At 40.5% G+C, this 132,866-nt stretch overlaps 2 protein-coding genes across 2 annotated transcripts; one reads left to right on the top strand and one right to left on the bottom strand.

Annotated features, from left to right (window-relative positions):
• Positions 1-11,920: 11,920 nt before the first annotated feature.
• ZC2HC1A (zinc finger C2HC-type containing 1A) lies at positions 11,921-52,065 on the top strand. Its single transcript, XM_064442507.1, has 9 exons — positions 11,921-12,250; positions 26,713-26,786; positions 27,515-27,631; positions 27,838-27,973; positions 33,187-33,335; positions 34,289-34,388; positions 35,296-35,404; positions 45,359-45,466; positions 46,164-52,065. The coding sequence occupies exons 1-9, from the start codon at positions 12,235-12,237 to the stop codon at positions 46,348-46,350; spliced, it is 996 nt and encodes a 331-aa protein (XP_064298577.1). The 5' UTR covers positions 11,921-12,234; the 3' UTR covers positions 46,351-52,065.
• Positions 52,066-58,168: 6,103 nt separating this feature from the next.
• IL7 (interleukin 7) lies at positions 58,169-68,524 on the bottom strand. Its single transcript, XM_064445433.1, has 5 exons — positions 68,515-68,524; positions 65,202-65,344; positions 61,516-61,602; positions 60,618-60,770; positions 58,169-59,133 (listed from the first exon to the last, which is right to left on the bottom strand). Exons 1-5 carry the CDS (start codon positions 68,522-68,524, stop codon positions 58,981-58,983), a joined length of 546 nt encoding a protein of 181 aa, XP_064301503.1. The 3' UTR covers positions 58,169-58,980.
• Between the last annotated feature and the right edge of the window lie 64,342 nt (positions 68,525-132,866).

The raw sequence follows: 132,866 nt of genomic DNA, 5'->3' as shown, positions 1-132,866 counted from the left end.
TTCTATGATTAAGAATAGAAGTATGCCACAGCCCAGTTGTTGAATTTGTTCAGTATGATGCCATCAATGTGACAGGCCCATTGCTCAAAGTGAAAGCATTGCCTAATATTTCTGTGTTTCTTATAGGCCATGTATATTTGGTGACTTTTTATAAAGGTGCAGAAAAGAAAACTTCACACCAGATGGTAAATCCAAGTCAAAAAAATAAAACACAACATTGTATGAGTTCTTTATATTAGAATTTGTGGTAATTATTAAAGCCACTTAGGAGCAACTATTCATCACTATGAATAATGTTTTGCAATCTAGTCTGTGCCAAATGTGTGAAGACTCTTCCTTAAGTATTCACATGAATCTTGAATCTGGAAGTATCAGTGGAGTGGGATCACATGGTGAAATTAATTTTTTATCCAAACGTCTAACTACATTGCAAAGCCAACTTGTACACAGTTGCTCAGACTGAAAGCCACCACATTTACCACAATAACTTTCAGTTTGTTGATAATGTTCAGTATACTGATCTATGCCTAAGAAGCCATTTATTGCAATACCCTGTTGAGCTGGGTGTTAGAGAGGCTGAAGAGTCAATTTTCACCCCACACCTATGTACATAAGTAGATGTAATCACTGGTATTTCTTAATACTGGAAAACAACATGGGGCATGCAAATATCTGGCATTTGGGAAAAAAAAAATCACAAATCATTATGATACAGAGCGAGTTCTCACCATGGCCATGCATTGCTACTGGTAAGAGGAGATAGAGGGAGAAAGGGCAAAGACACATGGAGTGAGGCTTTGGCTTTGGAAGGAAAAATACTAAGAGACCATCACTGGGAGATCAGCTACAACTGGAACAGGCCTGGTGAATTCGTTGATGGGGCTTTTTTTGTTTAGCTTAAGGAAAGCACATCCAATTTAATCACACTTGGATTAGATGAAACTAAATGTTCATCTAAAAGTAGATGAAACTTTAATGTTTTCCTTCTTTGCTATGTAAAATATGCACTGTACTATGTAAAAATGCATTGCTTTAAGCAGGATTTTTACCACCATATCCAAGACTACATATTCCCAAAGAGAACTGCAAATGTGCAAATTTAGTCACTTATCGCAAGGTGATAAGGGATGATATGCACTGCATAATCTGTCTAGTTTTTTGTCTAAGAATAGAAGAATCACAAGATTACATTCTGGGAGAGAAAATAGCAAGAAGCTGAGTATTTTAAGTGGTAAATAAAAAATGAAACCAAAATGTCAAAATATTTTATTCTGAAACAAATCCTAAGTTCAGTCAATAAATCCCACACTTAGTACAATTTAATATAGACTTTTCCTCTGCATATTGAAGAAAAACACTAAAATAACAAGTTATTATAAATATAGATTAGGTTGTAATGCCATTTTAATTTATCAATTAAGGAAAAAATCTAAAAGGGTGAAACCACCTCATCCCACCCACAGGACCATTGTACATATGTATAATTTTAATTTTAATTGCCATACAAAGCATTTGGAGAATTCCAGAAAAGCAGAATATTTCACCAGCAGTGTGGTCAATTTGTCTGTAAAATACATAGATGCAATCAGTTTTCACATGCCTACCCAGCAAAGACCATCTTCTAAGCAAGCACTTAGGGAAGAGAAGCAAATAAAGTGCTCTGTGGAGCTCCCTCATATAAAACGGCTTTGCAAAATCAGCTTTGTAGCATTGCTTTGTTTCTCAGTAATCTCTCAGTGCTGGTTTATGCCGTGCCTTAGAAAACAAGATTGTGTCCTAAACCAACAATCTGAAGAGTGGAAGTGTGTTGGAAATTAAACGCAAACATTGCAGGGGATTTACTAAAAGTCAATCTGTTTGGCTTACATATTCTGCACTCTGATTTTCCCACATATTTTTAAGAACTACCCTGCTAGTAGAACTGTGAAAACTAATACCCCTACATTTGAAGACTGTTTTATAGATTGCAGATGCCAATATATGGAAATAAGAAAGCAGCAGAGGTACTACATGACGTAAAACTTAACTATGTCTCTGATCAGGTCTTGGGTGCAGCTTATATAGAAAAACTAAGTTTATTGTGTAATTTAAAAGTTCAGCATAAAAATGCAGAGTCATAGAAGACCAGAATTTCATATTCAGTGAGTAAATGTAGAATTACCGAATTGGTGTTGCAAAGTAAATAAAGCTTCTTCAGCTAGAAAGGTGCAGCTGGGGCAGTGAGGGGGTGATACATAGGCAATCCTGTTTTAAAAGAGAAAATGTAAGCAAATATGTAAAATGTAAGAAATATGTAAGCAAAGAATGTAATAATCCTCCTGTTTCTTCAATACTGAAATTTGAGCTTCTCAGTACCAACTTTACAGATACCACAAGCAAATCTTAGTTTGCAGAAGAAACCTGTTATCCTAACCAGAGGAGACTGACACTGTACCCTGAACAAGATGGATTTGGTCTTGCTCTCTCCTGGAGGTCTGGTTTCTCCCCTATGCTCTGGGCAGGGCAGGGTAGATACTTTGAGGAGTGGAAAAAGGCTGATGGGAGAACATGTCTGGCAGAAGCAGAAACAATTTGGGAAAGCAACTTGTCCAGAAGTTCCTACGGTTCCAACAGTTTAGCATTTTCCACAGCTGCTATTTTGGTCCACTCTCTAAATATTCATCTATTTGGTGAGCACAATGTCAGGATTTCTTGAAAACGCAACAAAGAAGAAAGGGTAATATGCAACAATTCATATTTCAGCCAGACCAAAAAGAACAAACAGGAATGCCTGCTTTCCTCATTTTGTTTTTGAAATGGCTGCAACAAAACCGTGAAAGGATTTGAGCTCATTTAAATAATAAAAAAATTTGCTCTGTGAGACTTGTATGATAGATCCATTAAGGTCTCATGTAGCATCTTAGAGACAGCACAACCCAATCCTACACAAGGGCTGTATTTTGAGTGCTGGGGTTTTGTGTTTTTAGATCAGAAAAAGACAAGGCATTTTAGTGGGCATGAGATGTTTAAAAAAAGCCTAACAAACCCAAACAAACAAAAACACCCAATCCAAATCAGAGATCAGGAAGGATATTTAATATCAGAGGTGGGAGATTATAAATTTGCAGTCTTTTTGCAAATCTTCAGGCTAAAGAAAAACCTCCACATTTTGTCATTGTGTCCAACAAGCTGAGCTAAAGTGACGCTCAATTTTATCTGCTCTTTAAACCAATGTAATCTATGGAAGTGTCCGTTCCGTCTCCCACAAAGACCCTGGCTACCCATTCTGATTTTGATGCAGACATCCTTCACTGTGCCGGCACAGGTGTTCACATAGCCAGAAAGTTGCATAGATCAGTGAGGGGGGTACTGGAGCTGGGTAAGTCCCCAAGCCACCTGAGCACATGAACATCTGGGCCAGCACAATGAGGAGAAGAAGGATGTCAGAGTGAAGAGCTGAGAAACCACGGTTGTCAGAGAAGGACAACCAGTTTTGGTGGCAATGATGGTTTAGTGATCAAGAAGGTATGGCATTACTCCAGCAGTAGAGTGTCTGATGGAAAAAATAGTCTTTCCTTTGTTGTTTGCTATCCCACTGAAGAATTACAGCCTTGGATAAAGTCACAGTCCCTGACCTCCCCATATTACTGGCTACTGGGCTTGAGAAAATATATCTAACAGCATGGTATCCTAGAATTTAAACTATTATTTTATCTGTGTTTGGGCATTATTACATCCCATTTGCTCTAATACGTCTAGTTAAGACTCAGCTTTATAAACTGAGCAATTCAAATTTGGAGACAACAAAAACTCTTCACTCCAGCACTGCTCACTGATTTTCATTGTGGCCTCTGGTCTTGTTCTGTCTAATTTGGGAGTCCCACAGCAAACAAAACTGTAAAAGTGTACAGAAAAAAACCTGAGTTGCTAAAAAGATTGATAGCAAAATCACAATACTCCAGTCCTGAATATAAACTGGGACTATAACCCACAAAAGAACAAAAGGCACTCTTGTAGTAATCCAGTTGAGGAATTATTTTAGTAGGAGAGCAATCATTCTTGTCTGTAGTCCTCAATTAGTGTTAATTGTAAGAAAAAGCTTATTAGGAATATTTAAATTTTAAAGTCCCCCTGTGCAAGCGTATCTGAATTCCCAGAAGGTCGTTATAGTGCAAAGCATATTAATTAAAATGCCGCTTTGGGAAATCCTTCCTTATCCAATGTTCATTATTAACATGAAAGATAGTGAACAGGTTTTGATTTTTTATAAATGTTTTAGTCATCGTGACAGGGATTCAAATGGAGAAGAGTGTTTGAAATGTTAACGAAATTCTGATCATTTTGCGGGACTTAGTCCTTTCATGACACTTCTGCCCCAAATGAAGGATTTGCACAGCTTTGCAAAGATCCAGGGCAATGTATTGTCAAATTCCAGACCCCAGAGACACTTTCTAAAGAGACTAATGATTTGGAATGCTTCAGTTTAGGAGTCTTTCTATATTGATCTATAGAGGAAGCCATATTTATTCCACAGCTCCTATTGGCCTGTCTGAACTGTATATAAGACTCATAGTCCATTTCCCGCAGCAGCCCTCCTTCCTGGGGGTGACTGTTGGCCATATTAATATTTCTAAATGGCACAATACTCTCCCCATTGCATTTTACTGAAAATATCCTGTGATCAATATGTGCCTTTCACGTTATGCAAATCCAGGTATCTCTATCACACGAGGAGCTGCATGACAAACAGGGCTTACACATAGGAGATGGCTCGAGTTTGTTGTGTGACCTGTCATGCTCTGCCAGTCATGAGCATCACGGCCAGGGAAAGAGACAACCTTACATATCAGTAATACATCTGGGACCTGTGAGTACAGTCCTCTAGTTCTTCTGCAAGAGGCCTTGACAGATTCGGGCACAAAGATTTGGTATCACTGCTTCCCTGTGTTTTGAAATTCAGGACCTCTCAAAACTTAGACCATGATTCCACATCTCTAGGCACTTTTGAAAATATTGACTTATGCAACCAAAGACCCAGACAAAGCTGTAACTTTTATCCATGCCCACAAACCATAGGGAAAACAGTTCTTTGTAATTTATCAAAAACTCATAACTTATCACTCTCAACTTAACCCTGTGGGCCGACTCCTCTTTTTTACCAACTAAAACTGAAAAACCCATCTCTTTACTGGTCAGCAGAAAGAGACCTGAGCCTTTTTGGAAACTGTGTCTGAATCTCAGGTGGCATCTCTATACTCCTGCTTAACTTCTGAGCTAAAGGTACTGCAGGTTACCTTCTGGAATTTGGTCATGGCTAGTCATGTCTATGTTAGTGTTTGTATTTCAAGTCTTTAATACAAGTGTGAGCAAGGAATATGTGAATTTTGCATTTAGGGCCATATTTTCTTGGTCCTTCTCAGAGATGCTGAAGATTCTGAACAGAAGGTGTTCAGACTATATTACTCTTTAGAGGCAAAAATTCCTATCATCATTGCTGCTTCTGCAAAACAACTGATATGGAAAAGGAGCTAAATATACACTAGTGCCTACAAGCTTACCATATGTGCTAGTTTTGGCTGGGATAGGGTTAATTTTCTTCATAGTAGCTAGTATGGGGCTTTTTTGAATTTGTGCTGAAAACAGTCTTGATAATATAGAGATGTTTTCATCATTGCTGAGCAGTGCTTACACAGAGTGAAGGCCTTTTCTGCTTCTCACCCCACCCACCAGCGAGCAGGCTGGGGGTGCACAAGGAGTTGGCAGGGGACATGGCTGAGACAACTGATCCCAACTGACCAAAGGGATATTCCACACCATATGATGGCATGCTCAGTATATAAAGCTGGGGGAAGAAGAAAGTGGGGTATGTCTGGAGTCATGGCGTTTGTCTTCCCAAGTAAATGTTACGTATGATGGAGCCCTGCTTTCCTGGAGATGGCTGAACACCTGCCTGCTGATGGCAAGTAGTGAATTAATTCCTTGTTTTACTTTGCTTGTGCTTGTGGCTTTTGCTTTACCTATTAAACTGTCTTTAACTCAACCCATGAGTTGCCTCACTTTTACTCTTCTGATTCACTTCCTCATCCCACCGAGGGGGGAGTGATCAAGGGGCTGTGTGGGGCTTAGTTGCAGGCTGAGGTTAAATCATGACAGTCCTTTTTGGTGACAAACATGGGACTTAAAAGGCTTGAGATAATGACAGGTTTGATTGGAATATGCCAGATCGAATTTATAACTGTTATTGCTGTTTAGCTATTAATTGGCAGGCTCCTGTGCTTGGCGTGGGGCTGGCTTGCCTTACTGTGTATTAGAGTCTAGTGCTCATTAGTTGCTGCTTTTTGCTTTCGCTGTTTGCTGTACTGCAGTGCTGCTGATCATCTGACTCTGCTGTGCCTGGGAATATTTTGATAACAGCATTGGCCAGGCGCCTGGGGTGGCCGATGGCCACGGCACCACTGCTGCTTCTGTGCTGCTGTACTGGACAGGCTGGAACTCCAGTGTGAACTCAAGTCGAAGGGACTGTGACCTGTGGATGAGTCCATGTGGGAGCAGGATTCTCCGAATCATCTGTGGCTGTGGTTATGTCTGTGCCGCAGTAGGTATATCTCTGAAGGGACTGTGGCCCAAGGATAAGTCCATGCTGAAGAAGGTACACCTCGAAGCATCTGTGGCTGTGTATGAGATCATGCTGGAGCACCTCAAAGCGTGTGGCCACGGATAAGCCCACAACACCATAACATAGCAAACAGAACCTAAGATGCATTAGTAAAAATATTCCCAGCAGAGGTGAAGAACTCTAAGTGATGCAGTAAGATCACCTCTGAGAGACAATTTAAGATTCTGATCATGTATGAAATATGAACTAACACAGAAGAGGTACAAATAAAGGGTACCATGATGACTATGGAAATGGAAAACATAGTTTCTGAGGACAGTTTAGGTGAGCTCTATTTTGTTTAGGCTAACAAGCCAAATACTGAAACAGAATGCATGCTAATTGCCTATAAATACATCAGAGAGGTAAACAATAAGGAAAATATTTAAGCCAGAAATCAGGGTTGGCACAAGCGTACATGGTGCAAACCAGTAATTAATACATTTAGCATAGCATTTGGAAAAAAAAACCCTAGATGTTATAGGAATGTCATTGCAGAACGGACTTGCATTTGGAGTAGTAGGTCTACTGCAGAATAACACAGGCTTGGGTTTTTTCAGTATGGAGCTAAGGCAAATTTCTGAAGGCATTCAGGTAGCACAGTGGCTCTATAGAGGACTAGTCCCCTGTTCCCCATGTGGACACCACAGTTAAAAGACAGCTACTCTTCAGCACCAGGAGTCTTTTAAGACATGCTTGTCCATATGCATAGTTATATAACAAATGTTCATACACCAGCCACAAGAGCCAGGAGCACCTTTTAGTTTCGCAGCAGTGGCCACTTGCCCATTCGTTTTATAAGCCAGCTCCAATTTCTTTCACTTCTTAGATGAGTAACAGGATGACAAAGTCAATCCATGGCACCTTTGCAGGGCAAAACTAAGCATTAAGTCTGTTTTCAGTACAGGATTCAGCCTGAAGAAATCTAGAGTAGGATTTGACTATTCTAATATGGGTGTTGACTATTTACTTGTCTCTCATCCTGAAACAGGCATTACATTTGGCCAGGCGGATTGCACCCTCAGTCCCGTAGACTGTATTAACTACAGAGACAAATCTCTGTAGATTATATTGGAAAACTTGACAGGTAGCTCAGATGTGAGCACCATGTTAAGACATTTAGAGACAGGTGAGCTGAAGTTATCTCCTGCCCCAGTTTTAAACAAAAATAACCACAAATTTCAAAGAGAAACAATGAACAAAACCAGACAAAATGCTCCTCTAATGTGAAACCCTTCACTAAATTGAGGACACAGACAAAAATTATGTTTATGTTTTCATTATAAAGGATTTGCCTGCTGAGAGATGAAATTATCCTAGGCCTCTGTTTTTGAGTTTGCAGTCCAAGTGCAGAAATACCATGGAAGGAAATGCACTTCTGGTGCGCTACCCTAATGGTTAGTTAAAAAGCAAACGCTTGCTAGCTATGGGCTCATTTAAGTTTTGTGTCAAAGATTTAATGGATATTTTGCAAAGTTTAGGACTCTGCAACATGGTGGCAAACTAGTTCCTTCTGGCATATCCTGTAATTTTATAAGGATATGCTCTATAGATCAGAGGCAAACATTATATGTATTTTTAGTATGGTTCTAAACTACCTAGAGAAATTGCAGCTATAATTACTGTATATATTCAAGCTTTTGGTCTCAATGGATGATTTTAATCATTTATTAATTGTGGTTTACATGCTGGCTGTTTGGCATGTAGCATCTGGATCTATTTGTTCTGTGCTAAGGGGATGCAGAGGAGACAACATGATCATATTCTCTGATTTAATTTTGGGTTTATGTATTTGTTTTGCTTTCTTTGAGCTGCATTCCCAGATGTACCATGATTCGGGTGGTAACTGTGATTCTACAGGCAAGCAAATCCGTATCAACCAACTTGTTTAGACTAAGAAGACAAATGATTTGCATGTGCCAGTAAAGACAGTAGTAATTTCTACAAGATATTTTGTAGTTTATATAGAAAAACTTTATTAGTCACTGATGCCATAATGCCACAAGAAAGACACATAAAAGTTGTTAAGAATTAATTCTAAAATGGTATCTTGAAGAAAAAAATCTTGAAATTATTTTGTTGCTTAAAAGGTGGAGAGTTTTTGTAAAAGGAACAGAACAATTTTAATAACTTAGTGCCCAAGTTATCTTCTCCTCCATTTTGCCAGTTCAAGGGAAGGGGGCAGCCAGAAATAGGCACATAATGTATATCAACTCCTGGCTATGTGGCTGGTGCCGTTGTGAGGGGTTTGGCTTTTACAACAATGGGGTGTTTTTCAATGACCACAACATGTTAGGGAGGGATGGAATCCACCTGTCTAGAAGGGGCAAGGGAATCTTCAGCAGTAGGCTGGCTAATTTGGTGAGGTGGGCTTTAAACTGAAGGACTTGGGGTGTTGGGATCCATTATGGAAACGCTCACACCAGCACATCCAAGAGGGAGTAAGTCAGGCCAACCAGTGCTGTGACAAATGTTCCTTAGATGTCGCCCAAGATGTGAAACAGAAGAGTAATCACCTGAAGTGTATGTATACAAATGCATGCAGTCTAGGAAACAAACAGGAGGAACTGGAGCTCCATGCCCATTCAGAAGGTTATGACATCATAGGAGTAACTGAAACGGGACAACTCAAACGTCTGGGGGATCATGATGGACGGTTATAGGGTCTTTCGTGAAGACAGGCAGGGTAGAAGAGGTGAGGTCACACTACAATAAGCAAAACCTCAGATGTCTTCAAGTCAACTATGGTGACTGCAACTGCTCCACTGAATGCCTCTGGGTTAAAGTCAGAGGGGTCGTCTCCAAGCAGGACCTCACAGTGGGCATCAGCTACCAACCTCCTAACCATGACGACAATGCCAATGAAGCGATACTTGGGGCACTAAAGCAAGCTTCTGGAGAGCAGAACCTCGTCCTTATGGGTGACTTCAACTACCCAGACATATGCTGGAAAAACAATAGGGCAGCTCGCATGTCATCCACCAAGTTCCTGGAATGCACAGAGGACTGCTTCCTCATACAAGTGTTAGATGTGCAACCAGGAATGAGGCACTGCTGGACTTGCTGTTCACAAACCAAGAACACCTGCTTTGGAATATCTCGGTTAGTGACAGCCTTGGCTGCAGCGATCATAATATTGTGGAGTTCAGGATCCTGCTGAGCAGGCTGAAGGTCAGTTCTAAGACAAGGGTTCTGGATTTTAGAAGAGCAAACTTCAGCTCGCTCAGAGCTCAGCTAGGAGGGATTCCGTGGGAAGCTTCCATGGAAGATAAAGGAGCTAGTGAGTGCTGGGAGTTCTTCAAGAACTCTCTCCTGGAAGCACAAAACCAGTTTATCCCCTATAAAGGAATGGGAAGTAGGTGAAGCAAGAGGCCCCCTTGGATCAACCATGACCTCCTCGGTCTACTCAAATCCAAAAGAGAAGCATACCAGAAATGGAGAAGCAGAGGGTTATCCATCGAGAGCTACAAGGGCATTGCCAGAGCATGCAGAGATGCAGTTAGAAAAGCACAAGCCCAGCTTGAATTGAAACCGGCCGTAGATGTCAAAAATAACAAGAAAGGGTTCTTCAGGTATGTCAACCGCAAGCAGAAAAAGAAGGAACACATAGGCCCACTGTTAAACAGAATAGGAGAGTCAGCCACCAGCGATGCTGAAAAGGCAGAGGTCCTCAACGCTTTCTTTACCTCTGTCTTTACCAACACTGCTGGGTCCATTTGTGTACCTGGACTTCTCCCAAGGCCTTTGATACTGTCCCTCATGGCCTCCTCCTGGATAAATTAATGCGTTGTGGCCTAGACAAGTGGTCTGTGCAGCACATGGGGAATTGGCTGACAGGCTGCACCCAAAGGGTGGTGATAAATAGCTCTTTTTCAAACTGGCAACCTGTCACAAGTGGGGTCCCCCAGGGGTCGATATTGGGCCCACTGTTATTCAACATCTCCATAAGTGATCTGGATAACAAGATCAAGTGTAGCCTGATGAAGTTTGCAGATGACACCAAGTTGAGTGGGAAAGTAGACACTCCAGAAGGGAGAGCTGCTCTGCAGGGAGATCTGGATAGGCTGGAAGAGTGGGCCAGCAAGAACCTTATGAAGTTCAACAAGGACAAGTGTAAGGTCATGCACCTGGGAAAACATAATCTGGGAGTGCAGCACAGACTGGGATGCACTTGGCTGGAGAGCAGCTCTGTGGAAAGGGACCTGGGGGTCCTGGTGGGCAGGAAGCTCAACATGAGCGAACAGTGTGCTGCTGCGGCCAAGAAGGCCAACAGGATGCTGGGTTGCATCAAAAAAGGCATTGCCAGCAGAGAAAAAGAAGTCATTATCCCACTCTTCTCAGCCCTTGTCGGGCCACACCTGGAGTACTGTGTACAGTTCTGGTCCCCACTATACAAAAAGGATGTGGACAGGCTGGAAGGGGTCCAGAGAAGGGCCACCAAGATGATCACAGGACTGGGAAGCCTGTCATACAAGGATAGGCTGGGAGAACTGGGTTTGTTCAGCCCTGAGGAAAGGAGGCTTAGAGGGGATCTCGTCACCATGTACCAGTACTTCAGGGGTAGCTACAAAGAAGACGGGGACTCCTTTTTTACACGGAGTCACATGGAGACGACAGGAGGGAATGGATACAAGTTACTCTTGGGGATATTCCGACTGGACATGAGAGGGAAATCTTTCACAGTGAGAAGGGTCAACCATTGGAATAATCTCCCCAGGGAACTGGTTGACTTGGCCACATTGGACACTGTGAATAGTCATCTGGACAGGGTGCTGGGCCATCTTGTCTAGACTGTGCTCTTCCTAGAAGGGTTGGAGTAGGTGATCCCAGAGGTCTCTTCCAACCTGGGATTCTGTGATTCTGTGACAATATGTATCAAGCATTATTCATACCCATCAGTCAACAGCAATTTAGTGCTACGTTCCAAAAACATCCATTACTTAAATGTTGTCCTGCAGCGGGAGACACCCTCACATACTAATTTTATATTATCATCACTTTCACATAAGAAAATAACAGAAGGAAAAAAGGCAGGGTGTTTTTCCCGACTGTCCATTTTCCCGCGAGCAAGGGGGCACGGGCTGCAGCCTGACACTACGTGGGGGCATTGTCACCGGGCCGCCCCCCGTGCCCATGCAGGGACTGGCCGCGCTGTTGCTTTTTCAGCAGTGCGGGGATTTCTTGCCCACGTGTTACGTCGTCAGCTTTCAGAGAGAGGCGCTGCTCTTGGAGGAAAAAGGTCCTGACGGTGGCGTGACCTCAGCGTGACGGACCACACGACACGTCAGACTGCAGCGCGGCTGGGCTGGGGTTGGGCTTTGCAGGCGGGGGCTCAGACCCGGCTCCCCCGGGGGCGCAGCCGAGGGGCGAGCTGGGGCTCCCCGCCACCGGCGGCTGCCGCGGGGCGGTGCCCGTGGGGCGGTGCTCGTAGGGGAGGCCGGCGCGCCCGCCCGCCCGGCGGCTGTGGCCGTGAGGGGCCGCCCGTAGCCGCCCGCCCGCGCACGCCGCCTAGCCAATGGGAGTGGCGCTTGTTAGCGGGCCGGGAGGTGGTGGCGTTGCCACAGCAGCGGTGGGGCCAGCGGCAGCGGCTGGGGAGCGCCATGGAGGGGCTGGAAGGTGAGGGGCAGCGGCGGGGGGTCCCTTCCCTCCCCTCCTCCCCCTCGCCCGGGGCATCCGGCGGGCACCTGGGCTGGGTCGTGTCGATGCTTTGTGGTGCGGCGGGGCGTGCGTGGGTGCGGCGGCGGCGGCGGCGGCGGCGGCGGCGACGGGAGCCACCTTCCCCGTTCTCGGCGTCCCCTGAGGCGGCGCGGCGGCCTCGCCTCGCTCCGCGGCCGGGGGTGCTGGGCGTGGCCGCGTGTTTTTGGGGTGGCAGACAAAGGTGGGGGGCAACGGATCCCGGCGGGCCGGGGAGCGCCGGCGGGCGCGGAGGCAGGGCCGGCCTCGCTGCGCTTTGTCTCGGGCGCTGCTCGGCCCCGGCAGCCGAGGTGCGGGTCCGTGGCCGTTCCCTGCCGGCCCCTTTCTGCCGCGGCTGAGCTGGGATGGCGGTGAGCCCGCTCGGTGATCCGCCACAGGCAGCGGGTGCCCCGGCTGGGTGCGGCATCGACTCGCGCCGGCATCTTTGCCGGGCAGCCTTTTTTCTCCAATTAATGGCTAAGGTGGGTGTTAGGATATGCTTACAATGCTGTGGAAGACTTTACTGCAGCGAAGGCTAAGTATACGTTTGCTGACAGAATACTTGCAACTTTACCGTGTGCCAGTTGTGTTCATGAAGATGCTGTCACCCTCCAGAGTATCCATCATAGCCTAGGTATCACCCTGGAATTTGTGAAGTTATGGCCTGCTATCTGAGCGTTTTGGTAGGCCTGTCATTACTGTGTTCTGCAAGCTGCTTTAACTGTATTAAGAAAAGATACAGACCTGTTCTGAGTAACTATCACAAAACAGTCATTAAGTCTTCCATGCCTTACCTCACTAGAGGTAACTGAGTGCTTAAATAGGGGTGAGCGCAAGATAGCATTTGTTCTTTCTCTCTTCTAGCGCAGTTGAAGGGGGATGTAATTCTCACTGAATACCTGTCTTAGTAGATTTTACAGTCATCAGCCTCTGTTCTTATACCTAGTGACTTCATCAAGGCTATAAATTGGGACAATGTAATTTGGCATTAAAATCCCAAGAGGTTCTCTTTTATTTGATTTACTCTGTAAGCTTTGCTGACTGTTAATGCCTTCTGAATTTGAAAGGTGGTGGCCAGTGGCTTATCCAGTAATGGTTTATCTGGCACTCTGACTTTCCTGACAGCCCTGTGACAATCGTATGTTGCCTGTCCAGAAGGGGAAATCTTGCTGTAATTTTGAGTCAGCTGTGTGTTTGACTGCCGTTGGGACTGCATATCATCTGCAGCCCATCTACCAATCGATTTAGCAATGAGCTAACTTACCAAGGCCAGCTCTGCCAGCTGTGTTGTATAAGCTCTCGCACCCTCATAATAGAGGGTGGGAAGAAAGCAGATCTACAGATAACAGCAGAAGCCTGAAAAAACATATCATTCTTGCAGTAGAATTTGTCCAGCTTCTGACTTTGCTGGAAATGGTTTACATTTTGTTTCTGTTTTGGTGGGTACTGGGAGTGGTGGCAGGAAGAACAGCTAAGTCATAGGTGAAGTCTGATGTTTACTCTGTGAACCATTTCTTGAAAGTACTTTAAAAAGCTACAGCTTATCAGAGCATTTTTCCATGATCTGAAATATTCCTTCTGAACACATGAGACTAATTTGAGAATAGCACAGGTATTAAGCTAATTCTAAGACTTCAGATGCCCTTGCATTTTGAACACTCATATCCCACAGTTACCTAGCATCCTTAAATGCTAAAGTTCTTGAAACTGAAGAATATCGTATTTTGCATTTTTGTGGGTCACTTTGTACTGTGTTTTTCTTTCTCTAAACAAATCGCCACAGCATAAAATCACAGAATGGTGGGGGTTGGAAGGAACCTCTGGAGATCATCTTGTCCCACCCCCCGTGCTTGAGCAGGCACACCCAGAGCAGGGGGCACAGGAACACATCCAGGCAGGTTTTGAATGTCTCCAGGGAAGGAGACTTCACAACCTCTCCGGGCAGCCTGTTCCACTGCTCTGTCACCCTCACAGGAAAGAAGTTTTTTCTCATGTTTAGCTGGAAGTTCCTGGGTTCCAACTTGTGCCTGTTGCCCCTTGTCCTGTCATTGGGCACCACTGAAGAGAGTCCAGCCCAATCCTCTTGCACTTGCCCTTCGGATATTTTTAAGCATTTATGAGATCCCTCCTCAGTCTTCCCTCCTCAAGGCTGAACAAACCCAGGTGTCTCAGCCTTTCCTCATCAGGCAGATGTTCCAGTCCCCTGATCATCTTGGTAGCTTTCTGCTGGACTTGCTGGAGCAGTTCCCTGTCATTCCTCTTTTGCTTCAAAGCATTTGAAGCAAGTGACTTTGCTTTTATTTACAGTTTTTCAGTTTAAGCTGCCTCTCTTGATGCACATGAGGTTAGGCTCAGATGAAGTTTCTATTGAAAGGTATCCCCAAGACAGGAAAAATGTAGGCAAAGCCAATAACAGTAATAAATTATTTCATTGGGTGTTATGCTTCTTTTTTTTCAGTCATTGTTCCACTGGAAACTCATAATAACATTGCTGGTTGCAATTTTAGATTAAATTTGTGTTCAGAAGCACAGTTGCACATGGAGGAACGGGCAGCTTCTGAAATCTGGCTCAGTCTGCCCCCTCTGTATGTTAGTGTTCAGCAAAATCAATTCCCAGAGCTGCTTTCTACAGTAGGTCCTGGCAGTTGTGTGTGTGAGGGACGTGATTAGGGTGGAGGGCAGGACTTTGTCTTTTGGCAGCAGCTTACTGCTGCGTTTTTACGACAGCGGCAGACCCCCGTCCTCAGTCTCAGGACTCTTGGCCTGGACATTCCACCCTCAGAAGGTGGTGCTTTGATTTTCTGAAGCTCAGCTTTATAAATGCAAGATCTGTTTTATTGCTGTTTATTTAAGAATGCTATTAATAAGAAAGAACTGTACCCAGTTTATAATGATTTTTTCCATGATGTGGACAGTTGGATGTGTATTAGTTGGCTTGTGAAGCTGCCTTAGTGACATTTAAAAAGCTAAATAATTTTTCCAGTGTTGCAATTGCATTTCCCCACTATGTGCAAGTTTAAATGTTCAATGACATGGCAACATACGTTTCTGTGTGAAGAAAAGTTTCTTCTAAAATTTACTTTTGTTGGTTTTTTTAAAGTCTGTGGCTCTATTATTTTATTTTTATTTGTATAACAGTATTGTTATATTACTAGATGAATACTGAAAGTCAAATTTGTAACTTTGAAGTTTTGTAAAAGGAATCATTGCACACTTGTAATTACAAGTGACAAATTTGATGTTAACTCTAAAGTTGCTAGCTCAGCATTTGTTACTTTGCGGCCTATGTGCTTTTTGGCTGGTTTTCAATTTTTATTTAATCTACTGATGAAAATACTTAGAGTGATAGACCGTCTGTGCCTGAAAATGTAGCGAACGCTAAGGTGAGTTTCCTTTCCTGCATAGTTCATGTGTAGAATCTCAGCACCATTTTTGATGGGTTAACGTGTGCTTGTTGCTTTCACTGCTAGATGTCAAGAAAAAAGCTGTCACGTTGGCATGTTTTTGCTTGAAGGAGATGGAGGAGGGGATCCACGCATTGAGTTCTGACTTCATATAAGCCAGAGCAGCCCAATGGTGGTGTCTGATCAGCTTCTCTCCAGTCTGTTGTTTTTTCTGGGAGGATGCCGGCAGCAGCTGCTTGAGCTGACTAAATGCCGCTTCCCACACTTGCTCGCAGCCCATCCCAGCGGGTCGGGACTGCTGCTGCCTAAGGAGTAAAGGGCAGAGGGGCAGCTGTGTCTGAGGGCAAAAGTCCAGGTCTCTGTGGTAGGTAATGGCAGTGCTTACCCAGCCCAGTGTTCTCCTTCAGCCTGCACTCTAGCAGCCAGGGAAGGCTGGTTGTGGTTGGGAGGGGATGGGTGGCTGCTTGCTCTGGATAGCCTGTAGTCTCAAACCCAGAGCTCTCCCTTGCAGATGCCAAGCAGGGACTACTGTGGTTAAGCATTCAGACTCCAAGCAGTCTGGGTGTGCCCTCAAGGTCTCGTAAGACTATGGCTCGCGCTATAGCATTTTCTGCTGAGGGCTGAGATCTGTGCTGTAATAGCATTTGTCCCTGGAGCCTTCACAGGCACTGATAATGTCTGAGATAACCCACTCCACCCCAAAGTTTCAAGCATTCTAGTTTGGGGTTTTATATTAGTAATGTGAGTGTTTGCTTTGACAGCATTTCTGAATAAGCTAGTGCCCAGTCTTGCTTATTTTTTTCCCCTAATAGTGTAGAAAATTATTACTGTTTTGAAAACAATATTATTAATGTGAGTCTTCCTTTGCCTTTAGTGTTCATCTTCGCCCTCACTAGATGCGTGGAGCAGTTTCCTTAATTTGGCAGCCATTTTCTTAAGGTCCGTTTGAGAGAGGCTCCTGACTTCTTGGAACACTTAGGCTTTTTTTTTTTTTAAGGCATCTTATCTGTCCAACAGAAGGAAGAATTAGTTCTGCAGTACTGTTCTTAAATCAGCAAGTTGGAAACTATTAAAGATTGAAATGCAAAACTAATATTAATGTATTTTCTTTTTAAGTTGTTTGTGTCCGGTAGCCATTAAAACATGATGATAAATATTACTTTGCATTAAACGGCTATGTTTCACTAGGTATTCTTGCACCTCTTTTAAGTGGTCTAATTTGGGCATTTAATATGCTGTATAATTGTGGTCAATGTATTTACTTTTTCTAAGGCAATTATGTTTTTATTTTTTTGATAAGTGCTTATGTTTTAGGAAAGAAATTTAAATGTTTTACTTAAGGAAGAATTCTGAAAGCTAAGTTTAGGGTGATACGATGGGAAATGCATTATCAGAATGTGTTTCACCTTTAAAGGAAGTAATATGTGCAGACAGGAATTTGAGTGTTTCAGGTTAGTTTCTTCAGCTTCTTAGAATTAATAGATTTTATACCCTTTTCTATAGTTTTGTAGAATTCTTGCATTTTTAACTTAAGTTGCAGAAATTATATTGTTCTAGTAATTGAATTCAGTTGGTTGAATATAGTGGAAAGATGAATGTATTTTACCTGCACACACACATATGATGTAGTTATTATCAAAATCAGTTGCATTTCAGTAAAATCTAGTTCCAGAAGTATGTTAAATAGTTGACTGGAGGGGGTGAGGAGTGGACTTAATTTTTTAAGAAATTCCAGGGGGTGGGAAACTAGGAATCAATATATTATAAATGAAGTTTATTATCAAAATTATTTTTAACACATTAAAGATAATGTGTTAGCCAAGTAATATTCTGATAAGCAAGCAGAGTTAGATCGGGATTGCTCTGTCCAATTACATTTGGGTAGTAGAATATGTAAGCCCCAAATTGCTTTGGGGGTCACTGGTGAAAAGCAGTCTTGGTTTAACGCTGTTGGGAGAACGCTGGTCTTCAGTTGACTACCTGCTTAGAGTCATCACGGTGCTTGTAGCCTAATACAGGAGAATAATGAGTTTATAATGCCAAAGCAGAATTGTATAACATGTACATAGATTTTGCAGGTCACATGCTCTCTAGTGCTTTAGTTGATCTTAAAGCTTATTAATAGAAGACCAGATAATGTATCTGGAAGTCAGATCGATCAGATAGTGCTGCTTATTTGCTTTTGGTTTGGTTGTGTTTCCATACGCATTACAGGGGAAGCTTTCTTAAATTTTTTCTGGATAATCATTACGACTGAGTGCCTCTCAAGTGCCTGTACATTAACACTTACAGTATGGCAACAAATGGGAGGAATTGGAGGTCTGTGTGCAGTTGCAGGGCTACGATCTTGCTGGGTTCATGCAAAGGTGGTAGGACAGCTCGCAGGGCTGCAGTGTTGCCGCAGGTGAATACAGGCCCTTCGGGAAGAACCAGCTGGACTGCAAGGGGGAAGTTGCCCTTTTTGTGGGTGAGCAGCAAGAATGCATGGAGCTTTGCTGTGGAGCCACCTGGGAGCTTATGGATCAGGGTTAGCAGGCAGACCAATGTGGAAAATGTTGTTGTGGGTGTCTGCTACAGACTACCTGATCAGGAAGATGATGAGGCCTCCTTCAGATAATTAGAAGGAGCCTCCTATTCACAGGCCCTCGTAAGGGACTCTAACCACCCAATACCTGCTAGAGGGACAAATCAGCAAGGCACAAACAATCTAGAAGGCTTCTGATATGCATTGATGACAAATTCCTGACTAGATGATCGAGGAGGTGACAAGGGGAGGCAATTCTGGACTTCACACCTACAGGCATGTGATTTGTGAAGGTCAGGGGCAGCCGTACCTGCAGTGACCATGGGATGATTGAATTTAGGATTCTGAGAGGAGGGGGCTGGGCAAATAGCAGGATCTCAACCCTGGACTTCAGGAGAGCAGCCTTTGTCTTGTTTAGGGATCTGCTTTGAAGAATCCCGTGGGATACGCTATCTATAGGTTATTTTTAAGGATGTGTAGTGTGATGTTGGTGTGTTTTCACAGTAAAAGTTAGGCTCATGTGACGAAGGGAGGCAAGGAGGACAGTCAGTTACAGAAAAGGGGAGTACGCTGCAGTGCAAGTTGTGCATGTGCTGCGATTACAACCATTCTTAAGTGCGTGCAATTAATCTTTTCAGTCACAAAAAACCCTTCACAGAATCCTCCTCCAGATTGTCACATTGAGGTGGTGGGGCTCTCCTCGGTATGTTATTCTCAAGGAAGCAATACAGAAGCCACCATCATCAGTCTCATGTTCAGTGCAATAACAGTAATTTTGGCAAATATAATGCACTTGCATTGTCAGACTGAAGAGCTGATACAAAAACATGCAGAGGTACTAAGAAAGTCTTACTTAAGCTTTTCAGCTTGAAGGAATGGAAGTTATGCTGCTTTTTGTTATCTTTTGGAAGGCTGACAGGTTTATACAAGATTAGACTGCATTGTCAATACAGAAGTAGAAAAGAATTCATGAAGCTTTCCTCTAAAATTAGGGGTAGATAGATAAAAGTAGATTGGTTTGCTATTTGCTATACAATTGTGACTAACCTAATTGTGTAAAAATTTCAGTGTATGTGAAAGGTTGAATACTAAGAGACAGAGCTTACTATGATTTCCTCTTCCTTTCTCTAACTCTTCCTACTAACTGCCGAATAGCATAGGCAAGAAGGGATTTGCTTGGTGGGGTAGATCATGCACGATGTCAGTTATCAAGCAGACTTTACCAAGTATGGCAAGTACTTCCTGTTCTTAAGCGGTATGATGTATTTGTCTGACTTTCATTTGCATTTCAGAACTCCTTTTGGCAAAATAGTGACAACTTGCAAAATTTACACCATTATCGGTATACTTTTTTCCTACTCTTATACATTCATCTTTATTTTATTTAATGCTCTTTAAAATTACTCCTTAGAAATTAATACTTTCAATTGTATTTGTTCAAAGAAGTGTTCCCTAGCTATGTCACTGCATCAGTTTCATTTTTAAGTGACACTCTTTTTATGGTATTTGTCATTAGGCTTTTCAGACTGTTGTTAGTTAATGTGTTGATTAAAAAATATAACCCAGTCAGTACTGATTAGTGGACGTATGTTGGAGACTGACAGTCCCCAAAGAACTAGATGCTGCGGCTTGATGATATAGATTCCAATTAATGCAGGGAATGCACTGCATCACTTTTTTTTTTGTACCTGAAGTATGTATATGGAACTCTTAAGTGGATACCCTCCTGTTGGAGATGAAAGGGGAGTTTTGCTAAAAGCAATAAACACGGTTTTGCAGGAGAAGAATTTGGCAAGTGCTCTTCAAGTAATAACTTTCAACAGTAGTAGATTACTTGCTGGTTTGAAATAGGTACCTGGTATCAAGACTGGAAATCATACCAGAATGTTTCTGCAAGTTTGAATTCAGTGACACTTGATGGTTCTAATTATCACAGTTGTCTGGCCAAAGTCAATTTAGTGCTGTCACTGCTGTGACAGTAAATGCTAATAAAAGGTTTTGAAGGGCAGTCAAACCAATCTTACCACATGACAAAATACTGTTACTGAGACTAAGTGCAGTCTTGTTTCTTTGAAGCATTCTATACTTCATATCTAAGTGCAGACACATACTTGGATGTACAAAGATCTCCAAAAGAGGAAATGTAACAAAACTTCAATTAATAGCTCTTCAGCAATACTGAAGACTTTTGCTCCCTCTAGGCATGGGGTCTATTTACACAACTGCTTAATTTGTAAATGTGACAGCAAGAGCAAGCATTATGCCTGTGACTCTGTCAGATCAAACTTGTATGTATAAGTGGGTCCACACGTTGTACTGAGAAAGATAAAACTGAGAACTCGCAGGTGTCACGTTCTGTAAGCAGTTGCTGTATTTGAATATGAAAGGGAGAAATAAAAAGGTTGTTCTCTGGAAATCTAGGTTTCAAGGAAGTCTAAACTCATCTATAAGAGTATTGAAAGTACTATGCTATGTCTGAGACTGACTGTCAGACTTTGAGTTCCACCTGAAATTCACAGCTAAACTCCAAAAACAGAAAGTATGGGTAATTGGACTGTGTCCATATTCAAACAGAATGTGTGCAATAACTTATTCATTTGTAGGTAGGAGAAAAATAATTTGGAAGGGTGGTTGTACTCTGGAAGTAGTTGGAGGAGGAAGTGCTCTGACAGGGACAGTTTAGAAACACAAGTGGTGAGATTGTTGTAGTACAGCTAATAAAACTGCCAGTCTAGTTGTTTAATTCAGATACCCAGCATCTTCATAGGTTGAACTCTGGGTTTTTTGAGACCTGGTCTCAGACAGTGGGAGAACAGAGTGTAAAGCTGTATATCAGTTTTGGCATCACTTCAACTGAAATACTTACAGAATCCCAGGTTGGAAGAGACCTCTGGGATCACCTACTCCAACCCTTCTAGGAAGAGCACAGTCTAGACAAGATGGCCCAGCACCCTGTCCAGATGACTATTCACAGTGTCCAATGTGGCCAAGTCAACCAGTTCCCTGGGGAGATTATTCCAATGGTTGACCCTTCTCACTGTGAAAGATTTCCCTCTCATGTCCAGTCGGAATATCCCCAAGAGTAACTTGTATCCATTCCCTCCTGTCGTCTCCATGTGACTCCGTGTAAAAAAGGAGTCCCCGTCTTCTTTGTAGCTACCCCTGAAGTACTGGTACATGGTGGTGAGATCCCCTCTAAGCCTCCTTTCCTCAGGGCTGAACAAACCCAGTTCTCCCAGCCTATCCTCCTATGGCAGGCTTCCCAGTCCTGTGATCATCTTGGTGGCCCTTCTCTGGACCCCTTCCAGCCTGTCCACATCCTTTTTGTATAGTGGGGACCAGAACTGTACACAGTACTCCAGGTGTGGCCTGACAAGGGCTGAGTAGAGTGGGATAATGACTTCTTTTTCTCTGCTGGCAATGCCTTTTTTGATGCAACCCAGCATCCTGTTGGCCTTCTTGGCCGCAGCAGCACACTGTTCACTCATGTTGAGCTTCCTGCCCACCAGGACCCCCAGGTCCCTTTCCACAGAGCTGCTCTCCAGCCAAGTGCATCCCAGTCTGTGCTGCACTCCCAGATTATGTTTTCCCAGGTGCATGACCTTACACTTGTCCTTGTTGAACTTCATAAGGTTCTTGCTGGCCCACTCTTCCAGCCTATCCAGATCTCCCTGCAGAGCAGCTCTCCCTTCTGCAGTGTCTACTTCCCCACTCAACTTGGTGTCATCTGTAAACTTCATCAGGCTACACTTGATCTTGTTATCCAGATCACTTATGGAGATGTTGAATAACAGTGGGCCCAATATCGACCCCTGGGGGACCCCACTTGTGACAGGTTGACAGTTTGAAAAAGAGCTATTTACCACCACCCTTTGGGTGCAGCCTGTCAGCCAATTCCCCATGTGCTGCACAGACCACTTGTCTAGGCCACAACGCATTAATTTATCCAGGAGGAGGCCACGAGGGACAGTATCAAAGGCCTTGGGAGAAGTCCAGGTACACAAATGGACCCAGCAGTGTTGGTAAAGACAGAGGTAAAGAAAGCGTTGAGGACCTCTGCCTTTTCAGCATCGCTGGTGGCTGACTCTCCTATTCTGTTTAACAGTGGGCCTATGTGTTCCTTCTTTTTCTGCTTGCGGTTGACATACCTGAAGAACCCTTTCTTGTTATTTTTGACATCTACGGCCGGTTTCAATTCAAGCTGGGCTTGTGCTTTTCTAACTGCATCTCTGCATGCTCTGGCAATGCCCTTGTAGCTCTCGATGGATAACCCTCTGCTTCTCCATTTCTGGTATGCTTCTCTTTTGGATTTGAGTAGACCGAGGAGGTCATGGTTGATCCAAGGGGGCCTCTTGCTTCGCCTACTTCCCATTCCTTTATAGGGGATAAACTGGTTTTGTGCTTCCAGGAGAGAGTTCTTGAAGAACTCCCAGCACTCGCTAGCTCCTTTATCTTCCATGGAAGCTTCCCATGGAATCCCTCCCAGCTGAGCTCTGAGCGAGCTGAAGTTTGCTCTTCTAAAATCCAGAACCCTTGTCTTAGAACTGACCTTCAGCCTGCTCAGCAGGATCCTGAACTCCACAATATTATGATCACTGCAGCCAAGGCTGTCACTAACCGAGATATTCCAAAGCAGGTGTTCTTGGTTTGTGAACAGCAAGTCCAGCAGTACCTCATTCCTGTTTGGCACATCTAACACTTGCATGAGGAAGCAGTCCTCTGTGCATTCCAGGAACTTGGTGGATGACATGCGAGCTGCCCTATTGTTTTTCCAGCATATGTCTAGGTAGTTGAAGTCACTTCTTCCTTTGTTATGCATGTAACCATTTTGAACATACTTCTCTTTTTCCTTAAGTGTGTTTAGATTAGATAAACAGTAATAATTATGTCTGTCCTTTTCTAAGTATATTCATTCATGTTTAATACATGATTAATATATCAATGTTTGTCCATGCATTATTAATATGTTATTAATACATGATTAATGTATTAGTGTTTAATACAGGCATGTAAACTGCTGGTAATTAATGCTATTAAAGATGGTAAAAGGAAAAAGAAGTGTTGCTGCTGGATCTTCAATGGTCTTTGGTAGTATAAGCAAAACGAGGGCAATCCCTGGATTGTTCATAGACTTAAAGAAGACTGAAGAAAATTGCTATGACACCATCTTACTTCCAATGTCTATTCTCAGGCTCATTTGCCAAGCAAATCTTTCTTTTTCTTGATTTGAGTGTTCTCTGTTTTTTACCTCCTCTCCCCCATCGAATACATCCCAGTTTAATGATCTATTTTTGTTAGCTTTTGATCAAGAGAAAGTTTCAGCCAGTCCATGCCTTTTTTTTAACAAATCCCAAAGTTTTCAATGTGAGATGCTGCTTTTTTGTTGTTGTTCTTTAATTTTATCAGACTAAAATAACTCAGAATAAGATTTTTTCAATTTTTATTACACTTTATAGTTACTATCCTCGTAAACTATAGCCAAAACAATATAGCCAAAAAGTTACCCTATTTGTCGCTGACTTTAAAAATACTAAATTTTTACATTACTACTAAAAATGTAAGAGCTCCTTCCCCTTTATGTTGTGCATTTGTCACTTGTTTTGCAGAAGCAATGTCAATAACAAGCGTGCTGATGGCAATAGATTCCATGCATGAATACCTTTTCTTAAAAAGAAAAATCAGAACAACTCTTTTCCAACTTTCACAATTTTATTCCCATGTTTTATTTTAAAATTATCAGACATAACATTGATGACATTGCTAACTCTCCTGTAAGGGAAGGCCTATGGACCCCTAGAGAGAAATGTTAAGATTTTATGGTTTGGTTTTGTTTGTGGTGGGGATTTTTGGTTTTGGGGTGGTTTTGGGGTGGGGGGAAAGGCATTATTTTAAAGGAGGGGAAATTCACAGGAATGATTAAGAAATTGAAAGGATAAGTGTGTAAATGTAAAGGACTGTAGACTTCCCATTTTCAACAAGACTTAAGGAACTTTCATTTTTTTCAAAATAACTTCCTTTTTTGTTTTGGGTCAGTGATTTGTATTAGGAAGGAGGGTGTATTAGAAGTAGAAATAGCTCTTGGCAAATGTGGTTGAGTACCTGCCAGCAGCAGCAGAAGGCTAGGAATGCTGTAAGGTAATCCAGCTGTGTAACTGTAGCTGCAATGAGTGTTAATTGAGCAGTATTTACATATGATATACCAATGCATAACTAATGCCAATCAGGTGAACATCTCACAAGTCTATTGTTTTTTTAATGGTGAGTTTAAATGTAAGCTCAAATTCCAGAGTTCAATGAACAGAAGAATATGGTGGAATACGTAGCTTAGCTTCTTTTATTAAGGCAGATATTTGAAAGAATTCTTCTCTCAATCAAACCTTTAATTTTATACTATATACCTGATTTAAAAATCACTAATTCTGATTTATTTCAGTTATTTGCTTAAAGACACAGTGTCACTTTGCATTTCTATGAAATGCCCCTCTCGTTTCTGCAAAGCTGAGGGTTGTATTAGAATAATGTGGTACAAGGAATTTGAACTCTTTAGCAGAAGTGAGTTTGCAGTGGTGTCAGCATTGAGGGTGCTGAGAACTCTGAAGAATGAAGTAATGAAACAAACAAAAGAAATCTGTCCATACCTTGTATTTTTGAGTGGGAGAATTGAGGAAAGCTTACAACCGTTGCTGCTTACCCTTGAGGACAATGGTGAGGGCTGGTTCCATCCATCAAAGCTGTGTATGACAGCGTGCATGTTAATACTTGTGATTAACATTATGCTCAGGCTTGTGAATTTAAGAAAACAGGCCTATGGAAAAACTTTCAGATGTGATTGTTTAAAATAGAGCTTGCAAAAATACAGTTAACAATAAAAATTTCTAGTAAATGTTGATAATATCCAAGTATAATTCAGATGCAAGAATAGAAAAAAATCAAGATTTATCTGCACATTTTCTGTATTTCCTACTTCCCCCTACTTGTGTATATCTAAACACACATACATTTAGATCACACAAAAGGAAGCTTGATGATGACTTCAGTTGTAAAACTCAAAGTTACTGTCAGTATGGTCCTGCTATGCTGTGACAAGGGCCTATTCAAGTTTACATGAAAAAGGTATATATTAAAGATATGAAAATAAATGTTATAAACTGCAGAACACTTTTCATATGATTTGTGATTCGTAAAATGGATTGTGCTCTGTAGTGTATTAATGTATTATATGTAGTGACATACTGATTGTGAACTTCATGCAAGTAATTGATAAAGGCAGAAATAGACGTAATGATTACATATTGTTACTAGAAATCTCACTTAGTTTTAATCTTTACATTTGGGGAAAAATAAGTTTTTCAGTGGGAACCATGGCTGCCCGAATCTCCATTTGTTCACCATGAAACACTTTGGAAAATTTTCCATTTTCTTTAGGACTGGTCCTACAGTTAATTGACAAGTATGTATGTTTAGATGGAAAGTTATTTTCCACTGTGGAATTGGAAACAAAAATTGATCAAATCATTGAACGTTGCTATGTTTGTAACTTTGTTAGTTTAAGCCACTGGTTTGCCTAAAACACAAGTCAATCCAAAGTGGTTTTGTTTTAACTCTGTATAAATAGAGGGAGCTGTATTGTCTGTAATAGTCAGACTGAGTACAGAGAAAACAACTAGTAGTTCTCAGAACTAATCCAAACTTACTGCCTCTTTATTCACATGTGTGACATAAAAGTATCCCTGTGTCTCTGGTACAGTACTAAATATAATAGATGCTTGTTATTGGGAAACCTCATGGAGTTTTTAATCTCTGTTGTGACTCCATTGCATAATGTGTACTCTATGAATACATTTGCTTGCATAGGCTTGGATACTTAGATTTGTTGGTCTTTTATCTGTTTCTGTGAATTTGCTGTATGTCAAGTATACCATTTACATTTTTGTTACCAATGGTTGAATGGCAACATCAGAAATGTTTTTGTAAACTCAGTAATAGCCTGAATAAAAATATAATGTTGAAGATACTTTCTCTCCAAGAGAAAGTGGAACAGTTTAACTTGGTAGAGAAAAATAAGTGGTGGGATGTGACTTACTGCTATAACAGATGATTCTCTTCCAAAGACACAGAAATACCCACTAAATATTGTTATTATTGGTGTGTGTTTAGGCTGTCATTGTGACTTAGAGTGAATCCGTCATTTGCATGCTGACACATAGATGTCCCTTTAAAGGTGCAGAGTTAGGTGTTGTAAATTATCAGCATTGATGCTGACATGTTACTGGGCCTGCCTGCATCCAAAAGTACATAAGGACTTGTGTATCATTTCCTTTCTGATCTGCACAATCTCTGCACAGTTCAAAGAATGTATACTTTTGCAGTAACAGCTGTTATTGCTGCTAAGTATATGCGGTTAGCAATCTAGGAAGATATTTTTATCACAAACTTAAACATTTTCTTACAGAAGTATGTTTTGTTTTGTTTTTAAGGTGAGGTTACAGTACCAACTGGAGATTTGCTGCCATGTAGGATTTGCGGAAGGACTTTCTTTCCAGCAGCACTTGTAAGTGGTATGAGCACTGTTGGCTTTTAGATCTGATAAGTTGATACAGGAGTTAAACAATGCTCAGTATAGATAAATAAAGTAGATCTAGATGTTTGGTTTTGGTGGGTCTTTTGTGGGTTTTTTCCCAAAAAATTATCGACTCTAGTTTTCTCAGTTTTGAAACTCTCTAGAAGGAGGTTAACTTTATTTCAGCATTCCATCATTTTCTGAAAATACATGCTTCTAAAAGCATCTTCTCTATGGTCATAGAATCACGCCTTGCCTCTGCAGATGTAAGCCCTAGCATCAGGCAGTCTCAGCTAATAATAGTGTTTTGTTAGCCACCTTCAAAATACTGTGTTCTCCAGTCTTAATAGAGATTGGTCAGTCTTTAAATATGAATATGAAATTCAGGCACTTCTGATTTGTCTTGCCACTCAATGCAAATGCTGCCTACCTACCATCAATTTTTATTTGGAAGGAACAAATACAGACGCCCACTATTTTTCTTCCTCATCACTCAAGTTTTTGTTACCATGTATATGCATTCATTAATTCCTGTAGTTCTGTTCTAAAAGCAATGTCTGGCATAAATATTTGAGTGAAAACAGTCTGATCTTATTCATCAAGAGTTGGGCCTTGTTTCCCAATTTGTCACATTGAGAAAGAGGGAATTAACGTGTTAATAACTTATGTTTTCAAAACTGAGTTCGTTATTCTCCTTTTTGTTTTTCTTCTGCTTGTAGAAAAAGCATGGACCCATTTGCCAAAAAACTTCTGCCAAGAAGAGGAAGACATTTGATTCCAGCCGACAGAGAGCAGAAGGAACTGACATTCCCACAGTAAAACCTCTTAAGCCACGGGTATGTCATAATTTAATCTGCATATGAACATTTTAGGCAAACTGTATGCATTATAATAAGGCTTATTTTTGCTGGCAATTTGTAACCATTAGATCAACTAGGATCTGGAAGAAATCTAACGATAAAGTTGTGTACTAAAATAAGGCCTGTGCTTAGCTTGAAGTAAGAGCTTCAAACGTATAAAACTTTCTTTTTTGGCTTCTTAGCCAGAACCACCCAAAAAACCTTCCAATTGGAGAAGAAAGCATGAGGAATTTATAGCAACCATACGAGCAGCCAAAGGACTTAATCTCAAAGATGGTGGAAAACTGCCTCCACCACCTCCGCCATCATATGACCCTGGTATGTAAAACAATTGAGTTCCTTAGAGATTTTTAAGTTAATTTTTAAGAAATTGATTTGGAAGGGAATTTGTTGGACTACAATATTGACAAGTTCTTGAAGATGACTATCTGATTATCCCTATGCAGGTGCTGGTTTGTGACTGTGGGTCTGGCTGGTTAACATCCTGTGTAGCTTTCAAAGCCTGTGACTTGATTTTTCATGCATCAAAAGGTAGTTATGGGCAACTTGCAGCTTGCTGCTGTCGTATAAATCATAGGCTGGAAAAATTGTTTCAAGACCTTGTTTCTGTCCACAGCAGTGGAATTGCTCAGAAAGAGCAGACTACCTTTTTAATTAGCTACTGACGCTGGACACCCACCACCGATTTACATTGTAGGAATGCTCGTCGACTATGTTCTTTGAATGTAGTCTCTCCAATTTCTTGCTGAATTCACATTTAGTTTCATGTATGAAGTGTGTGCTGTAGTGTGCATGTGATCCTTCCTCATGTGGTGGTTGGGGTACTTGTGTTTTGGGTATGTGAGATGTGTGGGATTTGTATTAACAAGGGAGTAACTGTCCTTGGGTGCCTTCAGAACTGAGGCTGGGTAAAGCATTGAAGCAGTCTGATGTTAGTGAGAAGAAAATACACTTTTTCAGTTAGCTTCTGATGTGGTAATAGGTTGGAGAATTGTCGTGGTTCAGCCTCAGTCAGCAACTGAACACCACGCAGCCGCTTGCTCACTCCCCCCACCCCTTTGGGATGGGGGAGAGATTCAGAAGAGCAGAAGAACTTGTGGGTTGAGATAAGCACAGTTTAATAATTACAATAAAATAATATTATAATAATTATGATTATTATAATAATGAAAATAATGATAATATAATAAAATGGAAAAGGAAAAAAAAAACAGAAACAAACGATACAACTGCTCACCACCTGCCGACCAATGCTGCCTGTCCCCGAGCCGTGATTGCTCCCCTCCCAGTTAACATACTGGGCACGACATTACATGATATGGAATATCCCTTTGGTCAGTTTAAATCCATTCTCTTAGCTGTGCCCCCTTCCCTCCTGGCTTCTTGTGCACCTGGCAGAGCATGGGAAGCTAGAAAAGTCCTTGACTAGTACAAGCACTACCCAGCAACAACCAAAACATCTGTGTGTTATCTCAACATTGTTTTCATGCTAAGTTCAAAGCACAGCACTATGCCAGCTGTAGTGAAGAAAATTAACTCTATCTCAGCTAAAACCATGACAGTAGCCACCCCTTATTCCATATCATTTACATCATGCTCAGGTCCCATACTATCCAATACAATTTCAGTAACCCCTACCCGCCTTCTCATCCTTTAACAGAACATACAGATTTCACTTATCATTCCCCTAGTCTATGGACCACCCCTGTAAACTGTGAAACGTTCATTGAGTTCATTTAGTCCTTGACTTTGGGTTCCATCTATTGTACGATTCTTTCAGAGGGGTGCTGTGTGTGGTGTTGGATTGTTGCATGCTGAAGTCAGTCCTTGTTCCATCACCACTGCACTGTTAGTCCTTGTTCTATCACTGCTGCACTTTGCTTGGCTCAATTGAAGGGGTTTTTTTTATTGATTCGGGAGTTTCCCACCGTGATACCATTGATATGGCATATAGCAACCATAGTAGTGATGATATACAACATTATAGAGCAATTAACAGCATACTATTCAGTTCATTGGCTGTTTTCACCCAAAACCAAATCTCCTTGAGCTACACACCGGTCTCCTCCATCCTCCCACATCACCCACCAAGTGCACCCAGTCCTCAAGCAAATGCAGTCCCATGAATGGGCTTGCCTTCACCTGAGGCAGTAATAACCCAGACTGTTTTCCCGAACATATTTTTACATGCACTACAGGGACTCTATCCCCTTCCACAGTACGTAAGGGTTCTGTTTGGGCAGGGCCAGCTTGCTTGGCAGATCCCCTAGTGTTGACTAACCAGGTGGCCTTTGCTAAGTGTGTATCCCAGCACAGTCCCTGCCACGGCCAGCAGGAGCTAAACCATTTGATCAGGTGAATGGCTATTTTCAAAAAGATTGGGAAAAACCAGGACTAAATAATTTGTTTGCTTCTGCCTGTCTGGGCAAGTGAAGATGCGAGTGTTCCCTACCTTCCTTCTCTACAGGGAACGTGTTAGTCCAGTATTAGGATTGTAATTGTACATTCATAGTAAGAAGTGAAGTCATATTGTTTAGCATTCAGTACACTACGTTGCCATGCCAGATGCATTTTAAAGTAAAACCAGTATAGCTATTGGCATGCTGTGGATAAGAAACATAAGGCTCAGTCATGGAAAGGATTGTTAATAATCTAGTTGTATAGGTACTGCATTACAAGCAGAAGAGCCCAGAACTAAGTCTAGCTTAGAAAGCTGCTAAAATGTGCTCCCTTAGTTCCAGAGACTGCAAATAAGTTTGAAGCAAAGCAAGTAACTTTATTCAGCCTGCTTGAAAGCAGATAGCAGGTAAAGGGAAGAGAAAGATATTGTGCCTCTGTTTCTCTTGCTTCCATTTTTTACCTTTTCCAAGCTGAGTCTTATGTTTGTATTCTCCTGGCTTCCTGCTGCTGTTGTGGTATCGTGGTTTAGCTCCAGTCAGCAACTAAGCCCCACACAGCTGCTTGCTCGCTCCCCCCACCCCAGTGGGATGGGGGAGAGAATCAGAAGAGCAGTAGTAAGAAAAACTGGTGGGTTGAGATAAGAACAGTTTAATTAAAGTAATAATAATATAATATAATGAAAAGCAAAATAACAAGAGAGAGGCAAAACCCAGGGGAAACAAAACCGTGATGCAACTGCTCACCACCTACCAGCTGAGGTCACCAGTCCCTGGGCCATGACCACTGCCACCCCTGGCCAGCTCCCCCCAGTTAATACCCTGGGCATGATGTCATGTGATACGGAATATCCCTGTGGCCAGTTTGGGTCAGCTGCCCTGGCTGTGCCTCCTCCCATCCTGACTTCTTGTGCACCTGGCAGAGCATGGGAAGCTGGAAAAGTACTTGACTAGTGTAAGTACTACTTGCAACAACTAAAACATCAGTGTATTATCAACATTATTTGCATACTAAATCCAAAACACCGCATGGTATAAGCTACAGTGAAGAAAATTAACTCTATCTCAGCCAAAGCCGTTACAAGTGGGTAAGACTTAGGAGGAGGGAACCAGGAATGAAGAGAAAATGCATGAATTGATCAATGGAGTCTCTTCCCAAAAATCGAACAGAACAAAAATAGAGTGGAGCAGCTACCCTTGCTCCTTTTCCAATTTAACGTGTAGGAGAGAGGTTATCATGGAGTATATTCATCCCCTCCTACTCAGCTCTGTCTTTGGCATGCCTATTTCTAACTAGCTGCTAGTCTTTTTCCTTTAAAAGAAAAGAATTCTGTATTAACATTTCTTAATTGAACGTTTTGAATTTGCAAACAAGTGGTATTGCTGGTTCTTTGATCTCCCGTTCCACCTTTTCTTTAGAAGTGCAGAATAGCCTCATGATATTAAGAAGGATTTTAATTTACCCCATTTGCATTGAACTTGACTGCATATGTGTACTGCCCACTTATTTTGACTAGTTCATATTTTATAAAGCTTACATTGAATCCTAACAGTTCTTCTAGACAGTACGAACAGTGTTTCCACATAGCCAGGTGGCTGACTAGTGCTAAGCATTTTACAAAAGGATGAAGATACAGTCCCTGATCCTTAAGAGTGTACATTAATCCTGTACAGACTGATCCATTTAGTTTAGTGGGCTTTGAAAGTCTTCTGTGGGAACTGAGCTGTGCCCCAGCTAGAAGTGCCTCTTCTTGTTAACTAGGGGCTACTATGGCTCCTTTGTGAATCTCTTTTGCTTTTTTATTACTTTTTTCCACCTTTGGGCCTATCTTGGTTTGGCTGTATAGATAAAGTTCTTTTTCTTCCCAGTTTCTATCTTTTAAGATATAGTTTATGTTTGAGTACTCTGACACTAGTGGAGTTCATGTAAAACAAATGAATAAAAATTCATTGTTGTTATCACATGAGATTCCCATGCTGTCGCTTCTGTGAAGGACTCCTGTGTTCTTCCGGTGTCCTTTGCTCACGCTTCTTGGGTCACAGCTCATGGTTTGGCCACTGCCTCATTTGACTTATTAAAAATTGTTTAACTTAAAGGGATAACTACTTAAGCCAGATCTGCTGCATTTGGAGTAGTAACGTAATCCAAATTTTATTTTTCATTGTATAATATCTAACTGTAGTCTTGGAAGCAGTGACTGTTGAATCGCTCCTCATTTTCTTCAGTACATTCCTATAAACACCTAGTAACATACTAATTTAACCTGTTTTGCCAGTGTCCAGCTCTTCTGAAGTTGATATTTACATGGTTTTGAATACTGTAATGTGGGGAATTCAACATCCATGTCTCCAGACAGTAAAATGTCTATCTGAAACTGCAGTGCAACCATTTTACTTTCAAAGGGCAGTGTATTTTAAGGGGTCTATTTCCAGCATACAGATGAGGGATCTTTTAAGATTTAAAACATTTAGCTAGCCTTTCTGCTTTTTCTCTAATGTTAGTAATAGTTTCCCGCAAGTAGTACTGCTTGCAATGTGAATAAATTAACCTTGAAAAATAATACAGCTACCAATTACCCTGTTTTGCATGCATGTCTCTATGGATTTCTCCTAATTTTGGCTGATTCATGTTGTTAAATTTCCAATTTTATTTTTTTAATGATCATTTCCAATATTGCAGTTGGTATTTTTCAGTCCTTTCAAAACTGCCAGAGGAAACAGATTTTGTTGTCTTTTGCTATTTGTATGGGAAAGGTTTTAATTAATTTCCATTTCTTGAACAAACTGAACTGTGTTTGATTTTTCTTTTTTCCGCCCCTTCTCTCTTCCCTGATATCTCTGCTGTGTCCATATACTCATTGGCCACCTTCTCTGCTGAATGGCATCTCTGAATGTGTTTCTGATTTTGCTGAGGTTATTTCTGATCCTCAACCACTCATTCTTATCCATCAAACAAGAAACATCTTTTGTTTGACATGTGGACAACATTCTTCTCCCCAGCAATATGTGCTTCATTTTCAGATTCAAGAGGCCTTAATCTTCTCTGTGGGTGGGGCTGGGGCTGGTCGTCAATAACTGTTTTTTAAAAATAAAGTGGTTTAAAGTCTCTTAATGTTTGGTTTTTATGTTTTTAAGATTACATTCAGTGTCCATACTGTCAAAGGAGATTTAATGAAAATGCAGCTGACAGGCATATCAATTTCTGTAAGGAGCAAGCAGCGCGTATTACTAATAAGGGGAAATTGGCAGCTGATACCAAAGGGAAGCTTCCTACTCGAACACAGGTAAACTACATTTTTCTTACTCAAGCTTGTTAAATAGTGTGTTGCTTTTAAATGCATTTAACTATTTTATTCTGTAATTTTATTTGTGCTAGACTGAAATTAGGCACTAAGCATGGAAGAGGTTTTTGCATTGTTATGAGAGTTGCAGAGATCCATAAATCAGATTGCAGCAGTTACAAAGCCAAAAACAGTCATGAATTTAATTCAGAGATTTGTGAAAAAGACAGGTAAGGGTAGCAGCAGGAAGCAGAGATGCAATAATTGTAAAGAAAGTTGAATTTTTGTTGTGTGAGTCTTCTGAATCCAATTCAAGACTGTTCATTAAGTGAACAAACAAAGGTACATGACTAAAGGACAACTGACAGCAATATTTTGGCTGACCAGAGACTTAGAGAAATTTGGGCATATTGAGGTAAGAGCTGCAGTAGTTAACTTACGATGGAAACAAATGAAGGATTAACGTGTAGTTGTGTTTTTATTGGGTGTAATGCTCTTTTTTCTGGAAGCCGTGAAGGGTTCAACAGACACAAATAGTTACTTAGTGATTCTTGCACTGTGTTCTGAATCAGTGCTGGGACTCGTTCAGAGCACATGGGTGAAAGTAAGATTTGAAAGACAAAAATGATCCTGCCCTTGACTATTCTTTTTAAAATTAACTGGTAATGGGGTGATAATGTTAAGCTCAAGAGCTGTAGAAAAGCGGAAAATACACAAAGATATACAGTTAAACAAAAAACCAGAACCACTGATTTAGATAGTCTTTCCTGCTAGTATTGTCTGGATGTATAAGAATGCAGACTAGTGGAAAGTATTTGCATGATACTGTACCAGAAACAGTTTACCTAGCAGGTCATCATTTTCTGTTCTCCCGTAGTACCTGAGATAACTACCTATTGAGTTTTATAGATAGTTTGATTTCATTGCTTAAATTTCTAGGTTGTATTTTGTTACAGTACAAACCTGCTGCAGTTAAGAAGATGCCTTCTGTAGGATCAGCACCGTCGTCATCATCACGCTTACCACAGCCAAGTGGTGTTAGCAAAACTGTTGTAGGTATGAAATGAATGTTATAAATTTTCCATTTCCTTTCTAAATATTAGCTCTCAAACTGTGCAGTAAAAGTAACAATTTTAATAGCTGGAAGGGTTTCTATGATATTGCCCAGTGATTTAAACTGATGAAATTAAAAAAAAAATAAATCATAGGAGTTCAGTGTTATGTGAGCGGATAAGATGGTATCTGGTTTTCATAGTACAATTTTTTTAATCAATGTTTTTGTGACCATATTATTTTAACTTACATATATGATGGCTATGCACTTTATTGTTGAAATTGGTATAGCAGTTTGTAAAAACTCAAAGTAAAGTTGGAGGGGCACTGATTGGCATCTATCCAGTAAGACTCTTGAGCACATAGGATTGTCTTCTGGTTTATATATTGGGTCAAAACAGTTGTGGTTTTTTTTCTGAATTGAACCTGCAAAATCATTCTGTGTGATAATGCATAATTGTATTGAATACTGATCTCTCACCTGAGATTTTTCCGTTGCTTAACTCTAATCTGTACGCTGAATATGATCATGAATTGGTGAAAATACACGGTCAAGCCACGTGTATTATAATTACGCAAACCCTGGTCTTATTCTGATTTCAGATATCATCAGATAGCAAACATGTTATGTTTGTACATATTTTGACATTCTAGGCTTTATTTCCTTTTTCTTTCTGAAGAAAGTAATTGAGATCCAGTGTGTTTTATTAGAACAGAACACTGTCTCAATTGCATATTTTCTGTAAATTTGTGGAAACATACTACTACTAGTATCTTGATGCTTTCATATCTTGATATTTCTAAAATTCTTGTTTTGAATTTTACAATTAAAAATATATAATGAATTATATCATTCAAGCAGCAAAATCTTACGTTTTCTGGTATTTCCGTGCTTGCTTTCAACTGCAAGGTGCCTCTTCAAGTAAAGCACTATCTTCATCTGGATCCAGTGGGAGCAAAATTCAGACATTATCACCAGCTCATAAAAACTCATTGGGAATGGTGAACCCACAAGCAGGGTAAGTTTCCATTTAATGTTGTCATTTATGCTTTATTTCATATTTTATGTTGTGCTAGTTCTAGAAGTCTCTGTGGTCTGCTTCACTTGCATTATTTTTCCTGTGAGCTTCAGAAGTGGTGTTTTGAATTTGTCCTTTATGTCTAAACATGATTAATATTTAAGGAACATTGGAGTAGGCAAAGATGCGTTTTCCAATGTTAAAATGGCAGCAAAGAAGGTGAAGTGAAAAAAACAGATATAAAACAGATTAAAATGTTATAGAATATGCAGAAGTGGCTGGAGCTAAAATTTTTTCCTTTGTAAAAGTGAAGAGACTTAAAAAAAAAAACAAAAAACGTTAGGCCTAATTTCTTGCAATTCTGGGAAATAAGAGGCCTCTGCCACAGACCATCAGCCAGTTGTGACAGAATCTTCCCTCTTAGCACAAAAGGATGGATACTTTAACTCTTCCCTTTCCTGTCTTAAAATACTCAAGGCATAACAAATGACTGAACACAAATATGGCAATGGAAACGAGTGCTCTGCAACAGCACAAGAAATAGTAGATACAGATTACTAGAGTTCAGCGAACATGCTGGTGTGATCAGGGCTGTTACTGGTAATTTTGCTGGGGGAGGTAGTCAGTGCACACTATCTCAGAGAAGAAATGTATGGAAGGGATTGAAGAAAAGTAGTGGAATTTTACAGAAGCTTGAGCAGCACCAAGGAGCACTGAGAAAACATAGAAGTCTTACAAGTTATACACAAGTATGAATTCTGTCATACCTCCCTCCTAACACCATGTAGCATGAGGATGCAGTTCTGTCCCTCCTTGCTCTACCCAATACTAAGTCTTTCAGACACATACTGGAGGCAGAATCTGAGGTTGTCAGAACTTTATTATTATTATTATTCCTGCCCCCCCCCGCCCCGCCCCAGCTGCTAATGTCCTAGTAGTCTTTGGTCTACAGGTCAGGTTCACTACTGTTTGTAAGCATCTGTGCTTCGATTGACAACAAATCCCACCCTCTGTTATTCGCTGACTGATTTCTATGTCACGTTTCTCCATTTTCACAAGTTGAATTAACATGTACTGATGAGTGGCAAACAAGTGGTTCTGTAAACCACAGTAAAAACGTCAGCTGAGATAATTTGAAGGCACGTTTCTGACCCCAGGGGTGAATCCCAGATGTCTGAGAAAGAAACTCTATCAACAGGAAAAAGCCTAACTGCAGCCCGTATTGGTTTGTGAAGGAGCACAGGTTTTGGTCTTCACTTCTTAACAAGGAAGTTCTATTTAATTTTACCAGTCAGTTGCTCACTGGACTTACTACTTTGTATTCTGTAGTCTTCCATTTTCTCTTCTGAAGCTTCGAAGGAGTCTTGCGACATGCCCAATAGCAGTTAATGTATGAAATGATACTTGCACAGGTTCTCTCTGTTCACACATGCCGTTAACCACAAATAAGTGACTTCTGGTTGGCACAGCTCTCAGGTAATGATCTCTGCTGAGAGGCAGTGAATGTTAGCCTGGCTTATAGTGTCACTTAATTGCCTGCACAGTTTCCAGTTTTTAAGAGTATGGGTGCAATAGGTGTGTTTCTGCCTGCAGTCCTTCTCACTTCTCTGTTTTAAAAAACTTGTGTTCTCTTCTTGTCTTTGCCAACCAGTCCTTATGATTTCTTGCTGGTCATATTAACCAGTTTTCTCACAGATGGCTGTTAAATATGTCTCTTGCCTAAGTGTTATACATGAGACCTAGAAATTCTTTCTTTTTCTTTTAGCTACTTTGCATTTACTTCTGAGAACAAGTTTGTCAGCAGTTATGTTGACGCAAAGAGGTGTAAGAGCAGTTACAACATGGAAGAGTTAGGTTGCTGGAATTGGTCACTAGTTATAATTTTGGCCTTAATCATCTCAGCCTTAGTATTGGGGTGTGAGGGGGAAATATGTAGGGTTCTGCTGAAATACCTACAAAATTGTATCAGAGCAGGGACGGACACACAGTCAACATCCTAAGTCAGAGAGTAAGAATTATTAATACTGTAGTAACACAGATATTAAAAATTAAAACATCTTATAATTTAGGCTAATTGCAGTAAAATTGCTTTTAAAAATTTATAAAAATAGTCTTCATTAGGATGACACAAGATGTATTTCTTTTATGTTTATGATTTAACCAGTAAAATGACAAGCCATAGCATGAGACCTGGGACTAATGCACCTGTCAGGCTGATCTCGTGCTATAAGATGTCACGGTCTTCCTTCTGATGTGTTAGTGAACTGATTTACCAAGCACAGCGTTGCACATGTATTGTTTTAAGAGCAGTCTTTCAAATGGAATACTAAGCGATCATGTGAATTTTTTTTTTTTTTTTTTTTTTTTGACCAGGTTAAATTCCAGTTTTTGCTATAAGAAGTAAGCTCCTGCAGTTCGCCCTAAGGCAAACTGTGATTTTTTTTTTCATTTTTTTGTTTGTTTTTGTGTGTGGTTTTTTTAGTGTTAGCGTTTGGGTTTTTTGTTTTTTAGGGGTTTTTACATATTACGTGAAACCTTCCATTTTTGCCTAAATTGTTTTAACTCCAGATTTGGCAGAGAGGTAGGGAGGCTTAATAGTAGAATTACAATTATATTGTGCTATATCAAGGATGAATTAATGTTTGGTGGGGATGCGGAATGTAATTGGACGCTGCTTTTTGTAGAATCATGGTACCTGTTCTCTGTAATGGATATGCTCAGGGGCAAGAACTGACTATCCAGCTATCACTAGCTAAAGTGATTAAAATATACAGGCATGCAGTTTCCCTCTTGCTCTGTAGGTGGCACTCTTGAACTGCTGCCTGAAACTTGAGAAAGGCGTATGAAGCAGTCCGTGCATTTGTGTTAATGGTGAGGGCTAAAACGAACTGAGTCTCGAAGTGTTTTATTCTGTAAAGGAAGCATTCTTGAACTTAACTTCATTTAAAGTTCAACCTCAGTATTGCAGTATAAGCAGAAATGTAACCAGATTTTATTAAGTCCCTTATTTTAAGTAATTTTTTGTATATTATTTCTTTTTTTATTTCAGTTCTCCTCTTCTGCTCCCCAAGTAAAGGACTACTGAGAGGGCACACCCCAGCATCATCAACAAAAAGCTAGATTAGTGCTAGTGAGGCTTACTTTGTACACGTAGATCAGGATGTTAGCTGAGCTCTGCTGTGAGAGTTTTCTTTTTCTGCCTGGTCAGAAAAGCAGAGCACAGCCAGTTATAAGTTTTAATGGAAGTCTAGTGTAAGGGCATCATTTCTGAGACCTAGAACAAGTGAGAGTGCAAGAGTAGCATGTGACTTTGTATAGTAGTCTGTAGGAAAACCTTCATTCACTTCCTTGAAAATGGGATTTCATCCTTTTGATGTTGAACTGGGAAAAGGGAAATTAATTCTATGTAAATTGTAGTTAGGCTTATATTTTGATAGCGAATTATGTTAAGATCCTAAGTTTAACACACTCACATTTCTTGAGGGGTAGGACAGTGCTAGTAAGCTATCAGAAGTAATCAGTTCTTCAGGAGAAAAAAACTGGGTAGGTGGTTCTTCCTGTCCTAAGGCTAAGCAAACAGGCAAACTCCACCCCCACATGCAAACTGTTCTCCTCACAGAACTTGACACCGCTGTTTGAGGCCAGCAAATCTTTTGAATGTACAGATTAATTGTTTCAGTTATGAACAGTATGTTTTTACTGGGACTTGGAAAATTATGTTATGTTTTTCAATAAGGCAAATGAACGCTTAGAAATTACATTGTCTTTTTGGTTTTGTTTTGGGGATAAAACATACTCTTTAATGTTAAGCTGACCAAAGTTATATCTCGTGGGAATCATCTGCTAGTGACACATCCAATATGTCTTACAGCTGAAATGCAATATGAATGGCACACCTAACCAGTGTCAGTAATTTTTAAATTCTACTTATAAATTTGCCTTTAGAAACATTATATTTTAATAATAGCTTGTTCCTTTCATTAAGGCTATAAGTTACACAGCTTTGTTCAGAGAAATGCAGGTAAATAAGAAGTTATCTTGATCTTTATATTTCAGAAGATTCTTATGATTGTGCTTTTTTTTTTAGTAGTACATGAAAGGGCTGTCAGCTCAGGGTTTTTTGGTTCTGTGTTTTAAGTGTGGAAGAATACTGTAGTTCTTTGTTTTGGCAGTATCGTGTCTGCTTCTAGGTTATTGTCTTTGGTATTGTTCACTGTATGTGCCTGGAGTTCACAGATTATGTCAATAAATTGTTAAAAGTTCAGAAAAGAGATAAGAAAGTCACAGTGGGTTGGAGTATGTGTCTTGTGGTGTCAAAGACCTCAGTCTTGCTTCTCAGTCCTTGGGAAATATGTAAAGAGTGTGTATTTGGTCAAACAGGAATTGATTAAGCATTTCCTGAGTTAATTAGTTTGAACTAGAACATCTGTTTGGGAGGAGGAATTGGAAGAGGAACTGTGGGGGAACTTATCTTAAAGCCTGCAGTATTTGGGGCTAAATTGTTAAGACTAGAATCTCAGTGTTGCCTGCCTTCATAATGAACGAACATCATTTAGCATTGCTGAGTTTTTGTTCCTATGGGGAGATTTCCTTTGATTCAAAGTTGTAATGTGGATTGCAAGGTTTACACCAGAAGCTTCTGAAAAAACTATGTTGCACACTTTAGAGGTCCTGTGGGCTTTAATATGATGTTATTGTAGGAATATGGAAAGTAGTATGATATGGTGTTGGAGATACACGAACCTTTTTTTAAGATATATTAAAAGCTCTACTGAAAATAATATGACATAATATTCCTTGACAGCAATTAGCTATTTAGTAATTTTCCTGGGATTTCTTTAGTTTGAGTTTATTAAGGTTGTATGAAAAGAGTCAGAAAACAACAGTAATTTTAAGAAATTATTTCTCTGTGTGTGTGTTTTGTTGGTTTCTTTGGTTGGGTTTTTTTTTGGTTTTTCAGTGTCTCCACCCCTTCCGTTATTGAGGTAGGGTTGGAGATATAATGGGCTTTTGCAGGTTTTACTGTATAATTTAGGATGATAAAAATGCAGAACTTTATTTGAAGACCTGATTTTTCTAATATAAGTTATGATTTCTCAAAAGCAACAATTCTCCTTATGATGATCTGTGGGAGGGATGGTGGTGTGTTTTATTTTGTGGGGTTAGTTGGGTGTTCTTTGGGGGTTTTTTTAATTAGTGTCTTTAAAATTTCATTTTTGGTTTATTCTTTTGGTATTAAAGCATTGCCTGTGTATAGTGCTGTCTATTGTGAGTGGGGTTTTTGCTATTAAAACAAAGTTGTTTTTCTTCCTGGCTTCCCTCTGTTCTTTTCTCATCTCCATAAAAGAAAAGAGAATGGAAGGCATTTTATTCTCTCTGGGCATGATGTTCAGCCTTTACCAAAAAAAAAAAGTGAAAAAGGAAAAATTTTCCTTCTTGCTAATTCTAAAGTTAAGGAGGCTTGTACTTACATATCTAGTATTTTCTAACATCTTAATAAAGTTACTATGACTTGTAATTATGAGCCTCCTTTTCTAGATGTGATAAGTTTGACATTTTGAAGGCTATTCTTAAAAGAAAAAAGGCCAAATGTGAGTATGCAGATTGTGAGGATAGCTGGCATTAGTTTTCTGTTTTGCTGAAAACAGAATTTTTAAAAAAATGCATTGGAAACTTAATCCAAATATAAGTGTACAAAATACTCTCTTTAAAGGAAGAACCACCCTTTTGTTTGCTGGATTATTATATTCAGATTGTAATTTTTTTAGTCAATGGAAATTCTTTGGGAATATAAGTATTTAGCTGTGAGTACTTTAATTTTCTTTTTTGCAATAACTTGAATAGCAATCTAGCAATCCCCTTATGAGTACCCTTTTATATATTTTAGTAGTAAGATGGACAAGTTAGGCCCACCATTGTGAACTGAAAGAGAGGTACAAAAGTTTTATGACACTGGTACAGAAACAGACAGTACCATCAAAAGACAAAATGAGTTGTTGCCTATAAAGAAGTAAGTATTATAAATCAGTGTGGTTATCTGTTTTGCAGAAATGTTTCTCCAAAGCATTGGAATAGTAAAAGCGTGACCTTGACAGACATCTGCTGCCCAGTATGTCTTCAATATAAAGGCTGTGGGAAAAGACTATATAATATAATTAGTATAAGTATCTGTGTCATGCTAGGTAAACAGCTTCATAGTAGGACAGGAAAGATGAAGGCGTTTTTCAAATTTAATTTCTTCTGCCACTGATTGATTATGGACTAAGAGTAATGAACTTAAATCTTTGTAAACTTGAGATAAAACTGCATTTGCATGATGTAAAGCTGAAGTAACCATTTAAGCCTGATAACTATACAAATATCTGCCTTATAGGCAAACGTTTAATGACAAAGTAGTTTTATTTTCTTAAAGTCAAATATTTATCTATCTCCTACTTCTGCAACATAGCTGTAGTGCTCCAAGAATGTAAGCAAGGCAGACTTTGTAATGAGAGGTCTTCTATTAAGTCCAGCTTATCTCATATAAAGACTTCTGAATATTCAGCAAGTTTAAGATCTGCGTTTGGAAGAAAGGGTATTCCAGTCTTTTAAAAAGGAAATAGGTACTATGTTGTAGTTAACCCTTTGATATAGTTTGGAAGATGCCAAATTCAAATGAGCTGATTCTTAATAAACAATACCTTAAAGCATATTGCAGAAGAGAAATTAGTAATGAATTATGTGGCACATATGTGGAATATAATGCTTTAAGTGGTAGAAATGTGTCTAAGTCTCTTAATGCTGTTTTAGTGTTGTAACCAGAGCTGAAGTATCTTTGAGACAGGGCCAGAACATTTGAACTTGGGTTTCTGAAGAAGCAAAAGGAACAAAATGGGGGGGGAGCTCTTTTTAGACAGACAGAATTTGTTGTTTTGGGTTTGTTTGGGTTGTTTGTTTTTTTTTGTTCCTTTGCATGTTTGTTTAGAGCTATAGATCCTGTGAACCATCAAAAATTAGGTCAGTTTTTCATTTTGTAATATATTACTGAGATTTTGAAAATTTGGCTTAGTGAGTTACTAAACGTGCTTACAATAGCCACTATCCATAGAGCAATGATTTGATTTTTCTTCTTGAGAAAACCTCTTGAATTCAGAGTATAGGCATGTTGCTGAATAAGGTTGTTCTTGTTAATGAATTAAATCTGCCTTCCTTGCAGGAGGTTATTCAAAATGTTATGTGCCGATAGCACTAGACAATGAGAATAGCTGCTAGACGTTGTTAAATCCAGCCTAGCAGTGTGGATGGTTACAGTTTATGGCAAAGGTTTCTGGACTTTGGCATGCTTGCCATTAGTCATAAGGAACTTACTGATGATTTTGCAGAGAACTATGAGCTGTTGTGGGTGACAGTGATAGCAGTCAAGAATATCTGAAAACGCCCTGTGTAGGAAGCGAGCTTGATATTTCAGTATTTTATGGCAAAATCCAGCCAAATTGTGAATGCACAAATAGAAAAAAGACAAGCTGTTTCTACAAATGTCTTTTGGTTTTTCGTTTTGCAAGCTGTACTGGACACCATACAAATCATGTTCTTAAGACACTGATATCTGGGAAGTTTCTCTGGTGTACACCTAGTATTAAAGATCAGGTGAATTTTGCAGAGTACCTGGTGGGATGAGAGTATATTATACATATTTTAGAGAATTGAACAGTTGGAATACAGGAGAGAATGGTGAACAATTCTTTTCCTGCTAATTTCTTTCAAATATCTAGGACTCCTAGCATTATGTTCAAAAATTATTGATTCAAATTACACCCTGAAGAGACTTCAGTTTAAGAAATTAATGCTGTTAGTTTTGAAAAAGTAGTATGCTGTTCCTAAGTTGAAAATCCAGAGAAAAGTGGGTCAGTAATACTTCTGAAAAATTTGTTTTAAATTACTTCGAGTTGTCTAAACAGGAATTGAGACACAGTTCTAGCCTTATCATCCCTGGTCCATGGTGACCTGTAACATTTCTGCATCTACAGCTGAATTTTGCTTGATATGCTTTTCTTGCCTTGATAACAAGAAAAGTAACGCCCCAGTATGCTCTATGCACTATTGAGCTCTAATGAATTTTGCTCAATTATAAGCAAAGGTCTGTCTTCAGTGTAAAACGAGTTGGGGAAAATTACACATGATTAAGTATTTCGCATCTGTGCTGTTGCGCGTACTTGTAACAGCGTAATTTAGGTTACATTTAGAACTTTTATCCTGAATTCTGTAACTTCTGAAAGACTGACATAAACTTCTAATACGTTTTAATTCTTATATAACTTCTGTATTGCTTTTCAGTCTGCACAGTATTTTTCTTAAAATAAAACTATCTTCAGAATCTCCTTGCTAAATAAGAGGGCAGACAGGAAAACTGATAGGAAAACTAACAGAGAAGGTTGGTGTTCCGCCCCCCAGCGAGCCAGAATCTCTCATGGTTCCATTCTACCTGTTGCACACAGAAGCTATTCTTGTTACCTGGATACTTTTGGATAGATACAGTTTCACTTGATTTAATCTTAAATTTAGTTCCTGATTTCCACTTCTGTGCTTAATCATTTGATCACTTTTCCACTGAAGTGTTTAAGTGATGGAAGGAGCTGAAAAGCCATCTTCAGCCTTCACTTGTAACGTGAAGGAAGAAATGTTTTATGCAACATGTCTAAAATTCAGGAGTTGTTACATTGTTGCTCAGTTGCGTCAGCATCGTTTGAAATTACTGGAGTTGAATGCATTTCCTTTGAAAATACTTTGAAAACCAAACCAAGACGAAATTGTTCATAATTCTGAAGGGAGCAGTTAGGTTCATCTGAAGGGAAGATAAAAAAAAAAATAATCACTTTTGGGTTTTTGTTGCTGATTGGGCTTGTGGTGACTAGTTTTTAAAATGGAGTTTTGTTTTAATTTTTTTTTTTTGATGTCCATGAGTCAGTCCCAACTTAATTTTCATTTCTGCATCGGTGCTCAAGAATGAGAACAGAGAAACTTGGTGGGTCATGCACATGATGTCATAGTCACTGAAGTTGCCAAAGAAGAAGAAATCCCAGTGAATGGTAATTCTTTTGAGCAATGACAAAAAATTCTGTCTTTGGTCACTGATGATAAAAGGATGCCCTTCCTATCTCTTTTTCTTAGTGATACTCAGATTTTTCAGGGGATTCTGATGTTTCTCTACTCATTAAAGCAAACAGTGAGATGTCCTGTATGTTTAGGATGGGCTATTCATTGCATACTGGCTTCTCATAAAACCCATGAGTCTTGAGGAAAGCAGCTTTCACAGCTATGTGACCATAGTATTGACGCCAACTTCTAGAACATTGTGACAGCTATAGAAAAATCAGACCCTAATGCCCAGTTGAATAGACTTTCTTTCCTTTCCTTCTTTTATTTATATTTATAAATATAATATTTATGCTTTGAAGAAGAAGGATCTACAGCATTATCTGAGAAGTATGCATCCTAAAGTCTGTGGCTATGAAGAGAAAAGTCTTGTGACTCACTTCTATAGTGGTCATAAATTATTGAGAATATGGAATCCTTTCTACATTTTTTTGAACTGTTAAGACATGCAGTCAGCTGCTCTCTATTTCTCTGAAAGCTCTGCTAGACCTTACAAGTGACTTGTAAGTCTGTCAAGTAGATATTATAACATACTAAACAACCAGTAGCGCAGGATCTACCTGTATTTTGGTGTGATAGCAAGTGAAACACATGAACTGAAGGGACTTGCTGTTCTGTTTATATTGTAAGATTCAAGTCATATTCAGTCTGAACCATGCAAGTTCATGCTGAAGCTCTTCTGTCTGTAGGAAATAAGTTATATTTTTCATACAAATAATTGATGTGGGGATTGTTGAACTAATTTTTTTATATAACTTGTAAATGCATATTCTTGTGTATTTGTGTGTATATATAAATAATCAGATATTTATTCTGTTTTAGAGGTGCAACAAAAACACGGACATCAACCCCTCCTAGTGTGGCAAGAACCATGAGCACGGGTGCTCTAACCAGCAAAAGAAAAACTAGCAACTCAGACAGTTACTCAAGGTAGCTTTAACTTTGTGAATTTTGTCAGCAATAGAACCTTCATTAAATGGGAGTAATTATTACAAAAGAAGTTGGGGAAAATATTGTTTTCTGCAGTTAATAGGTAACTCATGATAAATATTATTTGGCATGTTTAAGTTACTCAATGTATTTTGCGTATTTATCATCTAACAGAACACCTTTGTCATCAGCTGTCTCGGATGTATACGGAAGACAGTGTTAGAAATGCCAAAAATCTCTTAGGAGCTGTTGAAAAAATAAGTGAATGGGTCTTTCAAATGGGAAGTGAGTGGTTCGGTTGATATTTCATTCATTTGCGTGCTAAGCACACCAGTCATCTGTTAGACAACTTTGAAAGGGTAGGGTAAAAATTGTATTGCTGTCTTTGCCTTTCTTGTTTTGACAAGCTACGTTTCCAGTTTTCAAACACTCCAGTTTATCTAACTAGTGAATCAAATATTTGATCCTGCTATCCTAAAATTTTGCTATTTTTTGTTTTCTTGCAGGGAAGGTGGGTATCTGGAAATAAATAGGGGAGTCTGGGTAGAGTTATAAGGTATACCGCTGAAAATAAATAGGAAGTGGAAGCATGAAAAAGCTAGTAACGGTAGCTGTAATTCACTGCAAGGATTAGAATTGTGCATGAAGTTATACTGAACTGAGTTACAGAGAATGTTCTTTATCTGGGGATTTTCAGGTCCGACAGTAAAATTGGGTATGACGGTGGAGACTACCCATCCTCAGTCAATGGAGGAAGTTCAAAAAGCAGCGAAGGAAATTCACCTGTACAACTGTCAAAGTTCTGCCATGAATGTGGAACAAGGTATCCAGTGGAATGGGCAAAGTTTTGCTGTGAGTGTGGAATTCGAAGAATGGTAGTGTGAACACATCCTCAAAAGCAAAAAGAAAATGAGAAATTGGAAGCGTCTGCTATGTACTGCTGCATGGAAAGCTAGAGCACTCCTTCCAGTTAGACTTCATGCTGCAAACCTGTTGAAACATCATATTGTAATTTTGAGTGCAATCTTCTGGTTACACACTTATTTATAAACAAATATATACACTGTATATAAAAATAGCAGGTACCTAAAACTGTGCCATTCAAGGAAATACTCTTTAATCTCTGTTGGAAATATTTAAAATTAAGGTAAAAGTGTGCTAAGTAACTTAGGTAGCAGAAGTGGTTCAATGTTATTTTTCTTGTAAATCCTACTAGATAAACCATTATTTAAATGACTTATTTAGGATAATATTTACCCACAGGGAACTAGCCATAAAGAACTTGAGCTTCAAAATTTTCTCTGTGGAGGCATTTCCTTTGTATGTGACAGTAACATAGATGCTTTGTTCTAAGTGAAAACAAAATGAACAACTCCTTATAAATTTCTAGTTAAAAGTGCAAACAGTCTGAATCCCTTTAAACTCTTGAATAGTAATATCCTGGTTGGGCTTTCCAGTTACTTCCTAGGATTTTTAAAGAATCAAAGTGGAAAAACTACCTGACAATTCTGTTCACATTTAAGAAGAAAAGCGAGATCTTTTTTTGGCTTTCCGTGTTCTGTTTTCCAATAAGAACATGCTCATATTTTTATGTATAAGGACAAATATGGTATCATCATTTTATTAAGTTCCTGTTGTTCAGAAATACCTGTCTTCCTCCTCCTGTGTTCCACCATGACTACCTTATCTAAAAGTGTTGTGCTTTTTGTCTTTAAAGGTTTCCAAAGGTGCCACTCCTTTTTTTTCCTCTTCCCTCATTTCCTGAAGGAGGGACAAAAGTCTATGCTTATCCTACCTAAATGCTGAACGCTTAGTTTGAAAACAGCCTTCTTGATATATCCAATACAAAAAGAGTTCCAGAAAAATATATGTTGTTAGAGCAGTAGAAGTTGATGTAAATAGTGACTGTTTTTTATTCTTACTCCTGTGCAAATAGCACAGCTTAGATACAAGTGCATAACGGAGTAACTGTGCTCCATGTGTTTATGTATTAATACCTTACATGGTTTTTTTTTTAATTTTGTATATTCTTGGGATCTGAACAGCAGCCTCTTGTAGTTGGAACAGGCTTCACATTAATTCGTTTGGAAGAAGGGTCAGATCCTGGAAGCTGTTGTTATTTTAATATCCTGTGTAATTAAAAAAAAAATCACAAGCTGAATCACTTAACTTGTATCTGAATGTAGTAATTTGTTTTGTGAAGTTTTGCTTTGAAGTACTGGCACCATCTTAGTTATGCGTGAAAGAACAATCCAAGAGAACTTAATTGTGCCTTTCCCACAATAAATACAGTCTTTTTGTCAGAAATGGTTACTTTCAGCTCACAAACACCACTAGTATCCATTCACATAATTTCTTTGTAGGGTATGCAAAATATAATGTACTGTTTCATGATAGTATTATAATCATTGTTTGCATTCCCCAAACTTGTGATTACTATCAGTGGGGGCCAATTTTGAAGAAAGCATGATTGAAGAAAAGCATCTGCAAAGCAGGTACCAGTCTTGGAGGGTGAGAGATTTGAGAGACTTGATGTAGTCACGTTGCAGGCCACAAACTATTGATGTTTTAGAATTAGTTCAATGGTGTGGAATTGTCTTACACTTTTTATACAAAATTATTTTTAGAAATTATCCTTCATTCAGTGTAGTCTTGTTTTATTATAATTTGCGTAAGCTGGCTACTGTGCATGGTGAGATGGATGGCTAGTAATGATAGTTAGAACTGACAAATCTTAGCCAAATTATGTTCTAGGTGGTTTAGGTTCTAGGGTCCGTATTTTGAACATTCATATGTGTACCTGGAAAAATGGGAATCCTGCATTCTTTGCGTAGATAAACCTACTTTAGAAAATTTGTCCTGGACTTGGGTCATGGAGGTCTGCAGACTGAATTACTGCAAGTTGAGAGTCCATCAGCAAAGATACAAGTCTGGAATAGGTTTGATCAGTTAGTGAATCTACTGAGGAATCAATTCCTTTGACTTGATGAATTTCGAGGTGGTTTTTTTTTGCTGGAAAAATGCATTTTACCATTTATTGAAAATGCTTTCTACAAAGGGATAGTTTAATAAGGAAATAAATACCTTCCCGGTTTTTCAGGATTGCTGTTAACTGCAGAAAAAAACATGTTGACTGTTTCTCCTTTGAATTGTAGGTGGCAGGTTTCCTAGTTTCAAATCAATCTGCATACAGTTACCACAATTTCTGCTTGTTGAGCTGTTTGTGTAATTCTTTGCTTCCAATGCAGCATTTAGTATATTTCTCGAGTGACACGTCATTTGATTTGTACATCTATGATTTATAGCAAGAACTAGACAGGGGATTAACCTGAACCAAGAGAAGAATTTTTAACAGATTTCCTGAACTTTTAATTCGGCCTTACAAGGTGGTCTAGTGAAACATAAATGATTGTTGGTGGTAACATTGGATAACGTGTATGCATTTGAATCTACAATAAATATAAGCAGACAATGAAAATAAAATGACTATGCAGTTTAGTACTGTGTAGTGAGACTATCAGAGGCCTAGTATATTTCCTTCATCAACTGGTTTTGTAACTGAATGACACAGGTTCCCAAAGTCTCTGATGTTACAGACCGTAGACTGTATTATACAAGTTATCAGCGCAGATCGCTGTAATTCCATCTCAATGGAATGTTTGCTAGGAAATAGTAGATTTGTTTTCATAATGCACCTGCAAAACTGCATATGGGAAACAAATTTATTATTTTTAAAGAAAAACTGCTAAGGGAGATGGACTCTGAGTTTTGAATCTTTAGGTTAATCACATGTGTCAGGAAGTTCTTGAATTTAATTTGTTAAAAGCCTAGGTCCAAACTGTCTTGCCCTAGCCCCCCCCCCCCCCCCCCCCCCATGCCTTGATTTTCATGGGAGGAAAAACATGGATACATACACTGAAAGGGGAGTATTCCAAATTTTCTCAAGAATCAAAATATTGGTAACTGCAAAGATAAAACCCCTAGATGAACTGTGCACCACTGATGCACTTCGCTGATGAGTCTAAACTTAGCTAGTGTCATCTTAGGGATGTCTCGTTGACAGATATTTAACTTAAAAGCCTAAATTCCTTAGAGTTCAAGTATAAAATAAGGATTATATAATTACTCCATTTAGCGTCTGTCCTTACGGATGTGTGTGTGTGTGCATGTGTGCATATATATAGGGTATGCATGTGAGCACATGTGTTTTGTGAGAACTCATAAGTTGTACAAATGTAAAAAGTTGTTTGGCTCAAGCAGAGCTGATACAAAACAGGAATGAATGCTACCAGAGGATTGTGATGCCTCAGAGAGTAGACTAATGTTATTACTGTCCACTTAAAGTGAAGTTTATTGATGTGATTGTTCTAATGATTTCTACAGCAATGTCTGACCCTATGACACTTACCTTTCCTCTCTGCCAGTATATCTTCCTAATGTGCAAAAGTCAAAGGTAAAATTCCATATAAAGAAAAAAGGAGAAGGTGGGTTTTGAAGTCTAGCCCAAGGCTGTTTGCATTCCCATTCTGCTTTTGTGAATATCTGTTATACAGGGGACATCTCTGCCAGAAGGGAGCTCAGGATCATTGGAACTATACTGATATAAGTACAGTGGAGTTATAGAAAATACCAGCTTCAGTAGTAAAAACAGCATAGCTTAAAGCTTTATCTTTATATGATATATCTTACACAGGTTTATATTTATGCGTGGTACTCACACACTAGGTAGTTTCAGAACTGGAATCTCTACATACACAGCAACTGAAGTATATGGTTATATAGGTAATCATACACTCAGTCTTGCACACCACGCCAGGGAAGTGGGCGTGGGGAAGTGCTTTACCACCATTTCACCTTCTACCTTTCATGTGAACATTTAGGCAGAATTTTTCAAATTTGCCAAAGAGACTCGAAGAGCCATCAAACTCCCTCGAGTGGATTTGAAAAGCTCAGCCCGAAGGGTTCGGTGGCCAGGAAGGAGCCCGTGGCATGTGGGGAGCTCTCCATGGTGCTCCGGACACTGAACCGGGTCTTGCAGTGCTGCAGGCAGCGCCTGCTCGGGCTCTTCCACACAGGCGGCGGGTAGTGAGGTTCACAGGCTAGTAACTCCAAAATATATGTTAAGATCTGACCCAGTCTTCAAGTGGCATGGAAGCTCTCTGTCATCTGAGAGATACTAGCTCGTGATTCACCATTGCAACTGAGAGTTAGTGCCTGAAATGTCATGTGCAAAGAGAACGGTTTCACAATGCACGCTTGTCAAGTCAGCGGAAGGAGGTATGACTGCAGTAGTTTAAACGCTAATAAACAAGGCATGTAGCAGTGCCCATTGGTGTAGGCGATGTAATTAGCCTGAGTATAAAATGAAATGGTATTGTCTATGTATTGCAAAGTTCTCAAGAATTGCTAGTTTCCATCACAAAGACTTAATATGTGTGCAAATAACAAATGTGTTACAAGGTGTTTTTTTAATCTTGGCTGACAAATTTGTGTTTTGCAAGAGCACTTTTTGCTATTTTAATTCTTTTCAGTTTGACTAAGCTATGGATAACTGTATGGGTTGTATGACAGGGTAGAATTTTCATCGTTGGTGAAATTGGTTTTGGTGACTCTGGTGAAAATAGTTTTATTGCCTTTCAAGTACAGCTCATTCCAACTTGTGATGGTTCTGTTGCTGGTTTGTTTGTTTTTTCTTTCTTTCATCCAGCTTCCTGCATAAGGTTTGTTACTTAATTGTGGTGTTGGAAGAAATGTTAGCTGAAAGATCCTCTAGCTGTATTCAGCAGTTACTTGGTTGATATTTTTCCAATATTCGCAATATAAGACATTACTCTTGCATACTAGTTCAGTGGGGGTTTTTTGTTGTTATGTCGTTCCAGAATACACATTTCTGGAGGATCCTTCTTAGCTCTATTCCATTTCATGTTGCCAGAAAACAGCCTATACAGATTAATTAAGAGTTCTAATCTAACCAATTAGCGTTTCCTCTTTACAAAAATAATCAGTAGGGAAATTACATTTCTCCAATGGGAACATTAGCTTTTGAGTCAGCAAATCAAATATTCAGTTTAAATGTAGCTGAATATTGAACTTAAACCATGCCCTACTGTCTAGAACTTACCATAGTTTTATATTTATATTTGGATTTCTGGCAGAAGCGTGAATGGATTTGGGTCTGATCCGTAAAGTGCTGAATATTCTATGACTGTTACAATACCTGCTTTATATGATTGCTCTAACTCTTGGTGTTCATCCTTCATATGATACTCAGAATGTATCTTCATAAGTTTATTGATGTTCCATGTTTTTTAATTAAGTGTTCATTCATGTGTTTGAGGTGATTAATTTTGTCAGCCTTGCATTTATTATGTTTGCCTTGCCCCGAGTACAATGAATATTTGTGTTTGTGACCATCTAGTGGTGGTTTGGTTTTGGTTTGGTTTTTTTCCCAGAATTCCTGGGTTTGTTTGTATCTTATTTGGTATATTCTGTTTATTTTAGTGTCAGTTCTGATTTAATAAATGTAAATCAACTTCTAATACTAATTTGCCACTTGTTAACAATAAAGCAGTTATGCCAATAAAACTTTGATGCACACATCTCTGTAGCTAAATGTGAAATTGTTTTAAATAAAATAGTGTAGGGATAGGTAACATCATTTCAACCTTATGAATATTGTGATGTCTTTGGTCTCAAGTACACCAGACCTCATGGGAGGACCATCCACTGTCTTCTAGTGACTGGGAGAGGGCCACTTAGTTATTGTTTTCAAAGGATAGGGTTTTTTTTTTATTGACTTGTGGGAGGAGATTTGGATTCCTCTCATTCCTTGAAAAATACTCTATACCAGCTATTTAAATGTGTGATCTGCTTATATGAACTCTGTATCTCTTCTTTTTTCCAACTAATGGTGAGTTTAGTTTATATTAAGCCTATCGCTGTGATATGTGTAGTAAATAATTATTTTCTTAATAAGGTTGTAAGGTATAACAAGACCTAAGCTTCATCTGGGTTTGTCCTTCATGAGGTTAGAGCACTGTTTTGTTGATGAAATAATTAAGCAGGAAAAAAAGCAGAAGTTATATTTTTCCTGTAAAGCTCACTTTTATGTGAGCAGAGATTGTAACAAGGGTTTGGGTTCCTTATTTTTTTGGCTAAATATGGATGAGTAGAGACTAGTTCCTCTTTTCTTTCCTCTTTTTCAGGGAAAGTTCCTCCTATTGGGCTCTTTTATTTACTTCACCACACCCTCTTCAGAGGAAGGCAGAAACACTTTTTTCCCTTCATTCTGGGTGAAATTTATTTATGCGCTAAGAGTCTGTGAAATCTCTTGTCACTGCTGAGATTCCATGACATTACTCATATTGGCTTCCTCTTTATTCTAGTTCACCATGAACCATTTCAGACAGCAGGAGAAAGGAAAAAAAAAAAAACCAAAAACCCAAAACACAAGTAATTGGGAGTTTAGTTTATATAAAGCCTATCACTGTGATACCTTCAGTAAATAATTATTTTCTTTTTTTTTTAATAAGGCTGTAAGGTATAATACACCCTCCTTCCCCCAATAAAAACTAAGTAGTTGCTGAATGAAATCTATCATAAAGCCTCTCTTGCTCATTACAAAGCTTCAGAGATGGGACTGGAAGGAAATGTATAACCAGCCAGGAGAGGTTTATTCCTGCATCTTTAGCTAAAGAACTACAGCTGTAAATGCCTGTTTGACAGTGTAAAATGAGATTTGAATGTTCTTTTCCAGTGGCCTTCCTTGATCAGGCTTCCTAAACACTAGAAATTCTTCTCATTATAAACCACAGAGCACCTAATTCATTCTTGCTGTTAGAAATGTGCAACACAGGGGTTAGCCACCCCTTTCTGCCCTCCCATAATCCCTTGCAACAAGTGTCCTAAAGTTCTTTTTACTAATTTAAATACCAGAGTTGTTTTCCCTTGACACCTTCCCATAAATTCCATGTATTTCTAAATCATGGGTTTGACCTACTCATATTCCTCCTTCACTGTGGCCAAATAAATAAATATATAAATGAAAGTGGCAGGGAGGTAGGGGTGGTGGCGATACCCTGCAAGGTTTTCATCCCTTTGCCTGTTCCTGCAGAGCAGTTTATTGTTGTCACATTTGTAATTTCAGGAGATACCAGAGAAGGTTCTTAAATGGAAGAAACAAAGAGCACAAGTCACTGTGTTTAGCAGTTAGTCTTTGCATGTAAGCAGTGACTCAGGAAATTTGGCAACAAGAAACAGGCAGGCAGGATATTTATTAGGAGAACCAATCAGAAAAAAACCCTGCAATTTCATAATAATATTTTAAATCTTTGCTCTGAATCTAACCTTGGTCTTTTCCTCAGTATAGACCTGAAACTGCTTGATTTGCTGCAAGATACAAGTTATGGGCTGCTGCTTAAGCCATTTTAAGCTGACTGAACTTCCAGTTTTGTAGTAGCTAATATTGCATCTGTGTGTTGTTTTTTTTCTTATAAGTCTCACTGACCTTTCCTTGCCAAGTGGTTATTAGGAAATAGATCTTGGCTTTCAACTGTTCCTGAAATTTTTTTTTAAAAAAAAGCAACTGTTTTTGTCTGAGACAAATTTAATCCTCAGTCTCCTGGGACTTGTTTCAGTAGAAGGGATTTCCAGAGAAGTCCTTACAATAGTGGCTACATTCTCTTCCTGCAGTATGAAAATATTGGGTGTGGTGCAGCAGTTTGCGTGGCAGTTTGTGGAGGCAGGGTGTGGGTGCAGGCGCAGTCACCCTCCTGGCTCTGAAGGGTAACTCCACTAGTGGTCATCACCCTGCCAGGAGAGGCCCTACCTATAATTTCCACTTGCCTGAAAGCCGTTGCCAGCAGGAATGTGGTGACCCAGATGGAGCTCCCATGCAAACACACAGCTGTCCAGGTCTCTGGCTGCAGGGAGTGCCTGAGCCTGGCACTCGTACCACAGGGCAGCAGAGTCAACAGCTGCTGGCGGTGTGACCGGGTGGCAGAGCTGAAGGAGGGAGTGGAAAGGTTAGGGAGTACCAGGGAACGTGAGAGGGAGATAGATTGGAGAGCTGCACCCTACCATCCCTGAGGCCAAGGCAGCAGCTGGAGGCTCCACAAGAAGCAGAGGATCCCCTACCCTTTGCTGCCAAGCAGAAGGAGGGGACCTAAGAGACAGGGTGGGGATGGAAATGGGTCCCTGCTCAGGGCAGCAGGCACATTCCCTCCTGGCCTCCCTCGCCTTCCCAGCTGCACTTGCACAACAGATACAGGGCTCTGGAACTTGAGGGCCAGGCAAATGAAATAGGTGAAGGTCCATCCAGGGAGTTGCCCAGGGAGTCAGTCAGCCCCATGCATTATGGCTACCTCTTAATAAGAAAAGTAACTGTTGTAGGCAATTCCCTTCTGAGGGGGACAGATGGCCCAATAAGCCGACCAGACCCATCCCACAGGAAAATCTGGTGCCTCCCTGGGGCCCAGGTTAAAGACATCACTACAAAACTCCCTGGTCTGCTACAGGCCTCCGGTTATCTGCTATTGGTTATGCAAGTTGGCAGTGATGAGGTTGCGGAGAGAAGTCCAAGTGTGATCAAAAGGGACTTCAGGGCACTGGGGCGGCTGGTAGCATTTTCCTCAATCCCACCAGTGGGAATACTGAAGAATACCGAAAGGAACAGGAAAACTTGATGACCGTGTGGCTCAGAGGCTGGTGCCATCGGTGGAATTTTGGGTTTTTTTGATCATGGGGAGGTTTACACAACACCGGGCCTGCTGGAGGCAGATGGAGTTCAGCTGTCTCAAAGGCGTAAAGGGATTCTCCCTCATGAGTTGGTGGGGCTCATGGAGAGGGCTTTAAACTAGGTTCAAAGGGGAAAGGGGATGTAACCAGGCTCACTAGAGAGGAGCCTAGGGGTGGCATGCCAAGGTTGGGGGTGAAATCGATAGCCCAGCTCAAGTGCACCTACACCAATGCACGCAGCATGGGCAACAAACAGGAGCTGGAAGCCCTTGTGCAGAGGGATAGCTATGACTTAGTCACCGTCACAGAAACATGGCGGGATGACTCTTATGACTGGAGTGCTGCAACGGATGGCTATGAGCTCTTCAGAGAGATAGGCAAGAAAGGAGAGGCAGTGGGCTGGCTCTGTATGTTAAGGAGTGTTTTGCTTGTATAGAGCTCAATGATTGTGATGATAAGGCCGAGTGCTTATGGGTAAGGACAAGGAGGAAGGCCAATAAGGCAGTAATCCTGCTGGGGGTCTGTTATAGACCACCCAGCCAGAATGAAGAGGTAGACGAAGTGTTCTACAAGTGGCTGGCAGAAGTCTTACAATCCTTAGCCCTTGTTCTCATGGGGGACTTCAACTTCTGGGCATCTGCTGGAAATACAACAACAGCAGAGAAGAAACAGTCTAGGAAGTTCCTGGAGTGTGTGGGAGATAACTTCCTGATGCAGCTGGTAAGTGAGCCTACCTGGGGAGGTGCCTTGCTTGACCTCCTGTTCACAAAGAGAGAAGGACTGGTGGGAGATGTGGTGGTCGGAGGCTGTCTTGGGCTTAGTGACCACAATATGATAGAGTTCTCAATTCTTGGCGAAGCAAGAAGAGGGGTCAGTAGAACCACTACCACGGACTTCCGGAGGAGAGACTTTAGCCTGTTCAGGGCACTGGTTGGGAGAGTCCCTTGGGAGGCAGTCCTGAAGGGCAAAGGGGTCCAGGAAGGCTGGGCTTTCTGCAGGAAGGAAGTCTTAAAGTTGCAGGAGGAGGCGGTCCCCATGTGCCGTAAGACAAACTGGCAGGGAAGGTGACTGGCCTGGCTGAACAGGGAGCTTTTACTGGCACTCAGGAGAAGAAGGAGAGTTTACCACTTTTGGAGGAAGGGGCAGGCAACTCAAGAAGAGTACAGGGTCATCCAGAGAGAAAATTAGAAAGGCAAAATCCAATTAGAACTCAGTCTGGCCACCATTGTAAGGGTTAATAAAAAATAACAAAAGGAAGGCTAAGGAGAATCTCCATCCTTTATTGGATGCTGCAGGGAACATCGCTGCCAAAGATGAGGAAAAGGCTGAGGTACTTAATGCCTTCTTTGCCTTAGTCTTTAACAGTCAGACCAGATATCCCCAGGGTATTCAGCCCCCTGAGCAGAATAAACTCCCCATAATGCAAGAGGAAGCAGTTTACGACCTGCTGAACCACCTGGACACTCACAAGTCTATGGGGCCAGATCAGATCCACCCAAGACTACTCAGGGAGCTGTCAGAAGAGCTCACCAAGCCACTCTCCATCATTTATCAGCAGTCCTGGTTAACAGGGGAGGTCCCAGATGACTGGAGTCTTGCTGATGTGATGCCCATCTACAAGACGGGCCAGAAGGAGGATCCAGGGAATTACAGGCCTGTCAGCCTGACCTTGGTACAAGGGAAGATTATGGAGCGATACATCTTGAGTGAGCTCACCAGGCATGTGCAGGACAACCAGGGGATCAGGCCCAGCCAGCATGGCTTCATGAAAGGCAGGTCCTGACTGACTAACTTGATCTCTGGCCAGCCTGTTCCAATACCTGACCACTCTTTCAGTAAAGGTATTTTTCCAAATATCTAATCTAAACCTCATCTGATGCAGCTTGAGGCCATTTCCTCTCGTCCTATCTCTAGTAACTTGCCCAGAGAGGTGGTGGAGTCACCATCCCTGGAGGTGTTCAAAAACCGTGTAGATGTGGCACTTTAGGGCATGGTTTAGGAGGCATGGTGGTGTTGGGTTGATGGTGGGACCTCATGATCCTAGAGGTCTTTTCCAACCTTAATGATTCTATGATTCTGGGAAATCTGTTTCCCTGTAGTATTACATAAAAGAGTTACAGATCGGGTTTGGGTTTCTTTATTTCTTCAGTGTTTGGAGTTAAAACTGCAATCTCTTACATCAAGAACTAAAGAGAATATGCAGCAGCCTCAATGACAGTTCTACAAAGATACTACTTCTACCTCACAAAGTCTCTTCACCACAAATAGGTGGGGGAGTTGGAGAGATTGTATTCCAGGAAAGCGTAAGAGTATGTTTGCTTTACTCTTAACCTCTTCACTCACCATTAGCAGTAGGGCACGCTGAGTTTCATGGATTCACTACAGCAGATCTTATTCCAGTCAAAGAAGATCTATACAGTCCTTTGCAGCACAACCCACCATTTATTTCAGGTCTTTGTTCTGAATACCAAAAATTTTTCAGAGTAGTTCCACGGAAAACTTCTTTTAACACAGATAAAACAATCTATGTTACCTTAGTCTGAACCGGGAAATAACAGACTGACTTAACTAAAGATTTCCCAAAGTATTTAGTCCAAGGCAGGTACCTGGTATGGAGTATTTACCTAAACTGGCCAGGTTACAAGCAACTAAGAAATAGGTATTTTGTTCTGGAAAGTCCCAAGCAGCTGGTGGTTATGGTACCAGCTGTGCCTTTAATGACTAGCTGTGAAAAAAGCTAAAAAAGGATTAATGGTGCCAAAAAAAGTCAACAGCCCAATTCCATAGAAGACAAATATTTTATTACCAAAGGAGTTATAATATCAAAGTAAGAAACTGCAAAAGAGTTATAAACAACTATAAAAATACTTCTATTTATCCAAAATTAAATATGAACACTTTTATTAGTTAAATGCCAATATATTATTCTCTGAAAATATTCACAAATTTTAAGTCTAACATGTTAAACACGTTATATAAAATAGTTGCATATAAGAAATCACAATGTGAAGGTAAGAAATTCTAGCTCCTCCTGCAGCTAACTCTAAGATAACCAAACACATACGGCTAGTGCTGTTTCCAGTCAGCTGAACCAACTTATATTCAGGCATCTCCTTTTCGCCTGCCATAGGTCTTGCTGTCTTGCCTCTACTTGAGCCAGTAGAAGTGTGCTACATCTCTCAAAAATCAGTATCCTTCCGAAGTTTTTCAATAAGTCAACCTTTTCCCCATTTTCCCAAGCCTAAATCAGTTTGCAGACCCATTACATACCCACACTGAACACTCCATTGCATCAACAGGACAGACCCAAGATCAGGTGCTTGTTTGCTAAATTATTCCTTTTGGTCTTTGATGCATTTTATATAGATACAAAGGAACCAGCTACTTTGCCATACTGTTTTCTTCACCTGCAGCTTGTAAGATGTTTTTATAAATCGCAGTAGACATGTAAGTAGATTGCTTTCATATGACAGTATTATAAAGTTACTCAAAAGATCAGGAAATTCAAAATAGTTTCCAGAGCACACAGCTGGAACATAGCCTTCTGCAAAGTTCTTTGTTTCAAATGCTGGTCTTTTACTTCCACTTCTTGGACTTCAGCAGCTTGGTTTAGCCGTTTCTGTTTATTCCGTCTCCAGGAACAAGGTACAGTAGCTTTCCATCAGAATTCTGGCATAAAGTGTTCATACAAACGAGCACAGTTACTCGAAGAATGCATACAAAATGCAAAGATACCAAGTAATGCCACTTTGAAAGAAAAGAGCAGGATTCACCTGGAATCACCTGGAAATTATTTTTTCAAATTTATTCCAGCAGGATCGAAGGCTAGATACATTTTCTTTCAGTTCACAAAATTCATGGTTACACTTCTTTCTGGACTGTTCACCTGTTTCTGTACCTTCTTTATTATGTGTATTTATGTGTGTGCAAACCTGAAAAAGAATAGTTTGTGTTGTTAATTGAGAAGTGCTTATTCTTTTCATATAGCCATCTTTTAAAACAAACCGACTCCATTACATCTCAATAAATAAAGGAGGTACCTTGCAAGGAAAAATGAGAGAGAAGAGAGCAAACCCAGAAAGCTGGGCTACTCACAGAACGTGCCGCGGCAGCACACAGCCTGCATCACTCTGATGTTCTCACTCTGAGCACAACCCTGCTGCTGCCCTTGCCCACTGGACAGGGAGAATGCAGCTTTAACACACAGAAAATATGGACAGCTGAAACCAATGTGCGCAACTGAGAACAGGTACGTCCTCTGTCAGTGGTTTAAGATTTATCTTCTATTATTTGAAGGACTGGAAAAATAAAGCCATTTAAATTGTGAGCCAAACTTCAGAAGGTATGACTACGTGTGTGGTACCTTGAGACTGGTGGAACAAGACAGACCTGTTGGGGTTGGTGCTGTGGCCTAGTGCTCAGGATCTCACCCAGAGGCAACAAGACCATGGTTCTTGTCCATATTCAATGACTGTTCATGATTTTTACCAAATTACTTTAATTGGTCTTTAAGTAAAACCAGGTATCCGCAAGGTTAGGCAGGAGTTTCAAGGATGACACTCTTTGACTCCTATGACTTACCTGGGATACCTTTTATGGTAAGGCAACTATTGGATTCACCACATGTGGCTAAGCAAAATATGTACACCGTTACTTAGAAGATCTGGTCCTAGGTTATGAGTTTCTCCATTTCAAGGAGAAAAAGAACGAGTTAAATGCAGCCTTCAATCCAACTATTTAAGCCAATCAAAAGAATTATATCCTTTGGTGTCTATGGGGAGGCTTTTTTGATGTTGGTCAATCTTTTCGTGTTCAACAGGTAACTGTGAGCCATGCTTAAAAAAACACTCTTTCGTTACAGTAGTCTGTAGATCATTATGCTAGATTTGTGTGACACATCAAAGAGCAGATTCTGCCAATGACTGAAAATCCAAGTGTTTTCATATCTGACTGTTCTTGTTGATTTTGAGATATTGCAGTTAAAATAAAGATCAAAGGGATTATGGAAAGGAGAGAAGCTCCCACTAATTGTTGAAACAAAACAAATTAAACATTATTCTTAGGGTAGAACCCCAATGAGGAGTAACAACTATGATTTTAAACGCTAGAGAAGTTACAGGCTGCATTTGCATAAGTGTGGTCTTTGTCTGTTACGGGAGAATTAACTCAGGTATTTCAGTACTGAACCAGAGTATGTATCTTCACTATAGACTTCCAGATCATTGTCTTACTTAGCCTTTGTGCTGGGCTTAATGTCTGTTACAAGACATATGTTACAGAGGGCGAAATTTATCATGCATATAACATGTGCATGATAGTTGTACCTTTGAGAGGTAGATATGACAGTCTGTGTTGAAGAGCTCTGAGGAATAAGTCACGTACTTCCAACAAACTGTAGACCATCACTACCACTCACCTTTTCTTTTTTATGTCTTTCACATTTGCACTGTAGAACCTGTAATGTCCCACACGAGACTAATGCTGCTTTCCATCTAAAGTCTTCGCTGATTTTTTGCTTATGAAAGAATCTCAGCATGTTGCATGCCATACTCTGTAGTGATTCTATTTCCTGTAAAGACAGCAAGAAAAGTATGTCCTGAAAAGTCTCTGCACCATTAATTCTTTATAATGTTGGTCTGTAAAACACATGACTAATCTGACCTACCTGCCACCTCTTCAAAATATTTAAAGTATCATTTTGTAGTAGTAGTAATGATAGCGTAAGGATGTTAGGGAGAAATCATAGCCATAATGAAATCAGCTGCTGCAGTTAGGAAAACAGTGAATGATTTCTGAGTTAGGAAAACAGTGAATGATTTTTGGAGCCAGTCCTTTTATGAAGTCACGATAAAATTTACAGCAACAGATGACAGCTGTTCCTTCTGTCTTTTGAGATTTGTCCAAACTATTACTATGAAAGCTTTCAGATCTGAGATGAAAAATTTAGCTGATACGATTTTCTGTAGAAAAATGAAAACGTATGTTGGGAAATTCTTATGTTTGCTACCAATGGCAAAATAAAATAAGTTTCCTAACTATTTTGGATTAAAAATATAAAATAATCTTTACAGTAGTAAAAAAAAAGCATTTATTGGATATGGAATTGCTTAATATTTTAATTTTTAAAAATATCAATCTACTTGACAACTTGTGTGCTTCCAAATTCAAAAAAAGAACAACCCTGAATATCATGATTTGACTATTAAAAGGTAATATTACTCTCTATCACAATACGTTATTCAGGGACCAGACTGTACAAAGAACCCATCTGAGTTTGTATTCTCTAAAATAAATTCTGAGAAGTTAAATTTTACCTGAGTATCATTGCAGAAAAACAGTTTGCTATTTTCATGTTTTTTATTCTTGCAGCACCTGTCACGATACTCTGCAGACATATTTACCTGTAAAATATCATATATGTTTAAACATGGAAGTACTTTCATGCAAGTGAGACAAGTTTCTCACTAACAGCTGGCAATGTCAACACTAAATTGTTCTGTAGCATCTCCTCACGTGCAGCAGGGTCAGTGTACAATTCTGAGCTTCTCATCTGCGTGAGGGCAAAGAAAACCCCAATCCGGCTGGAATTTCTGAAGGTATTCACAGAATCATATAGAATCACAGAGTGGTTGAGGTTGGATGGGATGTCTGGAGGTCATCTGGTCCAACCCCCCTGCTCAAACAGGGTCACCTACAGCTGGTTGCCCAGGACGGTGTCCAGACAGCTTTTTAATATCTCCAAGGATGAGACTCCACAACCTCCCTGGGCAACCTGTGCCAGTGCTCCGTCACCCTCACAGTGAAAAAGTGTTTCCTGGTGTTCAGAGGGAACCTCCTGTGTTCCAGCGTGTGCCCATTGGCTCTGGTCCTGTCACCAGGCACCACTGGAAAGAGCCTGGCTCTGTCCTCTTTGCCCCCTCCCTTCAGGAGTTTATAGACATTGATAAGATCCCCCTGAGCCTTCTCCTCTCCAGGCTAAACAGTCCCAGCTCTCTCAGCCTTTCTTTATTGGACAGATGCTCCTAATCATCTTTGTGGCCCTTTGCTGGACTCTCTCCAGAAGCTCTCTATTTCTCTCATACTGGGGAGCCCAGAACTGAACACAAATCTACTCATTTTAAACCTTTATATTCTATCAAATTACTTGGTCCTTTGGCATTTTAAAACATACAGAAATATCTTGCACAGACATCAAATACAATGTTTGTCTCAATAAATACATGCCCTGGGCTTCTAAACAGATCATATCCCTCACTTTGCACAGGACCTAACAGAAGATGAGCTAAGCAATATCATTTGCTCCCTTTGCGTGATCATAATCTTTTATCAATGGTTTATTCTCGGGCTTTTTTTTTCCTTTTGCTTTTACGCTTGTCATTGAGATGGCAACTGAACCCAAATCATCAGAATTCCGTTGCTTTCCTCTTCAGCCTGTATCCAGATGACCTAATCCAGCCTGAAGGGCTTTAAAAAAGGCAGCTCATGACAATACTGTGTTAGATCTTCTCACTTAGGCCCACATATGAACACATTAGACAGCTTAATTCTTAAAATTCTTCTGCAGACTTTTGTGTAACATTGCCTGGATTTCAAAAGCTCACCCCAGATGAATAGAACTTAATCCAGGAAGATTTTAAAAATCAAGAGTTTAGGGAGCCAGATAGTCACTGACAAAAAAAAAATAATCCAAACCCAAAACCCAACAAAAACATTTGGAAGATTTGGAAGATAATGCACACCTCTACTTGTACCACAACAGAATCAAGCTTTGCTGCAGTCACACAGCACCAAGACATAAAAATAAAGAAATTGCCACCCTAAACCCCATACATCTGTGGCTTCATTTACTAACTGCTAAGGGATTTACCCATTCTCACTGACCTCCTCAGATCATCTTTAGTATGACATACAGTAACCATTTCGGAAGGCAGTTTATTGGCTGTGACTGAAGCAACTAAAGGGAAACCCTTGCCTCAGAAAAGGCATTAGTGAAAATCAAATTAGCTTATGGATGTCTAGTATATAACCCACTAGTCATTTCCATAACTGCCTCCAAACATCAGGCTGAGGGACTAAAAATTATTGACTTTGGCTCTGCAACTGCAGGGAAGTGCCTAATGGGCAGTGGCTATCACCCAAACAGCACTGTCATAATATTTCCTGTTAAGTTATACTGCCAAGACTATATGCTGATTTTACACAGAGGACAAATGAATCTCTTCTTAACTGGGAAAACAAAGACAGGAAAATAAAGAAACTTGCACAGTAGTTGCTTGTGCATGGCTATTCTAGGAAGTAAAAGCTTCAGAGCTCGGTACATTCCCGTTACCTTTCACAAACATTAATATATTAAGATTTCATTTATTTATTTATTTGGATAGCAGTTTTCATTCTCATGCAGCCTCCTCAAAAACCTCTGTCTACCTCCTAAAAAACTCTATAATATATATCACAATTACAAAGAGAAAGACTTTCAAAATATACCTAGAAGAATGGCACTGCTCCATTCAAATCCTTGATAGCACCCTGGGGCATCAAGCTTCATCCTGCAGTTGGGCAGTGGCAAGGCATTGTCACCTCCAGCCTGGGACACCCCGCCAGCTTCCCTGACCCTGCAGCTCCAGCAGGGCTGGGATGCACCTTATGGCTCTCCACCACAGGAATACAGTGGGATCTGCCTCCCAGAGGCTGTTATTCCTGTTGTATTGTTTTCTCTTATAGGTTACCTGTCTTAAAACTCTCACCAAGAGGAAGAGGGTTTATTTTTGTTATCTAGGAAACACTTGTCTTTGTCAGAAATATGATGGCAAACTAAAGAGGCTACTTATCTGTTCCAATATGGCCGTGAATATTTTCCCCTTCTTTGGTGCCTTGTTCAGACTAAGGTCATTTATCTATCGAGAAGTACCTTTCTCTCTTCATAATCTCAACAAACACAAAATGTTCAGAATGTTTTTGAAGATTTAACAGTCGTTTCCTGACCTAAAGGTATTTTGTTTCCAGCTGAGGGCTGATGTGTCTTTGTCGAGAAAGGTTGGAAATCACTGGCATAATGCTCTGAAGGATGGTGGTAGATGGTAAGTGTGAAGAAATACAATGGCTCCTGATTTCACCTTTGGAAAAGCACTGTATATCACTTGTATTTCATACAAACAGATCTTGGTTTAAGATTGCAACAGCATGGTGAGTTCTCGTTTGGTGACAAATTGCCACAAACCCCCCATTTTCATACAAATGCCTCTGCTAATCCAACTATGGAAAGTGCTTTCTCCTATGAAAGTGTTCTTGAGAGATGAATTTAGTTGTTAATAATTCATGATGAAGAGTTGGAAGGTAGGTTTGGGGCATGGGTTGGTAAACTGTTATAATACTGTTTTGCAAAGCTATAATAAACCTGGCTGATAAAGCCATGATGGAGGAGGTTTACAAATGAGTAAGTTAAGTTTTTCTCCGCTGCCATCTAGAATAGTCGATCCTTTGTTGGCTAAACAAGATATATTAATAGGTAAAATACAAAGAAACTTTTATTGTTGTATGAATTTTGTGCCTCTGTGCATTTGTATTCAATGGAAAATACAAAACTTCATCAAGAAGTCTACAATTAGTAAAACAAACTGCAGGTTGTGTAATGATTTCTTCTCTTGATTAGAAGATATAAACAGAAGTACTCATGACATCACTTCAGAAAGGAGTATTTTTTAATGTAATATATTACACTATTTAGGGCCAAACGGTACATGTGCCTAACTACACGGTGCACCGGCACAAATACCTGTATCACAGTACTTGTACATGCACGTAGGCAGATCCACAGATTTCAGAGATGTTAAAGAGACTGAACTGTTGCACCCCCTCAAATAAAGCCACCGTTCCAGGACAACGTGTGATTTTAAATTGGTCTTTCATCATATGTTAACATTAGAGCTTTTTTTAATTATTATTATTTGCTATCATCTAAAAAGAATCAGCATTTTTTGCAAGCCCAAGAGCTATTACCTACCAGCTCATTGATGTCGTGGCTTAGTATATTCTCGTACTTCACACGGATTTCAGTTGTTTTATTTCCCATTGCACAACTAGATGAATTCACTGGAGACAGAACAAGGAGCAGTGGCAGAACCCGAAAGATAGATCTAAAAAAGGCTGGATGACAACAAGAGCAGTTAAGTACATGTTAAATGCCATAGAGTACCTGCTGTATTAACAAATACATTCTGTAATCTGTTTGAATAGTTTAAATGAGACCTTTGTACAACCAAATGACATGTAGCTTGAGGGGAGGATTCAGCTCCAGAATAAGATACTTTTTGGGTGTCTAAATTCCCTCCTACTCAAGGATGATTTAGCCAGCATGGTCAAGAGCCTACAGCTATTGACCTGACCTGCCAGGTGTCTGTTTGGGCTGAATTAATGTCAGAAGTCTCATTCACATCAGAAGTGTGTTTCAACGTATTTTCAGGCTGACCAAATGTACAAATCCATACTAGTGGCCATAACATGAGATGAGGTGGCAACACACCCTTCTCTGCAAGACTATTTGCAATCTTTTGAGCAAATCTCATGGCCCCTCACTTTTTCCTCCCTTCAGTGGACCGTCTTGCTCTGCTCAGACCCTTGTCTTCTGTCCTTGCATGATATCCAGGAAAATATGAGTTCTGCGAGGACGGGCAGAGAGAAAAGACCAAAATATCAGAAGAGCCTGAAGGGAATTGGCAGCATAACTGGAGGCTGCAGGTGACTGGCCGGATGCTGGGAATGAGGGAGACTGGGTAGAGGACAATATTGGTACTAGAAAGCTCATAATTGGACTCTGGCCCACAGCAAGACTGGCAAGGATGTTGCGTAAATGGAAGGTTTTGGAAAAAAACAGAGCTAGAAATTTAGGCTGGAGGATTAGCAAAGACCACAGCAGGTTCATGGACTAGCATGAGCTGTTTCTACCCAGCTCTGCTACTCAGTAAGAACAACCACCTCATACGTAGTTACTGTGGGGTTGCAGCCAGGAAAGGCAGAAGGGATGCCCTGACCCTAGCTGCTACTTTTGTTCCTCTCTGGCAAGGATGGGAGCGTGTGGGTGCCGCCAGTCCAGCACTCAGAGATGGGCGTCTCTGGACTTGGGCATCACTAGCAAATCCCAGCCTCAGAGAAAAACCTTGAATAACTAAGAAGAAAGCTATGACACTTGACCACAAACTTTGAGCCACCTGACTGCCGTGATGCAAGAACCCCAGTCACACCACGCGCTCATCTCCATACAGAGAAACACAGTCACTCAAGCCCATCCCAGCTGATTCCCACCACTCACTGCTGCTTCCAGGCAGAATGCATACCACTGTTCCTGGCTACCAAAGCCTCTTTTGCTGATAGAATACTTGTGAACACACTGTGATGAACACCTCTGTCCTAGAAATAACACTGGGAAATTTTTCCTTGTACAAGCCAAATTCCAAAATTCTCCTTGTGGCAAGCTGCCTGCCAAATTTTAATGGGAAATTTGATGGCCTGAAAACCAGATTTTCTAACCTTTTCATATACTGACCAACAGAGGTCTAGTAATACCTCAAAAAATCTAGCCTGAAGAGCTAAATGGATTGTAAATGGATCCTACATGTAGTAAATGTAAAAACTAGGTCAGGCAAATCTATGATGCTCTTCAAGCTCCAAGTGGACACCTGAATTCCACAGGGCTTTACCTTTGTGAATCTCTGTGCTAACTATATCTATGCCAAGCGAATTATCAATTTGCTGGACTGAGATTTAATATTTTAAAAGAAGATTATTTAAAAAATGCAAGAACTCAATTACAGGACAACGTTTTTCCAATATACCCTTGCACCTCTTGATTCCAGTGCAAAAAAAGAGCCGCAAAGCTTGTCTCCAAATAACAGCGATACAAGCAACTTGGATATGCTGCTTCAGAAGACACAAATAACAGTCTCCTAAATTAAAGCCAATCTAACAGATTCTGTCACTTAATATTTGGCTTGCCCAGCAACAAGCAGAGATGAAAGGTGAAAAGTGCAAAGCCACTTCTTTTATTTTTACTTTCTCTGTATTGTACAGATTGCGAGCCTTGTTTTAAATGAGGAAATTATGGAATCAAAGCAGATAATTCTGGAAGAGATGTTGCACACTCATGAAGTCCCTTGACCCATCGCCAGATCGCGATGAAACCTTTCAGTCATCCCTAAATGAGTTTGTCCGCAACCCATTAGGTGAATGTCATAAAAAGTTTCGAGAGCTTTGGACTGAGAATTGGAAGGATTTTTCTTAAAGTTAGGTAACTTCAAGAGAAGCAGAATTATTCTTGCTCAACACAACGAGCACGTTGAAAAGAAAGGGAGCGTGTATTACTGGTAATACCCCATCCGTTCAGTGAACTCCCAAAAATCCGTAAATCCTATCTGGAAAGCCCCAAAAAATTCTCCCTGAAAGAATTCGCATTCCAGCATTTCCAAACATTAAAAAGCCCCTCTTGGTTGTTGGTTGTTTGGTTTTTTTAATTAAAAAACCCCTCTTGTGCTTGCGGCCTGGAAGTGGCACTCCGGGCACGGCCACGCCCGAGACGCGTCCCCGGCCGGACCCCGCGGGCTCCCCGCCGCAGCAGCCTCCACGCACCCCACGCAACCCCCGCACCTCCGCGGGCGGCACCCTCCGCTCCGGCCGCCCGGCCCCGCTCCGCAGCCCGCGCTCCCCGAGGGGAGCCCTTAACAGCGAGTCTCTCCCTCAGCCCCGCCGGAGCCCTGCGAAGGTGCGGGGGTGCGCGCCGCGGCTCCGCAGGTCGCTCCCGCCGCCCGCCGGGCGAGGGGACGGGGCTCTGCCGGCCCACGGGCCCCGCGTCCCGCCGCTGCGCGGCACCTGCTGCCGGCGCGCCCCGCGGAGCGGCAGGTGCCCGCGGAGCGGCGCGGAGCGGCGCTGCTTCCCCCCCCGCCCCGCACCGAGCCCCGCACCGTCCCGCCGCCCCCGGGCCCCGCTTCCCGGCAGCGGGCGGGATGGGAACCGGGCGGTTTTACTTTCATTCTAAGGGGAAAAAGAGAGAGAGAGAGAGAGAGAAAAAAAGCAAAACTGGGAATTTCCCCGCGCCGTCACCGCCGGTTTAAAAGGGCACCGGGCGGCACCGCGCCGCCACAGCAGGCGAGGCGGCGGGGCCGGGAGCGCGGAGGCAGCGGAGCCGGTGAGGAGCCCGCGCGGCCGGGGGCGCGGAGCGGCGCGGAGCGGTGCGGTGCGGCGCGGTGCGGCGGAGCCCAGCCCAGCCCGGGCGCAGGTGGAGGCTCTGCCCGGCGGTGCGGGGCGGTGCGGGGCGCGCTCCTTACCATGGAACATGGTCCGCGGGGGAGGTGGCAGGGAGCTGCGCCGGCGGCTCCGCGGTCATGGTGGCGGCGCCGTCCCGCCCATGGTGCCCGCGGGCCGCGGAGCGCCGCGCAGGGAGGCGCGGGGGGCGAGCGGGGCGGCGGCGGCCGGGCGGGGCTCAGCAGCCCCCCGCCGCCCGCCTGCAGGGGGGGGGCGCGGCTCTGTCACAGGCGGCTGCGGGACGGCCGGGCTTTGCTTTTCCCATGGGGCTTCCGCCGGCGACAGGTACTTTCACTTTCTGCTCCGCCGGCGGCCGCGGTGCTCCCCGCCGCGGGCTCCGCGGCCTCAGCGCGGCGAGGCGGGCGTGGGCGGCTGGCCGCACGCCGCGGGAGTAGGCATCCCCGCTCCGCCACCGGCGAGGCCGGCAAGCGCCCCGGGCCGGGCGGGAGGGGCCGGCGGCGGGCAAGGGCCGGGACCGGGACCGGGGCCGGGGCCGGGACGCGCCCGGGGGAGGGCGACGGCGGCGGGATCCCGGCGCGCGTCCCGGAGCGCCTGTGGCGGGGCCGCGGCTGTGGCGGGGCCGCGGCTGTGGCGGGGCCGCGGCTGTGGCGGCGGGGGTTACATAGAGCGCCGGCTACACGCCCAGTGCCGTGTGCGCGGCCAGGGCGGGAAGGATGGACCTTGGCAGTACGCGTGGAAAGAGCCGCTCATCCGCGGGGAGGAAATCTTTTTTTTTTAAAAAAAAAAAAAAGCAAAAACTTGGGGAAAAAAAAAAAACTTGGGAAAAAAAAAAAACCAAACCCTAACCAACCCAACCGTCGGTCTTTTGGAGGAGGGAGACTTGGTTTCTGAGCTGCTCCCTACCGCTCGCTCAGCTGTCCCCGGCTGGGTCGTGGGAGGCGGGACTGGCGAGAGGGCTCCCCCTCAGAGCGAGGGTTACCCCGGGCTGCTGGCAGCGGGTGAGAAGCGCAAGGTGGATGATTTTCTGCAGGTTTCGCCACCCCACCTCCCCCCCAGTAGCTCATCTTGAGAAATCCGGGAGAGTTAAGAAGAGACAGTGAATGGCTCAGGAAGCTGTTTTAGCGTAGAAGCAGCCCAAGTTCTAAAAGACAGCTGTAGCCAGGTGTGTTTTTCTAGGTAAATTCAGAACGCAAAAATTGATGCTTTGGAGCAGGTGAAAAGGCTTGGAATAAAACTGGGCATGAAATTTCTTTGTAGCATCCCCTTCACATCCCCCGCCTAACAGACTCTTTGAGTTCTACATCCTGCTCCACATGAGCACAGAGAGCTGATTCCATAACCCCTCTCCCTTTCTCATAAGGGTCCTTATCCAAGGGGGAGATAGATACTGGGGTGTGAATATCAAGAAGCAAATATATGGAGCTGGCTAAGGTGTACACTGCCTAAGATGGTTCCTTCCCGTTATCTCTTCCTGGAATTGTGCCATTTCATTCACGTAAAAGGATGTACTTAGCCTTCTTTATTTGCCTCTGGACTACACTCTGCTTTGGATTGACTATATATTCCTCAGGAGTTTTTCTTTGGAAAAAATTTAGTCAGTCCTTCTTCAGAAGTATTCTGACAAGATTCAAGAGTGAGAGTGTTTTCCACCCCTTCAGCTTTGAGCAGGTTGACTCTAGTAACAATTTCACATCACTGCCGTACTGTTTGGGCAAGGGACAGTGATCAGTATCAACACAGCTCCATACAAAGAGCAAGCACCCGTCCTTGCTTGTTACCTTAATGTGAGCCGGGCTGGGTGTGACAGATGGCTCCGACCTTGAATTTGGGCAAGTGTTTTGCCTCACTAAAAGCTACATGATCTGGTTCTTAGATGTGTCTTAAGCTGTCACTCTGTTTTTCATTTCTTGTCTTCTGTCTACTCCTAAATATTGTGGAAAACATCCCTCTGTAAGCATTTGGATTTGCCTATGTATGCAGGTCAGAGAATGCTGCGGGACTCTTCTTTTTTTGGGGGAATAGTACCTGCTGTAATGCAAGCAAATTTATGACTAGCTGTTTCTAGGGTCTGGCACTTTCGAAACTCAAAGGCTTTGAAAAAGCTGCACTGTAAAGCACCAGTCCTGCAAAACCGTATCCACAAGATCAACTTCCCTTTTACGCAAGTAGTTGATGCAATTTCTTGTACTAGTACATGTGTGCTCACAAAATGAAGTGTTTTATGCAGATGTTAGTAAATTGTCAGAGTGTAAAATATAAAGGAAAACTTTAGCTGCTTTGGTTGTGCTAGTTTTATGGCTGAAACATCAGGAAGACTGATAATTGCTTCAATTTAAATCTAAAAAAAATAGTGTGATTGATGGAAGAAGTCAGCGTAGTAGCTTTACAGGTTAATGGGAACATGACTCTGAAAGGTGATGCTGGAGTGTTAATAGGAGTTTTGTTCTTTTCTTCGGTAGTGGCAGGGTCTTGTCTGTTGTTTTTTAAGAAGACGAAGAGTCTGTCCATTGAACGTATGAGGAATTTTTCTTTAGTCAAAGGGACAGAGAGATGGTGTGATCTGTACGTGGGCCCTAATCATGTGTTTAGATCCCAGCCAATTCCTGTTACGTGACCTAACCCTGGACCGCAATGTACGCTTACGATACAGATATTATTCGATGTATCCGTGTGTGGAGGGTGCTTTAATACTCAAGTTTGACTGTAACTTCTATGTGCTTTTTAAAATATCTTTTGAATCATTAGATGCACTTTGTTTTCAAAGTGCTTCTTTTAGTGATTTAGCAATGACTTTTTCTGAAAAGATTACCTGCAGAAAGATCAAATGCATGTCTTCAGGAGACTATGTTCAGCAGACATAATTTCCTATTTTTTAAAGAAAGAACAGGCTGGTGCCTGTTTCAACCAACCAGTTGAAATATTTAAAGAAAGGATTTAATACTGATTATATGAATATCATCTTAGCAGCCTGTTTTAATCAAGAACTCATGGAAGGAGTCTTGAAGGTATAAAAGTTTATCCCGTCTGAGATTTGCTTAGTCTAAACGACTGATATCGATTTGCCCGTTTTGCAAAATGCCGTTGGTGCCGAGCTGTAAATAGAGAGCATATGGACTCGAGATATATTAGCTTTACTATGTAAATAATTTGATGAAGTAAAATTACAAATAAGCGACTGCTGGAAAGATGTAGTCTAATGCAGGGCATTAGTGCAAATGTGTGCAGTTTTCTCTTTCACATTGCTTTCAAAAATAACTTTTGAAACTGTAAAAGAAGGTGCAGCAAATTGCACAGCTAACAACTGAAAGGCACCGGTAATTTTAGCTGTTCATGGATGAACATATTCCATGATTCTGCTCAGCACATTTTCCAAGGATAATTTCTGTAAATGAGTTTAAATTTAAAGATCCAATTGTCTCCTGACCTGGTCAAATTTGTTCTTAGAAAAGCAGCTATTTGGGCATTAGATATTAACCTCTACCAGAATGCCGCTATTCCTGGGTAGCTACATGATTGCAAAGCACATGATTTCTTGTTAAGATTCAGTTCTCGAAAGACTAAGTACTTCTGGGAATGTTGCTGTCTTTCTGCAGCTGTTGCTTGTCAGCTTGAAAAGATCTTTTGCTCATAACTTTAGATTTGACTTTAGGCTGCCCACAGACTTACAGCAGCATTAGTGAATGATTGTATTATTGGAGAAAAATTAATTGAAAAGTTACAAATATTTTATTTTATTTTGGAATAAAACATACGTGCTGCAGTCATCACAAACTGGTGGAACTCAGGGAAGTGTGGCCACTGTTACCGATGTTTTTATTTTAGAGAATAAATGTGTCAGGTACTTAAATTATTCTCATCTAACTATGGGGGATGGGGAGAAGAAGAGACATATTCCCTCCTACCCCACCCTCCAAAAAAACCCCAAACCCCAAAAGAATCCCTGCTTAACTGGGATTCAGAGCTAAGTTTATTGTGCACCCAAAACTCCCACTGATACTCGGGTCTGGGAAGTTCTGATCTGTTGTATTTAAGCAAGACCACGGGACCTAATTTTGTCATTGCACTAGAACACCCATTTTGTTGAATTACCCTTGCTACTTTTTCTGCACACATCATTTGTCCTGCCCTTGGGGTGTGTGCTGGAAAAAAACATGAGCTGACTGATACACTGGTTTTTAATGCAGAATTAATCTTACATTCACTCGAATGTAATGTATATGACTCTGTTGTTTGGTTTTTTTTGTGAGAATTCTAGGTAATTTTCCCAGTGGAGGCTGGGAAAGAAAAAAATATTTCTAGAAAAATCTTAAGAAAAGAATCGTGGAAGCGTGGCAAACTCACAGGAAATGTTTGTTACCAAGCTGCGGAGAAGCTTATTCCTTCAGCAGAGAGCAGTAATTATTTTATCTTCCTGTCTTGCAGTATGGGAAGATACCAACAATGATTTTATCAAGAACAATGTGTCAAATAAGGGATTTTGATAAACCACCACTGGGAAGGGGGCATTTCCTAAGAGCAGCCCTACCAGTGTTGAGGAGATGGTTTGGTGTAAGGCATTAGTAGTGGGAATCAGGCTCCTTACTCCTGGCTGCCAGGGGCACTACCCGCATTCCCAGCTGTGACTCCATCGCAGAGCCCGGTGCCTAAGCCAGGCTTTGCCTGTGCCGGTCCGGTGGCATGAGGAGGCTTGTACCCCTCTGGGCTTCCAGCCTGCGTGTCAGCATGCTCAACCCAAGGGGCAAGAAACAGCCCCTTGCCACCACCTCTGGGCTCTTGCTGACCCTCCTGTTAAAGCTCTCTTACTTGCCGTTGAATTACTGTAATCGAGGTTTCACGGCAGGTAGGAAGAGGGGTGCTAGTTCAGTTCACTGAGGAGAAGGCTCGGTTTCAGAAGTGCCCTCTCAAACATCTGTTTTTAAATGAAGCGGAGCAGCCTCGACACTTTCTCCGAGAGCCCCAGTCCCCGCTCACCCAGTGGTGCGGCAGGCTGTCCGCAAGCAGGGCGATCGCTGGGCACTGAGCGCAGGACGCGGCCCTCCTCCTCCCAGCGATGCTGTGGGCGAGGTGTTCGGCAGGCAGCTGGGGAGCGCCTGCCTATGCATTTTCTCTTGCTTTTCCTACTTTAAAAAGTGCAGTTTCAGGGAGGTCAGCATAGCAGCAATGGTCTTTGCAGATATTCACCCACACTGAAATTATGAATATTTCGTTGCATTTCAGGGTCTTGGAGAGTCATTTGGTTTGGGTGTTTTACTTTCAAGATTGTTTTTCCAAAATTAAAATAAATTATATTTTATTATTTGTGTGAACTTATGTGTCTTAGTGGTGGCTCTTTTTTACAATGTTACATATACAAGTACAAAAAGGCATTTATTGAACTCTCCTCTCCCCTCCTCTCCTCTCCTTTCCTCATTGCTCATTATTTATCTTGAGAAAATGTGGGTGGTGAGTAATACCCATGGCAAACTGTCCCTGAAACATTACTCCAGTTTTTTATTTTCCTTTTTTTTTTTTGTTTGAGAACTGGGAGTCTTCTTGGTTTTAAAAGCAGGCAGCGGGTTGTCCTGGAAAGTGACAGCATCCAGCAACTTTAGTGGAGCCACTGTGCCATGGAGTATAATGAAAACTTTGCAATTTAATAGAATCCAAGTCTACCCAAGGAATAAGTTTCAAGTCTTAAATCTTGGAAATATATTGCAAGGTGCTAATGGTTATTTTCTCTTTGCTTTGGATGTAGATTAATAAATGTATGTGTCCCTTTACAGCCATTCTGATGAAGGGTTTACCTGATAAACACCACTTAGCAAGTTAAAACAGCTGGTGCATGCTGAGACTTGAATTTCTTTTTTTACAGAGGAAGTACACTTACACATGTCTTGAAGACCTAGCAAATGTATTTCATAAGAACAGTGCAGGTACTGTGTTTCTTGTTTTATTGTAACCTTTTTAAAGAGCTGACTTTGAAGCAGTGAATGGATACATGTGTGCTTGTTCTGTGGTGTTTGAACCTTTCAGTGCCTTTAATTTATGTTCCCTCCTTCAGCAGAAGTAACAACACTGGCTCTCAAAGATGGCAAGTGACCCGAAATGAAAATGTGTAAAGATCTATGAATTGTTCTAACCTCCAAAAATGGATCAAATAATAATGTAAACTCTAAAACTAAAAGGAAGAAGTGAGTGAGGGGTCAATAGTAGCTCTTTTATTCTTTAAATGACATTCAGAATTTTTTCTCAAAATATTCAACAGCTGCATTTTTCAAAATGATGGCAAAGGACCAAAGCTAAACATGGTTGTCCAGACTCTCTTTGCCTCCCACAATTGCTACTGTCTAATTAATCAGTCTTTAATAAGCTATTGTGATTTCAGAAACATATTCTAGAATGCCCCACTTTGCATTGAAGATTTGAGTCTCTTTCAGGGTACCTTCCTATAAAAAAGACATTTAATTTTGAAGGAACAACAGCAATTACAGATGCAGCTAATGAAGGTTAGTAAATCAATAGTAAAGGTTTTCTGACTCAGCAGTTTTTAGCCCCTTCCTCTCTAGAAGTACTGAAGAAAGATACCGTACATCTCTTATTTCTTATTTGTGGCTTATTTGTTTGATTTCTGGACCATTACAGTTTTGGAAGGAAAGATAACTTGCTAGTCATTCACAGGCCATTTCTCAGGCACAGTTCCATTGTGCCACCTGTTTTATTTGATGTGTTTTTATACGGGTACTGAGGAGCTGTGGCATTTTCAGTGTGTGTCACACCCAGTGTTGTCTGTTATCTTGTCTGACCCAGGTGATACAATTTAGTGCCTTTTTTCTGTGTATGGTTAAGATTAGGGCAGGGCTGTGAGCAAGGCAGCTAAAGATGTGTCTAGGTAAGACTGTGTGACTGGGACATTTAAGGAGATGAACCAGGGTTGCAGTAGGGGGACATGGGCCTCTTTGGGAGAGCTAGTCCATTACTGGCAACCTGGACCCCTAAGTTAGGAATGGTTTTATAAGGTGGTAGAACTGCCACATCTTCTTCCATGACAGCAGAGTCTTGCAGACATCATGGCATCATATACACGGTCTTCAGCTGATTCTGAGGAACACCCTAGGAAGAGATCCCTGTGCCATAGTGATCCCTTAAGGCACTTCTGGCATGGCTGGTGCACCTGTACTTGGGGTACTCCTGGGCAAAATACCTCTTTCAAAACCACGTGACATCCTTCTTGCACTTATCCTGTCCCAACTCAATATTCCTTGTCCCGTGCTTTGCTTATAAGGGTCTTGTTTGAATGCAGACTTTACCCCATGATGCTCATAACACAGCTTGTGAACCTAGGCAAAAATTCTTCCCCAGTGGTTATTGGTGCGTATACTATCAGGTCAAAATCTCAAGCAATTGCTTCTATGGGTTTGGAGTGAGGCATTCAGGAGCTGTACAGACAACTTTCTCTAGCTTCAGATCCTGGGGCAGAAGCTAAAACTGCTGTCCCCTCCATTTCCCTGGCATATAAATCTCTCCTCCTCACTGGGAGCAGCCTCAAGGCTATAATCAGAGTTCACTGTTGCTCCTGGTTTGACAAGCAGAAGACATGGGAACTTCCTGGGCTTGTATGTTTTTAGGAAAAGAGGTTCTAGAGAAGTGAGTCTCTAGGAGACAAAATAAAGAAAGTACCAAATGTTCTAATGCTGGTAAAAGAAAAAAAAAAATCTTTACTGTTGTATAAACCAAGACTCCTTGGCTCTGAGCACTTGGAGGTGGTAAACAGAGAATATAATATAAAGTAGGACCCAAGGTCTTAGTGTGGCATCACAGCAAAGAGTGACCACGAACCCCTTGACAGCAGCACCCTCTCACCATCGCTGAGTAAAATAGCAGAAACAAACCTGTGCTATGTGAGCAGGCTGCAAAACTGTTAAAAAGCCAAGTCTGTCTCAAAAGCAGTATTTTAGCTGATACAGCAGTGCATATGTGACTGCAAAGCTAACATTATAGAAATAGTTTGGACTGAAACATCAGGAGTATTTTCCCTTGAAACTGGATTACATGAAGAACAATATGAAGATGTAATTGTGCATGGGCACCACTGTCATCACCACCAGTTAGACTCCATTTCCCAAGGGCTGATCTCTCTTGAGCTAGGTTCTGAGTGCACTTCAGCACATGGATATTACTCTGCATATGGGTTACCAACAGTTGTCTAGTGTATGGGAAGTGCTAGCAATTATCAGCTTTTCTACTTTTGCTCCTTGAAAGACGATCTTTCTATTCTGTCCTTCCTGTTCACACTGGTTGGAGTCCGTGTGCTGTGTTCCCCATGTAACAAGTACCCTCTGTTCATCTAGAAGCCACCTGAAGAAGGATTCTGGAATAACCTTTAACCAAGTGCTGGAATCAGACTTAAGCTGCTAGACTCTGACTCTGTCAAAACATACCATCCTAACCATTGCCCTGCAAAGAAGCCCTCCATTGTCAGCAATGTTTGGTAGGCAAATTACCTGCGACCCTGCCAAGGAAACTTACATCCTACAGTGACCTTTGAAGCTTGTCTGAATCCAAGGTGAAGCTCTACCCAGGCAGTCAAGAAATAGCTGTGGTCAGAACAAGAAAGGGCAGCTCCATTATGGAGGTGGTGCAGGAGGACACACTTCTGCTCCCTGCCCAGGAGGTGTTTCCAACATGAGCTTCAGAAAGTGATCAAGGCATTTTCCCCAAGGCACATCTGTAGAGAATCAAATGGGATGCCTGCTTCCATCCCTTGGCTGTCTGAATTCAGTGGGATACCTCCCTCCCAGGTCCTTCTGGTGCCAATTTAATATATTCTCCCCCCTTTCCTAGAGGTTTCCAGGTCCAGAAAAGTAAAAAGTGCTCAAGATTGTCAAGGTTGGCGTCACTACTACTAAGCCCTGGAGCACAGCGTGGATGAGTGCCTTAGGAAGGACCAGGGGGAGTATGCAACGGCAGGACAGGGCCAGACCAGCTGGTGAACGGACTTATTAATTACTCAGGGATTCCTTCCCTCCCTTTTCAGACCTGCACCCAGGGTGTGCACCAGGGATGCACGCCCTGCTGTGCCAGCCTGAGAGTGCTGAGAAGAAGCAGCCACCATTTGAATGATCACGTGGCCGGTGTTCACAGGGGGCTGGGGCGTGACAACCTTCCCTTCTCAGGTTGTCTGCACAATCTATGGGCGCAGCGGAGTAGAAGGCTACAGCATTTTGCTTTTCCCTCCAAAGACACTTTGTGAGAATACTTTGTGGTTATCTTGCCCCACCACAGACAGGAACTGAAGATCATAAATATGGCAGATTGATATTTCTTTTATAACAGTGTTTAAAAAAAAATTAGCAAGAAGGTGAAGTGGGCATGACTTTCCCTGTGCAACACTAGTTATGAAAATGTTGTGATACAAAAATTCATGGATACTATCCTTCAAAGTATGAACCTTCCCATAAGAGGAAGCGCAGTATCCAGAAAGTTACTGAAATAAAACTCAATAGCAACAAAGTCACTATTAAGCAGGCATCCTTTATTACAGCACTGGGCAGCACTGGGGATTGCTCCACCATGAGTGCTCCAGTGATTCAGTAAACTTCCAAAGATTATGTGCTATAAAGTCATACATAGTCATAAGGTTCCTGAGGATTCATTAACATACGTAAAAGTTCAATCTGCATGCATAGTTGTCTTTTTAGTGGTCTTTGGGGGTCCTCCAGTGGTCTCCGATGGTCTTCCTCACCTGTCCAATGGTTGAACTTCGGGTTTCCTTTGTCTATATATAGTCATTGAATTAGCTCGTCAGTCCTTTGGCCTTGGACTATCACAAGAGGCTGATTTAAACTAGTTCCTCAAGTGCTTATCTCGGCACTGATGTCCCGAGTCTATGTTATCAATGAATTTACAAGCTTATTCAAGGTCTTTTTAATCCTATCAGGCACCAAGTGGCATTCTTCAAATACCTAAAACTATCTTTGCAAGGGAGGAAACCACAAGAGAACAAGAATGCTTACAATTAGGTCTGAGTCAGGGACTGTCAGGGGTTTAGTCCTTTCAGTTGGAGATCCTCTTTGAATAAACTCAAGGGCTAGCCTGGTTTTTTTTCCCTCTCAGCCCTCCTAGCTGTCCCTAGGAAGACTGCCAGAACAAAATCAGCCTGGTGATAAACTTCTCCTGCAGAGGTAGCCTGAGACGTAGGTGAGAGCCTGGCTATCATGGCAGAAGATGGGCTGATGGCTGGGTGGGACAGAGGTGGGGTCCATTTGTGACTTGCTTGTGCTGACAGCCCCAGGGGTGACAGCTGGGTTGAAGCTCTGCTCAAGTCCTGGGCTGTGTGTGTCTGTCAGGGACAGAGCCACTGCTCAGCACCTTGAAGTCTTACAATGTGTCATCATCACTGCACTCAGAGCAAACAAGGAAAGTCATTGTTTAAGAATAAAATCACAAAGCTATGCATATATGCATATGCATATACATATGTGCTAGCTGGCACAGGCAGCTCCCACGTAGGTTTGTGCTTGTTAAATTACGTCTCCACGGTTGACTGGCCCCATTTGAACAGGGGCACCAGACAAATGGGAGGAGGGGAAAAAGTGGGTAGGCTGGAAATCACCCTCACTTTTCACCCAGGCAACTCTCCGCATGCTGCTCTGGAGGTGAGGCAGGCTTTGGTTGTGCCAGATGTGAAATGACTGCCACATGCTGCATGTTGTGGTGAACGGAGTCAAATCCGGTTGGCTGCTGGTCACAAGTGGTGTTCTCCAGGGCTCAGTGCTGGGGCCGGTCCTGTTCAATGTCTTCATTGATGATCTGGATGAGGGGATCAAGTGCACCCTCAGTAAGTTTGCAGATGACACCAAGTTGGGCGGGAGTGTTGATCTGCTCAAGGGAAGGAAGGCTCTGCAGAGGGATCCAGACAGGTTGGATCGGTGGGCTGAGGCCAATTGTATGAGGTTTAGCAAGGCCAAGTGCCAGGTCCTGCACTTGGGTCACAACAAGCCCATGCAACGCTACAGGTTTGGGGAAGAGTGGCTGTATGGCTCTCCAGTGGAAAAGGACCTGGGGGTGCTGGTTGACAGGTGGCTGAACATGAGCCGGCAGTGTGCCCAGGTGGCCAAGAAGGCCAATGGCATCCTGGCTTGTATCAGGAATAGTGTGGCCAGCAGGAGCAGGGAAGTGATCATCCCCTTGTACTTGGCACTGGTGAGGCCGCACCTTGAATACTGTGTTCAGTTTTGGGCCCCTCACTGCAAGAAGGCCATCGAGGTGCTGGAGCGTGTCCAAAGAAGGGCAACGAAGCTGGTGAAGGGTCGAGAGCACAAGTCTTATGAGGAGCGGCTGAGGGAATTGGGGTTGTTTAGCCTGGAGAAAAGGAGACTGAAGGGAGACCTTTGCACTCTCTACAACTACCTGGAAGGAGGTTGTAGCGAGGTGGGTGTTGGTCTCTTCTCCCAAGTAACAGGCAAGAGCACAAAAGGGAATGGCCTCAAGTTGCACCAGGGGAGGTTTAGGTTGGGTATTGGGAAAAATTTCTTTGCCGAAGGGGTTGTCAAGCTTTGGGACAGGCTGCCCAGGGAAGAGGTTGAGTCACTATCCCTGGGGGTGTTGAAAAGGTGTGTAGATGTGGTGGTTAGTGACATGGTTTAGTGTTGGACTTGGCAGTGGTGGGTTAATGGTTGGACTTGATCTTAAAGGTCTTTTTCAACCTAAACAATTCCATGATTCTATGATCCAGTCCAACAGAGTCAGCAGCTAAACAAAATGGTAAGTCAGGTGTGAGATGTAATTGGAAAAAGGGGCAGGCTGGAAAGGGGTTGCTCACATGTATGATATGATAAGATGCAGCTTGTGCTGCACTATTTTATGGACCATGTGGCGATTTCTGGCACAAGGCTATAAGCTAGACAGTCTGGAAAAGCTAAAGGTGCAGTCAGGAATGCAGGATAGTTTGGCTGCAAGAGAATGAAATTGCTTGTAGGATGCCTTGCTCACTAGGAGAGGTCTGGCTGCTGGTGGTCCCTGGTTCATGCTTTTTAAAATTAAATCGTCCATTTCTTACAGCTGGAAGTATTCCTGGAAGTGAGGACTGGGATTCACATATAGCTTTTATTTTTCAGTATCTCTGTAATAAGAGCTGAAGAGTTAGGAGATTAAACAAATTTGCACAATACAGGTATGGGAAAAGTGAATAAAACATCCTTCACCAAGTAAGACATCTCCAGCTTCTGTTATTATCAGGATATCTTGCAAATCATTTACTAAAAATATCTTCACCAAAAAAACATTGAAGGTCTTTGTTTCCCTTCCAAGGGTGTTTGGAGATGTGGGCTAGAGTAGAGTTTTTAACATGGAAAAAAGTCCCCAGGACAACTGTAATGCCAAGTTTTAATTATACATAAAACCGATGATCCAACAGCTTCTTGGCTGCTCCTTTATTCTTGTGTCCCTTTTACTTCTAAACTGAAGAAAGGCATGTCTGTTCCCAGACTGGCAATATTCTTGATAGATTACTTTAGGAAAAGTTTAGTAAGAACAGGCTGGTTGACTTTTGAAAGGAGGACAAGTGCTAAAGAAAAATACTTGTTAAGACACATGGAACTTGTTCACTCTAGCTCCCCGCAAGTGGGAGAAAATTTGGCGTGGCTCACACACAGCATTTTTAATGTTCCAGTTAAAACTTGATATGATCTGTCAGCTGTAGCAAATGTTTGTGCTGGCTTTCTGCTCTGGAGCAGCGTGGAAAGCACATGGGAAAGGTTCATGAAAAGCACTTCATTGCTCCACATAGGTAGGGCCAAAATAAAAGATGTTGCATATGATGGAAATGCTTGCATACTGTTTCTCATGTAATTTATTATTTGTTTTGTCCTTTATCAAAAAGTAATTTGATTTCCCTTCCTCCTTTCAATAACCAATGAAGATTTTGTTTGCTTTCCCCTTTCTGTGCCATCTGCAAGACAATCAATTTTTTGCCCTTGTAGGGGCATGAATAGAGATTGGTTTCAGATACACATACCTCTGAATTAAGATATGCAAAAAAAAAGTAGCGTTGGTAGAAGCGCAAAGGCTGAAAGATAGCTTGTTTGGTTTGTAGAGTGATAAAATGATAAACTGGTAAGTGTACTCAATATATTTTGCATATTTATCATCTAACAGAACACCTTACCTGCTTCAGCTAAGTGCTGCTGTTACTCAGTACTGTCAATAACAACCAACTAACAACGTGGTGGCTATGCACCCAGAACTACCACAACTAAGTGTCCTCCTGATCATTCTTTTGACATGGAAAACAAAGCATGCAGATATAATTATTTTTTGTCTAATAAGTCGTTTGCCTCTTGCCGTGAAGAAAATGACCCATTAGGTAAAAGTAATGGTCGACAGTTGCACAAAATAGAAGATACTTATGGGCTACGAAGACCTGTTAGAAACCAGAATTATTTATGATATGCATATATTATCTCTGGTGGAGCTTCAAGTCAAACAGGTCAGTAAGCCAAAAACTTCTGAACTCTGCCACTTAGGTATTGAGTAATACTGGTATTTTTTAATTGAAGTGAATAATTGTACATCTCAAGATGCTGTGTTATTTCAGATGCTTTTGTAGAACAAAAACTATTTAAACTCAGAATAAAAAAAGATTCATTCAACAAATATGCTTTTTGCTTTTGACTACCCCCCTTCTATGGTAGAGATTAATCCAGTTTTGATCTTACCTGAAATCACATTTGAGAATTCTGAGTAGGTCTTTAACAAAGAAAGCTGCTGAAATTCAGCAACTTGCAAAAATGAGGATATATCTTCAGTCTCACCTCCAAAGCCACAAATGCCCGACAGTCATTCTGAATGCTTGTCTTCTGTCTCCTAATTTAGGTGAGTGGAGCCCAGCTCAGAGGTTGGGAGAGATGCGTTATGCAATGTTTGTTTAGTGCAACAGATTTTGGCCAACACATACCAGCTGAAACTTGGCAGTCTAGGTAGGCTGCAAAGTTAAATTCTGCATAGACATGTTTACTTTTTGTTAGCTACAAAATATGTTTGAGGGATTACATCAAATACTGTGGTCTGATAACAGGAGCTGTAGTCTCACCAACTTGGAAATTTAAGTGGCTGACATCTTACACATCAAATTTGTACACTGCAGTGGCTATTCAACCTTCCCTGTAGCTCATCGCTGCCATATCCTTAATGGATGCCGGTTTAATAAGGTCAGATATGCTGTGTACTTCTAGAAGTTTCAATAAGTATTCCTGTAGCTGCTAGTTTATTTGAGGTTGTAAGGTTCTCACCTCCTGTTGTATGTAGCTATCTGAAATTTTATGTGCTTCATAAATGGATTAGATGACCTTTCATAGTAGTTTAGCTTCTACTAATTCCTTCGAAATACACCAAACTTTTCTAATGTGCCATATTTTAGAGGTGTCTCCTGGATCTAGATTCTGCGTTCTTGGAAAGAATGCAATTAGAAAAAATAAACAAAATAACCTGTGCAGAAGTGGGTCAGTTTCTGGAATACTATTGTCTTCCTAATTAATCTTAAAGTTCTGTTCTACAAATCTATTCAGGCTACAACTCTGAGAAGTCATGCCCTAATGATTTTTTAAAAAATGTTTTGATATTTGAGGGTGTGAAGTGCTGACAGTGAAGGATGTAAAATCTTCTTTTATAAAATCCAGAGATTAAAAGAGATCTTCAAAGATTTACTAACTGATTTACGCCCTTGTAGCACTAGGTCATGCTATAATGCCCTAGTTGTTGGACATAGGTCTGGTAAGCTGCTTTCAGATTTAGACCATAAACAATGCCTACTGTCTGGATGTCACAAAGGTGTCCTTCAGTGTCTTAAAAAACACAGGTTTTAGTTTCTTATTTGGTAGAATCCTGTTATGGATTTTATGTGTCATGTATTTTTAAGTTATTCTACAGCTGGTTTTAAACCAATTACCAATATGCAACCAAAACTGTCAGGGTACTAGTAATATTTTGTGTGTAGTCTCAGACTGTAAAACTTCAGTACTATTTACTTTTTGCCTTAGGGCTTCTTCCTTTTTAGTAAGAGGATTATATAAGAATTAGACAACCCCCATTATCATCCCTTTTCTCTGCCAAAAATAAATGAGCTATTACTTCTTGTGGTCAGGAGAAAAAAATTTCAAAGGCTCAATAGAATAAATAAAATTGTTAGAACCAAGATTTCCAAACCTTAGAACTATAATCAACTTAAGCCAATTTTGGAAATGTTTAATTGTCGTCAGTACTTTACTAAAGAGAGCAGCTTATTTAGAGCCAGTTAGTTCTTGGCTTGTAAGCAAACACATTGTGCAAGGAGCCCTTCCCTACCCACTATATTGTCACTGCAGCCTCCTCAGCTTAACGCTACGTTTTCAGCAGTGCTCTCACCGGATTTGTACCTTCTTATCCCAAAATGCTGATTTCGTTGGTTGATGTGAGCAGCAAGTCAGCAATCATGAAGATACGTAATTCCTCCAGCTTCTGTGAAAATGGGCAGCTGGGTGGAAGAAACCCAATGCCTTGGCTGAAGGAGTGGCTTTAATATAAACTTGCATTTTGTTCTATGTCAGACAATCAACATGAGAGAAAGAATTATGAAACCTTGCAGTTTGCAGCCAACCTGATAGTCAAAGCTAGAGAAAAACCAAGCATGGTTAGGTCCCTGTGCCTCTGTGGGTGAGTTTTTCCTGTACGTGGCACTGTACTACCACCACTCTGTGCAGGAGCAGGGCTTAGGGGTATGTCTGAAGTGCCCTAACAGAGCTGTGTGATTCTTCATGATGGTTTTTCCTAATGGAGCAGCGCCAGAAGTTGTTTGCCCTTTCCTAAACAGGAAAGGTCAAGAGTGAATGACACTGTAGTGTGCTCGTAGTTCTGTCCCCAGGTTTGTGTTGCCCTGACAAATTACGATAGACTATATTTATGAGCATGTATGAGTTTTGCAGAGCTTAAAAGGAGTACTGCTGTTGAAATAGTGTTTTCTGGAGTCCTTTTGCCACCTTTATGTCTCTCTGAAGGTTATTCTGTGGGTTTGAAAAATGTAATAAGAAAACATTTTTACAGACATGGATGCTCTAAATATTTGTTCATTGAAGGGTTTTGGAATCACGGGTCTGCAGAACACTTGTCGGTGTCCTTAAGACAGCTGGCTGATCATGTTGAGCAGGCGCTGCTCCAGACACTAAGTGTTTACAGGATGGTATCTCATGTGGCTCTGCAGAGTAGATACGGCTCTTGTGTGACTGCAGATGGAAGAGGTGAGCTCTGCATATCCATTGAGATACAGCCTCGTGATAAAAGAATTTGAGAACTTCCATTCTAATGTTAAATAAGAGTAATGCCCTCTGCAATAAAATTACAGCCACCCAAGGCTTCCTTCTCAATAAAAAGCAACTAAACAAACTTGAATAAACCGTTAATTTTATTTGCACTTTTGCATATCCACTCTACTCTCAGGAGTTGGTTTTTTTTTTTAATTAGTTAGACTTAATTTCTTCAGAGGTATGATATGGCATCATGGTGGTCTAATACATGAAATATATTTTAAATAGATTTTTCCCCAGCTTACTTAGTGAGGATTATTTTATATGAGTAAATCTCCAAGATGCTGAGTCTTTGCCTCTGTTGTCATGATTTTGGGTATAGCCATGTCTGAATGATGTGGAATTTTTTAACAACTCCTCAGGCTTGAAAACTGGTGACAATATAAACCCAGGGTTTCTGTAGGCTAGCCCTTTATTTCTGAACCCATCACTGGAGAATGAACAAGGAAGGAGAAACAGGAAAATTATTCCAGGGGACTTCCTCCTCAGAGGAGTTCAAACACTGCTGTTACAAGTAACTAGAAGAAGTAGCATAACCCTGTTCGAGTTCTGTGTATTGCACCAGCTTTGCAATACAGGGCTCCAGGTCAGGGTGCTTGGGCTCGGGGAGGATGGGTCCTTGTCCTTCTAACCCTGAGCTCTAATACTTCAAGTTCTTCTCAAATAGGAAAGGATTTCTCTGACAATCTTCCTTTAAATAAAGGATTTAAAAATAGAGAATTGCACTGAGAAGAGGCATAAACAAAAATGGATTTCAGTACTTCAGTGCAACCTCATGTACCAAAATTGTTTATAGATTTTAGCTTATTAAGCAAAAACCAAAAGTAGATTCTTTCAGTCTTGGAGATATCACAAGGTCAGCATCTGTCAGTATGAATTCTTGGGAGAAAGATGACAAGCTGCCAGCACTCGGTAAAAAGTATGTTCTCGTTCAAAAGATATATGAGTGAAGGGTATGACACTGAGTAGCTAAGATTTCCAGGAAAGAGAGAGTCAAGAAATGAATCAGTGAGCATGAAGAAAGAATATTTAAAATGTCAAAGACTAGACATCTATTATAAGATATGGATTTCTTTCTTGTCTTTGATTTTAGCCAAGACCCTCCTTTCTCAGGAGAAAGCAGTGAATAGAAGTATCTGCCTATTCAAGTACTTTATTTCAGAAATGAGGAGAGAAAACAAAAATATGCCATGAAAGAAATTATATAGTATCCATGCCTTTTTTTATGAACTTATTTAGCATAAACATAATATTGGATTATATTAATCTTTTCACTTTCTGTTCCCAGTCTTCTTTCTTTCCATTTTTTAAACTACAGTATCTGATACACCCTTACCTAAAAGCTAAACAGAATTTTTACTGATTATTTTAACATATTGCTGTTAATTTTTTACTGTATGTGAAGAGCAAACTTCTAGACTTTATGCCAACAGTCTTAATTTCAACAGGGAGTTGTCTGCTTGCCTCTGATTCTGCCTAACTATTTGGAAATAGTCTTCGTAGGGAGCCATGTCTGTAATTTATACTATTAAGAGCTAGAGACAGGATGTTGCATTAGCCAAGATTTTAGGTACCCCAAATGAAAATTGTTTGATAATCAGAGCTGCTTGCACTGTCTGGAAACTTGGAAGGCAGGGAAAATACTGAGAAAACAGATGTGGTACTTATTTTCAGTAAGGAAGAGGGGGAAGGGAAGGAGGAAGAGAAGGAGTAGGTGGGTGGTTGTAGACCAGTCAACTAACTCAAATTTCCAGATAAATTCTGAAATAAAAATTCCAAATAAGTAAGTACTTAAAGGTCAAAATAAGATGAATTATAATCAACAAGTTGTGTTGAGCCAATATTATTTCTTTCTTTGATAGGATAAGATGTCTTTTCAACAGAGAGGAAGCAGTAAATTTAATCTGTCTTGGCAGAAAGACATTGAGGTGCTGGAGCATGTCCAAAGGGCAACGAAGCTGGTGCAGGGTCAAGAGCACAAGTCTTATGAGGAGCAGCTGAGGGAACTGGGGTTGTTTTGCCTGGAGAAAAGGAGACTGAAGGGAGACCTTTGCACTCTCTACAACTACCTGAAAGGAGGTTGTAGCGAGGTAAGTGTTGGTCTCTTCTCCCAAGTAACAGGCAAGAGCACAAAAGGGAATGGCCTCAAGTTGCACCAGGGGAGGTTTAGGTTGGATATTGGGAAAAATTTCTTTGCCGAAGGGGTTGTCAAGCATTGGGACAGGCTGCCCAGGGAAGAGGTTGAGTCACTATCCCTGGGGGTGTTGAAAAGGTGTGTAGATGTGGTGGTTAGTGACATGGTTTAGTGTTGGACTTGGCAGTGGTGGGTTAATGGTTGGACTTGATGATCTTAAAGGTCTTTTTCAACCTAAACAATTCCATGATTCTATAATTATTAGGGCTTTTGATGCTGTTATTTATTACATGCTCATACCATAAATAAGCTAGAGAAATATGGCCAAGGCAATGTATTAGCTGGGTGCAAGCCTTAGAATTCAAGCTTGCCACTGAGAATACTGTCAAAGAAGTAGAGTGCGTATTGGGTGAGGTCTTGCAAGGGTCTGGTTTGTGTTCCATACTAACCCATGGTTTGCCTAGGTGATGGAGGGTGTACTATTGAGTTCTCAGGTGCCATGGAACTGTAAGGGGTATAATGCAAGCTGGAGGACAGGATAAATATTGAAAATAACCTTGATGAGCTAGGGTAGTTTTGGGGGCAGAGGAAGAGAAATAAGCACTTCAGTAGGATGTTGTGAAAGATCTGCAGGTGGTAGGAATAAAAGCAAAATACAAATCTGTGAAAGTGGCACTAAAGCAGACAATGAATAAACATTGCCTTTTTCTGTACCATCTCTTTCTGTGCTTTCGCTTTTACAATATGTGTGGACGTGTGTGGACAGAGTGTTTTCTTGTCCTTTATGACCTTTGCCCATTGGATCTGCCTTTGTGCCATGGACAGTCTTGTTCTGTCTTTTATGCTTCAAAAAAGTTTTTGCCTCTCATTTATTTCCTGTTGTATACTTTCTTCTTGAGTTTAGTTTATTGAGAACCATGACTTTGTCAAGCTGATCTCTTTTAAGCTTCCTCATTCTTTTTTTCAGATGGGGCAATTGCTTTCATTTTTCTCTGAAGAACCTTTCTGCCAGTGGAATATAATCAGTTCCTTGAAACTGGTGTCTTCTGTCTTGGTGTTCACTGTTCTTTCTCTTTTTTTTTTTTTTTCCTAGAAATGCTAAACTATTGTGTAATGATTCTGCTACTTGACCTGCCTATGTATGCACAGCCGATCCTCCTAGAAGTGCTGCTGACCATCGGAAGTCTCCTCTTCTCGCTCTTTTCTTCACCTTCTCTGTCAAACTGCCTCCTCCCCCCCAACCATTAACAGAATTTGCTTTCCTTTCCCAATACTAGGAGGCAGATTTTTGGACAACTCTATGGATCACTCTTCTGGTAGGGTGCTGGGTCTCTTCACCTTTACCTGGTCGTTTCCAGCATAACATCTCCCACTACCCCTGGCACAAGGTAACAGCATGTCTCTTCCCCGACCCCACCTGTCTTCCTGGACAGGCTTACTCTGCTGCACATCCAGCCTGCAGGAATTACCCCAACCATTGTCAGTTATGCTAGTTGGCGTAGGTAATCACACTTCATATTTAACATGTTCAGGGTCTTCTATTCAGTTTCCTACAGTTGTTTCACTGGTACAGAAGTCTGAAGTGTTCTGTAGAAGCATTCTTTGTTCTGGTTTTCCTGCCACATGGTATGAGTTATTCTAAGGATTAATCGTGCCAGATCTCTTTCTCACTTCTATGCAGATACAACTGGCAGGTCATCAGGAAAGACATTTCCTGTGGGAGAGGAAATATTAGTGGTAAGGCACTGTTGAACTACAGACCAGGAAGAAGGGGATGAGAGCATATTCAAGAAAATTAAAAGTTTACAAGAACTGATGCAGACACTTAAGGGGGAAGAAATCCTCTAGTGCAAAAGGAAGCTAACAGGCTGATCTCATTTGCCTACCAAAGACAGAGAATGGGATTGTTACTCATAGGTAAATCTAGAGACTGAGCACACTGGGAAAGAGCCATATAAACTAATGGGTGATTGATGCCAGAACAAATGCATGTAAATAGGTTACAAATAACATCAGGTTAGACACTGAAAGATGACTGCTAACCAAGGCAGAAAACACGTTTCTGGAGGAGTTTCCAGTAGAAGACATGTTTAGGCTATGTTGTGGCAGCGATAAAGAAGAGGAAAAAAAAGTATAGGAACAATATGAAAATACGCTGGCTAGGAGGTTATAAGAGACACGGTAAAATGGCCCAGAAGTACCTTTCAGTCCTGAGCTTTAGAAGAGGTTTACAATACACTAAAGTCTATCTCTCATACTTTCATTTTCTTTTTTGATACAAATATTTTTATATTCCCTACATAATTAAAAGCAGGGACTGATTTAGCAAAACCGCACAAATGTATCTGCTGTGATTCTTTGAAGCTGTGAATTAAAAAGACAAGTTCTCTGGGGAGAGAAAAGAGTGATTCTTTCATTTTAATGATTATTTAAAGGGCTAACTGGTAACTCCTGATTATGTTTATCTTATTCTTTGTCCCCAAGAATTAATCACTCATCTTAAGATCAATGGTTGCCTAGTGACAAGCAATTAAGATGTAATGTGATTACTTGTGTACAAGTAAAATATTGTCTGGGCCTATAGTGATGGTGACAAGTCTAAAGTTATGATTTTATCAGAGTTTTGGAGGTTCTAACAAGACATGTACATAATTTTTGGCATTCCTGTAAGCCTCTTGTAAATTTCAGTTGTGTGTGGAATAATTGGCATAAACTTTGTGTTTATGTTCAAGGGTAGAATAAGGGTTTTTGTTTGGGCTTTATTTTTTATCCTTTAATATCATAGTTAAAAAATATTTTTGCCACAAAAAAAAATATTCTGCGTAAGCCTTTTTTGCAGGGAGATCTGGCTGGCTGAGCACCACAGACACTGGAAGAATCAGTGTTTGTCACTTATTTCTTCCAGTTCCTCTGAGTAGGAGGGTAAATTCCTGGTGGGTGTGAATTCGCTGATTGTGAGTTGCCTCAAAATGCTGAAATAAGGCATTACAAAGACCAGTCAGAAGAACCGTAATGAAAGTATGTTGTTCTTATTTACTAAGCTTCATTTGTACTTCCACAGATTCATGTTATTGCAAATCGGATTCTTTTCAATGGGTAATGGCTTTTAGAAAATTGAAGTGAAAATAAGACGTGTAACAAATGTAAGAGAAGATATACTGCCACCGTATCATCCTCAGTTTATGAGGAGCATGAATTTTTAGAAGATATTAATTGTTTCTGTCAGATTTCGCTAGAACAGAAGTTTCAAATCAAAATTATTAAATTCTCTCAAGGGAGATTTTACTCAGCATTATAATCATTTACTTTATTGCTGGCATAAGTGTTCACACAGTTACAAAGATTAGGCTATCCAAGCAGCTGAACCTGGAATAATCAAGTAGCCTACTGTGAATTGGATTGGGACTACATAGATATTTTCAAGCCTAGAGTATGCGTGGGAGGCCCCAGTAGCACCCATATACTTATTTTGACTGCACTTTCCTAGGAAGCAGCTGTTTTATTTGTTCTCTTTTTTAGCCATGGAGGTGAAACTCAACATTCCGCTGTGCTGGAACCTTTTCACTGCTTCAGCGGATGCCAGTGGAGGCTGGGAAAAATGCAGGCAACCCTTTTCTAAGGGATGCTTCTGTGTGAAATCATCCACCTCTCTTATGACAATCTTGTGGGTGGTTTTTTTTTTTACTTATAAGTTGCAATATCTATTACCACTATATAGACAAAAATAAAACACGTCATGTAAGAATTACTTGTTTAATCTATTAATGAATAGCAGGAGTAGTGAATGGCCTTTTAAGTGCTGTAGAACACTACTGTTATGCAATCACTTTTGTATCTATAAGGCTGTACAACTTCCTTTTTAAAAAATAGTTTTCATACAAAAAACCTGACTCTTTGCACGTGATCAGTACTTTAAGTGCAGTGACGAACACGACATGCAGTGGAATTCAGACCTTAACAAAATATTGCTTATTTTGATATGCCATATCAATTAATACCTTATATAAATAGCACATAGAAAATTTCATGTAAAAATGAAACAGCAAAGTACTTTCTCATCATTCAGAAACAATGTGGGAGCATCTTGTAAGGTTTTAAGTCTAGATGATGCTTTTTCCCCCCCCGGTTCTCGTTTCACTTTGCTTTTTCTTTTGTTTAATGAAGGACAGAAAGGGCTTCAGATCATGAAGGACCATCAAATAACCATGAGCACTTAGTAAAATGACATTATCTTTGTATTTTGTGCATCCATGGAGAGCTGAACGGAAATATGAAGGAAGAACAGGAAAACAGGTATTACTTCTGTACTTGGCATCAGCTATTCTCTTGTCTGATTGCAGTGTCACTTTTCATATCACTGCTATGAAAGAGATACTGTAACAAAAATTTGAAATAACTCAAAAAAACCCCCACAAGAATGAAATATAAATACTCTTCAAAAAGAGCTCGGTGGGTTCAGTTTATCCTGGGGGTAGTTGTCATTCGGCGTGATGCTGAGTGCCGAGGGAGAGCTCTGGCGAGAAGAGCATCTTCCATCTTCAGGTGCAGGGCAAGCAGGAGCTAGAGGTCGGCTGACAAGGTGGATATCACGCAGACAGAGCCGGGGGAGCGCTGAGGAGAGAAAGGAGCCTTGAGAAGCTTTGCTGAAGTCTGATGAAGAAATGGAGTATTGTGGTGATGAATGTGGTGGTATAGTGTAGGAAGATAATAAAGATAAAGTAACTGTTTTTTAGAAATTAGAGTGTGGGGTCCTTTTAACTTGTTTACAAAATAGTTTATCTTATTAGTATATAAACTATGGGGCCAGAAATATATAAATGTGTAACCAGTATGTCCTGTTCATAGGGAAAGCGTTGCCTGGGGCTAATGCTCCACGAGAGGGAGCTAGAACTGTCTTTAAAATGCTAGCAATAAAGCCTGTCAAGTAATACAGCCAGAACTCGACCTGAAGTGCTTTTTTTATTATTATCTTCTGACAAAGCCAGTGTTCTAGCGCAAACGCCGTATGCAGCGAGCTGCTCCCGGCCGGGCTTTGCCCACCTTCGCATCAGAGCAGCCAAACCTCCCCAGCCAAGCCTGGGCGCCGCACAACGGTGAGGGAGCCGCTCCGATCCCCTCAACCTGCAACCGCCACCACCGCCTCCTTTTTTTTTCCCCCCTATATTCCCAGTGTGTGCTGTGCCAAGGAACCATTAGCAGTGCAAGGAAATTCTGCTATGGCAGTGCAAAGCCGCAAGTGTCTCACTGCTATTAGCCCTGTTCGGATAATGAGCAAAAAATGCAGCTCTTTATCTGCAAGCGTAGTTTATTGTGCTGCGTATCTGAGGCAACAAATGCAGGAGGCAAACTGGGGGGTGAAACTGGAAGTAAAGAATGCAGCCCTCACTGTGCAATAAAAATTAAGAATACTTTTTGGCTCATTAGGCTGGATGTGGAAAGCTGTACTTCCTACTGACTTTGTGACTAACACAAAAAAAACAACAAAGCCACTAATTGGAACCTTCTTCTAGGAGTATGCTACATGTGCTACACAGAAAAAAAACCAGACATAAAATTGGTTAGTGGCTGATAATGGATTTCAGAATGACCTGGAGTTTTGAAATCGACTGCAGTAAAAAGTAACTGGTCTGAAGGAAGAGTCAGGGATACTAAAAAATACTACTGCTAAAAAAAATTTCCTCTGGCAAGTAAGTGTCCCTTAAGAAGGTCAGCTGGAACTGCTGGTTGAACAGCGGAAGCTCAAGCTGAATGTTACACTGGAAATGTGGAGCTGACTGAGGAAAGGCACATGCTGAGGGAGGCCTGTGAAGAAGCCTTCCCAGGGAGAGAAGTGTCCGCTTTCAGAGAAGTGTCCCACATCAAAGGCAGAGGTCTGCAAGCATGAAGACCTATAGGTACATAAAGAAAATGAGAAATTATGGAAAACTTTTAAATGGGCAAAGCATAGAAATATTTTCAAATAAAAAATATTAAGTGAACAGTCTCATTTTTGCAGTGAAAACTATTGGTTATTACACCATTGGATGTTATAAACCAAAAACCAGTCTTCTTCAGTCATGAAGTGGAAGGATTTCAGGATTTGGCACGTATGCATGTATGAAAGAGGGAAAGTGCAACAGTTACAGTTCACTCAAGAGGCAAAATGCCTCGACTGCTGTGCACCATAACTGCTTGGTGGCTACTTAGACGAGTGTGCAAAGAAAGGTGCCTCACCACTAGCATCCATGGCGGGTTTGCCTATGTGTGAAGTCAGTCCTGATGGCCTGAGCTTGGTGTCTGACGGACCCGATGGACGGTGGTGAGGGGCAGTGAAGGCTAGTCAAAAGAATGAAGGAAAAATTTACTTAAGGCAGGGGATATGTTCTGGATTGTAAAATATTATTTTTATTTATATGAGGGGTGTGAGTGTATGTATCTGAATATATAAACACTCGCTGTATCCCACCCTAGCTGGAATTGTTAGCTCTTGTGCAGAGTAAGGGGCTGCGGGAGGAGGGTGAAGCAGTATCTCCTGAAAACTTCACTTGGCATATGTAAAACTGACCTACTCATAACCAGAGACTGAATTTGGTAACTTTGGGTTTGGCAAGGCCAAAAAGCTTTTTTATTTCCTTCAAAGGGTTCTCGTAATATATGTTACTGCTGGTCGCTCCACCATTTTGCCCTTTGGTCTGCTAGGAGCAGCCAAATACTGAAACATGATACTCTTGGGGGTTATGCAAGCAAAGGGAATATTTGCATGTAGAGAATAATATTGACATTTGCATGCGTCTGTCAGTGCCACTTCAGATGACACTGAGCAAGGTTATAATTCAGGCTTCTTTGTTAGTTTTGCATGCTGTATGAATTATGACTGACAGTAAAAATACAAAGTGCATCACTAGAGAACTCAGACACAAAGTAATGTATGGCTAAAACTTATAATCAAGGCTAATATTTTACAGCTAACGCAAACAACTGGAACATTGTATAGAACCAAAATGCATTTGAAATATCTAGTGCCCAACAACTGAAACTGCACTCAGATTTTTCTGCAATTAGCTTGGTTTATTGAAAACATCCCTTAAGAGACAGTGCAGTACGATTATCCTCTTTTCGGTGTTAGCAATCCTATTACAAAGTAGTTGTGTGGGAAGAAATATCTTTGAGGAAGCATCTTAGCAAATGCCTTAATTGTTCAGTACAAATAACTTTCTGTCTGGCAAGGGAAGAAATACTTGCCAATTACCAATATGGATGGTGGGGTTTTTTTAAGATTACTTTGATATAAATATTACAAAATCATAAAGCAAACATTCTCAATGAGAAATATCTTTATCTCATTTGTTCTTTAAAAAAAAGCAAGATATTCAGCATATGTCTTTAAAAAGGAAGGGCAAAAGATCTCCTAGGAATTCAAGGGTTGGAGAATATAACAGTATACTTACTTTTTTGTTTTAAGTGGCAAAGGCAAAGCAGAGGCTGTGCTGACCTTTATGGAAGAATAGATCCATGGGGAAAGAAGATCTTTTTATGCCAGAGAGGAAGCTATCCTACTCATCAGTTAAGGGTGGTGAAGGAGGATGTTTAAGTCATCTGCTACCCCAGTGAGTGAAACGCAACCTCAGGGCTGTTGTTTCTCTAAGACTAAAGGCGTACTTACACAGAATATCTCATTTACAGAAACTATAAAATACTCTACTGCAATTAGTTTAATCCAATAAGCTAGCTATCTACTAGTGCTTCAAAGTAATCTTTTAAATATTTATTGTTTTTCATTCAATATTTATTTTTTTCACTGTGCACATAGTCCCAAATTTCATATTCTCATTATTATACTACATAAATCTCCATGTCTGCTCTATATTGCAGGGCTTGCATTAATCATTGTATGGCATTTCAAAAATCCTAAGTAAACCTTTTATCTGCTTATGCAAAAAGCTCTTCTGGTTCCCAATGCATCTCTAGATGTCAAAAATAGTTACAGATAATCAATATTTGCTAAACCAAAGAGTAAACATTAGGAATCTCTGGTGGATATAGGTGTAATCACCTATAGTACAGACAACAGACCATAGCAACTCACTGTGTAAACACCAATTATTGCAATGCATGGTAGGTGATTAACCTATGAAATTTAGGAACCCTGAGCTCAGCATGGTACATATTTATATAAAGAAAAAGAAAATACGTATCATGTAAAAAAGGCATCCTGACTTTACATGATGAGAGAGAAAACTTCCAGAGCAGTAGGTACCTGTTAGCAGCTTGTCTCTCTTCCTTGGTTTTCCTTGCAATAGATTGTATGGCTACAGATTTTTCTCTTTTTTTTTTTTTTTTTTTTTTTTTTTTTTTTTGTTAAAACTTCTCTTATAAAGCCAGCCAAAACACCATGGTTGCCAGAAGTTTCTGTTTTAAAAAATATTAATGAGACTGCAGCTTCATTTGTGTTATGTAGTGCTCTCATTCGAAGAAGTTCAAATGAAACTCTTGTAAAACTGAAGAGGGAAGAAGAACGTTGCTACATGCTAGATGAGAACTCCCACTAATATTGCTGAATCAACATAAAAATGAAATTGCAATGCCAAAATACGCAGCGTGGTGGCTAGCGAGCAGAATACAAAGAGAGAAGGTAGCCTAGCTCTTCTACGCCAACTTTGAAATCTAACTAAACAGTGCATTCTTCTGTGAAGCTGAAGTGTAGAGTTAAAAATAATTGCAGTTTAGCAATTTAAATTAAAAGTGTTTTGATGCAGCTAATTCTGATGTCTGTAGAGCATCCCATGTGTCACATGTCCAGTAACCGGGAGCTCACTGTAGACAACATGTTGTGATGTCCCTATTGCTGTCAGGTTGGGGAAAGGGTAGGTGGGACACACTGTCCCTTCCTGTGAAGCGAGACCCCACAGTGTGTGCTTCTCCTTACCGACCCCACGCTGCTCCTGGCCACCAGCGACCAAGGAGCCTGCTACTGTGGGAGCCTGGGCACAGGCAGCCAGTGTCACGGCCAGAGAAAACAAATTAGGCAGAAATCAAAGAGGAGTCAGAGGCTGAGAATGTGGCAGCTGAATATTGCAGAGTGCTGTGAAGTGCAAATGTCCTGCTGGTTAGATAGCATCAGCATAACTTCCCCAAGCAATGGCAATCAGCTAGTGCTTTGGGGCCTTTGCCATGCAGTGTGCTCTTCAAAGTCTTCAGTCATAGCCAATGTAAAGGTTGCATCACAGCTTTCAGAGGTTGGTCTGTAATGAAAGCATAGTTCCCAACCTATTATCACCAGTCCCATAGCAGTAATAAAATCCAGTTTGTAGAATGGGGCAGCTCCATGGTTTTGTAAGACAAACAGGAGGCTTCAGGTTGCTAAGGGGTACTGTAATTTTTTCTTTCATGCATGTAGGTTCCTCAGGCTAGGTTATGAGTTGTACTTAAATTAGGAGTTTCCAATACAATTAAGTATTTTGGAACCAAAGCCTGTAATCTCTGCCACAATATATTTCATGCTGAGTATAAAATGTTCTAGGGTCCCTCAGTGGTGCTGCATGTTGATAGCATTGGGCAAGCATCACTTGGCTGGTTATCATGTCATCATGATTTGCACCGCACGCTGATATGATCACACCAGGTACCTCAACTTAGGGCTGGAAGGAAATGTGACCATCTCTGCCAGCTCCACCCAGGCTCGCTGAGCAGGCTGATGGTTGCTCAGAAGTCTCCAGAGCATTGTCTGGTTAGGGGTAACTAACCAGACTTACTTAATTTAGGTAAACTTTCTAATTACACTTGGACATAATGGATTCCGATTAGGACTGTGGAAAGGACTGGCAGGTAATACAAATCTGATGGAGTGTTAACCGTAGAAGTTTTAATCCAGATCAGGCCAAGAGCATATATGAAAAAGTATATAGGATTCTTCTCATTCTTGAATTAGGATGATTTGACTGTCATTGAAATATCTGCTGTCATGTATTGGCACCTAGTGGAAGGCCAGTGTAACTGCAATGTAAATTTTGAGCAAACTTTTCACGGTATTATTGTATGGAGCCTTACATCATAGCCATCAGTGGTAAAGTATCCCATTGCTAGAATAAGATGTGTTTCTGGACATAATTCTGTGGCAATATAGACTTGCAAAGAGCATACTTTCCCGAAGCTGTATATTTCCTAGAGAAAATAAATATATGCTGTTGCAAATAGATTTATGGTGGTGCATGGGGATGGTGTAAATTAATGCCTTTTAGCCATTAGAATTTAAGAGCTGACTGTTCAGAGCCTATGTGGTTAGCTTACCACAAATAAAATATTTAACAGTGGAAAACATCATTACTGCATAAAAATAGATGAATTACAAAATATTTATCTCTGTTTACTTTCCAGGGAAACAAACCTAGTAACAAATAGTTGTGTTGCAGTAGATGCTTATATGAAGTAGAAATTCAAGACATGAAGTAAAAAGTCTATCTTATTCTTTATATGACAGTAATAAGCAAATACCAAGAAATATCTGTATATATTATTTATGTACATATATATACATACATAAAATCAGATGCTAACTCACAGAACCACAAAGCAAGGCTGAAAGGGAGATGAAGAGATTATCTTGTCTGTACATTGGAACTGGTGAACTCTACAAACACTGCCCTTGATCTACAGCAGAAAAGCCCCTCTCTTTGTGAATAGGAACAAAAGATTCTGGGCTCCTTCCAGGAATTTTCACATAAATAGTACAAACTGCTAGTGATCACTGTGATAACAAACTGGGCTTCAATACCTGCCAATGGTGTTGATATAAACAGAAACTTTCCAAAAATATTGGTGTTTGAGTGTGTGACATAAAAATGTATGGTAACTGAATACAGGTAATAACACTGAAAGCGGGTCATCTGTGAATTTGAAATGAATAATTGAAATTTGAATTTGAAATGAAGTAAATTTAAAATGGAAAAAAACCCAAAACACTGCATATGAAAAGGGTAAGGAAAATAAGCTTTTATCCAAAAGGTGATAAGGGAATACAAGCTGTTCTGGAATGTATAAAAATGACGCAGTAGATTGCTTTAATATTCAGGAATAAAAGAGGACTAATAGGCAAAAGTTTAAAAAGATAATGAAAACTGAAGCTGAATATTCTTTGTCTTGAATTCATTGATGCACACAGTAATAAGTGTTATTGGAAAGCATGGTTTTAAATAAATTACTCAATAAACATTGTCTAGAAAACTCTAAAGTACATATTTAGTGAATAACATCTCAGGTAGGATTTAATGATTAGTGAAAACAATCTTAAGGTAGAAAGCCATCTTTACCAATGCATATAACAAAAGGAGATAGCTGGTAAAGATGTATAAAACAACTTTATTTGTTTGTTTGGAAATATATCTCTGTTTTGGATGCTTTCTGCAAATTAAGACTAATATTCTAATGAAGTGAAAATAAATGATGGGTCAGCTGGATCCCTGATATAAAGCTCTCCTGTGAGTTCTTGATTGTGGGGCTGATGTTTGCAGGCTAAACTACTTTTGCAGAGTATCAAAGGTTAGGTGAATTCCTGCTCTTCATGCAAAATTTAGTTCAGTTTTAATTATAGAGCTATGGCTAATGCCACCATAATGTATATACACGCACTTGTACATTCATTTTTTTATAATGTAGCCTGTACTTTGTTTCAAGCAAACATTTCTTTAGCTGCAGTAACAGAATATGTAGTAACGTGAGTATGACACATGCTGATTTATGTGGCAGCATGAAGTTAATTTTATACTATGCTCTTTTATATCTGTTGAATCAGAGGAAGTTATATTAGCCCATTGGATTTTCATCTGATATGGGCATTTTCCCGTTTATGTTTTCAAATATTAACGTTACATTTTAATTAAATCTTGTGCAAGAGATTTTTTGCTACTCATTTTAAAAGTAGTTGAAAGGTAGTTTCATGTTATTCAGTGTATTAATGACTCCTGATGTACTTATTTAAAAAGGGATATTATAAAAGTCAATTTATATTGAAAAGATTGAAATAGAAATGCAGAATAGTATACGCAAAGCATTTGCAGTAATAATTTCTCTAAAACCTCCTGTGATTGCCTGAGAAAGTATTTGCCTAATTACTGAAAAATAACCTATTAAATCTGTGATTTTAACCTCATAATTCTGGGTATATAAAAGTAATAAACCATTTAAAGGTTGTCTATAGCAATGAGTCTGGTTTAGCAGAGTTTGCACTATTTTTTTTTTCACAATTACTTTTTGCATTTCGGTCACAACAAGTGGATCAGGAATAAGGGCTGCTTTCACTTTTCAGAGGACTGTGTCCACAACTGTTCACTGTTAATTTGGCATAATTTATAGCACTTCTAAAACTTGCTAGAAAGCTACTAACTTGAAAAAAAAATGTGGAAGCATGTAATTACATTCCTCAGACCAAAATTATGCCTCAGTGCCTTCTCCTTTCTGGTGCTTTTGTCCTGAAAGGCAAGAAAAATGGCAGTTACTGGCAATATTAGATACTGACTCCATGCTCCTTATATCTATGCATACACACAGTCTTTTACCTTGGATCACAATTTCTGGCAGCAGCTAGGAAATGAAATGTAATTTCTTTCAGTTTCTTGTTTGTCTTACCCAAGATGCATTGGAAAAGACCTTGGGTGCTGTCCCAATGGACTGTCACAGTCCTTATCACACAGGGAGACGGGAAGCACTTGCACAGCGTAAGCCAGGCTGTTTACTCAGCAGCATATAGGGAGCTTTACCTGAAATTATGCCTTGTTCACATGGAATAGCTTGTGCCCCTTGCTAACCTCCTGGAGGTGAAACCCTGCTAGCTGCCCCCAGCGAAGTATTTGAGAGTCTTCCAGCTGCGGTGGGAACTGATGTGGAGGCACAGTGGGACCCTAAAGAGGCACCCCTGGGGAGGAGGCGAGGGCTTTCCCACGCTAAGGCAGCCCTGCTGCCTCCAGAGCTCTGTTAGCGTCTTCCCCCCTTGCACTGGTCGCCCCTGCTGCACAGTGGAGGGGAAACAAGAGCTTTCTGGTCACTCTGTGTTAGCATCCCTTGCAAGGCTGTAAAGGTCTCCATTGGTACAGAGACCCAGGCACCAGGAATCAGCCCTTTGGGGTAGGGAAGAGGTTGTTTCTGGTTTTCTCCAGATTTTTGCACAATTCCACATTCTGTCACCTTTTTTGTGGTTTCCGTTTTTCTTTTGCTTTTTGGTTTTGGTTTTTATTACTTTTTCGTTTTCCCAGCTGCTCCACTTTTTGAACCCATGATGTTTGTGAAGTCAAAATAGCAAGCATGAGACAAAATAGGTTTGTGATGTGATGAAAGGTTTGCATTTTTTCCCCAGATTCATTATAGAATAGAATGGTTCATTATATTCCATAATATTCCATATTATATCATATTAATTCCCAGGTTCATTATAGAAATTGGCTCTTGCATTGGAGAACCATGTCGTTTCAATGGTTTCAGTCTCCAGAACTAGAGAAAACCAGCTTTTTTTCTTCTCTTCAAGGGCACTGGAACTCAAGTACATCCTCCAAAATTGCAAATGGCAGAAGATGATAGTTGGCAATGGAGTACTCATTTAAAAGACATGTCCTAGATATCTTTCAGCCCTAAGGAAAATTCATGTGTCATATGAAGAGACATTTGCAAATTTTAAGATGTTGTTCTAGAGTATTTGACAAAGATAACCAGAATGGAATGTCTTGTTTTATCAGAGTGTCATAAAATGTAAATAAGGACTGTTTAAAAAAAGCGGCCTCTCTGTACTCCAAAAAGTTATAAGGTGGAAAATTAAGGCCTTTTGCTGTGACTATGGGAGATGCTCTTAGGTCCTGAGTAGGAGAGAAAGCATATACATGTCTCCTCTGAGCCTTTCAAGTCATATTAAAATGCCCAGATTTGTCTAGATTTTTGCTTTATAAATCCCAAGATTCCTAGGTTTTAAAGTAGGTCTGCTTGTCAGGAGCGTGCCTCGTTCAACATGCTGATTGCTTCATGCAGATAAAAATGAGCCTCTGGTCAGGCCAGTGTTGGCAGCAGAGGTCAGGAGGGCAAAACCTGAGGTGTCTTGTCCACAGGTTGCTCCCAGCCTTTTGTTTTCGTACCATAAAACAGGCTCCCACCAGCAGCACTGTTTAGATACACAACTATATTTTGAAGCAGTACAAGATACTGTCCCATGCTCTACATTTTTTTTACTCGAGTGAGCTTCCAGTACATTTTCAGGCTTACAGGATGAGAGGTTTATACTTACGCTGGTGCACACTGCAGAAGAAGACAAGAACATGAATTTTTGCATATTAATTTCTACCACGTTGTTTGCATATGGCTTTAATTCATAACAGACAGCTTTTGCCTTACTGTGCTCACACTAATTCTAGCTCTCTTGAAAGAAAAGGCACTTTAAACACCAGGTATACAGAGGTTATAGACCACTGCTGGCAGCACAGCCATTTCATAAATTATAACCATAGTTGGGAATATGTTGCCTTTTAAACTTTCCAGCAGCAAATGTACTGATTGTTCCCGGAGCCCTCCTGGGAAACGACCTGCTGAGTGACTTGTGATTTAGCTCAAGTCTGCAGAAAAGCAACTTTTTGCTTTTTCCTTTTGTGCCATAAAAGCAAACTTTAAACAGAAGCGTTTCAGATGTCAGGCGTCGTCCTATCTAGCATTCTCCCGACCTTGCCACAGGAGCCGTTCTTCCTTGAGTGGCTGCCAGAAACAAGGAGCAACAATTCCCAGCACGCGCCCTGCTAAACCCTGTAGGTTTCTGAGGAGCAGGCAGCTTCACTCTGGTACTCGACCATGTAATTGCACCTCTTACTGGCTCAGCTTTGCCTGTGTTAGCAGGCTGTTGGTGCCCTGGCTGGGCAAGGAGGTGTCTTTCCCCACAGCTACCTCTTGGCAGGGTTGCTGCCGCTGGGGTCTGGCTGCATTGCAGCATTACCGGTATTGCGGTGAGCACCTCCTCCCCACTCAGATACCCAACGCTCTCATTTTGGGCTAAACACAGTTCGTGTCAGACAACCTGCTTCTGGACTGTCCTGCCTGCATCAAACCACAGAGGGACAGGGGTTTGCTGTGGGGGAGGGCTGGCAAACTGTAATTTCCTAACTGGAGATGGGTTTGTTATCTTATGATAAATCTTTTTCTAATAACTACTGCCAAAGTGTCAGTGATTTGGAGAAAGTACTCATTGCTATTGATCCCCTAAACCCTACTGAAAAAAAACCCACAAACAGGGTGGGAAACATATCCTGGCAAGGTTTCTGGTGTATCTGGGCCCATGATTCAGCATTTCATAAATGGATAATTATTTAAGTCTGTTTTTTTCCTTTGTAAGCAATACTGGTGTTTTACTAGCAAAGTGTTAACTTGTCTTTTTTCTGTTGGCATCCAGCTGGGGCCAAGCAGTTCGAATAAGTATTACTATTACTGGCACTCCTAGAGACTTTTCTGATATTGTCAAGAACAAAACACTGTAAAGGAACACACAGCCAAAGATGATTGAAGATAAGTGCACGTGATGTGTAATAAATTTGTCAGCAATTAGTTTCTTAATAAAAGTCACAATAAATAGAGGAGTGCCCTTAAGATATGCTATCGGAAATCCTGTAGTTACCTGGATTTCTTGAACACTGTCTGTGAACAGGATTTTCATTAAAATGCATGTATCTTTGTGCCAGTAATTCAGTCTGAAAAGCAACCTGTTGGGTTTTTTTCCTCCATTCACACATGCCCTTGAAGTATTTTTGGCAGCAATACCAGGAAGGCAGTCACTCCACCAGTATCTGATTCTTTGGACTGCATGTGAGGGGAGATATGGTGGCTTAATGACAGTGTTGGAGCCAGATGCTCTAGTGTCTCCCTGCTTAGGGTCCCTCTGATTAAGTGCACCTTTTAGGAAACCATTTGCTGCCCTGCAATGTTCTCTGATTCACACACACTTGTGTGCATCTCCATTTAATTTGCCTCTTCCCATCTCAGCCTGTTATGCACCATAATATGGAAAAGCAGCCTTAACCCCACGGTGATCTATTAGGTCCCAGTATTTTGTGGACAGAGGCCAAGAGCGCTGCTGACTCTAGCAATTTTAGTAACAAACTACTAAGGAAGCATTACCTAATTTTTCAGCTTCAGATTGATCTCAATTAGGAAAAAAAAAAAGGTGTTATGACTAGAGTAGTCCTCAGTCTCTTTTAGCACAAACAGGGTTAAATATTGAAGTGAAGGGACATACTCTTAATTTTCTATCATGGAAGTACAACTGGTAACTGTGATGATTGTGTATCTCAGGAGGTGAAAAATGGCCAACCAGTGATGAGCAAGCACTGGCACAAAACGTAAAAGCAGACACATAATTCACAGGCCAGACAGCAAGAGACAAGACACTGCATACGAATAAGAGTATGTGGGTGTGAGAGCAAGCGAGTGCTGAAGGAAAGAATTTAACTGCTTTGCTGAAAGTGCAATCACACAAACAGCTCTTCTGACTTCATTCCATCAGTAGATACGACCCAATGGCATAAAACTGTTTAAAAAAAAACCCAAAAAAACCCCAACAAAATGTTTGAAAATGGCAGGCTTGTTTCCAGGCAAAGTAAATAACAATCACTTAAAAATACCAGTTTATAACATCTGCCTTCTAAATAATGAGCTTGGTTTCTGTTTCTTTCTCAGAGTGTGAATTTTTAGGTCGATTTAGAGGGTTTGTTCTCCTTTCAGCAAACCATTTGGATAACTATCATCTGCATTCTGGATATCATATGCATTCTAGATATCATATGCATTCTGGATAACTATCATCTAGACATATTAGCTGGCTGAATGTACCTTAAATTAGGTAAAAATAGTGATTCTTTCATTAATTAATAGTTTTCTTCCATTAAAATCCTTAAAAAAAGATCACTGAAAAATGAAGTACCAATATTTCTTGATTTCCATGAATAACCTGTGCTGTAACAGAATGTAAGCCTCTGCTTAGCCATTTGGTAAAAGATCTTTATGGGCTGTAACTGCAGGTACGACCTGAAATAAGAGCAGTATTCCAATATTCTGAGGACTTTTTTAGTGGCTGCAGGAAAAAAAAAAACACAACACAAAAATTTCCTTCCAGAGTTGGATGAGAAAGAGAACGGGGCCCAAAATGAAGTTGAGGGGACTTTGTTCCACCAAGAAACAGCTTCAACATTTTAAGTTGATGTAAACAATTATTTTTTGTAAACTTTTTGTTTTTTCACCAAGCTCTAACTTCAGCCTTTCAGGTCAGTCTCTGTGGCTGATTCCCAGGATCAGCCTGTAAAGCCTGTTGGGTACCTCAGCTCTCCTAAGAAGAAACCTCTGCATGCAGGATCAGCATGTGAAGCCTTAGAGAGCTCCTGGCTGAGGGCTGGGGCTTGGGGAGGAGCTCCATCCTCTACCATTGAGCACTGCGGCAATCTGGCTGTTCCCAGCTGTGGCAGGTTCAATCTGCAGCCCACTCTCACGTACAGCAGGCATGACTGGTTTTTCAGAAGTGACAAATTAATGTTTTGCATGATCCTTTTACAAGAATTTTAGATCCAGACAAGTGAGAGTTCAGTTTTCACCTCAATCAATCAGTGCTTTTGCCATTGTTTTTAATATTGCGTGTCCATACTGCCCTATTTGTTTCAGTAACGTTTCCTTTTTAATGTATTTAGCTTTTAAAGAACAGACTCAAAAATATATCTTTATTATGGAGTAAGAATACTTGTTCTCCCAAAGTCACAAACCTACAAGCAACACATTTCATTCGCATGTCCCAAGCGTTCTGCGAAGGACGATTTATGAGTAAAATGCATAAACATTTTTTCATAGTTCAGATTGCTGAGCTCTGGGCCACTTATACTAGCTTTGTGGAAGCAGCTGATTGCACTTTAGATTTGTAAAGCCATTCTGGATTTCCTGCTTATCTGTTTAATTTAACTGCTTTTAATGATCCAGCACATATGGCCCCATGCGGTAATACCGGATTACAAGCCATCTAGTTTTTATGCTGGCGAAAGATTCGATTACGGTGACTGTTTCACCCAGGCATTATCAAACTTGGCTGGAGTTTTCCACACTGTCTTTCAAAAGAAATTGAACTCCTTCAGTGAAGGCTTCTCCTCTCCATGCTCTTGCAAATTTCAGGATGACCCTAAATGGATTTTAGTTCCACAGGTTTTATTTGAGTATTGAAGTAGTGATATAGGACAGTGCATACTCTAATCAAGTATTTCTAGAGTTTGTGGGGTTTTTGTTGATTTTGTTGTTGCTGTTGTTTTTTTTTTTTAATTATAGTAATACTTTCCAGCTGGTGATACTTACATTGTCAGGGTCTGATTTAGCCAAATGACAAAAAACCACATTCTTAAGTGACTAGATCTCCATTCAGAAGTCTCTTAGCCTGGTTTTCCAAATTATGTATCTGAACTATGCAATTTTTAGTACCATGACTAACGTTAGATTTTACAAATTATTTGTAACCCAGACAAAAGTGGATGAATAAAATGTAATTATAGTTCATAAACATAGGATTCTCAGTCAGGATCTGCTATCCTAGCATTAAACTGCAATGCAAACAGGGACTTTAATTTCAGACTGTTTGTATCAGACAAAAATATACAGGCAAAAGGTTGATTGAGCTCCACTCTGCTATGTTGTGCCCCTACACCTCACAGGTGGGAGGGAAAGCATGATCCAGACATGAAATTCCAAGGCAACGTCTGTTCATTCAGGTGAATTAAATTATTTCAACACATGTACATATACGGTATGCTTTGTATCTTCCAGTCACACCACTTTTTTTCTTTATACTGTTGAGGCAATCATGTCTTTTGGAGGTAGCTGAAATAGTGCAGTCCCTCCATAGATCTGCATTTACTCTTGGCCATGAATTCTGCTTGTAGAAGAGTTCATTACTTTTCCTAGAGTGGAAAAGAGCTGGGAAGCCATTCATAAACAGCTAACATCTTGCCTAGAGGTATGAAAGCAGAGCATCCCTTTTGCTCACCAGCTCGTAGCCTACCTGCAGGCCCTCTTGCATGGTTTTAGCCTTTCAGATCTCATTTCTGTTCAGCACTCCACTTAAGTGCATACCAGACCCTGCATTTTAAACAAACTCTAACTACAGTCTAAGGACCTATACAATTGCACTTACATTTAAATACCATTAATCAACTGAATAATTTATCAGCATGTACAGCAAAGCTTAACTGATGGTAACATTAGTTCTGTGAATGTTAGAAATATTTTAGCATTTTCTGATGTTCTGATTATCTTTTGAAATGCTTTAAAGTTTCTCCTCCAAGTCAGCCTTAAGTTCTATAGAAACATCTTCATTTTCTGCAGGTCAATAAGATCTACAGAAACAGATCTATAGAAAGTTCTATCTAAGATCTATAGAAACATCTTCATTTTCTTTATTTTCTTCAGCTTTAGAGAAACGTCTTCATTTTGCATATCTCAGTTATAAGAAGACAGCAGCACTACCTTTAATGTAGGAAATACATATTTTTCCTCATGTGCTGACAGGACCAGAAGAAACCACCTCTTCAGGCACTTGTATTTGTTCTGCTTCAGTAGCCAATAACTATGTACCAGCCTAAACTGGAAAGATGTACAAACAATCCATGTAACCACCGAGACCATTGACATGATTTAAGACCTCATTGCAAAACCAGACCAGAACTCCAATGCACCAAGTCTAGCATAGAAGTGGACATGTTCAACATGATGCTTTTTGACTATGAAATTACACAAAAAGAGTAAGTCCACATATCTGCACGAAACTTTAAGGAAATTATGCCATTTGGGCTTAACAAATTGTTCTCTTACAAGCCAAAAGCATGGAAGTGACTTAGTGTGTCTACCCCAAGAATTCCAGCTGGCATCTCTGTAGCGTTTCTCTCCACGGGAAAGCCAGTTTGTCCACATCTGGCATGAAGAATGTGAGCAGTTCCGTCATGCGCTTACACGCTTTACGGGATGTTATAGGTACAATTAGCTCTGCTTTGCAGAGGGAGAACTCAAACAGAGGAAAATGAAGTAACTTGACCAGTGTTGTATGGAAAGTCAGTAACAAAAGTAAGACTGAAAGGCTTCAGAGATTCTGTCCAGTGTTCCTTCCGCAGCTACTGCTACAGCCTTGGATGGGCAGCTATAAATGCCCAGTTGTTTTAAATTACTTGTGAAAGAGCATTCTGTGGTACTGTATCTCAATACAGTTACAATGCTCAGATCTTATTGGGACTTTAAGCAATCCTATAGGATAGCATTTATAAAGTGTAATGCTTTCATGAGTTTTCCTTTGATGGCTGCTATTAGCCACTTTGTGCAGTCACAGCAAAACAAGGAGCAGCTGCTAAAATGCCAGTAATGGTTCTCTTTTGTTCTTTTTGTAATGTTTCTTTCCTGTAAAATTAAGTGTTTGCTAATAGTTTTGGATGACTTCAACAGCTGCATTTAATACCTTGTGCTAAGTTTCTAGGTAGTGACATACAATAAGCAATAGCAACTACCTGATTAGGTTTTCCCTGCTTCTCAGTATTGCAAACACTGTGTAAAGCCCATTAACTCTTCTTTATGGTTGGTTTGTGCCACAGGAAACACATTTTGCTCATGAGTTGAATGAGCCCATGCCAGGGGTAGCAAAATGTTCTAAAACTTCCAAGATATGCAAAAAGACCAAGACAGTTTTCATCAAAACTCCCAACTCAGGAAAGCAATATTTAACCTGTAGCTAAATAGACGCAAGCTGAGAGGCCAAAAAGGGCAGGCTTAAGCAATTAAAGTAATTCCTTAAAAAGTCAGTTCTACATCTGATCATATGGAAGTGTTTAACTTTGATTTTCTTTCCCATTCCAATTACTTGTCAGCCTTTTTCATAATGAACACTGTTTAATGGTAATTTCAGGTGTATCTGCACAGATCCTGCCTCTTCTTACTGCCCCAGCTATGCCATCACTTCAATCTCTGTAATTCGTTACACCTTGCAAATGCTGTTTGGGGTAATCTTATAAGATGAAAACTCTAAGAATTGTCAAGCAAATATTCATATGCTGCCTACATGAATGTCAGCTGCCGACTGAATGTCTTACATGAAGCTGTAGATAATGGAGATAGATAGAAACTTTAAAATGTAATATCAATGTGTAAGTGTTTATATTGGATAGATTCTTTGCCAAGTTCCGTAGTACCATTTCAGAGGTTTTGGATGTGTAGATGCAATAGATGATCAAATCGAAGGTGCCTTTCAGAGTTGGTAGCAGTACAAATACTTGTTATGGAGGCTCTTTAGGGGTAGTTACTAATCTAAGTACTGTGTGTTAAATGGTGATATAGTATTTAGTCATTACAGACACAGCCTTGTTTAAATGAAAACAATAGGTTAGATTGTATTGGAAGGAAATAGTGGGGGAAATAAGATGATTTCCACATTGGCTATATATCACTCTGGCAAAATGGTTTTGAAAAATATTTTAAGACATTCATCTGGACAGGATGTGACAGTGAGAGATGCTGAGGTCAGAGTAAATTCAGACTGTTTACGTTCAGAAACCTCGATGATTGGAAAAGCTGACTTATATTAGAGATTATCAACCAAGATCTTGCAATATTAAGTTAAAGAGAATTCAAGTTCTACTCAATCTACCTAAATTCAGTTTTCTGAAAGTTAGGCATCTAACTTAGGCCGGTGGCCTAAAATCCACCACCATCAGAGGCTGAGCCATCTCAGACCAAAAAAACCTGTGTGAAACAACCAGGGATAAATCAGCCTGTTGGAGGTGTTTGGCTTCTGCATTGACTTGAGATGGCTTTAACTGCAAGGCTAACTTCTGTGCTTGGTAGCAGTAGTAGTAGTTAAATGGTAGTTAGAAATAGTTAGAAATTAGGTGAGATAAATCTGCCCATTCTTTTCCCAATGTAACTATGAGAGGGTATCACCCATAAGTATGTAAAATATCACTTCCAAAATTGTGATGTCAAAGCTACACAGGTTCTTAAAGACTGAGTGTGGCACGAAGTAGGATGTCAAAAAACTGGATGGTTTACATCCTTTGACTTCAAAGTCACTGGAATTTATGCTCCTAGACCATTAAGAAGACAGGGTTTAAATGAGCTCATAAGATCCCATTGAATTTGCATAGGAGATGCTTAAGACTTGTGTTAAACATGCAGAAGGTAGGAGTTCCTTTGTAAATGTTTGACTGTCTTTTTATTTCCAATAGTTCGTGTTAATTTGTTTTCTGTGATATGAATGCTACTTTCTTATATAAAATAATATATGTTTTTCAGGAAAGTTTGTGCTGCTTCGTGTGCTAAGTGATAACGATTTGTATTTGCAGTAGGCCTGCCTGGAAATTATTTTTAATCCAGGGAAAAACTAAATTTGCAAAACCAAGTTGTTCATATATATTTTCTGTTATAGAAAGGAAATTCATAAGAGCCAATATGTACCTATAAGTTATTTAGAGAGAGAAAGTGAGTTTATAGGGTGAAGCAATACCTTTTATTGAAGTAGCTCACAGAAGCAGTATGGGAAGAAATAGATGAACTTTCCAGGACTGAGGTAACTCAGAAGGCACCAGTGCTAGAACCCTAACGGGGTGTGAACATTTGACATGCAGTACCATAGACTGTATTACTTTTCACCAGAATGAAATTGTAAAAATAGTCAATCTTTGGCATTGCCCTTCCTTATAAAACATGTTAGCTGCTGGAGGTGCTGGCTGAATACTTAAAAAGTATTAAGGGCACCTATACATAACAGATTATGTGACATTCATAAATAATTATCAGACAATAATAATAAAGTCTTATCCTAATTTATTATCCTAACATCGTATGGGCTGAAATATTTTCACTGAATTTTTTGTAATTTCACTTACGTTTTAAAGATGTGGCTTCATAAAGTATCCTTAATATTTTGATTTTGCATGACATTTGTCTCTTAAAGGAACTGAGTTGTACTTCATATTGAGGTGAAAGAAAAAAGGTGGGAAAATAGATGAGAAGTGCATATCATGTGTTCAAACTACTAAGGTAAGGGACATTTATAGCTGCATTTTCCTATGCTTACATAGGCAACGTGAGAAGGTAAGTAATTTTCTAAGTAGGTTTAGACCAATGTGATTAGAGATAAGTAACTGCAGATGTACATAGGAAGTGTACTTGTGTATGGAACTGGTTATACATTTAAATTTCTCTTCCTGCATATGGAATATCCATGTGAGCAGGCATGTTTTCCATCTGTAGGACTGTTTGAGGATCCAGGTCAGAATAAGTAACTGAAGACCATATTGATGCTAAAATATAAAGTAAGTAATACTGTATTCTCTGTCCTCAGTTTTTCTTCCAGAACACTTGATTCAATCCACCCCAAATAATTAAATACTTCCTTGGAAAGGATTATCAGCATTGTAATCGTCATTCTGTCATGAAATTATAGTCTTCAGATCAGGAAATTTAAACATTCTCTTATAAAATCCAACAAAAAAGAGGTTTTGTTGATTTACTATTAAGAGGAAATTATATGATGGAATAAACAAAAGCTATTAAACTAATTACAAGCTGGAATATATTTTTGACAGTATGAAAATCACAAACAAAATACAATTAATCACTGGAGTAGTAACAATCAAATTTTACTCACTATGCCAAGTTTAATTTCCTATCTTGTAAATCACAGACAAACCTCATAAACAAGCCAACTGCTAGATTGATGTGATTAATCAGTTTTTATAAATATGCTGGTGCTGGGTGAGCAATTTTAAACAATGAACGTAGAAAATCTGGAGAATCAGAAATTAAAAAGCTCTGTTTTATTCAATATGAATGGTGATTTTTGTTTCCGCCAAGTAGGGTAAAACAGCATCGTGGAGGTCACTGTAGAGGAAGAGCATTGCAGTCAGCTCCTGCAATACTCCTGTGGCCACTGTCATGATCTCTAATACTCCATCCGCAAAGTGTCTGATGCTGCTTCTTCAGCTGTGCACCATTTTAGCAGGAGTCTCCAGCCTGCCTCTGCACCCCGTCAGCAGGGCTGCTGTATCACAGTGCACATAGTCATCCATCTGCAACCCACAGTCGTCCTTCTACGCTGACTTCATGAACAAAAATTGTTCCACACAGAACAAATCCAAAGAGAAGAATATTTGGTTGCTTGGGTTTTTTTTAACCTGAACCAAATAATCCCGACTGTGTACTCCTCTCAGAGTGAAAATCCAGAAATTTAGAACAATGGCCTTTACAAAGCCATTATGGCAATAGAATCACAGAATCATTTAGGTTGTAAAAGACCCTTAAGATCATAAAGTCCAACCATTAACCTAACACTGCGAAGTCTACCACTAAGCCATGTTCCTAAATGCCACATCTACACTTCTCTTAAATACCTCCGGGGCAATAATATCATTGCATGACCAATTGAAACATCACCCGAAAAATTATCTCATGAAGCGTTACATCTACATATATTTATGAAAAGTGAGATGGCAGCAATTAGTCTCACGTAAAAGTGTAAATCACCAATATGGAATAAGTACTGGTGGGTCTGTGATAAATGTTTTGTTGATGTAAAACTTATTTTCACACGGTGAAACATGGTACTGAAAAAGCGCTGTGAAAATATTGAAGTAATCTATACTTTTTCATTGGAGCAAAAGGTTAATTTTTTTGACTGGCTAATCACTAATTTTACTTAGATCCTGAAGTGGTGGATTTTTTTCTCCACTGTTGCACTATTGCCATGTTTTGAGAAGAAATGCATCATCAGGATTTACCGTTCTGGAGCCTTGAAGGACAAAGTACCATACCATGGGACACAGACTATTATGCTCTTAGCAGAACTGACACAAGTGATGTTGTTTTCCACAGACTCCTAAAAGGCTTTTCAACAAAGCATGTTGGCATTGAACTAGGAAGTGACCCTACCTATTCTGACAGCTCTCCTTCTAGAATGCCACTATAAACTTAAGATATTGTAGTGCAAGTATTTAACCTAAAAGCACCAAAGTGTTGCAAGAAAAAACCTGCAAGCGTACCAAACAAAAAAGCTCCCTAAAGATTGTGGCCTTTCAGTATCAGGGAAAACTGAATTTAATGGGAGTCCTTAATTAATTATTCCAGTTACCTTGGAGCATATTTAATGGTGTTATTTCACCAGTTCTGTTCCCAAACCCTGATCAAGATCAGTCACCATATATGAACTCCAGTCCAAGCCATTGACACCAAAATGCCATTTAATCATTTAATATCACTTCAGTAAAGTGACACGTTTCCTATCACAGACCCCCATGTAAATAAAGCCCAAATAAACTGAGGGGATGGAGGACAAAGGCAGCTAGCAGGGCTAAGGGAGCAGACTTGATCTGCTTTCTGGTGCCTAAGGGTCAGACCAGACCCTTGTATAATTGATTTTACAGGCTACCAGGCTAAATATAGGAGCTGCCTGCATCAGATGGACCTTAGAGTGTAATCAAAAAACTAATCTGAAGATATGATGAAATACGAAATTTTTTTTCTTCTTTGAAGACCTATGGGACTCCTTTGGGGGTTTGGAGTCGTCTTCTCCATCTTAATAAAATCACTGTTTGTATACAACAATGTTTCTTAGTGTCTGCCACTGAAACTATGTTCCAGTCTAACGTTGAAACCACAAGAGTTTGAGTAATCACCCAATGTTTTATCTTTACTTTGATCAGCTTCTATACAGTGGCATCACTGGGGAAAAGGACAACAATATTCCAAAGACACTAACATAGTCTCTCACTTCAGCCTACAGTTCTTGACAGAACAATATATTAATGTGGGACTTTTCTGCTCTCAGAGTAGTCTTTGTCAGGAGTTTGAAATGTCTGAAACAAGATAATTAAAGATTCCTTAAAAGTGTACTTCACTGTTCTGATCTTCCTTAATATTTTATAGTTTGTCTGAAATAATTTCAGAATATCCTTCTGAAAAAGAGCTGAGAAGCCAGTTGCATTAAACCATATTTCTTCCGTTATAAACTAACCCCCTCGTAATACTCCACACCATACTCTTTGTTGAGTTTTGCAGCTCTGGCTCTGGAACAGTGATCAACACTTCACTGTACTAGTGTGGTAGAGACCTATTTATAGACCTATTTTACAAAATGAATTTCTGCAAGGAAAAGTGCACCATATATGGATTGAAAAAGACCTATTTTATTATTTACTATTCAACCTCCTACAAATGCAAGTTCATTTCTACAGTATCCTAACTGCCTGTTCCATAATTTGTTGCAAAAAAATCTAGGGCTTTACATCTCTGAGAAATTTCTGCAGCAGAACGACATTTTTTCCTCCCACTCTTAGGACATTTTCCTGACTTAAAAATTCTTCCTAATTAACCGTGCACATTGATATGCTGTCAGACCGTTCTGTCTGCCATCTCCGCTCTTCACAAGGAGCTATAGTCTTTTACAAAACTTTTCTCATTAGTAACTATTTTTAGCCCTTACCTGTGTGTTTCCTAAAGACAGTGAAAACGTGGACTCCATTTTTTATGCACTTGGCTTTTTAAGATGAGCGCAACTATACATTTGTATTCACAAAAATATCTGGAATATAACATACAACCATCATGACCTCAACTTTTGAAACAACTCACACATAAATCTTCCATTTGTTTTAGACACAGAAATGCTTGTTTATGCCAAACTCTCCTTTCTTTACATAACAAGGCACTGCTTCTTTCATAGATTAATTCATCCAGCTTTCTCTGATCATTCTTACGTGTTCATAAACACGTACTTGTTCCGAATGCTGTTCTTGTGGTACCTCATGCCCGGGTTCACATGTGTTAGCAACAAACAAGAATTTTATTGCTTCTGGAGACTTAGATCAGGTTTTGCAGTAATTTGCTGCATTGCCATATGGAAGCACTGTGAACGTGGCTCTGCAAATATTCTTTTTAATCAAGTGGGTTGGTGGCGGCTGTAGATAATGCCATTCATCCATTTGCAACTGTAGACAGTTATAAGTATGCAGCTACTCATGCCAGTATACCAACAATGGAAACTGTGACAAAGATGACATATTTTGAAAATCTCAGCACACTTATTTGTTAGACGTATCCTCTTATACAAATAAAAAACCAGTCGTAAAATTTTCATTTTAAGAGGATAAAAATTCCCAAAGTTTTTGTCTTTATCAGTCTCAGCTATAGCCTCTCTGTCATATGCTTTGAAATACCAATATGCAGCATTTGGAGAGTAACTGTTTCAGAGAAAAAGCACTCATTTAACCTAATTTCCCAGAACAGCTGTACACAAAAGTCTTTCTTGTTTGCACAAAGCGATTTCATGACTGTGTGCACAAATTGTATTCAAAAGTGGCCATAGAGACAAGGTTCATAGTGGCAATCCATACCGCACTAGGGAAGCATTTGAAGAGCAAATGAATGTGTGCTAAGGAACTGACACTCACACCATATGCATTTTAGGAGAAGTTTGCTTTACAGCTTTACAGGCTGTGGTCTAAATATTTTACAGGTTGAAGCAGCATGGTTTGGGAACATGTCTTCTGGTTTGGTTTCATCTGAAAGGAATTCAGGCTGAGTGCTGAGAGCTTGCTCCCTGTGTGAATCTAACTGGTAAGCAGGGATGATCAGAACATTTGTCTCAGAACTACACTCCAGAACTGAAATAAGACATTAATTCAGGACACCCAGAACTAGTCAAGCATCCAGTTGCTCTCTTCAGCATACTTGTTGTACTCAATTCAGGAACATTATTATTCACAAAAGCAAAATATTCCAATGTCAATTTGCTTTTCTTTGTCATATGTAGGGTTTGGGGGTGTTGGGGGTTTTTTTGGTGAGTTTTTTGTGGGTGGAGGTTTTGGGTTTTTTTGGGGTTTTTAAATTTTATTTTTGGGGTTTTTTTGGGGGTTTGTTTTTTTTTTTTTTTAATTACATTTTCTCTAGTGTCTTTTCTAGAACAAAAGAGAAGTGTCCAAAGGGACCTAGAGTACCATTGTGATCAGGCCTCTCTGAGCTGAGTTTCTGGATGAGTGCTTTGAAAAATAACTCTTTCTTTCCTAACACAATGGATATGCTTCTGAGCAAAATTGCACAATCCATCAATTCTGCATAGGTTTATGGATTGAAAGGAAGGTTAGAGGGAGGGAACAAACAGAAGAGGAGGACTCTAAATAGGCAATAAATGCTATTAAATCCCTTTAGTTCTCACAGTTTGAGATTCCCAAAGTGTAAGATGTGTCATTTAGTCACATATGCACTGTCAGAGTGCTCTCAGGGGGCACTGAAAGTTACCTTAGTGATTCTGCTCTATGATAGGAAAAAAATGATGAACCAGATGGGGAACAAAAGGCGTTGCCAAATCATCACCAACCTCAAAGACATTTTCTCTGGTAGTTTTTAAAGAACTCCTAACTGAAATATTGTATTTGGAAGCAAAAAGAATAGGAAAGCAAGGGAAAAGAAGACACTTATAGATGTTTTTCTTTGTATGTTTTGGAACAGATTATGTAGTATTAATTAAGCTTATATTTTCATGTATAGTTTATATGAACTAGGAAAATCCTAGTTTCTACTTTTTTTTTCCCTCCATTCAGCTAAAAGAAAAGAAAACAATTTTCATAGCACAGTCCTTGAATTTGAAAAAAAAAAGCAGGCTACACTTTTCCTCAAACTTAATGAAGTGCCAATCAGCAAAGCATTCAGGCTTTGTCCTTTAGTGAGTATGTGCTTCAGTCTTACCCTGAATCAAGGCCAATAAATTGTGGTATTCAGAACTGCTGCATATCATTGCATGTGCTTTTTTTATTATAATAATAGGCCTCTCCAATGATGCAGTATCTTTTCTATTGTAGCACTGAATATTGTGTGGGAAGTTTGTAATATTATAATTTAATTTTAATATTAACAGCATAAAACATTTCAAATTCCCTAGTATTTTTTTAAATCCACTCACCTATCTGTTGCATACGGAGTTGTTATTCTTTTTTTTTTTCTTATCTGCAGAACTTCTTAGAAGTACAAGGAAATCCAGCCAAAAAGCCCTAAAAATGAAAGTCTTGCTGAAAACACAACGAATTTGGTCTCATTCATGAGCTATCTTTTTGAGTGCTCACCTTTGCGAAGAGCAGTGTCCAAGGGAATCGTTGTTGAGTTTCTCAGCTTTTCTGTTGTTGGTCCCCATAACAGAAATAGAAATTTCTAAAAATGTTCTGATTTTTTTTCCCCCTGTGAATATCAGAGTATAAAATAGAAAATTAGTTTTACGGAGTTACGTATCTGAGCCTGTGTATTCTGAATATTTGGCAGATAATACATGAAGTTCAAAGTCTACAATGGTTTGGCAACTAGAAAAGGAAGGAATCTGTCTTTACTAAGGGAAATGTAATATAATCTGTGAAGCCTCACTGCCTTTGTAATTTTCTTCTGTGAAACAACCTGTTGACCAGGAATTACTAGGTTAGGAAATAAAGCGTATATTCTGCTTTTCCTGTGGCCTGTCTCCTCTGGAGAACTACTTCTCTGTCACTTCTGTGTCATTTGTGTTTTGTATCTGTTTTGCTAGCATTTAATCAATTTTAACTCTATCATAACCTCTACTGAGTCCTCCAAACACTGAGAAGTGGTGTCTCATGCCCAGGAAAAAAAAGCAGATTATAGAAGATTGATAGAATTGGCCCTGAGGGTAGATTTACAGAGGATGCGAGGCACTGAGATTTCACCTGAAGTCCCTTTTAGGGCTATGCAACCCTTGATAACCTTCTACGATACAGTTTGACTTTAAGGTGCTGTTAGGTCTTGATCCAGCTCTGTCGTGTCTCTCAAACTTTCAACAGTAAATTGTACAGCAAACAAACATACAAAACCAAAACAACTCTACTGTCTCATCTATCCAGAATGACAGAGGATATAAATTGGATTGTTCATGGTATTTTGCATGAAGCAAATTGTATCTAGAAACCTATTATCTGGAACTCTGCTGATCTTGGTCTTTCATCGTTCACATTAAGAATGTAATACAGAATTCAGAGTTCTTTTTGTATATTCTGTAGTTCTTCTTGAGATGCTAATACTAGTTTTACATTTTTTTTACCATTTTCATTAAAATTTCTAGAAATTATCTTACATAAACTTTAGAAATCATAATCTTGATATTTTATGTCATTGCAATGCATGAACCTGCATGTTCAGTAAGATCAGAATCTGGACCTTTTTTTTTTTTTAGAAGAAAGTAAAAGAAAAAGTTGCAAATAATACAAAGACACACACAAAAAAGGATATATAAATATATGTGTACTGCCCTAGTGTATATATACCACCCTAGAGTTTTTCTTTTCTAGTCCTGTCTGAGTCATGAAGGCTTCTTTCTTTCAGGTTAAGCTACATCAGGAATAAAGTAAGTTTCTGTGACAGCTTTGGCATAATTGTTACAAATGTTAGGGGTGAAGACACATCTTGCTCTAATACAGGTAATCATCTTTGCTAGGTTGTGACTTGTAAACAAACTGCAATTATAAATGAGAGACAAGTCACTGAAAATGTTGTGTGGAGGAAATGTTGTATGCACCCCTGCAGAGAAATGTGGTGTAGATCAGAAACTGTTTGCCAGACGTGATCTCTGTTTTGGGCTATGTTCATGCTCAGGACAAGAAAGGGAACTGAATTTAGATTCTGGGGCTACTTCTCTATCTGCACACTTAGCGTTGCCCATACTTGAGCTTATACGCTACCCAGAATTGTTTATTCTCTGAAATTGTTAACATGCACCAAGGGACAGTTTTAGTCCATATCCATGCCAAAAAGCACTCTGCTCAGACACGGAAAGGAATAGAAAGGGTATGGGATGGAAAAAAGAGTTCAGCCATTTGGATGTAAGCCATGGTGTTGCTTGCACTTCATTTTATTTACTGGTGTAGGTGTAGCCCCAGACTTTACGTTCAGCCCTCTGAGTATTGTGTGCTACTGAGGAGGAATCAGATACAATGAGGCGTTTATAGATACAACTGCTTTTAATCATAGGTTTGATTGGGAAGGAGCTACAAGAAACAAGATATCAAGGTTCATAAACAGCAATTTGTAAAAGCCATTAATTGCTGCTAGTCGCACTAAAGAAATATATCACAGAGCCCTCCTGGGGAATGGAAATGCCTCCAATTTTGAACACAAGACCAGAGGACAAGTATACTGATCTTATTTCATAATTGTACTATACTTTTAGGTAAGTGACTGTGCTAGCTCCACCAAGATAGAGCCTGACTACCTTTTTCTTTAGATAAACTGATTTGCCCACATTTTCCAATAAGTTTGTGAATATGGAATTGCTTCTGTGGAAAAGACAAAAAGAAATATCATTCATTTTGTATTGCAAGACCGTGGGGTTAGCTTGATCTTGTTAACATACACCGTAGTCACTAACATACACATCACTAGCATATCAGCTCTAAAAACATGTTTTGCATCATCCTCCTAAGTTTTGATAATTAGCAAGGTGTATGTACTTCTTTTGTCAATAACCAGAAGATAAATGACTTATTTTCCCTGGTTGAATTCTCTGTCAGTAATAAAACATACTAAACAAACACTTTCAAAGAACACTGATGATGCACATAGGTTTCATAAAAATATTTCTAAATATTTCTTAGCAGAACTGTCTTTGATTTGTGGTTTTTTATAATGATAAAGAGCATGATGTTCCCTTCCAAACTGAAAATCCTTGAATAGTATGAAAATATTTTCATATGAGTCCAAACAGCAGGGTTTTTTTCCTCCCAGCCTCATTCTCAGAAATAGTTGAAATATTCAGACAGAAACATTAGGGGGAAACAGGTACAATTCAGTTAATAAGTAGAATACAAAACTTTCATTTAAAACTGTTAACATTTAGAAGATTCTAAACAATTGGAAACAAAGCTTTTTCACACAAAACAGTTTGAGTTTGCCATGGACAGCTTTGCCTATAGCTAGCGACATGTAAGGCCTTTTTACTTTTGTCAACATTTCATACTGAATGCTTGCTGAATCATTTGTATGAATAATTCCCACCTGCAGGTTGTTTAGAAACTGCCTGGTGATATTTGTTCTCTTGGGTTATGTGACTAATTTTGTCACACATCACTCACAATAAAGACAATTAAGCCCCAAGCCAGGATGAGGGTGCCGGTAGGTATGGCCAAGTAGACACAAACTTCGCCCTTAGCAACTTGCATTCTAATACAAAACAGGTCCCAACAAGCCATGGGAACAATAGTAGACAGTGGAGAACACACTGTGTGTGTCAATGAGCATAACGGCGCTAAGAATACACTTTCATGCCAGCCTGATTCCGTCCCTCTGCCAGTAGTTGATTTCAGTGATACCAGTCCAGGATAAGTGCCTGTAGCTGGGAAGTATTAAATCTTTAAAGATTGTTTTAGAGGCAAATAAATCCAATGTGTGTGTCCACCAATAGATACACGTGCATGCAACTATCTCAGTCCCTTTCTCACTCTCCCATTTGGCATTGCAGTCTGGGTCTCGTTTTACTCCCCTGGCCATGTCAGTGCTGACAAAAGTCCAGGCAGCAGCCCTGGCTCATTGGCTGCAAGCGGAGGAGGGCAAGGTTGCGAATACTCTGCTATCAACAGTTCCTGAGGTTTGGACATAACTCAGTAACAGAGACTGGTTTGTAGTTAAGACTTAAGAGCATTTACATAGGCTGTCTGAGGATTCACAAACTGCCCTGCAAATAGCTGTTTTCACAGTGACTGCAAGTAAAAATCATGTCACGAGCAGTAGCCAGGCCCTGGTTCCTGAAAATATCTGAATCCATTTATTCAGCTGCCCTAAAATAACTTGTGCAATGAGTAAGCTATTAACTTTTATATGGAGAAATTAATCAGCCATATGTGTTCCTTCAGCGATGTTGCAATCTACTTGCCCTGTAATTAAGATTCAGCACAACAGTGATAACTATTAAGGGAAAACAGTTTGCTGAGGAGTAAAGGCAAGAGCGAAACTGCTCTTTTTACATGTGGATCTGATGTCACACATGAACTTGGTCCTCTTGGAAGGCTTACTCTCCTTCTGATAATACCCATGCTGCTTGATCAAAGGTGGTGTTTGAATCCAGTGAAGAGCACAGCTGTGCTGGCTCATGATTTGTCACGTTGGGCACAGTCTTGCTCTGATAGGCTCAGAACTCCTGGAAGAAATAGATGCAACAGAGATTTGAAACAACATTTGTCAAATCCTCCAAATGAAGCAAGCTTGGGGTGGACCAGCATACTGAATAGAATATCCTCAAAGCTTACTTAAGTAGTTCCTGCAGTGGAAAGCTGTAGTCATCCCTGCATGGTCTTGTTTACTCTGACTCCTAGATACTTGTGATTGTAAGCAACTGGCAAGCAGTCCCATTGGCTGACATAAGTCATTTCAGTATCAGAACAAAAGTTAGTGTAGAGCTGTAGTTCAGCACAATGCTAAGGAAAATGTTGCTTCTGGAGATCCTTTGCTAAATGAGAGGTAAAACAGAGCCACTTCTGCTCATTGCCAGTATCATAAACCAGAGAGCCCCAACCTACAGCTTCTGAAACTGTGGCATTTTGCTTTCTGCAGATTTTGTTTCCCCAGGTCTATAAGAAAAGCAAAGTAGTGATTTACCTATTTGTTTTTGTTGCTGGAGGACCAGGAAGTTTGGAGAAAACCATCAGAGCCACAGAGTATGTTTTAGGGCCAGTTATAGCTATAGAGTAGAATCATAGAATCACAGAAACATAGAATGTCCCGAGTTGGAAGGGACCCACAAGGATCATGAGTCCAACTCCTGTCCCTGCACAGGACAACCCCAAAACTCACACCACGTGTCTGAGGGTGTTGTCCAAGTGCTTCTTGAATATTGTCAGGCTTGGTGCTGTAACTACCTCCATGGGGAGCCTGTTCCAGTGCTCCACCACCCTCTGGGTGAAGAACCTTTTCCTAATATCCAACCTAAACCTCCCCTGACACATCTTCCTGCCTTTCCCTCTGGTCCTGTCATTGGTCACCAGAGAGAAGAGATCAGTGCCTACCCCTCCTCCTCCCCTTGTGAGGAAGCTGCAGGCCGCGATGAGGTCTGCCCTCAGTCTCCTCTTCTCAGGCTAAACAAGCCAAGTGATGTTAGCTGCTCCTCATACGGTTTCCCTTCTAAATCCTTCACCAACTTTGTGGCCCTCCTCTGGACACTCTCTAGTAGGTTTATATCCTTAATGTACTGTGGTGCCCAAAACTGCACCCAGCACTCGAGGTGAGGCCACACCAGCGCAGAACAGAGTGGGACAATCCCCTCCCTCAACTGGCTGCAATGCAGGGCTTGATGCACCCCAGGGCACGGTTGGCCTCTTGGCTGCCAGGGCACACTGTTGGCTCATGTTCAGCTTCTCATCAACCAGAACTCCCAGGTCCCCCTCTGCGGGGCTGCTCTGCAGCCTCTCGTTCCCCGGTCTGTATGTACATCCAGTGTTGCCGTGCCCCAGGTGCAAAATCCAGCACTTGCCCTTGTTAAACTTCATACAGTTGGTGATTGCCCGGGTCTCCAATTTGTCTAGATCTCTCTGCAGGACCTCTCTGCCCTCGAAAGTTTCAACAGCTCCTCACGATTTTGTGTCATCGGCAAACTTAATTAGTGTTCCTTCCAGTCCTGCATCCAAGTCATTTATGAAGACATTAAAGAGTACCGGCCCTAAGACGGATCCCTGCGGAACCCCACTAGCGACTCTTTGCCAGCCTGATGTAACCCCATTTACTCTGAAACTTTGAGCCCGACCCATCAGCCAGTTGCTCACCCACTGCATTATGTGTTTATCCAGCTGTACGCTGGACATTCTGTCCAGGAGGATACTGTGAGAGACAGTATTGAAAGCTTTACTGAAATCCAAAAAGACCACATCAACTGGCTTCCCTTGGTCAGTGAGGTGGGTGACCTTGTCATAGAAAGAAATCAAGTTTGTTAAGCAGGACTTTCCCTTTGTTAACCTGTGCTGGCTGGGACCAACGACTGCATTGTTTTTTGGGTGTTTTTCAGTAACTCCAAGAATAATCTTCCCCATAATTTTACCAGGCACAGAAGTGAGACTGATGGGCTTGTAGTTACTGGGGTCATCCCTGTTGTCCTTCTTGAAGAAAGGGACAATGTTTGCCAGCTTCCAGTCAACTGGGACCTCTCCAGATTCCCAAGAGCATTGAAAAATCACTGAGAGAGGTCTTGCTATGACATGAGCCAGCTCTTTAAGTACCCTTGGATGAATCTCATCAGGCCTCATCGACTTATAGCAATCCAGCTGGAGTATGTTTTATTGGGAAGGTATACTGAGTACTAGTGATTGCCAAATACTAAATCAGCAGTAACATGATTTTGCCTTATTTCTGTGTGATGCCTCAATTAGCTACCACATTCCATGTGTTCCATCCCAAAAAATGCATTATTTTAATATGTAATTTACCCATATAAATCTACACACACGCCCATTTTTATATATATATTTGTATATACACACATATGTACAATTCACATGTTAATTTGGGTTTGTGAAGCATGGAAGGTGCTACAAAGTATTACTTGTCACTGTAGCAGGTGGCCCTGGGTCTGCCAGGTCTGTTGAGACACTGTGCTGTTTTTGATGAAATATTAGGAAGGTTAAATGACCCAGAGAAGGAGATGAAAGGGCAATGAGGAGAACTGATAAGCAAGTAATGGTAGAACAATGCTTAAACAAAATGTGTAAGGAGGGCAGGAATGAGTGACTGAGGCAGATAAAAGGCTCTGCTTGCTTACAGGCAAGAAAATCAAGTTCATAATCTAGAAACTGCAGTGAATAGGCTCTAGAAATTTTAACAGCACCCGTTCAGTGATTCTATAAACCATCTGAAATTCTTCATGGTGGCAGATGGCTTAAAAATCATTGGCCTAGGCTTCCAGTCAGCTTAAATGGGAGTAGGAATGGCTTTAAAAGTCCCTGTGATCTTCCACAAGCTTGTCTAAGTTTGCAAAACAATCTCCTCCACTCTGTGATTCCTCCATTCCTTTTGGGAGTTGACAGAGGATATATGCATTCCTGATAAATATCCCTAAAAGAGTTACTGGTGAGAGTTGCTGAGACAGGAGATGGGATAGTAAGTCACCACTGGTGACTTTATCAGAATGATTTTGCTCAAAGAAGCAAAAAGGGTATTATGAACAAACTGATTCAGGGGCATCGTCTATAAACTGCATCATAATCTGGGACTAAATTCTTGCAGCTTTCATACAAATACCCTACCTGCACTCTTGGATGTCTCTACAAATAACATGTAGGTAGAAGAAAGTAGACCTCAGGAAGATGGTAAAATGTAAAACTGAGTGTCTGCATTTGTATTCTGCTTTTGAAAAGAAACAATATTGTCTCAAAAGGTGTTCAAAATCTTATGACAGTGACTTTTCTCCAGCAAGAGAAATGATTTATAAAAGCATCTGATTTTTATTGATCCATGACTAAATCAGTCTGTGCTATGGCCCTGGTTTAAAGATGTGATAGATTACTATGAAACTGAGCAAGATAGTAATATGTTTTTCCTAAAAAAAACCCTCCCACTTTAATATTTTATATAACACTTTCAAAAAGAGTAAATTGTGATTTCCTATTCAACCTCTGTGATTTTTTTTTTTTTTACAAGAAACCCTGTGATAATTTGATGAACACATAATACACTAGTTTTTCTGCTGTGCAGAACCACTTACCTTGTATCTGGATAGTCCATCAATCTGGAATACGCTGTGATCTCCCCAGGCACACAATGAATGAATTGCCCTGCTGCTCTGCAAAGGATGTGGTTTGTGTGTTTTGGCAGTGACCACTTTGCTTTCTCTGTCTCATTTACTGAGGAACAGTCTCTTTTTTTTTTTTTTTTCTTTTGAAATGAGAGCATTTCTTCCCTCTCACATTTCTTTTCCTCTCCATCCCCCTTTGCTATAGTAGTTCACTGGAGGGGACAAGCAGACGAGCCTCAGTCTTGTTCATCAGAATATTTCTGTAACTCATGCTGCAAGGTACCCTTTACCAGCATTTATATCCAGGGAAAGCATCCATAGCAGTGCTTGACTTTACTGCAAGAGAGATAGAGGTTTGGCATCATGAGCAGTTCACCCCACCTTCTCAATATATACCAATGCTATTAGAAGAAAATGATACCCAGGTTGTGTCTATTTGCCTTAAAGGGTTTGTGCTGGGGTTGAAAAACCCTGAAAAACAGGCAGGTAGAGGCTGTCTGTAGTGGAAGAGAGAATTAATACTTTGCCAGAGTCAAGTATATATTTCTTTCCCTTTCTCATGACCTTTTCTAGTTATTGCTTTGTTATTCATCACAGTTCTCAGTTATGACTCAGACATCCAGTTGAAACACATCGAAGAATATTGTATCACAGCCATGAGTCACACATCTCGTTCGTGTGGTGTGTTTTAACCTATTCCACAACCTCTTCCTATGAAGGGATTTATTTCTCTGTCACAGCTGTTCATTTCCCTAGTTCTCAGAAGAGTAAAAAACTCTAAAAATTGAGTTACCTGTCTCCAGCCCCTGTTATGGCCAGAGCTATGTATATATCAGTTTTCTGCTTCAGAAGGAATTTTCTTAAATGATCCCTTCTCAGCTCAATAAATCTTGAAAATTGGACGACTTTGCATCTATCATCTTCTCAAAGTATGTGGTGGAAAAAGGCATTCATACCCTGTGCAGATGACTTGCTTTATTTGGCTGCTCAGTGTTGCTCATTACAGACGTGTTAGCCAAAGGTCTTGGCCATCTGGGCACACTGCTGGCTCATGTTCAGCTGGCTGTTGACCAGCACCCCCAGGTCCTTCTCCACCAGGCAGATTTCCAGCCACTCTTCCCCATACCTCTAGCATTCCATGGGGTTTTTGTGACCGAACTGCAGGACCTGGCACTTGGCCTTATTAAACCTCATACAACTGGCCTTGGCCCATTGATCCAACCTGTCCAAATCCCTCTGCAGAGCCTTCCTACCCTTGAGCAGATCAATGCTCCTGCCCAACTTGGTGTCATCTGCAAACTTACTGAGGGTGCACTTGATCCTCTCATCCAGATCATTGATAAATATATTAAACAAGACTGGACCCACAACTGAGCCCTGGGGAATCCCGCTCATGACTTGCTGCCAACTGAATTTAACTCCATTCACCACAACTCTCTGGGCTCAGCCATCCAGCCAGTTTTTTGTACCCAGCAAAGAGTATACCTGTCTAAGCCATGAGCCACCAGCTTCTCTAGGAGGATGCTGTGGGAAACTGTGTTAAAGGCTTTGCTAAAGTCCAGGTAGACAACATCCTGGATAGTTTCCTGGATCCTCCTTCCAGCCCTTCTGTAGATGGGCATCACATCGGAAAGCCTCCAGTCGTCTGGGACCTCCCCTGTTAACCAGGACTGCTGATAAATGATGGATAGATTCAGCCTGGAGAATCAGACAACACTTGACTGAGGAACTGCAAGTGGTGGAGGGCTCAGAATTTTTTTGTTTTCTTTTTACTTTGCCATATTTTAGTGAAATTCAGTAAAATATTAAATTAAAGGGCACTAAATTTAAGGTCAATAGGAAGAGTTTTATAAACCATGCATGGGTGTGGCAGTAGTTCGGTGTTTGTGTGCACCCAGAGGGAGAGACATAAAAAGCTGCAACATTTTCTACCACACAAAGAAATAAGCAAACAGGTTGTGAGTGGATTAAGGACCAAATAGTCTATGAATGTGTACTATTTTTCTGATGTGTTTTGTCATTTTCTCTGACATATGATTTCTAACAACCTTAGTGTATCAAATTGCAGAAATGCAGGATAACTTCAGAGTTAATAAACCCTAATGCTCATCATTAGTTTATAATTCAAGTCAGGTCACTTCAACACATCAGAGTGAATGGAGGAACTACAGACTTCACTTTAATCTACATTACTAATCTATCTCATGAGAGTTATAAATCATGTAATCGGTTATTTGGCATCTAGCTGTATAGAAGGAAAAGTTTTGACAGCCAAATATTTCTCTTTGTTTTTCTTTTGTAAGCAGAAGATGAAAAGAAACACTTGAACTGCGAAGAAAAACTATTCTTGGTTGAGCTATTCATTTCTGAGAATTTGGGCTCAGATCTTCAAAGAACTTATGCATCACTTTAGTTCTTGTTGCAATATCTATCCCTTAAAAATGGGATTTGTAATTGGTTTTTTTACAACTAAAGTGTTTCCTGCTTCTGCAAGTTATTTCAGTAGTGACACAAAGACACTTTAATTAGAAAAAAAGGTGTTTCAATCACTGCTAGGTAGAAGCTGTCTTAAAGATTCTAATAGTTTTTTTTAAAAAAAAACCAACAAAATCATAGAATATTTTAACCATTTTAACTGTCTTAAATAAAAAGCCTGCCATAGCATTTGGTGCTTGATACACATAAGAGAGGCATGCTGACAAATAACAGAAAAAAATACAAAAGGACAAAATGAATGTTCAGAGCTCTATAACGACTCTCTTCTTCCCCAGTATTTTTTGGATGTTCATTTCAGAAGGAAAGCTGAAGACAATTTCTTTCATGTCCCATTGGCACAAGACCATATTTTGCAATGCTGGACTTTCCGCTGTGTAGAAAAGAGGTTTTAACTCATTCTACTTTAGGGTGAGAGTTCAAAGCAGGCAGTGAGCTGTGAGGCAGCAGGAGGACCACCCTCAGTTTAGCACTGCCGACCACAGAAAAGCAGTCCTGAGAGCATCAGCAATGCTCAGATGATGACTGTGGGTATCTTAGGACTTCTGAAGCTCTTACCTTTCCTAGGAATAGGGTATAGTTTGTAAGAAGTCCCTACTTCTCTAATTAGGTTTGCTGTTTTCCAGTTCTCATCCTACTGATGCTTTTGCTTGTCTCACTCTGAGCATTCGGTATTTATTACCCACGAATGCGTTGAGGACTGAAGTGCTGGATGGAGTCAGTAAACTGGCAGACCACTTCAGTGATTCAGCTAAAAATCCTCTGCTGAAATCTAAGGCCAAATTGCCTTCCTAACCTACTCAGTAATTTCAAACATGTTTAGTAAAAACTACTATTCACAGAACAGGTACAACCACAGATGGCTTGCAGTCAGAAATTATTTTCTTATGAATTTGCTTGGCTTGAGGGATTAATTTAATCTTGTCCTGTGTCAGCTGGATGCAGCAAAGAACGGTTAGTAACACACTGCTCTCTATCTTTCTAACCACTGAATATGGGACACTCCTTTTGGTAGCAACGATGGAGAGTAAGCAGTGGTCATCTGCATGTCCATCTTATACTGGATAACAGATTGGGCTAGTGCCTGCTTGTTTGCTAATGTAGCTCTTCACACTTGCACTTACGCTGCCAGTTTTGGGGTGCCTGTAGCTGAGTGCTTAATGACCTTGTATTATTCAAAGACAGCTTTAGCTTGCACTGGCCATAAATCCCACAACTCTGGCAGTTTGCAGAACAGGGCAACTTTGCAAAAGCTTATATGACCAAATGGCTGTCCCTCATCAGCAATGTAACAAGGGCAGATGAAATGGATAATGCCATTCTCATCCCCCTCAACTGTATGTGCATGCATGCATTGAGTAGGAGGGAATCTTTTCTCCTTCGTTATCTCCAATTTTCAGCCAAAGATTCTGCCATGGAGAACAAGAGACATGTTTGGCTTCAAGAATAAGCTGATAATTGCTTAAATCACAACCCAGATGCACTTGCTAGACAGCTTTAACTTACGTCCTACCTCAGCCTCTGTCCAGTATTGAGTAGTCATGCTACACAACTACCTACACCTACCTGCCTTATTTGGTGCACAGATATCCTCCTCATTCAGGCAGGCAATATGCACTCTGTTGTCTTCAGTTGTTATTTAAGTTGTATGGAAATACATCTTAAAGCTTAAAGGGTGCAAAAGTAGCTGTGTTCCTGGTGTTTACTGTGGGATAGTGTAAGTGAGCATAAGGCTGTTACAACTGACAGTGTATAGAAAAATATTAACTGCAATTATTAGATGCATTTTATTTACACTTAAAACTTTTTGTAAATAATACAACCATAAATCATGTGATGCTTTTCCTGTTCCTTGACTCAGTGTGTATTATAGGAGGTTACCGATGAGTAAATGAGTAGCTAGTTGCATATTTTTTATTAGAACTCAGAGGCATAAATTGTGAATAACAAATAACAACGTTTTGGAACCCATGGCAAAATGAAATAGAAGTTTTTATTGCAGTAATGCATTTTTAACCAGAAATTTATTACAATTTTACCTACTTTCATTAGAAATAATTTTTCTTTTTTTTCCAGGAATAGAACAAATACACAACAACTAACAATATAAGACATTTTTAATTAAATGCAACACTGAAAAATACAGTTGCTACAGTAAGTCTATGTTAACTCATAACAGTGTACTAATTCTAAATCTAAACAACCTTTCTCTGACAATTCTCTTTAAATATAATTTATTTGTAAATGCAAATTTATCGCTATCTTAAAATTCAAAGAAAACAACAGCTTCACCTCAGTTAAAGTTATCTTACTGTAGAAACCTTGTATATGTAGCTGACCCATACAGTGAAGTCCAGATAATGTAGCTCCATGTGGACTTAACAGCCCAGACCCAAGCCAGTGTAGCTGTGTTTATATCACAGTATCTGTGAGCTGACTAGTCCTGCCATTCACAGCATGTGTCTGTGGGCATTTCCACGTGGTGACCTTGTGTTCCTTTGCACGGCTTCCAGTTCTGGTGTTAACTCAGGAGGAATCAGTTTGGCTGTATCTTGTTCTTGAGATGGCTATTGCTTTGATCCCTTTTTAGTGAGGTCCACTCATGCGCCCTCTTGTGTATTGTGTGACTCCCCTCTTTTATTGCCAGCAAATCGTGCTGGGGGTAGACTAAGGCAACATTTCTGACTTTAATGACTAAAATCTAGGTCTGTCTGTGTGTATTATAAATTATCCTTTTCAATATAGCATAAAGAGAAGGCTAAGTAATTTGATGAACAGACCAGGGCAGAGTATCTGGAGACCCAAAAGCTAGAAGCTGTGTTTTGCCAGTGATGTTTTATATGACTCTCCACAAATAATTTCCCTCCAATTTCCACTTACATGCCCTTCATCTCAAGGTGATATCTCAGTGGGAACGGGCTGCTTCTGGATACGGCATATACATATTTACCATTGATTTTCAATGAAATTTCCATAGAAAGTCAAGCAAATCAAACACATGACTTAACCTAGGCAATTTTCTAAACGCTGTCAGGCATTTCTCTGTGCCTTAAACAATGTTTACAAATCTGGTCACACAGCTGAAATGTATAGAAGTAATTTGTTTATGTAATAACAGCTTCAGTTGTGTAAGGTAATTTTTTAGGCACTGTTGGCATTCTTAAAATGCCGAACAGCTTTTGTTCAGTCCTTCATGTGCTTAACAGCCCTTCATATCCAAGCTAAATATGTCTAAAGTCCATGACTGAGACAAATGTGGTGGTGGTGAAGGTAGTCAGATCAGTATATTTGGCCTGTTCTCTGCAGTATTTCCTGTTGTATAATTTGTTCATTGATACTCACATAAATCTCTCTGCAAACTGCATGGTGCCTGGGCACTTAACATGGGACTGGTGTTTCTTTCAAGAAACAAGGCCCCTTTTAGCCTGTCAAAGTTACTAACAAACCTCTGGGTTTGGTGTCTAAGGATTAACCCTCATGAACCCAGAGCTGAAAAGCTGTAGCAATTTAAGCGGTTACAGGACCTTCCTTTCTTCCCTTTTTCCCTCTCCAACCGTGTGCCGGCATTCCAGCTGTCAGCCTGGGGTGTGTATAACTGAGATGGGTTAAGTCGAGAGGATGGATTAGGGGTAACAGGCTGCATGCATGCTGGTCCTGGTCCTATGGAGGTGGTTGCATCAGAAAAGGTATGGAGTAGACAGCTGAAGGTGGTAACATCTCACTCGAGTTGCTCTAATAAAGGCTTTTCAAGCCTATTTGTCACAGTCCTAAGTCACTGATGCTCAGTTATGCATTCTGCCACAAACACCCCCAAACTTAGCAATTATTGTCAAATGCTGCATATTTCTAAATTAAATTTTGTTTGTGTCTTTAAAGCTACACTTAGTGCAGAGCTGGGTGCTGTTGCTGATGATGACGTTTCATGCAACTGCCTTTGGGACTTATCGTGGAAGGAAGCAGAACAATCAGAGACCCCCAGCTCAGTTCTAACTCATGTAATTTCATAGAGAAAAATGGATTTGAGAGAAGCCTTGTCAAGTGCAAACAATCTGCCTGATAATGGCTGCTGGCAGTTTTTAGGTGCTCTTTGCCCCCTTTTCGTACCTGAATAGCAGAGCTATTGAAAATTGAAATTGAGAGAATCATGTTCTTTCAAAAATACATTATTCTTGAATACTTTTCTGAACCTAGACTTGAACAGTCTTTCTGCTGAATATCAGAGGTGCCAGTTTTCCTTTTATTTCACACCTTTCAATACTGTAAAGATAATTTTGTGAGAGCTCTGTCTTTGCTGTGAAATGTTGTGCGTGCAGGATTCTTCACTGGGCTTGTAACCTCCTTCTGTCTTGGACTATCTGTAAAGTCCCCTGACACCTAAGGATCAGAATGAAATCAAAAGTTTCAGATATTGGTAGCCGTCTTTCTGTGTGTGTGAATGCTAATACCTTTCTACCCTGCGGGGATGGATGAATCTGTCTTCACATATTTGGCAAAGGTTTTCAAACACTGATCACAGAAACGGAACATTCTTTTTTTCCCCTCTTCACAAGGGTTCATGTGAATCATCTGTGTATTATTTTCTCCAAGGCGCGGTTAGGATGTTTTGATCTATAAGTATCTTTTTACATAACCAGTTTTTCCAATAAGATTTTCATTGCTTATTCATATTCTGTGAAGGGGTTGGTTCTCATTACTGATGGATTAGTGTGCATTCCAGCTCGAGGTGGAATGGCTGGGTGGAGAGAACAGCTGTTGATACTTCCATAATAATTTAGAAAGCCAGTGGGTTGTAGCTACCAAACAAATGAGCCAGATTGTACACCTTAACCATGTTGAGTTTGAATTTACATGGAACCAGTTTTGTTCCATTACACAAAGAACATTACTGCATGAATAGTCCTATTGATCAATAAAAGTAATTACAGAGCACGATGCTGTCGATAGGAAGTTGGCAGAACCTGATTCTTTTCTCTGAAATTTCCACCTGCCTCTACTGAACTAGTTTTTCTCCCTTAAGAAAAGCTATTCTGAACTATAAGAGCTGTTCTTCAGTTCAGCTGATAACAGTAGGCTTTTTTTTTTTTTTGCAAGTGATGTGTTATATGGCAGAGATTGCCATTCTGGGTCAGTAAGCAGCTATGTTAATCAATAGCATTGGCCTCACTCAGTAAATCAGTCATGCAAAGCCAGTTATTTAAGGAAAGATACACTAAATTATGAGTTAGCGTGGTCATAATTGGAACTGCTAATAACTGCAGTAGTATGTGGGTGGAATTCTAGCTGTTACATTACCTGATGTTAAAAAAATTAATATTGTTGCTTGTCTGCCTGTGCCTCATGCCTGATCAGTGCAGTCTGTTCTATCTTCTTATTAAATCCCTTTCTAACTCTTTCCTGGGAATCTCTGTTCTGAGTGCCTGTGTGTGTATGAGGGTCTGAGTGCAGCAACTGGAACCAGACCACAAGTTGGAGGGCCCAGGTGTCCATGGGGCAGCGACTGCAGTGAGTGTGGGTATACAAATGAGTTAGTGACCAGCAGCAAAGATGGAGCCGATGAGTAGGTGAAGTGGCCTTGAGAGCCAAGGGGTGAGTGGGTCTGTAAGGGTCAGCTCTGGGAGTGAGAGCTTGTGTGAGTATCTTCCCCAGCTACTGGGAAGACTGAGTGGGGCCAGTTGCTGCAGGGATCCACCTTTTACATACATGTATATATTCTCACTAGTAGACCTCCATCCTGGTCAGCCAGAGAAGGGAGCAGGATCAGGCTGTTGGTGCCTTTTGTGTTCGTGCGGGTGTGCTTGCTGAGTGCCTACCTGTGTTCTGTGTGTGGGCAACCATGTATATATATCTGTGGTGTGTATGTGTGTTCTGGGTGCATAGGCCTGCTAGGAATACATCTTCAGCCTCACTACTGGTTGGACATGGGGACATGGAGCTGCAGTAGCTTTGCATCTCTTGAGCTGTTGGATGTAGCATGATACATTTTTCTCCAAAAATAAATATAATTTATATCCACTGTTTTCTCCTGCCTGCTTAATCTACCAGTGAATTTTTGTGACAGATCTGTACGTATTCTTTTACCCTCATAAACTCCTTCATATTACATCCTGATTCATTACACTAGAGCTAATTTATGACTTATTTTGAATACCACCACACTGCCATTTGAGCAGGGGGGCAATAGTTTGTTTTCTGACTGTCTATAGGAAATCAGTGGGAATGGCTGCTGCTTATGGAGCCACGGATGCCTCTCCAGGGGAAAAGGGGCTCCAACATCTGCTGAGTTCCCATGGACATTACAGAGGAGACTGGTGTGAGCCAGCACCTTGCACAGGGGCAGGTCCAGGGCACCGTTCTGTGCCTGTTCAGTGGTAACCTTCAACAGGACGAGAGGGGTTGTGCCATGGTGCCCCCAGGAACTAATCTGGAGCCCAGAGCTGCTCCTCTGCCCAGATAAGACCATTAGAGATAGCCTGGTGCCAGGCTGTGGCTCCCAAGGCCCAACAGGGTTTAGAAACACACACTACCTCTTTCTCCTTCCCCATTGCCAGTACTAGCTACAACAGAGAACTACTGATGCCCTAAGAGCACGATTGAAAGGGCATATGTGCCTTCTGTATATCTGTTCACTTTCCTCTGTTAAAGGTGGCTGCATTTCTCCCTGAGCCCTAATGAAATATAACTTCTACTCTGAAGAGCTAACCACAGGTCTTTCCCAAATAACTA

This window comes from Phalacrocorax carbo, chromosome 2 (genome assembly GCF_963921805.1).
Source record: "Phalacrocorax carbo chromosome 2, bPhaCar2.1, whole genome shotgun sequence".
Lineage (NCBI taxonomy): Eukaryota > Metazoa > Chordata > Aves > Suliformes > Phalacrocoracidae > Phalacrocorax > Phalacrocorax carbo.
The sequence above is the reverse complement of the archived record's forward strand: the minus strand, read 5'-3'. Positions and strand labels throughout refer to the sequence as shown.

Coding starts and splice junctions, on each gene's coding strand:
- IL7 (XM_064445433.1), bottom strand. Junction 60,771..61,515: donor TTTTCTGCAATGATACTCAG/GTAAAATTTAAC, acceptor CTGTCTTTACAG/GAAATAGAATCACTACAGAG. Junction 59,134..60,617: donor AAAGACATAAAAAAGAAAAG/GTGAGTGGTAGT, acceptor ATTCTTTTTCAG/GTTTGCACACACATAAATAC.
- ZC2HC1A (XM_064442507.1), top strand. Junction 26,787..27,514: donor CTTTCTTTCCAGCAGCACTT/GTAAGTGGTATG, acceptor TTCTGCTTGTAG/AAAAAGCATGGACCCATTTG. Junction 35,405..45,358: donor ATGGTGAACCCACAAGCAGG/GTAAGTTTCCAT, acceptor ATTCTGTTTTAG/AGGTGCAACAAAAACACGGA.